Here is a 144,179-nt window from a genome sequence, read left to right as displayed (position 1 = left end):
GTGCCTTCTCCATTCATACTGCCAACCATGAGAGATCACCAGTCTGCCTTCTCCATTCAAACTGCTAACCGTGTCCGATCACCAGTTTGCCTTCTCCATTCAACCTGCTAACCTTGTCGGGTCAGTGTGCCTTCTCTATTCAAACTGCTAACCATGTCGGGTCAGTGTGCCTTCTCCATTCAAACTGCTAACCATGACCGATCACCAGTGTGCCTTCTCCATTCAAACTGCTAACCATGTCCGATCACCAGTGTGCCTTCTCCATTCAAACTGCTAACCGTGTCCGATCACCAGTGTGCCTTCTCCATTCAAACAGCTAACCGTGTCCGACCACCAGTGTGCCTTCTACATTCAAACTGCTAACACTGTCTGATCACCACTATGCCTTCTCCATTCAAACTGCCAAACATGTCCGATTACCAGTGTGCCTTCTCCATTCAAACTGCTAACCGTGTCAGATCACCAGTGTGCCTTCTCCATTCAAACTGCTAACCATCTCGGGTCAGTGTGCCTTCTCCATTCAAATTGCTAACCATATCCGATCACCAGTGTGCCTTCTCCATTCAAACTGCTAACCTTGTCCGATCACCAGTGTGCCTTCTCCATTCAAACTGCTAACCATATCCGATCACCAGTGTGCCTTCTCCATTCAAACTGCTAACAATGTCGGGTCAGTGTGCCTTCTCCATTCAAACTGCTAACCTTGTCCGATCACCAGTGTGCCTTCTCCATTCAAACTGCTAACCATGTCCGATCATCAGTGTGCCTTCTCCATTCAAACTGCCAACCATGTCCGATCACCAGTGTGCCTTCTCCATTCAAACTGCTAACACTGTCCGATCACCAGTGTGCCTTCTCCATTCAAATTGCTAACCATGTCCGATCACCAGTGTGCCTTCTCCATTCAAATTGCTATCCGTGTCCGATCACCAGTGTGCCTTCTCCATTCAAACTGCCAACCATGTCCGATCACCAGTGTGCCTTCTCCATTCAAACTGCTAACACTGTCCGATCACCAGTGTGCCTTCTCCATTCAAAATGCTAACCATGTCCGATCACCAGTGTGCCTTCTCCATTCAAATTGCTATCCGTGTCCGATCACCAGTGTGCCTTCTCCATTCAAACTGCTAACCATGTCCGATCACCTGTGTGCCTTCTCCATTCAAACTGCTAAACATGTCCGATCACAAGTGTGCCTTCTCCATTCAAATTGCTAACCGTGTCTGAACACCAGTGTTCCTTCTCCATTCAAACTGCCAACCATGTCCGACCACCAGTGTGCCTTCTCCATTCAAACTGCCAACCATGACCGATCACCAGTGTGCCTTCTCCATTCATACTGCCAACCATGACAGATCACCAGTCTGCCTTCTCCATTCAAACTGCTAACCGTGTCCGATCACCAGTTTGCCTTCTCCATTCAACCTGCTAACCTTGTCGGGTCAGTGTGCCTTCTCTATTCAAACTGCTAACCATGTCGGGTCAGTGTGCCTTCTCCATTCAAACTGCTAAGCATGACCGATCACCAGTGTGCCTTCTCCATTCAAACTGCTAACCATGTCCGATCACCAGTGTGCCTTCTCCATTCAAACTGCTAACCGTGTCCGATCACCAGTGTGCCTTCTCCATTCAAACAGCTAACCGTGTCCGACCACCAGTGTGCCTTCTACATTCAAACTGCTAACACTGTCTGATCACCACTATGCCTTCTCCATTCAAACTGCCAAACATGTCCGATTACCAGTGTGCCTTCTCCATTCAAACTGCTAACCGTGTCAGATCACCAGTGTGCCTTCTCCATTCAACCTGCTAACCTTGTCAGATCACCAGTGTGCCTTCTCCATTCAAATTGCTAACCATGTCAGATCACCAGTGTGCCCTCTACATTCAAACTGCTAACCGTGTCCGATCACCAGTGTGCCTTCTACATTCAAACTGCTAACCCTGTCGGGTCAGTGTGCCTTCTCCATTGAAACTGCCAACCATGACCGATCACCAGTATGCCTTCTCCATTCAAACTGCCAAACATGTCCGATCACCAGTGTGCCTTCTCCATTCAAACTGCTAACCGTGTCAGATCACCAGTGTGCCTTGTCCATTCAAACTGCTAACCTTGTCAGATAACCAGTGTGCCTTCTCCATTCAAATTGCTAACCGTGTCCGATCACCAGTGTTCCTTCTCCATTCAAACTGCCAACCATGACCGATCACCAGTGTGCCTTCTCCATTCAAACTGCCAACCGTGTCCGATCACGAGTGTGCCTTCTCCATTCAAACTGCTAACCGTGTCCGATCATCAGTGTGCCTTCACCATTCAAACTGCTAACCATGTCCGATCACCAGTGTGCCTTCTCCATTGAAACTGCTAACTATGTCCAATCACCAGAGTGCATTCTCCATTCAAATTGCTAACCATGTCCGATCACCAGTGTTCCTTCTCCATTCAAACTGCCAACCATGACCGATCACCAGTGTGCCTTCTCCATTCAAACTGCTAACCATGTCCGATCACCAGTGTGCCTTCTCCATTCAATCTGCTAACCTTGTCCGATCACCAGTGTGCCTTCTCCATTCAAACTGCTAACCATGTCCGATCACCAGTGTGCCTTCTCCATTCAAATTGCTATCCGTGTCCGATCACCAGTGTGCCTTCTCCATTCAAACTGCTAACCATGTCCGATCACCTGTGTGCCTTCTCCATTCAAACTGCTAAACATGTCCGATCACAAGTGTGCCTTCTCCATTCAAATTGCTAACCGTGTCTGAACACCAGTGTTCCTTCTCCATTCAAACTGCCAACCATGTCCGACCACCAGTGTGCCTTCTCCATTCAAACTGCCAACCATGACCGATCACCAGTGTGCCTTCTCCATTCATACTGCCAACCATGACAGATCACCAGTCTGCCTTCTCCATTCAAACTGCTAACCGTGTCCGATCACCAGTTTGCCTTCTCCATTCAACCTGCTAACCTTGTCGGGTCAGTGTGCCTTCTCTATTCAAACTGCTAACCATGTCGGGTCAGTGTGCCTTCTCCATTCAAACTGCTAACCATGACCGATCACCAGTGTGCCTTCTCCATTCAAACTGCTAACCATGTCCGATCACCAGTGTGCCTTCTCCATTCAAACTGCTAACCGTGTCCGATCACCAGTGTGCCTTCTCCATTCAAACAGCTAACCGTGTCCGACCACCAGTGTGCCTTCTACATTCAAACTGCTAACACTGTCTGATCACCACTATGCCTTCTCCATTCAAACTGCCAAACATGTCCGATTACCAGTGTGCCTTCTCCATTCAAACTGCTAACCGTGTCAGATCACCAGTGTGCCTTCTCCATTCAACCTGCTAACCTTGTCAGATCACCAGTGTGCCTTCTCCATTCAAATTGCTAACCATGTCAGATCACCAGTGTGCCCTCTACATTCAAACTGCTAACCGTGTCCGATCACCAGTGTGCCTTCTACATTCAAACTGCTAACCCTGTCGGGTCAGTGTGCCTTCTCCATTGAAACTGCCAACCATGACCGATCACCAGTATGCCTTCTCCATTCAAACTGCCAAACATGTCCGATCACCAGTGTGCCTTCTCCATTCAAACTGCTAACCGTGTCAGATCACCAGTGTGCCTTGTCCATTCAAACTGCTAACCTTGTCAGATAACCAGTGTGCCTTCTCCATTCAAATTGCTAACCGTGTCCGATCACCAGTGTTCCTTCTCCATTCAAACTGCCAACCATGACCGATCACCAGTGTGCCTTCTCCATTCAAACTGCCAAACGTGTCCGATCACGAGTGTGCCTTCTCCATTCAAACTGCTAACCGTGTCCGATCATCAGTGTGCCTTCACCATTCAAACTGCTAACCATGTCCGATCACCAGTGTGCCTTCTCCATTGAAACTGCTAACTATGTCCAATCACCAGAGTGCATTCTCCATTCAAATTGCTAACCATGTCCGATCACCAGTGTTCCTTCTCCATTCAAACTGCCAACCATGACCGATCACCAGTGTGCCTTCTCCATTCAAACTGCTAACCATGTCCGATCACCAGTGTGCCTTCTCCATTCAATCTGCTAACCTTGTCCGATCACCAGTGTGGCTTCTCCATTCAAACTGCTAACCATGTCCGATCACCAGTGTGCCTTCTCCATTCAAACTGCTAACCATGTCCGATCACAAGTGTGCCTTCTCCATTCAAATTTCTAACCGTGTCCGATCACCAGTGTGCCTTCTCCATTCAAGCTGCTAACCATGTCCGATCACCAGTCTGCCTTCTCCATTCAAACTGCCAACCATGACCGATCAACAGTGTGCCTTCTCCATTCAAACTGCTAACCCTGACCGATCACCAGTCTGCCTTCTCCATTCAAACTGCCAACCATGTCCGATCACCAGTGTACCTTCTCCATTCAAACTGCTAACCGTGTCCAATCACCAGTGTGCCTTCTCCATTCAAACTGCCAACCATGTCCGATCACCAGTGTGCCTTCTCCATTCAAACTGCTAACACTGTCCGATCACCAGTGTGCCTTCTCCATTCAAAATGCTAACCATGTCCGATCACCAGTGTGCCTTCTCCATTCAAATTGCTATCCGTGTCCGATCACCAGTCTGCCTTCTCCATTCAAACTGCTAACCATGTCCGATCACCTGTGTGCCTTCTCCATTCAAACTGCTAAACATGTCCGATCACAAGTGTGCCTTCTCCATTCAAATTGCTAACCGTGTCCGAACACCAGTGTTCCTTCTCCATTCAAACTGCCAACCATGTCCGACCACCAGTGTGCCTTCTCCATTCAAACTGCCAACCATGACCGATCACCAGTGTGCCTTCTCCATTCATACTGCCAACCATGACAGATCACCAGTCTGCCTTCTCCATTCAAACTGCTAACCGTGTCCGATCACCAGTTTGCCTTCTCCATTCAACCTGCTAACCTTGTCGGGTCAGTGTGCCTTCTCTATTCAAACTGCTAACCATGTCGGGTCAGTGTGCCTTCTCCATTCAAACTGCTAACCATGACCGATCACCAGTGTGCCTTCTCCATTCAAACTGCTAACCATGTCCGATCACCAGTGTGCCTTCTCCATTCAAACTGCTAACCGTGTCCGATCACCAGTGTGCCTTCTCCATTCAAACAGCTAACCGTGTCCGACCACCAGTGTGCCTTCTACATTCAAACTGCTAACACTGTCTGATCACCACTATGCCTTCTCCATTCAAACTGCCAGACATGTCCGATTACCAGTGTGCCTTCTCCATTCAAACTGCTAACCGTGTCAGATCACCAGTGTGCCTTCTCCATTCAACCTGCTAACCTTGTCAGATCACCAGTGTGCCTTCTCCATTCAAATTGCTAACCATGTCAGATCACCAGTGTGCCCTCTACATTCAAACTGCTAACCGTGTCAGATCACCAGTGTGCCTTCTCCATTCAACCTGCTAACCTTGTCAGATCACCAGTGTGCCTTCTCCATTCAAATTGCTAACCATGTCAGATCACCAGTGTGCCTTCTCCATTCAAACTGCCAACCATGACCGATCACCAGTATGCCTTCTCCATTCAAACTGCCAAACATGTCCGATCACCAGTGTGCCTTCTCCATTCAAACTGCTAACCGTGTCAGATCACCAGTGTGCCTTGTCCATTCAAACTGCTAACCTTGTCAGATCACCAGTGTGCCTTCTCCATTCAAATTGCTAACCGTGTCCGATCACCAGTGTTCCTTCTCCATTCAAACTGCCAACCATGACCGATCACCAGTGTGCCTTCTCCATTCAAACTGCCAACCGTGTCCGATCACGAGTGTGCCTTCTCCATTCAAACTGCTAACCGTGTCCGATCACCAGTGTGCCTTCACCATTCAAACTGCTAACCATGTCCGATCACCAGTGTGCCTTCTCCATTGAAACTGCTAACTATGTCCAATCACCAGAGTGCATTCTCCATTCAAATTGCTAACCATGTCCGATCACCAGTGTTCCTTCTCCATTCAAACTGCCAACCATGACCGATCACCAGTGTGCCTTCTCCATTCAAACTGCTAACCATGTCCGATCACCAGTGTGCCTTCTCCATTCAATCTGCTAACCTTGTCCGATCACCAGTGTGCCTTCTCCATTCAAACTGCTAACCATGTCCGATCACCAGTGTGCCTTCTCCATTCAAACTGCTAACCATGTCCGATCACAAGTGTGCCTTCTCCATTCAAACTTCTAACCGTGTCCGATCACCAGTGTGCCTTCTCCATTCAAGCTGCTAACCATGTCCGATCACCAGTCTGCCTTCTCCATTCAAACTGCCAACCATGACCGATCAACAGTGTGCCTTCTCCATTCAAACTGCTAACCCTGACCGATCACCAGTCTGCCTTCTCCATTCAAACTGCCAACCATGACCGATCACCTGTGTGCCTTCTACATTCAAAGTGCTAACCGTGTCCGATCACCAGTGTACCTTCTCCATTCAAACTGCTAACCGTGTCCAATCACCAGTGTGCCTTCTCCATTCAAACTGCTAACCGTGTCCGATCACCAGTGTGCCTTCTCCATTCAAACTGCTAACCGTGTCCGACCACCAGTGTGCCTTCTACATTCAAACTGCTAACACTGTCCGATCACCAGTATGCCTTCTCCATTCAAACTGCCAAACATGTCCGATCACCAGTGTGCCTTCTCCATTCAAACTGCTAACCGTGTCCGATCACCAGTGTACCTTCTCCATTCAAACTGCTAACCATATCCGATCACCAGTGTGCCTTCTCCATTCAAACTGCTAACCTTGTCCGATCACCAGTGTGCCTTCTCCATTCAAACTGCTAACCATATCCGATCACCAGTGTGCCTTCTCCATTCAAACTGCTAACAAAGTCGGGTCAGTGTGCCTTCTCCATTCAAACTGCTAACCTTGTCCGATCACCAGTGTGCCTTCTCCATTCAAACTGCTAACCATGTCCGATCATCAGTGTGCCTTCTCCATTCAAACTGCCAACCATGTCCGATCACCAGTGTGCCTTCTCCATTCAAACTGCTAACACTGTCCGATCACCAGTGTGCCTTCTCCATTCAAATTGCTAACCATGTCCGATCACCAGTGTGCCTTCTCCATTCAAATTGCTATCCGTGTCCGATCACCAGTGTGCCTTCTCCATTCAAACTGCCAACCATGTCCGATCACCAGTGTGCCTTCTCCATTCAAACTGCTAACACTGTCCGATCACCAGTGTGCCTTCTCCATTCAAACTGCTAACCATGTCCGATCACCTGTGTGCCTTCTCCATTCAAACTGCTAAACATGTCCGATCACAAGTGTGCCTTCTCCATTCAAATTGCTAACCGTGTCTGAACACCAGTGTTCCTTCTCCATTCAAACTGCCAACCATGTCCGACCACCAGTGTGCCTTCTCCATTCAAACTGCCAACCATGACCGATCACCAGTGTGCCTTCTCCATTCATACTGCCAACCATGACAGATCACCAGTCTGCCTTCTCCATTCAAACTGCTAACCGTGTCCGATCACCAGTTTGCCTTCTCCATTCAACCTGCTAACCTTGTCGGGTCAGTGTGCCTTCTCTATTCAAACTGCTAACCATGTCGGGTCAGTGTGCCTTCTCCATTCAAACTGCTAAGCATGACCGATCACCAGTGTGCCTTCTCCATTCAAACTGCTAACCATGTCCGATCACCAGTGTGCCTTCTCCATTCAAACTGCTAACCGTGTCCGATCACCAGTGTGCCTTCTCCATTCAAACAGCTAACCGTGTCCGACCACCAGTGTGCCTTCTACATTCAAACTGCTAACACTGTCTGATCACCACTATGCCTTCTCCATTCAAACTGCCAAACATGTCCGATTACCAGTGTGCCTTCTCCATTCAAACTGCTAACCGTGTCAGATCACCAGTGTGCCTTCTCCATTCAACCTGCTAACCTTGTCAGATCACCAGTGTGCCTTCTCCATTCAAATTGCTAACCATGTCAGATCACCAGTGTGCCCTCTACATTCAAACTGCTAACCGTGTCCGATCACCAGTGTGCCTTCTACATTCAAACTGCTAACCCTGTCGGGTCAGTGTGCCTTCTCCATTGAAACTGCCAACCATGACCGATCACCAGTATGCCTTCTCCATTCAAACTGCCAAACATGTCCGATCACCAGTGTGCCTTCTCCATTCAAACTGCTAACCGTGTCAGATCACCAGTGTGCCTTGTCCATTCAAACTGCTAACCTTGTCAGATAACCAGTGTGCCTTCTCCATTCAAATTGCTAACCGTGTCCGATCACCAGTGTTCCTTCTCCATTCAAACTGCCAACCATGACCGATCACCAGTGTGCCTTCTCCATTCAAACTGCCAACCGTGTCCGATCACGAGTGTGCCTTCTCCATTCAAACTGCTAACCGTGTCCGATCATCAGTGTGCCTTCACCATTCAAACTGCTAACCATGTCCGATCACCAGTGTGCCTTCTCCATTGAAACTGCTAACTATGTCCAATCACCAGAGTGCATTCTCCATTCAAATTGCTAACCATGTCCGATCACCAGTGTTCCTTCTCCATTCAAACTGCCAACCATGACCGATCACCAGTGTGCCTTCTCCATTCAAACTGCTAACCATGTCCGATCACCAGTGTGCCTTCTCCATTCAATCTGCTAACCTTGTCCGATCACCAGTGTGCCTTCTCCATTCAAACTGCTAACCATGTCCGATCACCAGTGTGCCTTCTCCATTCAAATTGCTATCCGTGTCCGATCACCAGTGTGCCTTCTCCATTCAAACTGCTAACCATGTCCGATCACCTGTGTGCCTTCTCCATTCAAACTGCTAAACATGTCCGATCACAAGTGTGCCTTCTCCATTCAAATTGCTAACCGTGTCTGAACACCAGTGTTCCTTCTCCATTCAAACTGCCAACCATGTCCGACCACCAGTGTGCCTTCTCCATTCAAACTGCCAACCATGACCGATCACCAGTGTGCCTTCTCCATTCATACTGCCAACCATGACAGATCACCAGTCTGCCTTCTCCATTCAAACTGCTAACCGTGTCCGATCACCAGTTTGCCTTCTCCATTCAACCTGCTAACCTTGTCGGGTCAGTGTGCCTTCTCTATTCAAACTGCTAACCATGTCGGGTCAGTGTGCCTTCTCCATTCAAACTGCTAACCATGACCGATCACCAGTGTGCCTTCTCCATTCAAACTGCTAACCATGTCCGATCACCAGTGTGCCTTCTCCATTCAAACTGCTAACCGTGTCCGATCACCAGTGTGCCTTCTCCATTCAAACAGCTAACCGTGTCCGACCACCAGTGTGCCTTCTACATTCAAACTGCTAACACTGTCTGATCACCACTATGCCTTCTCCATTCAAACTGCCAAACATGTCCGATTACCAGTGTGCCTTCTCCATTCAAACTGCTAACCGTGTCAGATCACCAGTGTGCCTTCTCCATTCAACCTGCTAACCTTGTCAGATCACCAGTGTGCCTTCTCCATTCAAATTGCTAACCATGTCAGATCACCAGTGTGCCCTCTACATTCAAACTGCTAACCGTGTCCGATCACCAGTGTGCCTTCTACATTCAAACTGCTAACCCTGTCGGGTCAGTGTGCCTTCTCCATTGAAACTGCCAACCATGACCGATCACCAGTATGCCTTCTCCATTCAAACTGCCAAACATGTCCGATCACCAGTGTGCCTTCTCCATTCAAACTGCTAACCGTGTCAGATCACCAGTGTGCCTTGTCCATTCAAACTGCTAACCTTGTCAGATAACCAGTGTGCCTTCTCCATTCAAATTGCTAACCGTGTCCGATCACCAGTGTTCCTTCTCCATTCAAACTGCCAACCATGACCGATCACCAGTGTGCCTTCTCCATTCAAACTGCCAAACGTGTCCGATCACGAGTGTGCCTTCTCCATTCAAACTGCTAACCGTGTCCGATCATCAGTGTGCCTTCACCATTCAAACTGCTAACCATGTCCGATCACCAGTGTGCCTTCTCCATTGAAACTGCTAACTATGTCCAATCACCAGAGTGCATTCTCCATTCAAATTGCTAACCATGTCCGATCACCAGTGTTCCTTCTCCATTCAAACTGCCAACCATGACCGATCACCAGTGTGCCTTCTCCATTCAAACTGCTAACCATGTCCGATCACCAGTGTGCCTTCTCCATTCAATCTGCTAACCTTGTCCGATCACCAGTGTGCCTTCTCCATTCAAACTGCTAACCATGTCCGATCACCAGTGTGCCTTCTCCATTCAAACTGCTAACCATGTCCGATCACAAGTGTGCCTTCTCCATTCAAATTTCTAACCGTGTCCGATCACCAGTGTGCCTTCTCCATTCAAGCTGCTAACCATGTCCGATCACCAGTCTGCCTTCTCCATTCAAACTGCCAACCATGACCGATCAACAGTGTGCCTTCTCCATTCAAACTGCTAACCCTGACCGATCACCAGTCTGCCTTCTCCATTCAAACTGCCAACCATGTCCGATCACCAGTGTACCTTCTCCATTCAAACTGCTAACCGTGTCCAATCACCAGTGTGCCTTCTCCATTCAAACTGCCAACCATGTCCGATCACCAGTGTGCCTTCTCCATTCAAACTGCTAACACTGTCCGATCACCAGTGTGCCTTCTCCATTCAAAATGCTAACCATGTCCGATCACCAGTGTGCCTTCTCCATTCAAATTGCTATCCGTGTCCGATCACCAGTCTGCCTTCTCCATTCAAACTGCTAACCATGTCCGATCACCTGTGTGCCTTCTCCATTCAAACTGCTAAACATGTCCGATCACAAGTGTGCCTTCTCCATTCAAATTGCTAACCGTGTCCGAACACCAGTGTTCCTTCTCCATTCAAACTGCCAACCATGTCCGACCACCAGTGTGCCTTCTCCATTCAAACTGCCAACCATGACCGATCACCAGTGTGCCTTCTCCATTCATACTGCCAACCATGACAGATCACCAGTCTGCCTTCTCCATTCAAACTGCTAACCGTGTCCGATCACCAGTTTGCCTTCTCCATTCAACCTGCTAACCTTGTCGGGTCAGTGTGCCTTCTCTATTCAAACTGCTAACCATGTCGGGTCAGTGTGCCTTCTCCATTCAAACTGCTAACCATGACCGATCACCAGTGTGCCTTCTCCATTCAAACTGCTAACCATGTCCGATCACCAGTGTGCCTTCTCCATTCAAACTGCTAACCGTGTCCGATCACCAGTGTGCCTTCTCCATTCAAACAGCTAACCGTGTCCGACCACCAGTGTGCCTTCTACATTCAAACTGCTAACACTGTCTGATCACCACTATGCCTTCTCCATTCAAACTGCCAGACATGTCCGATTACCAGTGTGCCTTCTCCATTCAAACTGCTAACCGTGTCAGATCACCAGTGTGCCTTCTCCATTCAACCTGCTAACCTTGTCAGATCACCAGTGTGCCTTCTCCATTCAAATTGCTAACCATGTCAGATCACCAGTGTGCCCTCTACATTCAAACTGCTAACCGTGTCAGATCACCAGTGTGCCTTCTCCATTCAACCTGCTAACCTTGTCAGATCACCAGTGTGCCTTCTCCATTCAAATTGCTAACCATGTCAGATCACCAGTGTGCCTTCTCCATTCAAACTGCCAACCATGACCGATCACCAGTATGCCTTCTCCATTCAAACTGCCAAACATGTCCGATCACCAGTGTGCCTTCTCCATTCAAACTGCTAACCGTGTCAGATCACCAGTGTGCCTTGTCCATTCAAACTGCTAACCTTGTCAGATCACCAGTGTGCCTTCTCCATTCAAATTGCTAACCGTGTCCGATCACCAGTGTTCCTTCTCCATTCAAACTGCCAACCATGACCGATCACCAGTGTGCCTTCTCCATTCAAACTGCCAACCGTGTCCGATCACGAGTGTGCCTTCTCCATTCAAACTGCTAACCGTGTCCGATCACCAGTGTGCCTTCACCATTCAAACTGCTAACCATGTCCGATCACCAGTGTGCCTTCTCCATTGAAACTGCTAACTATGTCCAATCACCAGAGTGCATTCTCCATTCAAATTGCTAACCATGTCCGATCACCAGTGTTCCTTCTCCATTCAAACTGCCAACCATGACCGATCACCAGTGTGCCTTCTCCATTCAAACTGCTAACCATGTCCGATCACCAGTGTGCCTTCTCCATTCAATCTGCTAACCTTGTCCGATCACCAGTGTGCCTTCTCCATTCAAACTGCTAACCATGTCCGATCACCAGTGTGCCTTCTCCATTCAAACTGCTAACCATGTCCGATCACAAGTGTGCCTTCTCCATTCAAACTTCTAACCGTGTCCGATCACCAGTGTGCCTTCTCCATTCAAGCTGCTAACCATGTCCGATCACCAGTCTGCCTTCTCCATTCAAACTGCCAACCATGACCGATCAACAGTGTGCCTTCTCCATTCAAACTGCTAACCCTGACCGATCACCAGTCTGCCTTCTCCATTCAAACTGCCAACCATGACCGATCACCTGTGTGCCTTCTACATTCAAAGTGCTAACCGTGTCCGATCACCAGTGTACCTTCTCCATTCAAACTGCTAACCGTGTCCAATCACCAGTGTGCCTTCTCCATTCAAACTGCTAACCGTGTCCGATCACCAGTGTGCCTTCTCCATTCAAACTGCTAACCGTGTCCGACCACCAGTGTGCCTTCTACATTCAAACTGCTAACACTGTCCGATCACCAGTATGCCTTCTCCATTCAAACTGCCAAACATGTCCGATCACCAGTGTGCCTTCTCCATTCAAACTGCTAACCGTGTCCGATCACCAGTGTACCTTCTCCATTCAAACTGCTAACCATATCCGATCACCAGTGTGCCTTCTCCATTCAAACTGCTAACCTTGTCCGATCACCAGTGTGCCTTCTCCATTCAAACTGCTAACCATATCCGATCACCAGTGTGCCTTCTCCATTCAAACTGCTAACAAAGTCGGGTCAGTGTGCCTTCTCCATTCAAACTGCTAACCTTGTCCGATCACCAGTGTGCCTTCTCCATTCAAACTGCTAACCATGTCCGATCATCAGTGTGCCTTCTCCATTCAAACTGCCAACCATGTCCGATCACCAGTGTGCCTTCTCCATTCAAACTGCTAACACTGTCCGATCACCAGTGTGCCTTCTCCATTCAAATTGCTAACCATGTCCGATCACCAGTGTGCCTTCTCCATTCAAATTGCTATCCGTGTCCGATCACCAGTGTGCCTTCTCCATTCAAACTGCCAACCATGTCCGATCACCAGTGTGCCTTCTCCATTCAAACTGCTAACACTGTCCGATCACCAGTGTGCCTTCTCCATTCAAACTGCTAACCATGTCCGATCACCTGTGTGCCTTCTCCATTCAAACTGCTAAACATGTCCGATCACAAGTGTGCCTTCTCCATTCAAATTGCTAACCGTGTCCGAACACCAGTGTTCCTTCTCCATTCAAACTGCCAACCATGTCCGACCACCAGTGTGCCTTCTCCATTCATACTGCCAACCATGACAGATCACCAGTCTGCCTTCTCCATTCAAACTGCTAACTGTGTCCGATCACCAGTTTGCCTTCTCCATTCAAACTGCTAACCTTGTCGGGTCAGTGTGCCTTCTCTATTCAAACTGCTAACCATGTCGGGTCAGTGTGCCTTCTCCATTCAAACTGCTAACCATGACCGATCACCAGTGTGCCTTCTCCATTCAAACTGCTAACCATGTCCGATCACCAATGTGCCTTCTCCATTCAAACTGCTAACCGTGTCCGATCACCAGTGTGCCTTCTCCATTCAAACAGCTAACCGTGTCCGACCACCAGTGTGCCTTCTACATTCAAACTGCTAACACTGTCTGATCACCAGTATGCCTTCTCCATTCAAACTGCCAAACATGTCCGATTACCAGTGTGCCTTCTCCATTCAAACTGCTAACCGTGTCAGATCACCTGTGTGCCCTCTACATTCAAACTGCTAACCGTGTCCGATCACCAGTGTGCCTTCTCCATTCAAACTGCCAACCATGACCGATCACCAGTATGCCTTCTCCATTCAAACTGCCAAACATGTCCGATCACCAGTGTGCCTTCTCCATTCAAACTGCTAACCGTGTCAGATCACCAGTGTGCCTTGTCCATTCAAACTGCTAACCTTGTCAGATCACCAGTGTGCCTTCTCCATTCAAATTGCTAACCATGTCCGATCACCAGTGTTCCTTCTCCATTGAAACTGCCAACCATGACCGATCACCAGTGTGCCTTCTCCATTCAAACTGCCAACCATGTCCGATCACGAGTGTGCCTTCTCCATTCAAACTGCTAACCGTGTCCGATCACCAGTGTGCCTTCACCATTCAAACTGCTAACCATGTCCGATCACCAGTGTGCCTTCTCCATTGAAACTGCTAACTATGTCCAATCACCAGAGTGCATTCTCCATTCAAATTGCTAACCATGTCCGATCACCAGTGTTCCTTCTCCATTCAAACTGCCAACCATGACCTATCACCAGTGTGCCTTCTCCATTCAAACTGCTAACCATGTCCGATCACCAGTGTGCCTTCTCCATTCAATCTGCTAACCTTGTCCGATCACAAGTGTGCCTTCTCCATTCAAACTTCTAACCGTGTCCGATCACCAGTGTGCCTTCTCCATTCAAGCTGCTAACCATGTCCGATCACCAGTCTGCCTTCTCCATTCAAACTGCCAACCATGACCGATCAACAGTGTGCCTTCTCCATTCAAACTGCTAACCCTGACCGATCACCAGTCTGACTTCTCCATTCAAACTGCCAACCATGACCGATCACCTGTGTGCCTTCTACATTCAAACTGCTAACCGTGTCCGATCACCAGTGTACCTTCTCCATTCAAACTGCTAACCGTGTCCAATCACCAGTGTGCCTTCTCCATTCAAACTGCTAACCGTGTCCGATCACCAGTGTGCCTTCTCCATTCAAACTGCTAACCGTGTCCGACCACCAGTGTGCCTTCTACATTCAAACTGCTAACACTGTCCGATCACCAGTATGCCTTCTCCATTCAAACTGCCAAACATGTCCGATCACCAGTGTGCCTTCTCCATTCAAACTGCTAACCGTGTCCGATCACCAGTGTACCTTCTCCATTCAAACTGCTAACCTTGTCAGATCACCAGTGTGCCTTCTCCATTCAAATTGCTAACCGTGTCCGATCACCAGTGTGCCTTCTCCATTCAAACTGCTAACCGTGTCCGACCACCAGTGTGCCTTCTACATTCAAACTGCTAACACTGTCCGATCACCAGTGTGCCTTCTCCATTCAAACTGCTAACATTGTCAGATCACCAGTGTGCCTTCTCCATTCAAACTGCTAACCATGTCCGATCAGCAGTGTGCCTTCTCCATTCAAACTGCTAACCCTGTCCGATCACCAGTGTGCCTTCTCCATTCAAACTGCTAACCATGTCCGGTCACCAGTGTGCCTTCTCCATTCAAACTGCTAACCATGTCGGGTCTGTGTGCCTTCTCCACATTCGCAGCAAAGCCCCTCAGAGATGAAGCTACTCACCTTTCGACTGCTGACCCACAATGAGATCTGGTGTGCTCTTCCTGAAGTCCTCAAACAAGTCCTTGCTCTATATGACACTGAGTGCAAGGACAAGCTAGCTGACCGACTTCACTCCTGTACGCATCCCTGTCATCAATGATGCATCTGCAGGAACTTCTAGAGAATTCTGATTATACTCATACTGTACCTGCAGTAGACACAAGAAACTGCAGATACTGGCACCTGGTGTAACAAATAAACTGCGGGAAGAACTGCACATGCTGGAGTAACAGTATCTGAGAGGGTAAATTGACAATCAACTTTTGGGTTCAGACCCTGCATCAAGAAGGGGATAGGGATGAAAATGGGTGATGAGGCTGGAGGTAAAGGAACAAAATGGGAGGGCCAAGGGCAGATCAGAATGAGAGACAGAGCAAGCGAGAGAGAAGGCGTGAGCAAGACAAGCAAGGCAGAGAGAGAGAGAGGCACACACACACAGAGACAGACAGACACACACGCACACACACAGACAGACAGACACACACACACACACACACACACGCACACACACAGACAGACACACACACACACACACACACACAGACACACACACACACAGACACACACACACACACACAGACAGACAGACAGACACACACACACACACACACAGACACACACACTGAGACAGACACACACACACACACACAGACACAGACACACACACACAGAGACTGACAGACAGACACACACACAGACACACACACACAGAGACAGACAGACAGACACACACACACACAGAGACAGACAGACACACACACACACACACACACACACACACACACACACACACACACACACACACACACACACACACACACAGAGAGTGACAGAGGCAGGGTCTTGGGCAACACAAGAGGTAGGAATGATTTAAACAGTGTTCATACCATGTCTATGCAGGCAGAATATGAGGTGTTGTTCTAATTTGTGTTGGGTCTCAGCATAGCTGCGGAGAAGGCTGTGGATGAACAGGGCAGTGTGGGAATGGGAAGGAGAGTGGCAATCGCGTATTAAAAGCTGAGTCTGTTGCAGTGGGGCTCCAGTTGTTTTAAAGGCCACATAATGTAGTACTGAGATATTATAGCATTAGGCTTATTCAATCTTGCAAAAAAATTAACAATAAGTTTATTTTCTACAGCTGTTTGTACTCTTCTGGACATTAAAAACAACTCCATCATTGAACAAGGGAATTCTGAAATCGGACTCCATCCCTTAGGAAATCCAGAATTCAGAGAGACAACGTGATTTTCCTTCCAAAAATATGGTGAGCTGGAGAAAGCACTGTTAAACAGGGTACTTTGGGACTGGTTGGGGATTGCTGTAGAGAACTATATTCTAACTATGACCAATGAGGCAATAGTAAGCAAAGCCCTTAGTAAAACAATCAAGATGAAGATGCTGGCAACACTGAGTGGAGTTTGCAGTGCTGGATTGTACTGTCAGCAAATGTCATCAGTTTTCAAGACCAGTCTTTGAATAACCAAGGCTAGCTTCAAAACAAAATGCCTTTGACTGGGGCAGCCAATAGCTGAGAACTGCTTCTCACTGTACAGCTTTCTTAGCCACAGATTTAACATTGGCTTGCTACAGTCACAGAAACAGGATTGAAGAGAAAAAAAATCTCAAGCCTAAACAAACCAATTCCTAAATGTGTACTGTAAGCAATAACAAAAGCAAAACAGACTTGGATTTCTACAGCATCCTTCACAATCTCAGAGCATCCTAAAGCACCTTTTGTACAGGGAAGTTTATGTCACAAGGCACTCGAGTGAGGACTAAGACCTGCAGTAATTCTCCTTGTCTCTTGCCGTATGCTGGGAAAATGATATAGTGTGTTGTTTCTGCACAGAATACAGCAAGTCATTCAGTAAAACAAGCACAAAATATATCGGCCATCTCCCACGTAATGGTTCCTGGAACACGGTCCATATCACCACGCCTGTTCGCAAAGCTGTGCCACCCGTGTATGCATCAAGAAAAAATCTGCTTATTTATATACAGTACAATTTGTCATATACATTTTATAAGAGCAAATTTTTATTCTGTATCCGAGATTTTTGTTGTTGTTGTTTGTGAACTCCATTAGGGAAAATTTCACTGCCATAACATAGAGGTTACCTATATACTTTGGCTTAAGTTCTTTTGATTTTGAAAATGTTTTTTTATTTTTTAATTCCATCTTTTACTTGGGTTATCTCATATTCATATACAACATAGAAAAGGCCATTCAGTCAATCCAGGCTGTGCCAGTTCACAGAGCATTCCATTCTCCAGCAATTGTCCCTATAGGCTCATCAATTCCATCACTAACCTACACGCTACGGACAACATACAGCAGCCAGTTCACCTACTGACCCACACATCTTTGCCATGTGGGATGAAATCAGAGCACCCAGAGGAAACTGGGAGTACAGGAGCACTGATAACAGCAGAGGTCGGAACAGAAGCAGAATTCCTATCTAGAGAAATAACTCAACAGTTCTACTCCCTGCACGAAACCATTATCCCACTGCAAAAGTGTTGCTTAGTCAGTAGCATTGTCTCACAGAGACACAGGAGACTGCAGATGCTGGAGTATGGAGCGAAGAACAAAATGCTGGAGGAAGTCAATGGCTTAGAGGAGCCAAAGAGACAGTCAACATGTTGAGTCAAGACCTCGGATCAGGCAGGAAGTGAAGAGTGCAGGTGGAAGATGATGGTCAGATAGAGCTGGGAGGCAGTTGTTTGAAGACAGAGATAAGTGGGTAATATGTGAAAACAGATCATGAAAAATGCTGAATAAATTAGACAGATGAAAATAGGCGGAAAATCAAGACAGAGGCTGAAAGGTGAAAAGTATAAGCATATAAGTTTCGAATTCCTTGATGTCCACATTTCCAAGGATCTCATCTGGTCCCTGAACTCCTCCATCCTGATCAAGAAGGCGCAATGCTTCCTTTATTTCCAGCAGAGCATTAAGAAAGCTCACCTCTGACCCAGGATACTGACGGACTTTTACCGCTGTACCAGTGACAGCATACTCTCCAAATACATCTCAGTGTGGTAAGGGAATTGTCCCATATCAGACCACAAGGCAGGCCAACATGTGGTGAAAACTGCCCAGCGGATTATCGGCACCCAATTGCCCAGCATTGACAACATCTACCATAAACGCTGCCTGGGCAGGGTGAAAAGCATTATCAAGGATGCAAGTCACCCTAACCATGGACATTTTACTCTCCCCCCATCCGGTAGGTGCTACAGGAGCCTCTGCTCCCGCACCAGCAGGCACGGGAAGAGCTTCTCCCCTGAGGCTGTGACCCTGCTGAACCTCACATCACTGCGCTAAGCAGTATTACACCCATATTGTACTGTCTCAGTACTTTCATATTTGTGTGTTGTAGTACTTACTTTTTATTCACAGTTATTTTGTAAGTAACACTATTCTTTGCATTTCTGGATAGATGCTAACTGCATTTCATTTGGCTTTACATCTGTACTTGGCACAATGATAAAAAAAGTTGAATCTAATGTAACAAGTGAAGGATGGTGGGCAGGTGGAGACAGCTGGGGAAGGGGAATAGGGAGGGTGGGAATCTAACAAGTGAAGGATGGTGGGCAGGTGGAACCAGCTGGGGAAGGGGAATAGGGAGGGTGGGAATCTAACAAGTGAAGGATGGTGGGCAGGTGGAGACATCTGGGGAAGGGGAATAGGGAGGGTGGGAGTCTAACAAGTGAAGGATGGTGGGCAGGAGGAGACAGCTGGGGAAGGGAAATATGGAGGGTGGGAATCTAACAAGTGAAGGATGGTGGACAGGTGGAGACAGCTGGGGAAGGGGAATAGGGAGGGTGGGAATCTAACAAGTGAAGGATGGTGGGCAGGTGGAACCAGCTGGGGAAGGGGAATAGGGAGGGTGGGAATCTAACAAGTGAAGGATGGTGGGCAGGTGGAGACAGCTGGGGAAGGGAAATATGGAGGGTGGGAATCTAACAAGTGAAGGATGGTGGGCAGGTGGAGACAGCTGGGGAAGCGGAATAGAGAGGATGGGAATCTAACAAGTGAAGGATGGTGGGCAGGTGGAACCAGCTGGGGAAGGGGAATAGGGAGGGCGGGAAGCTAACAAGTGAAGGATGGTGGGCAGGTGGAGACAGCTGGGGAAGGGAAATATGGAGGGTGGGAATCTAATAAGTGAAGGATGGTGGGCAGGTGGAGACAGCTGGGGAAGCGGAATAGGGAGGATGGGAATCTAACAAGTGAAGGATGGTGGGCAGGTGGAACCAGCTGGGGAAGGGGAATAGGGAGGGTGGGAATCTAACAAGTGAAGGATGGTGGGCAGGTGGAACCAGCTGGGGAAGGGAAATAGGGAGGGTGGGAATCTAACAAGTGAAGGATGGTGGGCAGGTGGAAACAGCTGGGGAAGGGGAATAGGGAGGGTAGGAATCTAACAAGTGAAGGATGGTGGGCAGGTGGAGACAGCTGGGGAAGGGGAATAGGGAGTGTAGGAATCTAACAAGTGAAGGATGGTGGGCAGGTGGAGACAGCTGGGGAAGGGGAATAGGGAGGGTGTGAATCTAACAAGTGAAGGATGGTGGGCAGGTGGAGACATCTGGGGAAGGGGAATAGGGAGGGTGGGAATCTAACAAGTGAATGATGGTGGGCAGGTGGAGACAGCTGGGGGAGTGTAATAGGGAGGGTGGGAATCTAACAAGTGAAGGATGGTGGGCAGGTGGAACCAGCAGGGGAAGGGGAATAGGGAGGGTAGGAATCTAACAAGTGAAGGATGGTGGGCAGGTGGAACCAGCTGGGGGAGGGAAATAGGGAGGGTGGGAATCTAACAAGTTAAGGATGGTGGGCAGGTGGAGACAGCTGGGGAAGGGGAATAGGGAGGGTGGGAATCTAACAAGTGAAGGATGGTGGGCAGGTGGAACCAGCTGGGGAAGGGGAATAGGGAGGGTGGGAATCTAACAAGTGAAGGATGGTGGGCAGGAGGAGACAGCTGGGGAAGGGAAATATAGAGGGTGGGAATCTAACAAGTGAAGGATGGTGGGCAGGTGGAGACAGCTGGGGAAGGGGAATAGGGAGGGTGGGAATCTAACAAGTGAAGGATGGTGGGCAGGTGGAACCAGCTGGGGAAGGGGAATAGGGAGGGTGGGAATCTAACAAGTGAAGGATGGTGGGCAGGTGGAACCAGCTGGGGAAGGGGAATAGGGACGGTGGGAATCTAACAAGTGAAGGATGGTGGGCAGGTGGAGACAGCTGGGGAAGGGAAATATGGAGGGTGGGAATCTAACAAGTGAAGGATGGTGGGCAGGTGGAGACAGCTGGGGAAGCGGAATAGGGAGGATGGGAATCTAACAAGTGAAGGATGGTGGGCAGGTGGAACCAGCTGGGGAAGGGGAATAGGGAGGGTGGGAATCTAACAAGTGAAGGATGGTGGGCAGGTGGAAACAGCTGGGGAAGGGGAATAGGGACGGTGGGAATCTAACAAGTGAAGGATGGTGGGCAGGTGGAGACAGCTGGGGAAGGGAAATATGGAGGGTGGGAATCTAACAAGTGAAGGATGGTGGGCAGGTGGAGACAGCTGGGGAAGCGGAATAGGGAGGGTGGGAATCTAACAAGTGAAGGATGGTGGGCAGGTGGAACCAGCTGGGGAAGGGAAATAGGGAGGGTGGTAATCTAACAAGTGAAGGATGGTGGGCAGGTGGAACCAGCTGGGGAAGGGGAATAGGGAGGGTAGGAATCTAACAAATGAAGGATGGTGGGCAGGTGGAGACAGCTGGGGAAGGGGAATAGGGAGTGTAGGAATCTAACAAGTGAAGGATGGTGGGCAGGTGGAGACAGCTGGGGAAGGGGAATAGGGAGGGTGTGAATCTAACAAGTGAAGATGGAGGGCAGGTGGAGACATCTGGGGAAGGGGAATAGGGAGGGTGGGAATCTAACGTGAATGATGGTGGGCAGGTGGAGACAGCTGGGGGAGTGTAATAGGGAGGGTGGGAATCTAACAAGTGAAGGATGGTGGGCAGGTGGAACCAGCTGGGGAAGGGGAATAGGGAGGGTAGGAATCTAACAAGTGAAGGATGGTGGGCAGGTGGAACCAGCTGGGAGAGGGAAATAGGGAGGGTGGGAATCTAACAAGTTAAGGATGGTGGGCAGGTGGAGACAGCTGGGGAAGGGGAAGAGGGAGGGTGGGAATCTAACAAGTGAAGGATGGTGGGCAGGAGGAGACAGATGGGGAAGGGGAATAGGGAGGGTGGGAATCTAACAAGTGAAGGATGGTGGGCAGGTGGAGACAGCTGGGGAAGGGGAATAGGGAGGGTGTGAAACTAACAAGTGAAGGATGGTGGGCAGGTGGAACCCGCTGGGGAAGGGGAATAGGGAGGGTGGGAATCTAACAAGTGAAGGATGGTGGGCAGGTGGAACCAGCTGTGGAAGAGGAATAGGGAGGGTGGGAATCTAACAAGTGAAGGATGGTGGGCAGGTGGAGACAGCTGGGGAAGGGGAATAGGGAGGGTAGGAATCTAACAAGTGAAGGATGGTGGGCAGGTGGAGACAGCTGGGGAAGGGGAATAGGGAGGGTGTGAATCTAACAAGTGAAGGATGGTGGGCAGGTGGAGACATCTGGGGAAGGGGAATAGGGAGGGTGGGAATCTAACAAGTGAATGATGGTGGGCAGGTGGAGACAGCTGGGGGAGTGTAATAGGGAGGGTGGGAATCTAACAAGTGAAGGATGGTGGGCAGGTGGAAACAGCTGGGGAAGGGGAATAGGGAGGGTAGGAATATAACAAGTGAAGGATGGTGGGCAGGTGGAACCAGCTGGGGGAGGGAAATAGGGAGGGTGGGAATCTAACAAGTTAAGGATGGTGGGCAGGTGGAGACAGCTGGGGACGGGGAATAGGGAGGGTGGGAATCTAACAAGTGAAGGATGGTGGGCAGAAGGAGACAGCTGGGGAAGGGGAATAGGGAGGGTGGGAATCTAACAAGAGAAGGATGGTGGGCAGGTGGAACCAGCTGTGGAAGAGGAATAGGGAGGGTGGGAATCTAACAAGTGAAGGATGGTGGGCAGGTGGAACCAGCTGGGGAAGGTGAATAGGGAGGGTGGGAATCTAACAAGTGAAGGATGGTGGGCAGGTGGAACCAGCTGGGGAAGGGGAATAGGGAGGGTGGAAATCTAACAAGTGAAGGATGCTGGGCAGGTGGAACCAGCTGGGGAAGGGGAATAGGGAGGGTGGGAATCTAACAAGTGAAAGATGGTGGGCAGGTGGAACCAGCTGGGGAAAGGGAATAGGGATGGTGGGAATCTAACAAGTGAAGGATGGTGGGCAGGTGGAACCAGCTGGGGAAGGGGAATAGGGACGGTGGGAAACTAACAAGTGAAGGATGCTGGGCAGGTGGAACCAGCTGGGGAAGGGGTATAGGGAGGGTGGGAATCTAACAAGTGAAGGATGGTGGGCAGTTGGAGACAGCTGGGGAAGGGGAATAGGGAGGGTGTGAATCTAACAAGTGAAGGATCGTGGGCAGGTGGAACCAGCTGGGGAAGGGGAATAGGGAGGGTGGGAATCTAACAAGTGAAGGATGGTGGGCAGGTGGAACAGCATGGGAAGGGGAATAGGGAGGGTGGGAATCTAACAAGTGAAGGATGGTGGGCAGGTGGAGACAGCTGGGGGAGTGGAATAGGGAGGGTGGGAATCTAACAAGGGAAGGATGGTGGGCAGGTGGAGACAGCTAGGGAAGGGGAATAGGGAGGGTGGGAATCTAACAAGTGAAGGATGGTGGGCAGGTGGAACCAGCTGGGGAAGGGGAATAGGGAGGGTGGGAATCTAACAAGTGAAGGATGGTGGGCAGGTGGAACCAGCTGGGGAAGGGGAATACGGAGGGTGGGAATCTAACAAGTGAAGGATGGTGGGCAGGTGGAACCAGCTGGGGAAGGGGAATAGGGAGGGTGGGAATCTAACAAGTGAAGGATGGTGGGCAGGTGGAACCAGCTGGCGAAGGGGAATAGGGAGGGTGGGAATCTAACAAGTGATGGATGGTGGGCAGGTGGAGACAGCTTGGGGAGGGGAATAGGGAGGGTAGGAATCTAACAAGTGAAGGATGGTGGGCAGGTGGAGCCAGCTGGGGAAGGGGAAATGGGAGGGTGGGAATCTAACAAGTGAAGGATGGTGGGCAGGTGGAACCAGCTGGGGAAGAGGAATAGGGAAGGTGGGAATCTAACATGTGAAGGATGGTGGGCAGGTGGAACCAGCTGGGGGAGGGGAATAGGGAGGGTAGGAATCTAGCAAGTGAAGGATGGTGGGCAGGTGGAGACAGCTGGGGAAGGGGAATAGGGAGGGTAGGAATCTAACAAGTGAAGGATGGTGGGCAGGTGGAGCCAGCTGTGGAAGGGGAATAGGGAGGGTGGGAATCTAACAAGTGAAGGATGGTGGGCAGGTGGAACCAGCTGGGGAAGGGGAATAGGGAAGGTGGGAATCTAACAAGTGAAGGATGGTGGGCAACTGGAGCCAGCTGGGGAAGGGGAATAGGGAGGGTGGGAATCGAACAAGTGAAGGATGGTGGGCAGGTGGAGACAGCTGGGGGAGGGGAATAGGGAGGGTGGGAATCTAACAAGTGAAGGATGGTGGGCAGGTGGAACCAGCTGGGGAAGGGGAATAGGGAGGGTGGTTATCTAACAAGTGAAGGATGGTGGGCAGGTGGAGACAGCTGGGGGAGGGGAATAGGGAGGGTGGGAATCTAACAAGTGAAGGATGGTGGGCAGGTGGAACCAGCTGGGGAAGGGGAATAGGGAGGGTGGGAATCTAACAAGTGAAGGATGGTGGGCAGGTGGAGACAGCTGGGGAAGGGGAATAGGGAGGGTGTGAATCTAACAAGTGAATGATGGTGGGCAGGTGGAGACAGCTGGGGGAGTGTAATAGGGAGGGTGGGAATCTAACAAGTGAAGGATGGTGGGCAGGTGGAACCAGCTGGGGAAGGGGAATAGGGAGGGTAGGAATCTAACAAGTGAAGGATGGTGGGCAGGTGGAACCAGCTGGGGGAGGGAAATAGGGAGGGTGGGAATCTAACAAGTGAAGGATGGTGGGCAGGTGGAGCCAGCTGGGGGAGGGGAATAGGGAGGGTGGGAATCTAACAAGTGAAGGATGGTGGGCAGGTGGAACCAGCTGGGGAAGGGGAATAGGGAGGGTAGGAATCTAACAAGTGAAGGATGGTGGGCAGGTGGAGACATCTGGGGAAGGGAAATAGGGAGGGTGGGAATCTAACAAGTGAAGGATGGTGGGCAGGTGGAACCAGCTGGGGAAGAGGAATAGGGAGGGGGGGAATCTAACAAGTTAAGGATGGTGGGCAGGTGGAGACAGCTGGGGACGGGGAATAGGGAGGGTGGGAATCTAACAAGTGAAGGATGGTGGGCAGGAGGAGACAGCTGGGGAAGGGGAATAGGGAGGGTGGGAATCTAACAAGTGAAGGATGGTGGGCAGGTGGAACCAGCTGGGGGAGGGAAATAGGGAGGGTGGGAATCTAACAAGTTAAGGATGGTGGGCAGGTGGAGACAGCTGGGGACTGGGAATAGGGAGGGTGGGAATCTAACAAGTGAAGGATGGTGGGCTGGAGGAGACAGCTGCGGAAGGGGAATAGGGAGGGTGGGAATCTAACAAGTGAAGGATGGTGGGCAGGAGGAGACAGCTGGGGAAGGGGAATAGGGAGGGTGGGAATCTAACAAGTGAAGGATGGTGGGCAGGTGGAGACAGCTGGGGAAGGGGAATAGGGAGGGTGTGAAACTAACAAGTGAAGGATGGTGGGCAGGTGGAACCAGCTGGGGAAGGGGAATAGGGAGGGTGGGAATCTAACAAGTGAAGGATGGTGGGCAGGTGGAACCAGCTGTGGAAGAGGAATAGGGAGGGTGGGAATCTAACAAGTGAAGGATGGTGGGCAGGTGGAAACAGCTGGGGGAGGGGAATAGGGAGGGTGGGAATCTAACAAGTTAAGGATGGTGGGCAGGTGGAGACAGCTGGGGACGGGGAATAGGGAGGGTGGGAATCTAACAAGTGAAGGATGGTGGGCAGAAGGAGACAGCTGGGGAAGGGGAATAGGGAGGGTGGGAATCTAACAAGTGAAGGATGGTGGGCAGGAGGAGACAGCTGGGGAAGGGGAATAGGGAGGGTGGGAATCTAACAAGTGAAGGATGGTGGGCAGGTGGAGACAGCTGGGGAAGGGGAATAGGGAGGGTGTGAAACTAACAAGTGAAGGATGGTGGGCAGGTGGAACCAGCTGGGGAAGGGGAATAGGGAGGGTGGGAATCTAACAAGAGAAGGATGGTGGGCAGGTGGAACCAGCTGTGGAAGAGGAATAGGGAGGGTGGGAATCTAACAAGTGAAGGATGGTGGGCAGGTGGAACCAGCTGGGGAAGGTGAATAGGGAGGGTGGGAATCTAACAAGTGAAGGATGGTGGGCAGGTGGAACCAGCTGGGGAAGGGGAATAGGGAGGGTGGAAATCTAACAAGTGAAGGATGCTGGGCAGGTGGAACCAGCTGGGGAAGGGGAATAGGGAGGGTGGGAATCTAACAAGTGAAAGATGGTGGGCAGGTGGAACCTGCTGGGGAAAGGGAATAGGGATGGTGGGAATCTAACAGGTGAAGGATGGTGGGCAGGTGGAACCAGCTGGGGAAGGGGAATAGGGACGGTGGGAAACTAACAAGTGAAGGATGCTGGGCAGGTGGAACCAGCTGGGGAAGGGGTATAGGGAGGGTGGGAATCTAACAAGTGAAGGATGGTGGGCAGTTGGAGACAGCTGGGGAAGGGGAATAGGGAGGGTGTGAATCTAACAAGTGAAGGCTCGTGGGCAGGTGGAACCAGCTGGGGAAGGGGAATAGGGAGGGTGGGAATCTAACAAGTGAAGGATGGTGGGCAGGTGGAGACAGCATGGGAAGGGGAATAGGGAGGGTGGGAATCTAACAAGTGAAGGATGGTGGGCAGGTGGAGACAGCTGGGGGAGTGGAATAGGGAGGGTGGGAATCTAACAAGTGAAGGATGGTGGGCAGGTGGAGACAGCTAGGGAAGGGGAATAGGGAGGGTGGGAATCTAACAAGTGAAGGATGGTGGGCAGGTGGAACCAGCTGGGGAAGGGGAATAGGGAGGGTGGGAATCTAACAAGTGAAGGATGGTGGGCAGGTGGAACCAGCTGGGGAAGGGGAATACGGAGGGTGGGAATCTAACAAGTGAAGGATGGTGGGCAGGTGGAACCAGCTGGGGAAGGGGAATAGGGAGGGTGGGAATCTAACAAGAGAAGGATGGTGGGCAGGTGGAACCAGCTGGCGAAGGGGAATAGGGAGGGTGGGAATCTAACAAGTGAAGGATGGTGGGCAGGTGGAGACAGCTTGGGGAGGGGAATAGGGAGGGTAGGAATCTAACAAGTGAAGGATGGTGGGCAGGTGGAGCCAGCTGGGGAAGGGGAAATGGGAGGGTGGGAATCTAACAAGTGAAGGATGGTGGGCAGGTGGAACCAGCTGGGGAAGAGGAATAGGGAAGGTGGGAATCTAACATGTGAAGGATGGTGGGCAGGTGGAACCAGCTGGGGGAGGGGAATAGGGAGGGTAGGAATCTAGCAAGTGAAGGATGGTGGGCAGGTGGAGACAGCTGGGGAAGGGGAATAGGGAGGGTAGGAATCTAACAAGTGAAGGATGGTGGGCAGGTGGAGCCAGCTGTGGAAGGGGAATAGGGAGGGTGGGAATCTAACAAGTGAAGGATGGTGGGCAGGTGGAACCAGCTGGGGAAGGGGAATAGGGAAGGTGGGAATCTAACAAGTGAAGGATGGTGGGCAACTGGAGCCAGCTGGGGAAGGGGAATAGGGAGGGTGGGAATCGAACAAGTGAAGGATGGTGGGCAGGTGGAGACAGCTGGGGGAGGGGAATAGGGAGGGTGGGAATCTAACAAGTGAAGGATGGTGGGCAGGTGGAACCAGCTGGGGAAGGGGAATAGGGAGGGTGGTTATCTAACAAGTGAAGGATGGTGGGCAGGTGGAGACAGCTGGGGGAGGGGAATAGGGAGGGTGGGAATCTAACAAGTGAAGGATGGTGGGCAGGTGGAACCAGCTGGGGAAGGGGAATAGGGAGGGTGGGAATCTAACAAGTGAAGGATGGTGGGCAGGTGGAGACAGCTGGGGAAGGGGAATAGGGAGGGTGTGAATCTAACAAGTGAATGATGGTGGGCAGGTGGAGACAGCTGGGGGAGTGTAATAGGGAGGGTGGGAATCTAACAAGTGAAGGATGGTGGGCAGGTGGAACCAGCTGGGGAAGGGGAATAGGGAGGGTAGGAATCTAACAAGTGAAGGATGGTGGGCAGGTGGAACCAGCTGGGGGAGGGAAATAGGGAGGGTGGGAATCTAACAAGTGAAGGATGGTGGGCAGGTGGAGCCAGCTGGGGGAGGGGAATAGGGAGGGTGGGAATCTAACAAGTGAAGGATGGTGGGCAGGTGGAACCAGCTGGGGAAGGGGAATAGGGAGGGTAGGAATCTAACAAGTGAAGGATGGTGGGCAGGTGGAGACATCTGGGGAAGGGAAATAGGGAGGGTGGGAATCTAACAAGTGAAGGATGGTGGGCAGGTGGAACCAGCTGGGGAAGAGGAATAGGGAGGGGGGGAATCTAACAAGTTAAGGATGGTGGGCAGGTGGAGACAGCTGGGGACGGGGAATAGGGAGGGTGGGAATCTAACAAGTGAAGGATGGTGGGCAGGTGGAGCCAGCTGTGGAAGGGGAATAGGGAGGGTGGGAATCTAACAAGTGAAGGATGGTGGGCAGGTGGAACCAGCTGGGGAAGGGGAATAGGGAAGGTGGGAATCTAACAAGTGAAGGATGGTGGGCAACTGGAGCCAGCTGGGGAAGGGGAATAGGGAGGGTGGGAATCGAACAAGTGAAGGATGGTGGGCAGGTGGAGACAGCTGGGGGAGGGGAATAGGGAGGGTGGGAATCTAACAAGTGAAGGATGGTGGGCAGGTGGAACCAGCTGGGGAAGGGGAATAGGGAGGGTGGTTATCTAACAAGTGAAGGATGGTGGGCAGGTGGAGACAGCTGGGGGAGGGGAATAGGGAGGGTGGGAATCTAACAAGTGAAGGATGGTGGGCAGGTGGAACCAGCTGGGGAAGGGGAATAGGGAGGGTGGGAATCTAACAAGTGAAGGATGGTGGGCAGGTGGAGACAGCTGGGGAAGGGGAATAGGGAGGGTGTGAATCTAACAAGTGAATGATGGTGGGCAGGTGGAGACAGCTGGGGGAGTGTAATAGGGAGGGTGGGAATCTAACAAGTGAAGGATGGTGGGCAGGTGGAACCAGCTGGGGAAGGGGAATAGGGAGGGTAGGAATCTAACAAGTGAAGGATGGTGGGCAGGTGGAACCAGCTGGGGGAGGGAAATAGGGAGGGTGGGAATCTAACAAGTGAAGGATGGTGGGCAGGTGGAGCCAGCTGGGGGAGGGGAATAGGGAGGGTGGGAATCTAACAAGTGAAGGATGGTGGGCAGGTGGAACCAGCTGGGGAAGGGGAATAGGGAGGGTAGGAATCTAACAAGTGAAGGATGGTGGGCAGGTGGAGACATCTGGGGAAGGGAAATAGGGAGGGTGGGAATCTAACAAGTGAAGGATGGTGGGCAGGTGGAACCAGCTGGGGAAGAGGAATAGGGAGGGGGGGAATCTAACAAGTTAAGGATGGTGGGCAGGTGGAGACAGCTGGGGACGGGGAATAGGGAGGGTGGGAATCTAACAAGTGAAGGATGGTGGGCAGGAGGAGACAGCTGGGGAAGGGGAATAGGGAGGGTGGGAATCTAACAAGTGAAGGATGGTGGGCAGGTGGAACCAGCTGGGGGAGGGAAATAGGGAGGGTGGGAATCTAACAAGTTAAGGATGGTGGGCAGGTGGAGACAGCTGGGGACTGGGAATAGGGAGGGTGGGAATCTAACAAGTGAAGGATGGTGGGCTGGAGGAGACAGCTGCGGAAGGGGAATAGGGAGGGTGGGAATCTAACAAGTGAAGGATGGTGGGCAGGAGGAGACAGCTGGGGAAGGGGAATAGGGAGGGTGGGAATCTAACAAGTGAAGGATGGTGGGCAGGTGGAGACAGCTGGGGAAGGGGAATAGGGAGGGTGTGAAACTAACAAGTGAAGGATGGTGGGCAGGTGGAACCAGCTGGGGAAGGGGAATAGGGAGGGTGGGAATCTAACAAGTGAAGGATGGTGGGCAGGTGGAACCAGCTGTGGAAGAGGAATAGGGAGGGTGGGAATCTAACAAGTGAAGGATGGTGGGCAGGTGGAAACAGCTGGGGGAGGGGAATAGGGAGGGTGGGAATCTAACAAGTTAAGGATGGTGGGCAGGTGGAGACAGCTGGGGACGGGGAATAGGGAGGGTGGGAATCTAACAAGTGAAGGATGGTGGGCAGAAGGAGACAGCTGGGGAAGGGGAATAGGGAGGGTGGGAATCTAACAAGTGAAGGATGGTGGGCAGGAGGAGACAGCTGGGGAAGGGGAATAGGGAGGGTGGGAATCTAACAAGTGAAGGATGGTGGGCAGGTGGAGACAGCTGGGGAAGGGGAATAGGGAGGGTGTGAAACTAACAAGTGAAGGATGGTGGGCAGGTGGAACCGGCAGGGGAAGGGGAATAGGGAGGGTGGGAATCTAACAAGAGAAGGATGGTGGGCAGGTGGAACCAGCTGTGGAAGAGGAATAGGGAGGGTGGGAATCTAACAAGTGAAGGATGGTGGGCAGGTGGAACCAGCTGGGGAAGGTGAATAGGGAGGGTGGGAATCTAACAAGTGAAGGATGGTGGGCAGGTGGAACCAGCTGGGGAAGGGGAATAGGGAGGGTGGAAATCTAACAAGTGAAGGATGCTGGGCAGGTGGAACCAGCTGGGGAAGGGGAATAGGGAGGGTGGGAATCTAACAAGTGAAAGATGGTGGGCAGGTGGAACCAGCTGGGGAAAGGGAATAGGGATGGTGGGAATCTAACAGGTGAAGGATGGTGGGCAGGTGGAACCAGCTGGGGAAGGGGAATAGGGACGGTGGGAAACTAACAAGTGAAGGATGCTGGGCAGGTGGAACCAGCTGGGGAAGGGGTATAGGGAGGGTGGGAATCTAACAAGTGAAGGATGGTGGGCAGTTGGAGACAGCTGGGGAAGGGGAATAGGGAGGGTGTGAATCTAACAAGTGAAGGCTCGTGGGCAGGTGGAACCAGCTGGGGAAGGGGAATAGGGAGGGTGGGAATCTAACAAGTGAAGGATGGTGGGCAGGTGGAGACAGCATGGGAAGGGGAATAGGGAGGGTGGGAATCTAACAAGTGAAGGATGGTGGGCAGGTGGAGACAGCTGGGGGAGTGGAATAGGGAGGGTGGGAATCTAACAAGTGAAGGATGGTGGGCAGGTGGAGACAGCTAGGGAAGGGGAATAGGGAGGGTGGGAATCTAACAAGTGAAGGATGGTGGGCAGGTGGAACCAGCTGGGGAAGGGGAATAGGGAGCGTGGGAATCTAACAAGTGAAGGATGGTGGGCAGGTGGAACCAGCTGGGGAAGGGGAATACGGAGGGTGGGAATCTAACAAGTGAAGGATGGTGGGCAGGTGGAACCAGCTGGGGAAGGGGAATAGGGAGGGTGGGAATCTAACAAGAGAAGGATGGTGGGCAGGTGGAACCAGCTGGCGAAGGGGAATAGGGAGGGTGGGAATCTAACAAGTGAAGGATGGTGGGCAGGTGGAGACAGCTTGGGGAGGGGAATAGGGAGGGTAGGAATCTAACAAGTGAAGGATGGTGGGCAGGTGGAGCCAGCTGGGGAAGGGGAAATGGGAGGGTGGGAATCTAACAAGTGAAGGATGGTGGGCAGGTGGAACCAGCTGGGGAAGAGGAATAGGGAAGGTGGGAATCTAACATGTGAAGGATGGTGGGCAGGTGGAACCAGCTGGGGGAGGGGAATAGGGAGGGTAGGAATCTAGCAAGTGAAGGATGGTGGGCAGGTGGAGACAGCTGGGGAAGGGGAATAGGGAGGGTAGGAATCTAACAAGTGAAGGATGGTGGGCAGGTGGAGCCAGCTGTGGAAGGGGAATAGGGAGGGTGGGAATCTAACAAGTGAAGGATGGTGGGCAGGTGGAACCAGCTGGGGAAGGGGAATAGGGAAGGTGGGAATCTAACAAGTGAAGGATGGTGGGCAACTGGAGCCAGCTGGGGAAGGGGAATAGGGAGGGTGGGAATCGAACAAGTGAAGGATGGTGCGCAGGTGGAGACAGCTGGGGGAGGGGAATAGGGAGGGTGGGAATCTAACAAGTGAAGGATGGTGGGCAGGTGGAACCAGCTGGGGAAGGGGAATAGGGAGGGTGGTTATCTAACAAGTGAAGGATGGTGGGCAGGTGGAGACAGCTGGGGGAGGGGAATAGGGAGGGTGGGAATCTAACAAGTGAAGGATGGTGGGCAGGTGGAACCAGCTGGGGAAGGGGAATAGGGAGGGTGGGAATCTAACAAGTGAAGGATGGTGGGCAGGTGGAGACAGCTGGGGAAGGGGAATAGGGAGGGTGTGAATCTAACAAGTGAATGATGGTGGGCAGGTGGAGACAGCTGGGGGAGTGTAATAGGGAGGGTGGGAATCTAACAAGTGAAGGATGGTGGGCAGGTGGAACCAGCTGGGGAAGGGGAATAGGGAGGGTAGGAATCTAACAAGTGAAGGATGGTGGGCAGGTGGAACCAGCTGGGGGAGGGAAATAGGGAGGGTGGGAATCTAACAAGTGAAGGATGGTGGGCAGGTGGAGCCAGCTGGGGGAGGGGAATAGGGAGGGTGGGAATCTAACAAGTGAAGGATGGTGGGCAGGTGGAACCAGCTGGGGAAGGGGAATAGGGAGGGTAGGAATCTAACAAGTGAAGGATGGTGGGCAGGTGGAACCAGCTGGGGGAGGGAAATAGGGAGGGTGGGAATCTAACAAGTGAAGGATGGTGGGCAGGTGGAGCCAGCTGGGGGAGGGGAATAGGGAGGGTGGGAATCTAACAAGTGAAGGATGGTGGGCAGGTGGAACCAGCTGGGGAAGGGGAATAGGGAGGGTAGGAATCTAACAAGTGAAGGATGGTGGGCAGGTGGAGACATCTGGGGAAGGGAAATAGGGAGGGTGGGAATCTAACAAGTGAAGGATGGTGGGCAGGTGGAACCAGCTGGGGAAGAGGAATAGGGAGGGGGGGAATCTAACAAGTTAAGGATGGTGGGCAGGTGGAGACAGCTGGGGACGGGGAATAGGGAGGGTGGGAATCTAACAAGTGAAGGATGGTGGGCAGGAGGAGACAGCTGGGGAAGGGGAATAGGGAGGGTGGGAATCTAACAAGTGAAGGATGGTGGGCAGGTGGAACCAGCTGGGGGAGGGAAATAGGGAGGGTGGGAATCTAACAAGTTAAGGATGGTGGGCAGGTGGAGACAGCTGGGGACTGGGAATAGGGAGGGTGGGAATCTAACAAGTGAAGGATGGTGGGCTGGAGGAGACAGCTGCGGAAGGGGAATAGGGAGGGTGGGAATCTAACAACTGAAGGATGGTGGGCAGGAGGAGACAGCTGGGGAAGGGGAATAGGGAGGGTGGGAATCTAACAAGTGAAGGATGGTGGGCAAGTGGAGACAGCTGGGGAAGGGGAATAGGGAGGGTGTGAAACTAACAAGTGAAGGATGGTGGGCAGGTGGAACCAGCTGGGGAAGGGGAATAGGGAGGGTGGGAATCTAACAAGTGAAGGATGGTGGGCAGGTGGAACCAGCTGTGGAAGAGGAATAGGGAGGGTGGGAATCTAACAAGTGAAGGATGGTGGGCAGGTGGAAACAGCTGGGGGAGGGGAATAGGGAGGGTGGGAATCTAACAAGTTAAGGATGGTGGGCAGGTGGAGACAGCTGGGGACGGGGAATAGGGAGGGTGGGAATCTAACAAGTGAAGGATGGTGGGCAGAAGGAGACAGCTGGGGAAGGGGAATAGGGAGGGTGGGAATCTAACAAGTGAAGGATGGTGGGCAGGAGGAGACAGCTGGGGAAGGGGAATAGGGAGGGTGGGAATCTAACAAGTGAAGGATGGTGGGCAGGTGGAGACAGCTGGGGAAGGGGAATAGGGAGGGTGTGAAACTAACAAGTGAAGGATGGTGGGCAGGTGGAACCGGCAGGGGAAGGGGAATAGGGAGGGTGGGAATCTAACAAGAGAAGGATGGTGGGCAGGTGGAACCAGCTGTGGAAGAGGAATAGGGAGGGTGGGAATCTAACAAGTGAAGGATGGTGGGCAGGTGGAACCAGCTGGGGAAGGTGAATAGGGAGGGTGGGAATCTAACAAGTGAAGGATGGTGGGCAGGTGGAACCAGCTGGGGAAGGGGAATAGGGAGGGTGGAAATCTAACAAGTGAAGGATGCTGGGCAGGTGGAACCAGCTGGGGAAGGGGAATAGGGAGGGTGGGAATCTAACAAGTGAAAGATGGTGGGCAGGTGGAACCAGCTGGGGAAAGGGAATAGGGATGGTGGGAATCTAACAGGTGAAGGATGGTGGGCAGGTGGAACCAGCTGGGGAAGGGGAATAGGGACGGTGGGAAACTAACAAGTGAAGGATGCTGGGCAGGTGGAACCAGCTGGGGAAGGGGTATAGGGAGGGTGGGAATCTAACAAGTGAAGGATGGTGGGCAGTTGGAGACAGCTGGGGAAGGGGAATAGGGAGGGTGTGAATCTAACAAGTGAAGGCTCGTGGGCAGGTGGAACCAGCTGGGGAAGGGGAATAGGGAGGGTGGGAATCTAACAAGTGAAGGATGGTGGGCAGGTGGAGACAGCATGGGAAGGGGAATAGGGAGGGTGGGAATCTAACAAGTGAAGGATGGTGGGCAGGTGGAGACAGCTGGGGGAGTGGAATAGGGAGGGTGGGAATCTAACAAGTGAAGGATGGTGGGCAGGTGGAGACAGCTAGGGAAGGGGAATAGGGAGGGTGGGAATCTAACAAGTGAAGGATGGTGGGCAGGTGGAACCAGCTGGGGAAGGGGAATAGGGAGCGTGGGAATCTAACAAGTGAAGGATGGTGGGCAGGTGGAACCAGCTGGGGAAGGGGAATACGGAGGGTGGGAATCTAACAAGTGAAGGATGGTGGGCAGGTGGAACCAGCTGGGGAAGGGGAATAGGGAGGGTGGGAATCTAACAAGAGAAGGATGGTGGGCAGGTGGAACCAGCTGGCGAAGGGGAATAGGGAGGGTGGGAATCTAACAAGTGAAGGATGGTGGGCAGGTGGAGACAGCTTGGGGAGGGGAATAGGGAGGGTAGGAATCTAACAAGTGAAGGATGGTGGGCAGGTGGAGCCAGCTGGGGAAGGGGAAATGGGAGGGTGGGAATCTAACAAGTGAAGGATGGTGGGCAGGTGGAACCAGCTGGGGAAGAGGAATAGGGAAGGTGGGAATCTAACATGTGAAGGATGGTGGGCAGGTGGAACCAGCTGGGGGAGGGGAATAGGGAGGGTAGGAATCTAGCAAGTGAAGGATGGTGGGCAGGTGGAGACAGCTGGGGAAGGGGAATAGGGAGGGTAGGAATCTAACAAGTGAAGGATGGTGGGCAGGTGGAGCCAGCTGTGGAAGGGGAATAGGGAGGGTGGGAATCTAACAAGTGAAGGATGGTGGGCAGGTGGAACCAGCTGGGGAAGGGGAATAGGGAAGGTGGGAATCTAACAAGTGAAGGATGGTGGGCAACTGGAGCCAGCTGGGGAAGGGGAATAGGGAGGGTGGGAATCGAACAAGTGAAGGATGGTGGGCAGGTGGAGACAGCTGGGGGAGGGGAATAGGGAGGGTGGGAATCTAACAAGTGAAGGATGGTGGGCAGGTGGAACCAGCTGGGGAAGGGGAATAGGGAGGGTGGTTATCTAACAAGTGAAGGATGGTGGGCAGGTGGAGACAGCTGGGGGAGGGGAATAGGGAGGGTGGGAATCTAACAAGTGAAGGATGGTGGGCAGGTGGAACCAGCTGGGGAAGGGGAATAGGGAGGGTGGGAATCTAACAAGTGAAGGATGGTGGGCAGGTGGAGACAGCTGGGGAAGGGGAATAGGGAGGGTGTGAATCTAACAAGTGAATGATGGTGGGCAGGTGGAGACAGCTGGGGGAGTGTAATAGGGAGGGTGGGAATCTAACAAGTGAAGGATGGTGGGCAGGTGGAACCAGCTGGGGAAGGGGAATAGGGAGGGTAGGAATCTAACAAGTGAAGGATGGTGGGCAGGTGGAACCAGCTGGGGGAGGGAAATAGGGAGGGTGGGAATCTAACAAGTGAAGGATGGTGGGCAGGTGGAGCCAGCTGGGGGAGGGGAATAGGGAGGGTGGGAATCTAACAAGTGAAGGATGGTGGGCAGGTGGAGCCAGCTGGGGGAGGGGAATAGGGAGGGTGGGAATCTAACAAGTGAAGGATGGTGGGCAGGTGGAACCAGCTGGGGAAGGGGAATAGGGAGGGTAGGAATCTAACAAGTGAAGGATGGTGGGCAGGTGGAACCAGCTGGGGGAGGGAAATAGGGAGGGTGGGAATCTAACAAGTGAAGGATGGTGGGCAGGTGGAGCCAGCTGGGGGAGGGGAATAGGGAGGGTGGGAATCTAACAAGTGAAGGATGGTGGGCAGGTGGAACCAGCTGGGGAAGGGGAATAGGGAGGGTAGGAATCTAACAAGTGAAGGATGGTGGGCAGGTGGAACCAGCTGGGGAAGGGGAATAGGGAGGGTGGGAATCTAACAAGTGAAGGATGGTGGGCAGGTGGAGACAGCATGGGAAGGGGAATAGGGAGGGTGGGAATCTAACAAGTGAAGGATGGTGGGCAGGTGGAGACAGCTGGGGGAGTGGAATAGGGAGGGTGGGAATCTAACAAGTGAAGGATGGTGGGCAGGTGGAGACAGCTAGGGAAGGGGAATAGGGAGGGTGGGAATCTAACAAGTGAAGGATGGTGGGCAGGTGGAACCAGCTGGGGAAGGGGAATAGGGAGCGTGGGAATCTAACAAGTGAAGGATGGTGGGCAGGTGGAACCAGCTGGGGAAGGGGAATACGGAGGGTGGGAATCTAACAAGTGAAGGATGGTGGGCAGGTGGAACCAGCTGGGGAAGGGGAATAGGGAGGGTGGGAATCTAACAAGAGAAGGATGGTGGGCAGGTGGAACCAGCTGGCGAAGGGGAATAGGGAGGGTGGGAATCTAACAAGTGAAGGATGGTGGGCAGGTGGAGACAGCTTGGGGAGGGGAATAGGGAGGGTAGGAATCTAACAAGTGAAGGATGGTGGGCAGGTGGAGCCAGCTGGGGAAGGGGAAATGGGAGGGTGGGAATCTAACAAGTGAAGGATGGTGGGCAGGTGGAACCAGCTGGGGAAGAGGAATAGGGAAGGTGGGAATCTAACATGTGAAGGATGGTGGGCAGGTGGAACCAGCTGGGGGAGGGGAATAGGGAGGGTAGGAATCTAGCAAGTGAAGGATGGTGGGCAGGTGGAGACAGCTGGGGAAGGGGAATAGGGAGGGTAGGAATCTAACAAGTGAAGGATGGTGGGCAGGTGGAGCCAGCTGTGGAAGGGGAATAGGGAGGGTGGGAATCTAACAAGTGAAGGATGGTGGGCAGGTGGAACCAGCTGGGGAAGGGGAATAGGGAGGGTGGGAATCTAACAAGTGAAGGATGGTGGGCTGGAGGAGACAGCTGCGGAAGGGGAATAGGGAGGGTGGGAATCTAACAACTGAAGGATGGTGGGCAGGAGGAGACAGCTGGGGAAGGGGAATAGGGAGGGTGGGAATCTAACAAGTGAAGGATGGTGGGCAGGTGGAGACAGCTGGGGGAGGGGAATAGGGAGGGTGGGAATCTAACAAGTGAAGGATGGTGGGCAGGTGGAACCAGCTGGGGAAGGGGAATAGGGAGGGTGGTTATCTAACAAGTGAAGGATGGTGGGCAGGTGGAGACAGCTGGGGGAGGGGAATAGGGAGGGTGGGAATCTAACAAGTGAAGGATGGTGGGCAGGTGGAACCAGCTGGGGGAGGGAAATAGGGAGGGTGGGAATCTAACAAGTTAAGGATGGTGGGCAGGTGGAGACAGCTGGGGACTGGGAATAGGGAGGGTGGGAATCTAACAAGTGAAGGATGGTGGGCTGGAGGAGACAGCTGCGGAAGGGGAATAGGGAGGGTGGGAATCTAACAACTGAAGGATGGTGGGCAGGAGGAGACAGCTGGGGAAGGGGAATAGGGAGGGTGGGAATCTAACAAGTGAAGGATGGTGGGCAGGTGGAGACAGCTGGGGAAGGGGAATAGGGAGGGTGTGAAACTAACAAGTGAAGGATGGTGGGCAGGTGGAACCAGCTGGGGAAGGGGAATAGGGAGGGTGGGAATCTAACAAGTGAAGGATGGTGGGCAGGTGGAACCAGCTGTGGAAGAGGAATAGGGAGGGTGGGAATCTAACAAGTGAAGGATGGTGGGCAGGTGGAAACAGCTGGGGGAGGGGAATAGGGAGGGTGGGAATCTAACAAGTTAAGGATGGTGGGCAGGTGGAGACAGCTGGGGACGGGGAATAGGGAGGGTGGGAATCTAACAAGTGAAGGATGGTGGGCAGAAGGAGACAGCTGGGGAAGGGGAATAGGGAGGGTGGGAATCTAACAAGTGAAGGATGGTGGGCAGGAGGAGACAGCTGGGGAAGGGGAATAGGGAGGGTGGGAATCTAACAAGTGAAGGATGGTGGGCAGGTGGAGACAGCTGGGGAAGGGGAATAGGGAGGGTGTGAAACTAACAAGTGAAGGATGGTGGGCAGGTGGAACCGGCAGGGGAAGGGGAATAGGGAGGGTGGGAATCTAACAAGAGAAGGATGGTGGGCAGGTGGAACCAGCTGTGGAAGAGGAATAGGGAGGGTGGGAATCTAACAAGTGAAGGATGGTGGGCAGGTGGAACCAGCTGGGGAAGGTGAATAGGGAGGGTGGGAATCTAACAAGTGAAGGATGGTGGGCAGGTGGAACCAGCTGGGGAAGGGGAATAGGGAGGGTGGAAATCTAACAAGTGAAGGATGCTGGGCAGGTGGAACCAGCTGGGGAAGGGGAATAGGGAGGGTGGGAATCTAACAAGTGAAAGATGGTGGGCAGGTGGAACCAGCTGGGGAAAGGGAATAGGGATGGTGGGAATCTAACAGGTGAAGGATGGTGGGCAGGTGGAACCAGCTGGGGAAGGGGAATAGGGACGGTGGGAAACTAACAAGTGAAGGATGCTGGGCAGGTGGAACCAGCTGGGGAAGGGGTATAGGGAGGGTGGGAATCTAACAAGTGAAGGATGGTGGGCAGTTGGAGACAGCTGGGGAAGGGGAATAGGGAGGGTGTGAATCTAACAAGTGAAGGCTCGTGGGCAGGTGGAACCAGCTGGGGAAGGGGAATAGGGAGGGTGGGAATCTAACAAGTGAAGGATGGTGGGCAGGTGGAGACAGCATGGGAAGGGGAATAGGGAGGGTGGGAATCTAACAAGTGAAGGATGGTGGGCAGGTGGAGACAGCTGGGGGAGTGGAATAGGGAGGGTGGGAATCTAACAAGTGAAGGATGGTGGGCAGGTGGAGACAGCTAGGGAAGGGGAATAGGGAGGGTGGGAATCTAACAAGTGAAGGATGGTGGGCAGGTGGAACCAGCTGGGGAAGGGGAATAGGGAGCGTGGGAATCTAACAAGTGAAGGATGGTGGGCAGGTGGAACCAGCTGGGGAAGGGGAATACGGAGGGTGGGAATCTAACAAGTGAAGGATGGTGGGCAGGTGGAACCAGCTGGGGAAGGGGAATAGGGAGGGTGGGAATCTAACAAGAGAAGGATGGTGGGCAGGTGGAACCAGCTGGCGAAGGGGAATAGGGAGGGTGGGAATCTAACAAGTGAAGGATGGTGGGCAGGTGGAGACAGCTTGGGGAGGGGAATAGGGAGGGTAGGAATCTAACAAGTGAAGGATGGTGGGCAGGTGGAGCCAGCTGGGGAAGGGGAAATGGGAGGGTGGGAATCTAACAAGTGAAGGATGGTGGGCAGGTGGAACCAGCTGGGGAAGAGGAATAGGGAAGGTGGGAATCTAACATGTGAAGGATGGTGGGCAGGTGGAACCAGCTGGGGGAGGGGAATAGGGAGGGTAGGAATCTAGCAAGTGAAGGATGGTGGGCAGGTGGAGACAGCTGGGGAAGGGGAATAGGGAGGGTAGGAATCTAACAAGTGAAGGATGGTGGGCAGGTGGAGCCAGCTGTGGAAGGGGAATAGGGAGGGTGGGAATCTAACAAGTGAAGGATGGTGGGCAGGTGGAACCAGCTGGGGAAGGGGAATAGGGAAGGTGGGAATCTAACAAGTGAAGGATGGTGGGCAACTGGAGCCAGCTGGGGAAGGGGAATAGGGAGGGTGGGAATCGAACAAGTGAAGGATGGTGGGCAGGTGGAGACAGCTGGGGGAGGGGAATAGGGAGGGTGGGAATCTAACAAGTGAAGGATGGTGGGCAGGTGGAACCAGCTGGGGAAGGGGAATAGGGAGGGTGGTTATCTAACAAGTGAAGGATGGTGGGCAGGTGGAGACAGCTGGGGGAGGGGAATAGGGAGGGTGGGAATCTAACAAGTGAAGGATGGTGGGCAGGTGGAACCAGCTGGGGAAGGGGAATAGGGAGGGTGGGAATCTAACAAGTGAAGGATGGTGGGCAGGTGGAGACAGCTGGGGAAGGGGAATAGGGAGGGTGTGAATCTAACAAGTGAATGATGGTGGGCAGGTGGAGACAGCTGGGGGAGTGTAATAGGGAGGGTGGGAATCTAACAAGTGAAGGATGGTGGGCAGGTGGAACCAGCTGGGGAAGGGGAATAGGGAGGGTAGGAATCTAACAAGTGAAGGATGGTGGGCAGGTGGAACCAGCTGGGGGAGGGAAATAGGGAGGGTGGGAATCTAACAAGTGAAGGATGGTGGGCAGGTGGAGCCAGCTGGGGGAGGGGAATAGGGAGGGTGGGAATCTAACAAGTGAAGGATGGTGGGCAGGTGGAGCCAGCTGGGGGAGGGGAATAGGGAGGGTGGGAATCTAACAAGTGAAGGATGGTGGGCAGGTGGAACCAGCTGGGGAAGGGGAATAGGGAGGGTAGGAATCTAACAAGTGAAGGATGGTGGGCAGGTGGAACCAGCTGGGGGAGGGAAATAGGGAGGGTGGGAATCTAACAAGTGAAGGATGGTGGGCAGGTGGAGCCAGCTGGGGGAGGGGAATAGGGAGGGTGGGAATCTAACAAGTGAAGGATGGTGGGCAGGTGGAACCAGCTGGGGAAGGGGAATAGGGAGGGTAGGAATCTAACAAGTGAAGGATGGTGGGCAGGTGGAGACATCTGGGGAAGGGAAATAGGGAGGGTGGGAATCTAACAAGTGAAGGATGGTGGGCAGGTGGAACCAGCTGGGGAAGAGGAATAGGGAGGGGGGGAATCTAACAAGTTAAGGATGGTGGGCAGGTGGAGACAGCTGGGGACGGGGAATAGGGAGGGTGGGAATCTAACAAGTGAAGGATGGTGGGCAGGAGGAGACAGCTGGGGAAGGGGAATAGGGAGGGTGGGAATCTAACAAGTGAAGGATGGTGGGCAGGTGGAACCAGCTGGGGGAGGGAAATAGGGAGGGTGGGAATCTAACAAGTTAAGGATGGTGGGCAGGTGGAGACAGCTGGGGACTGGGAATAGGGAGGGTGGGAATCTAACAAGTGAAGGATGGTGGGCTGGAGGAGACAGCTGCGGAAGGGGAATAGGGAGGGTGGGAATCTAACAACTGAAGGATGGTGGGCAGGAGGAGACAGCTGGGGAAGGGGAATAGGGAGGGTGGGAATCTAACAAGTGAAGGATGGTGGGCAGGTGGAGACAGCTGGGGAAGGGGAATAGGGAGGGTGTGAAACTAACAAGTGAAGGATGGTGGGCAGGTGGAACCAGCTGGGGAAGGGGAATAGGGAGGGTGGGAATCTAACAAGTGAAGGATGGTGGGCAGGTGGAACCAGCTGTGGAAGAGGAATAGGGAGGGTGGGAATCTAACAAGTGAAGGATGGTGGGCAGGTGGAAACAGCTGGGGGAGGGGAATAGGGAGGGTGGGAATCTAACAAGTTAAGGATGGTGGGCAGGTGGAGACAGCTGGGGACGGGGAATAGGGAGGGTGGGAATCTAACAAGTGAAGGATGGTGGGCAGAAGGAGACAGCTGGGGAAGGGGAATAGGGAGGGTGGGAATCTAACAAGTGAAGGATGCTGGGCAGGAGGAGACAGCTGGGGAAGGGGAATAGGGAGGGTGGGAATCTAACAAGTGAAGGATGGTGGGCAGGTGGAGACAGCTGGGGAAGGGGAATAGGGAGGGTGTGAAACTAACAAGTGAAGGATGGTGGGCAGGTGGAACCGGCAGGGGAAGGGGAATAGGGAGGGTGGGAATCTAACAAGAGAAGGATGGTGGGCAGGTGGAACCAGCTGTGGAAGAGGAATAGGGAGGGTGGGAATCTAACAAGTGAAGGATGGTGGGCAGGTGGAACCAGCTGGGGAAGGTGAATAGGGAGGGTGGGAATCTAACAAGTGAAGGATGGTGGGCAGGTGGAACCAGCTGGGGAAGGGGAATAGGGAGGGTGGAAATCTAACAAGTGAAGGATGCTGGGCAGGTGGAACCAGCTGGGGAAGGGGAATAGGGAGGGTGGGAATCTAACAAGTGAAAGATGGTGGGCAGGTGGAACCAGCTGGGGAAAGGGAATAGGGATGGTGGGAATCTAACAGGTGAAGGATGGTGGGCAGGTGGAACCAGCTGGGGAAGGGGAATAGGGACGGTGGGAAACTAACAAGTGAAGGATGCTGGGCAGGTGGAACCAGCTGGGGAAGGGGTATAGGGAGGGTGGGAATCTAACAAGTGAAGGATGGTGGGCAGTTGGAGACAGCTGGGGAAGGGGAATAGGGAGGGTGTGAATCTAACAAGTGAAGGCTCGTGGGCAGGTGGAACCAGCTGGGGAAGGGGAATAGGGAGGGTGGGAATCTAACAAGTGAAGGATGGTGGGCAGGTGGAGACAGCATGGGAAGGGGAATAGGGAGGGTGGGAATCTAACAAGTGAAGGATGGTGGGCAGGTGGAGACAGCTGGGGGAGTGGAATAGGGAGGGTGGGAATCTAACAAGTGAAGGATGGTGGGCAGGTGGAGACAGCTAGGGAAGGGGAATAGGGAGGGTGGGAATCTAACAAGTGAAGGATGGTGGGCAGGTGGAACCAGCTGGGGAAGGGGAATAGGGAGCGTGGGAATCTAACAAGTGAAGGATGGTGGGCAGGTGGAACCAGCTGGGGAAGGGGAATACGGAGGGTGGGAATCTAACAAGTGAAGGATGGTGGGCAGTTGGAACCAGCTGGGGAAGGGGAATAGGGAGGGTGGGAATCTAACAAGAGAAGGATGGTGGGCAGGTGGAACCAGCTGGCGAAGGGGAATAGGGAGGGTGGGAATCTAACAAGTGAAGGATGGTGGGCAGGTGGAGACAGCTTGGGGAGGGGAATAGGGAGGGTAGGAATCTAACAAGTGAAGGATGGTGGGCAGGTGGAGCCAGCTGGGGAAGGGGAAATGGGAGGGTGGGAATCTAACAAGTGAAGGATGGTGGGCAGGTGGAACCAGCTGGGGAAGAGGAATAGGGAAGGTGGGAATCTAACATGTGAAGGATGGTGGGCAGGTGGAACCAGCTGGGGGAGGGGAATAGGGAGGGTAGGAATCTAGCAAGTGAAGGATGGTGGGCAGGTGGAGACAGCTGGGGAAGGGGAATAGGGAGGGTAGGAATCTAACAAGTGAAGGATGGTGGGCAGGTGGAGCCAGCTGTGGAAGGGGAATAGGGAGGGTGGGAATCTAACAAGTGAAGGATGGTGGGCAGGTGGAACCAGCTGGGGAAGGGGAATAGGGAAGGAGGGAATCTAACAAGTGAAGGATGGTGGGCAACTGGAGCCAGCTGGGGAAGGGGAATAGGGAGGGTGGGAATCGAACAAGTGAAGGATGGTGGGCAGGTGGAGACAGCTGGGGGAGGGGAATAGGGAGGGTGGGAATCTAACAAGTGAAGGATGGTGGGCAGGTGGAACCAGCTGGGGAAGGGGAATAGGGAGGGTGGTTATCTAACAAGTGAAGGATGGTGGGCAGGTGGAGACAGCTGGGGGAGGGGAATAGGGAGGGTGGGAATCTAACAAGTGAAGGATGGTGGGCAGGTGGAACCAGCTGGGGAAGGGGAATAGGGAGGGTGGGAATCTAACAAGTGAAGGATGGTGGGCAGGTGGAGACAGCTGGGGAAGGGGAATAGGGAGGGTGTGAATCTAACAAGTGAATGATGGTGGGCAGGTGGAGACAGCTGGGGGAGTGTAATAGGGAGGGTGGGAATCTAACAAGTGAAGGATGGTGGGCAGGTGGAACCAGCTGGGGAAGGGGAATAGGGAGGGTAGGAATCTAACAAGTGAAGGATGGTGGGCAGGTGGAACCAGCTGGGGGAGGGAAATAGGGAGGGTGGGAATCTAACAAGTGAAGGATGGTGGGCAGGTGGAGCCAGCTGGGGGAGGGGAATAGGGAGGGTGGGAATCTAACAAGTGAAGGATGGTGGGCAGGTGGAACCAGCTGGGGAAGGGGAATAGGGAGGGTAGGAATCTAGCAAGTGAAGGATGGTGGGCAGGTGGAGACAGCTGGGGAAGGGGAATAGGGAGGGTAGGAATCTAACAAGTGAAGGATGGTGGGCAGGTGGAGCCAGCTGTGGAAGGGGAATAGGGAGGGTGGGAATCTAACAAGTGAAGGATGGTGGGCAGGTGGAACCAGCTGGGGAAGGGGAATAGGGAAGGTGGGAATCTAACAAGTGAAGGATGGTGGGCAACTGGAGCCAGCTGGGGAAGGGGAATAGGGAGGGTGGGAATCGAACAAGTGAAGGATGGTGGGCAGGTGGAGACAGCTGGGGGAGGGGAATAGGGAGGGTGGGAATCTAACAAGTGAAGGATGGTGGGCAGGTGGAACCAGCTGGGGAAGGGGAATAGGGAGGGTGGTTATCTAACAAGTGAAGGATGGTGGGCAGGTGGAGACAGCTGGGGGAGGGGAATAGGGAGGGTGGGAATCTAACAAGTGAAGGATGGTGGGCAGGTGGAACCAGCTGGGGAAGGGGAATAGGGAGGGTGGGAATCTAACAAGTGAAGGATGGTGGGCAGGTGGAGACAGCTGGGGAAGGGGAATAGGGAGGGTGTGAATCTAACAAGTGAATGATGGTGGGCAGGTGGAGACAGCTGGGGGAGTGTAATAGGGAGGGTGGGAATCTAACAAGTGAAGGATGGTGGGCAGGTGGAACCAGCTGGGGAAGGGGAATAGGGAGGGTAGGAATCTAACAAGTGAAGGATGGTGGGCAGGTGGAACCAGCTGGGGGAGGGAAATAGGGAGGGTGGGAATCTAACAAGTGAAGGATGGTGGGCAGGTGGAGCCAGCTGGGGGAGGGGAATAGGGAGGGTGGGAATCTAACAAGTGAAGGATGGTGGGCAGGTGGAGCCAGCTGGGGGAGGGGAATAGGGAGGGTGGGAATCTAACAAGTGAAGGATGGTGGGCAGGTGGAACCAGCTGGGGAAGGGGAATAGGGAGGGTAGGAATCTAACAAGTGAAGGATGGTGGGCAGGTGGAACCAGCTGGGGGAGGGAAATAGGGAGGGTGGGAATCTAACAAGTGAAGGATGGTGGGCAGGTGGAGCCAGCTGGGGGAGGGGAATAGGGAGGGTGGGAATCTAACAAGTGAAGGATGGTGGGCAGGTGGAACCAGCTGGGGAAGGGGAATAGGGAGGGTAGGAATCTAACAAGTGAAGGATGGTGGGCAGGTGGAACCAGCTGGGGAAGGGGAATAGGGAGGGTGGGAATCTAACAAGTGAAGGATGGTGGGCAGGTGGAGACAGCATGGGAAGGGGAATAGGGAGGGTGGGAATCTAACAAGTGAAGGATGGTGGGCAGGTGGAGACAGCTGGGGGAGTGGAATAGGGAGGGTGGGAATCTAACAAGTGAAGGATGGTGGGCAGGTGGAGACAGCTAGGGAAGGGGAATAGGGAGGGTGGGAATCTAACAAGTGAAGGATGGTGGGCAGGTGGAACCAGCTGGGGAAGGGGAATAGGGAGCGTGGGAATCTAACAAGTGAAGGATGGTGGGCAGGTGGAACCAGCTGGGGAAGGGGAATACGGAGGGTGGGAATCTAACAAGTGAAGGATGGTGGGCAGGTGGAACCAGCTGGGGAAGGGGAATAGGGAGGGTGGGAATCTAACAAGAGAAGGATGGTGGGCAGGTGGAACCAGCTGGCGAAGGGGAATAGGGAGGGTGGGAATCTAACAAGTGAAGGATGGTGGGCAGGTGGAGACAGCTTGGGGAGGGGAATAGGGAGGGTAGGAATCTAACAAGTGAAGGATGGTGGGCAGGTGGAGCCAGCTGGGGAAGGGGAAATGGGAGGGTGGGAATCTAACAAGTGAAGGATGGTGGGCAGGTGGAACCAGCTGGGGAAGAGGAATAGGGAAGGTGGGAATCTAACATGTGAAGGATGGTGGGCAGGTGGAACCAGCTGGGGGAGGGGAATAGGGAGGGTAGGAATCTAGCAAGTGAAGGATGGTGGGCAGGTGGAGACAGCTGGGGAAGGGGAATAGGGAGGGTAGGAATCTAACAAGTGAAGGATGGTGGGCAGGTGGAGCCAGCTGTGGAAGGGGAATAGGGAGGGTGGGAATCTAACAAGTGAAGGATGGTGGGCAGGTGGAACCAGCTGGGGAAGGGGAATAGGGAAGGAGGGAATCTAACAAGTGAAGGATGGTGGGCAACTGGAGCCAGCTGGGGAAGGGGAATAGGGAGGGTGGGAATCGAACAAGTGAAGGATGGTGGGCAGGTGGAGACAGCTGGGGGAGGGGAATAGGGAGGGTGGGAATCTAACAAGTGAAGGATGGTGGGCAGGTGGAACCAGCTGGGGAAGGGGAATAGGGAGGGTGGTTATCTAACAAGTGAAGGATGGTGGGCAGGTGGAGACAGCTGGGGGAGGGGAATAGGGAGGGTGGGAATCTAACAAGTGAAGGATGGTGGGCAGGTGGAACCAGCTGGGGGAGGGAAATAGGGAGGGTGGGAATCTAACAAGTTAAGGATGGTGGGCAGGTGGAGACAGCTGGGGACTGGGAATAGGGAGGGTGGGAATCTAACAAGTGAAGGATGGTGGGCTGGAGGAGACAGCTGCGGAAGGGGAATAGGGAGGGTGGGAATCTAACAACTGAAGGATGGTGGGCAGGAGGAGACAGCTGGGGAAGGGGAATAGGGAGGGTGGGAATCTAACAAGTGAAGGATGGTGGGCAGGTGGAGACAGCTGGGGAAGGGGAATAGGGAGGGTGTGAAACTAACAAGTGAAGGATGGTGGGCAGGTGGAACCAGCTGGGGAAGGGGAATAGGGAGGGTGGGAATCTAACAAGTGAAGGATGGTGGGCAGGTGGAACCAGCTGTGGAAGAGGAATAGGGAGGGTGGGAATCTAACAAGTGAAGGATGGTGGGCAGGTGGAAACAGCTGGGGGAGGGGAATAGGGAGGGTGGGAATCTAACAAGTTAAGGATGGTGGGCAGGTGGAGACAGCTGGGGACGGGGAATAGGGAGGGTGGGAATCTAACAAGTGAAGGATGGTGGGCAGAAGGAGACAGCTGGGGAAGGGGAATAGGGAGGGTGGGAATCTAACAAGTGAAGGATGGTGGGCAGGAGGAGACAGCTGGGGAAGGGGAATAGGGAGGGTGGGAATCTAACAAGTGAAGGATGGTGGGCAGGTGGAGACAGCTGGGGAAGGGGAATAGGGAGGGTGTGAAACTAACAAGTGAAGGATGGTGGGCAGGTGGAACCGGCAGGGGAAGGGGAATAGGGAGGGTGGGAATCTAACAAGAGAAGGATGGTGGGCAGGTGGAACCAGCTGTGGAAGAGGAATAGGGAGGGTGGGAATCTAACAAGTGAAGGATGGTGGGCAGGTGGAACCAGCTGGGGAAGGTGAATAGGGAGGGTGGGAATCTAACAAGTGAAGGATGGTGGGCAGGTGGAACCAGCTGGGGAAGGGGAATAGGGAGGGTGGAAATCTAACAAGTGAAGGATGCTGGGCAGGTGGAACCAGCTGGGGAAGGGGAATAGGGAGGGTGGGAATCTAACAAGTGAAAGATGGTGGGCAGGTGGAACCAGCTGGGGAAAGGGAATAGGGATGGTGGGAATCTAACAGGTGAAGGATGGTGGGCAGGTGGAACCAGCTGGGGAAGGGGAATAGGGACGGTGGGAAACTAACAAGTGAAGGATGCTGGGCAGGTGGAACCAGCTGGGGAAGGGGTATAGGGAGGGTGGGAATCTAACAAGTGAAGGATGGTGGGCAGTTGGAGACAGCTGGGGAAGGGGAATAGGGAGGGTGTGAATCTAACAAGTGAAGGCTCGTGGGCAGGTGGAACCAGCTGGGGAAGGGGAATAGGGAGGGTGGGAATCTAACAAGTGAAGGATGGTGGGCAGGTGGAGACAGCATGGGAAGGGGAATAGGGAGGGTGGGAATCTAACAAGTGAAGGATGGTGGGCAGGTGGAGACAGCTGGGGGAGTGGAATAGGGAGGGTGGGAATCTAACAAGTGAAGGATGGTGGGCAGGTGGAGACAGCTAGGGAAGGGGAATAGGGAGGGTGGGAATCTAACAAGTGAAGGATGGTGGGCAGGTGGAACCAGCTGGGGAAGGGGAATAGGGAGCGTGGGAATCTAACAAGTGAAGGATGGTGGGCAGGTGGAACCAGCTGGGGAAGGGGAATACGGAGGGTGGGAATCTAACAAGTGAAGGATGGTGGGCAGGTGGAACCAGCTGGGGAAGGGGAATAGGGAGGGTGGGAATCTAACAAGAGAAGGATGGTGGGCAGGTGGAACCAGCTGGCGAAGGGGAATAGGGAGGGTGGGAATCTAACAAGTGAAGGATGGTGGGCAGGTGGAGACAGCTTGGGGAGGGGAATAGGGAGGGTAGGAATCTAACAAGTGAAGGATGGTGGGCAGGTGGAGCCAGCTGGGGAAGGGGAAATGGGAGGGTGGGAATCTAACAAGTGAAGGATGGTGGGCAGGTGGAACCAGCTGGGGAAGAGGAATAGGGAAGGTGGTAATCTAACATGTGAAGGATGGTGGGCAGGTGGAACCAGCTGGGGGAGGGGAATAGGGAGGGTAGGAATCTAGCAAGTGAAGGATGGTGGGCAGGTGGAGACAGCTGGGGAAGGGGAATAGGGAGGGTAGGAATCTAACAAGTGAAGGATGGTGGGCAGGTGGAGCCAGCTGTGGAAGGGGAATAGGGAGGGTGGGAATCTAACAAGTGAAGGATGGTGGGCAGGTGGAACCAGCTGGGGAAGGGGAATAGGGAAGGTGGGAATCTAACAAGTGAAGGATGGTGGGCAACTGGAGCCAGCTGGGGAAGGGGAATAGGGAGGGTGGGAATCGAACAAGTGAAGGATGGTGGGCAGGTGGAGACAGCTGGGGGAGGGGAATAGGGAGGGTGGGAATCTAACAAGTGAAGGATGGTGGGCAGGTGGAACCAGCTGGGGAAGGGGAATAGGGAGGGTGGTTATCTAACAAGTGAAGGATGGTGGGCAGGTGGAGACAGCTGGGGGAGGGGAATAGGGAGGGTGGGAATCTAACAAGTGAAGGATGGTGGGCAGGTGGAACCAGCTGGGGAAGGGGAATAGGGAGGGTGGGAATCTAACAAGTGAAGGATGGTGGGCAGGTGGAGACAGCTGGGGAAGGGGAATAGGGAGGGTGTGAATCTAACAAGTGAATGATGGTGGGCAGGTGGAGACAGCTGGGGGAGTGTAATAGGGAGGGTGGGAATCTAACAAGTGAAGGATGGTGGGCAGGTGGAACCAGCTGGGGAAGGGGAATAGGGAGGGTAGGAATCTAACAAGTGAAGGATGGTGGGCAGGTGGAACCAGCTGGGGGAGGGAAATAGGGAGGGTGGGAATCTAACAAGTGAAGGATGGTGGGCAGGTGGAGCCAGCTGGGGGAGGGGAATAGGGAGGGTGGGAATCTAACAAGTGAAGGATGGTGGGCAGGTGGAGCCAGCTGGGGGAGGGGAATAGGGAGGGTGGGAATCTAACAAGTGAAGGATGGTGGGCAGGTGGAACCAGCTGGGGAAGGGGAATAGGGAGGGTAGGAATCTAACAAGTGAAGGATGGTGGGCAGGTGGAACCAGCTGGGGGAGGGAAATAGGGAGGGTGGGAATCTAACAAGTGAAGGATGGTGGGCAGGTGGAGCCAGCTGGGGGAGGGGAATAGGGAGGGTGGGAATCTAACAAGTGAAGGATGGTGGGCAGGTGGAACCAGCTGGGGAAGGGGAATAGGGAGGGTAGGAATCTAACAAGTGAAGGATGGTGGGCAGGTGGAGACATCTGGGGAAGGGAAATAGGGAGGGTGGGAATCTAACAAGTGAAGGATGGTGGGCAGGTGGAACCAGCTGGGGAAGAGGAATAGGGAGGGGGGGAATCTAACAAGTTAAGGATGGTGGGCAGGTGGAGACAGCTGGGGACGGGGAATAGGGAGGGTGGGAATCTAACAAGTGAAGGATGGTGGGCAGGAGGAGACAGCTGGGGAAGGGGAATAGGGAGGGTGGGAATCTAACAAGTGAAGGATGGTGGGCAGGTGGAACCAGCTGGGGGAGGGAAATAGGGAGGGTGGGAATCTAACAAGTTAAGGATGGTGGGCAGGTGGAGACAGCTGGGGACTGGGAATAGGGAGGGTGGGAATCTAACAAGTGAAGGATGGTGGGCTGGAGGAGACAGCTGCGGAAGGGGAATAGGGAGGGTGGGAATCTAACAACTGAAGGATGGTGGGCAGGAGGAGACAGCTGGGGAAGGGGAATAGGGAGGGTGGGAATCTAACAAGTGAAGGATGGTGGGCAGGTGGAGACAGCTGGGGAAGGGGAATAGGGAGGGTGTGAAACTAACAAGTGAAGGATGGTGGGCAGGTGGAACCAGCTGGGGAAGGGGAATAGGGAGGGTGGGAATCTAACAAGTGAAGGATGGTGGGCAGGTGGAACCAGCTGTGGAAGAGGAATAGGGAGGGTGGGAATCTAACAAGTGAAGGATGGTGGGCAGGTGGAAACAGCTGGGGGAGGGGAATAGGGAGGGTGGGAATCTAACAAGTTAAGGATGGTGGGCAGGTGGAGACAGCTGGGGACGGGGAATAGGGAGGGTGGGAATCTAACAAGTGAAGGATGGTGGGCAGAAGGAGACAGCTGGGGAAGGGGAATAGGGAGGGTGGGAATCTAACAAGTGAAGGATGGTGGGCAGGAGGAGACAGCTGGGGAAGGGGAATAGGGAGGGTGGGAATCTAACAAGTGAAGGATGGTGGGCAGGTGGAGACAGCTGGGGAAGGGGAATAGGGAGGGTGTGAAACTAACAAGTGAAGGATGGTGGGCAGGTGGAACCGGCAGGGGAAGGGGAATAGGGAGGGTGGGAATCTAACAAGAGAAGGATGGTGGGCAGGTGGAACCAGCTGTGGAAGAGGAATAGGGAGGGTGGGAATCTAACAAGTGAAGGATGGTGGGCAGGTGGAACCAGCTGGGGAAGGTGAATAGGGAGGGTGGGAATCTAACAAGTGAAGGATGGTGGGCAGGTGGAACCAGCTGGGGAAGGGGAATAGGGAGGGTGGAAATCTAACAAGTGAAGGATGCTGGGCAGGTGGAACCAGCTGGGGAAGGGGAATAGGGAGGGTGGGAATCTAACAAGTGAAAGATGGTGGGCAGGTGGAACCAGCTGGGGAAAGGGAATAGGGATGGTGGGAATCTAACAGGTGAAGGATGGTGGGCAGGTGGAACCAGCTGGGGAAGGGGAATAGGGACGGTGGGAAACTAACAAGTGAAGGATGCTGGGCAGGTGGAACCAGCTGGGGAAGGGGTATAGGGAGGGTGGGAATCTAACAAGTGAAGGATGGTGGGCAGTTGGAGACAGCTGGGGAAGGGGAATAGGGAGGGTGTGAATCTAACAAGTGAAGGCTCGTGGGCAGGTGGAACCAGCTGGGGAAGGGGAATAGGGAGGGTGGGAATCTAACAAGTGAAGGATGGTGGGCAGGTGGAGACAGCATGGGAAGGGGAATAGGGAGGGTGGGAATCTAACAAGTGAAGGATGGTGGGCAGGTGGAGACAGCTGGGGGAGTGGAATAGGGAGGGTGGGAATCTAACAAGTGAAGGATGGTGGGCAGGTGGAGACAGCTAGGGAAGGGGAATAGGGAGGGTGGGAATCTAACAAGTGAAGGATGGTGGGCAGGTGGAACCAGCTGGGGAAGGGGAATAGGGAGCGTGGGAATCTAACAAGTGAAGGATGGTGGGCAGGTGGAACCAGCTGGGGAAGGGGAATACGGAGGGTGGGAATCTAACAAGTGAAGGATGGTGGGCAGTTGGAACCAGCTGGGGAAGGGGAATAGGGAGGGTGGGAATCTAACAAGAGAAGGATGGTGGGCAGGTGGAACCAGCTGGCGAAGGGGAATAGGGAGGGTGGGAATCTAACAAGTGAAGGATGGTGGGCAGGTGGAGACAGCTTGGGGAGGGGAATAGGGAGGGTAGGAATCTAACAAGTGAAGGATGGTGGGCAGGTGGAGCCAGCTGGGGAAGGGGAAATGGGAGGGTGGGAATCTAACAAGTGAAGGATGGTGGGCAGGTGGAACCAGCTGGGGAAGAGGAATAGGGAAGGTGGGAATCTAACATGTGAAGGATGGTGGGCAGGTGGAACCAGCTGGGGGAGGGGAATAGGGAGGGTAGGAATCTAGCAAGTGAAGGATGGTGGGCAGGTGGAGACAGCTGGGGAAGGGGAATAGGGAGGGTAGGAATCTAACAAGTGAAGGATGGTGGGCAGGTGGAGCCAGCTGTGGAAGGGGAATAGGGAGGGTGGGAATCTAACAAGTGAAGGATGGTGGGCAGGTGGAACCAGCTGGGGAAGGGGAATAGGGAAGGAGGGAATCTAACAAGTGAAGGATGGTGGGCAACTGGAGCCAGCTGGGGAAGGGGAATAGGGAGGGTGGGAATCGAACAAGTGAAGGATGGTGGGCAGGTGGAGACAGCTGGGGGAGGGGAATAGGGAGGGTGGGAATCTAACAAGTGAAGGATGGTGGGCAGGTGGAACCAGCTGGGGAAGGGGAATAGGGAGGGTGGTTATCTAACAAGTGAAGGATGGTGGGCAGGTGGAGACAGCTGGGGGAGGGGAATAGGGAGGGTGGGAATCTAACAAGTGAAGGATGGTGGGCAGGTGGAACCAGCTGGGGAAGGGGAATAGGGAGGGTGGGAATCTAACAAGTGAAGGATGGTGGGCAGGTGGAGACAGCTGGGGAAGGGGAATAGGGAGGGTGTGAATCTAACAAGTGAATGATGGTGGGCAGGTGGAGACAGCTGGGGGAGTGTAATAGGGAGGGTGGGAATCTAACAAGTGAAGGATGGTGGGCAGGTGGAACCAGCTGGGGAAGGGGAATAGGGAGGGTAGGAATCTAACAAGTGAAGGATGGTGGGCAGGTGGAACCAGCTGGGGGAGGGAAATAGGGAGGGTGGGAATCTAACAAGTGAAGGATGGTGGGCAGGTGGAGCCAGCTGGGGGAGGGGAATAGGGAGGGTGGGAATCTAACAAGTGAAGGATGGTGGGCAGGTGGAACCAGCTGGGGAAGGGGAATAGGGAGGGTAGGAATCTAACAAGTGAAGGATGGTGGGCAGGTGGAGACATCTGGGGAAGGGAAATAGGGAGGGTGGGAATCTAACAAGTGAAGGATGGTGGGCAGGTGGAACCAGCTGGGGAAGAGGAATAGGGAGGGGGGGAATCTAACAAGTTAAGGATGGTGGGCAGGTGGAGACAGCTGGGGACGGGGAATAGGGAGGGTGGGAATCTAACAAGTGAAGGATGGTGGGCAGGAGGAGACAGCTGGGGAAGGGGAATAGGGAGGGTGGGAATCTAACAAGTGAAGGATGGTGGGCAGGTGGAACCAGCTGGGGGAGGGAAATAGGGAGGGTGGGAATCTAACAAGTTAAGGATGGTGGGCAGGTGGAGACAGCTGGGGACTGGGAATAGGGAGGGTGGGAATCTAACAAGTGAAGGATGGTGGGCTGGAGGAGACAGCTGCGGAAGGGGAATAGGGAGGGTGGGAATCTAACAAGTGAAGGATGGTGGGCAGGAGGAGACAGCTGGGGAAGGGGAATAGGGAGGGTGGGAATCTAACAAGTGAAGGATGGTGGGCAGGTGGAGACAGCTGGGGAAGGGGAATAGGGAGGGTGTGAAACTAACAAGTGAAGGATGGTGGGCAGGTGGAACCAGCTGGGGAAGGGGAATAGGGAGGGTGGGAATCTAACAAGTGAAGGATGGTGGGCAGGTGGAACCAGCTGTGGAAGAGGAATAGGGAGGGTGGGAATCTAACAAGTGAAGGATGGTGGGCAGGTGGAGACAGCTGGGGGAGGGGAATAGGGAGGGTGGGAATCTAACAAGTGAAGGATGGTGGGCAGGTGGAACCAGCTGGGGGAGGGGAATAGGGAGGGTAGGAATCTAACAAGGGAAGGATGGTGGGCAGGTGGAACCAGCTGGGGAAGGGGAATAGGGAGGGTGGGAATCTAACAAGTGAAGGATGGTGGGCAGGTGGAGACAGCATGGGAAGGGGAATAGGGAGGGTGGGAATCTAACAAGTGAAGGATGGTGGGCAGGTGGAGACAGCTGGGGGAGTGGAATAGGGAGGGTGGGAATCTTACAAGTGAAGGATGGTGGGCAGGTGGAGACAGCTAGGGAAGGGGAATAGGGAGGGTGGGAATCTAACAAGTGAAGGATGGTGGGCAGGTGGAACCAGCTGGGGAAGGGGAATAGGGAGGGTGGGAATCTAACAAGTGAAGGATGGTGGGCAGGTGGAACCAGCTGGGGAAGGGGAATACGGAGGGTGGGAATCTAACAAGTGAAGGATGGTGGGCAGGTGGAACCAGCTGGGGAAGGGGAATAGGGAGGGTGGGAATCTAACAAGAGAAGGATGGTGGGCAGGTGGAACCAGCTGGCGAAGGGGAATAGGGAGGGTGGGAATCTAACAAGTGAAGGATGGTGGGCAGGTGGAGACAGCTTGGGGAGGGGAATAGGGAGGGTAGGAATCTAACAAGTGAAGGATGGTGGGCAGGTGGAACCAGCTGGGGAAGGGGAATAGGGAGGGTGGGAATCTAACAAGTGAAGGATGGTGGGCAGGTGGAACCAGCTGTGGAAGAGGAATAGGGAGGGTGGGAATCTAACAAGTGAAGGATGGTGGGCAGGTGGAAACAGCTGGGGGAGGGGAATAGGGAGGGTGGGAATCTAACAAGTTAAGGATGGTGGGCAGGTGGAGACAGCTGGGGACGGGGAATAGGGAGGGTGGGAATCTAACAAGTGAAGGATGGTGGGCAGAAGGAGACAGCTGGGGAAGGGGAATAGGGAGGGTGGGAATCTAACAAGTGAAGGATGGTGGGCAGGAGGAGACAGCTGGGGAAGGGGAATAGGGAGGGTGGGAATCTAACAAGTGAAGGATGGTGGGCAGGTGGAGACAGCTGGGGAAGGGGAATAGGGAGGGTGTGAAACTAACAAGTGAAGGATGGTGGGCAGGTGGAACCGGCTGGGGAAGGGGAATAGGGAGGGTGGGAATCTAACAAGAGAAGGATGGTGGGCAGGTGGAACCAGCTGTGGAAGAGGAATAGGGAGGGTGGGAATCTAACAAGTGAAGGATGGTGGGCAGGTGGAACCAGCTGGGGAAGGTGAATAGGGAGGGTGGGAATCTAACAAGTGAAGGATGGTGGGCAGGTGGAACCAGCTGGGGAAGGGGAATAGGGAGGGTGGAAATCTAACAAGTGAAGGATGCTGGGCAGGTGGAACCAGCTGGGGAAGGGGAATAGGGAGGGTGGGAATCTAACAAGTGAAAGATGGTGGGCAGGTGGAACCAGCTGGGGAAAGGGAATAGGGATGGTGGGAATCTAACAGGTGAAGGATGGTGGGCAGGTGGAACCAGCTGGGGAAGGGGAATAGGGACGGTGGGAAACTAACAAGTGAAGGATGCTGGGCAGGTGGAACCAGCTGGGGAAGGGGTATAGGGAGGGTGGGAATCTAACAAGTGAAGGATGGTGGGCAGTTGGAGACAGCTGGGGAAGGGGAATAGGGAGGGTGTGAATCTAACAAGTGAAGGCTCGTGGGCAGGTGGAACCAGCTGGGGAAGGGGAATAGGGAGGGTGGGAATCTAACAAGTGAAGGATGGTGGGCAGGTGGAGACAGCATGGGAAGGGGAATAGGGAGGGTGGGAATCTAACAAGTGAAGGATGGTGGGCAGGTGGAGACAGCTGGGGGAGTGGAATAGGGAGGGTGGGAATCTAACAAGTGAAGGATGGTGGGCAGGTGGAGACAGCTAGGGAAGGGGAATAGGGAGGGTGGGAATCTAACAAGTGAAGGATGGTGGGCAGGTGGAACCAGCTGGGGAAGGGGAATAGGGAGCGTGGGAATCTAACAAGTGAAGGATGGTGGGCAGGTGGAACCAGCTGGGGAAGGGGAATACGGAGGGTGGGAATCTAACAAGTGAAGGATGGTGGGCAGGTGGAACCAGCTGGGGAAGGGGAATAGGGAGGGTGGGAATCTAACAAGAGAAGGATGGTGGGCAGGTGGAACCAGCTGGCGAAGGGGAATAGGGAGGGTGGGAATCTAACAAGTGAAGGATGGTGGGCAGGTGGAGACAGCTTGGGGAGGGGAATAGGAAGGGTAGGAATCTAACAAGTGAAGGATGGTGGGCAGGTGGAGCCAGCTGGGGAAGGGGAAATGGGAGGGTGGGAATCTAACAAGTGAAGGATGGTGGGCAGGTGGAACCAGCTGGGGAAGAGGAATAGGGAAGGTGGGAATCTAACATGTGAAGGATGGTGGGCAGGTGGAACCAGCTGGGGGAGGGGAATAGGGAGGGTAGGAATCTAGCAAGTGAAGGATGGTGGGCAGGTGGAGACAGCTGGGGAAGGGGAATAGGGAGGGTAGGAATCTAACAAGTGAAGGATGGTGGGCAGGTGGAGCCAGCTGTGGAAGGGGAATAGGGAGGGTGGGAATCTAACAAGTGAAGGATGGTGGGCAGGTGGAACCAGCTGGGGAAGGGGAATAGGGAAGGTGGGAATCTAACAAGTGAAGGATGGTGGGCAACTGGAGCCAGCTGGGGAAGGGGAATAGGGAGGGTGGGAATCGAACAAGTGAAGGATGGTGGGCAGGTGGAGACAGCTGGGGGAGGGGAATAGGGAGGGTGGGAATCTAACAAGTGAAGGATGGTGGGCAGGTGGAACCAGCTGGGGAAGGGGAATAGGGAGGGTGGTTATCTAACAAGTGAAGGATGGTGGGCAGGTGGAGACAGCTGGGGGAGGGGAATAGGGAGGGTGGGAATCTAACAAGTGAAGGATGGTGGGCAGGTGGAACCAGCTGGGGAAGGGGAATAGGGAGGGTGGGAATCTAACAAGTGAAGGATGGTGGGCAGGTGGAGACAGCTGGGGAAGGGGAATAGGGAGGGTGTGAATCTAACAAGTGAATGATGGTGGGCAGGTGGAGACAGCTGGGGGAGTGTAATAGGGAGGGTGGGAATCTAACAAGTGAAGGATGGTGGGCAGGTGGAACCAGCTGGGGAAGGGGAATAGGGAGGGTAGGAATCTAACAAGTGAAGGATGGTGGGCAGGTGGAACCAGCTGGGGGAGGGAAATAGGGAGGGTGGGAATCTAACAAGTGAAGGATGGTGGGCAGGTGGAGCCAGCTGGGGGAGGGGAATAGGGAGGGTGGGAATCTAACAAGTGAAGGATGGTGGGCAGGTGGAACCAGCTGGGGAAGGGGAATAGGGAGGGTAGGAATCTAACAAGTGAAGGATGGTGGGCAGGTGGAGACATCTGGGGAAGGGAAATAGGGAGGGTGGGAATCTAACAAGTGAAGGATGGTGGGCAGGTGGAACCAGCTGGGGAAGAGGAATAGGGAGGGGGGGAATCTAACAAGTTAAGGATGGTGGGCAGGTGGAGACAGCTGGGGACGGGGAATAGGGAGGGTGGGAATCTAACAAGTGAAGGATGGTGGGCAGGAGGAGACAGCTGGGGAAGGGGAATAGGGAGGGTGGGAATCTAACAAGTGAAGGATGGTGGGCAGGTGGAACCAGCTGGGGGAGGGAAATAGGGAGGGTGGGAATCTAACAAGTTAAGGATGGTGGGCAGGTGGAGACAGCTGGGGACTGGGAATAGGGAGGGTGGGAATCTAACAAGTGAAGGATGGTGGGCTGGAGGAGACAGCTGCGGAAGGGGAATAGGGAGGGTGGGAATCTAACAAGTGAAGGATGGTGGGCAGGAGGAGACAGCTGGGGAAGGGGAATAGGGAGGGTGGGAATCTAACAAGTGAAGGATGGTGGGCAGGTGGAGACAGCTGGGGAAGGGGAATAGGGAGGGTGTGAAACTAACAAGTGAAGGATGGTGGGCAGGTGGAACCAGATGGGGAAGGGGAATAGGGAGGGTGGGAATCTAACAAGTGAAGGATGGTGGGCAGGTGGAACCAGCTGTGGAAGAGGAATAGGGAGGGTGGGAATCTAACAAGTGAAGGATGGTGGGCAGGTGGAGACAGCTGGGGGAGGGGAATAGGGAGGGTGGGAATCTAACAAGTGAAGGATGGTGGGCAGGTGGAACCAGCTGGGGGAGGGGAATAGGGAGGGTAGGAATCTAACAAGGGAAGGATGGTGGGCAGGTGGAACCAGCTGGGGAAGGGGAATAGGGAGGGTGGGAATCTAACAAGTGAAGGATGGTGGGCAGGTGGAGACAGCATGGGAAGGGGAATAGGGAGGGTGGGAATCTAACAAGTGAAGGATGGTGGGCAGGTGGAGACAGCTGGGGGAGTGGAATAGGGAGGGTGGGAATCTTACAAGTGAAGGATGGTGGGCAGGTGGAGACAGCTAGGGAAGGGGAATAGGGAGGGTGGGAATCTAACAAGTGAAGGATGGTGGGCAGGTGGAACCAGCTGGGGAAGGGGAATAGGGAGGGTGGGAATCTAACAAGTGAAGGATGGTGGGCAGGTGGAACCAGCTGGGGAAGGGGAATACGGAGGGTGGGAATCTAACAAGTGAAGGATGGTGGGCAGGTGGAACCAGCTGGGGAAGGGGAATAGGGAGGGTGGGAATCTAACAAGAGAAGGATGGTGGGCAGGTGGAACCAGCTGGCGAAGGGGAATAGGGAGGGTGGGAATCTAACAAGTGAAGGATGGTGGGCAGGTGGAGACAGCTTGGGGAGGGGAATAGGGAGGGTAGGAATCTAACAAGTGAAGGATGGTGGGCAGGTGGAGCCAGCTGGGGAAGGGGAAATGGGAGGGTGGGAATCTAACAAGTGAAGGATGGTGGGCAGGTGGAACCAGCTGGGGAAGAGGAATAGGGAAGGTGGGAATCTAACATGTGAAGGATGGTGGGCAGGTGGAACCAGCTGGGGGAGGGGAATAGGGAGGGTAGGAATCTAGCAAGTGAAGGATGGTGGGCAGGTGGAGACAGCTGGGGAAGGGAAATAGGGAGGGTAGGAATCTTACAAGTGAAGGATGGTGGGCAGGTGGAGCCAGCTGTGGAAGGGGAATAGGGAGGGTGGGAATCTAACAAGTGAAGGATGGTGGGCAGGTGGAACCAGCTGGGGAAGGGGAATAGGGAAGCTGGGAATCTAACAAGTGAAGGATGGTGGGCAACTGGAGCCAGCTGGGGAAGGGGAATAGGGAGGGTGGGAATCGAACAAGTGAAGGATGGTGGGCAGGTGGAGACAGCTGGGGGAGGGGAATAGGGAGGGTGGGAATCTAACAAGTGAAGGATGGTGGGCAGGTGGAACCAGCTGGGGAAGGGGAATAGGGAGGGTGGTTATCTAACAAGTGAAGGATGGTGGGCAGGTGGAGACAGCTGGGGGAGGGGAATAGGGAGGGTGGGAATCTAACAAGTGAAGGATGGTGGGCAGGTGGAACCAGCTGGGGAAGGGGAATAGGGAGGGTGGGAATCTAACAAGTGAAGGATGGTGGGCAGGTGGAGACAGCTGGGGAAGGGGAATAGGGAGGGTGTGAATCTAACAAGTGAATGATGGTGGGCAGGTGGAGACAGCTGGGGGAGTGTAATAGGGAGGGTGGGAATCTAACAAGTGAAGGATGGTGGGCAGGTGGAACCAGCTGGGGAAGGGGAATAGGGAGGGTAGGAATCTAACAAGTGAAGGATGGTGGGCAGGTGGAACCAGCTGGGGGAGGGAAATAGGGAGGGTGGGAATCTAACAAGTGAAGGATGGTGGGCAGGTGGAGCCAGCTGGGGGAGGGGAATAGGGAGGGTGGGAATCTAACAAGTGAAGGATGGTGGGCAGGTGGAACCAGCTGGGGAAGGGGAATAGGGAGGGTAGGAATCTAACAAGTGAAGGATGGTGGGCAGGTGGAGACATCTGGGGAAGGGAAATAGGGAGGGTGGGAATCTAACAAGTGAAGGATGGTGGGCAGGTGGAACCAGCTGGGGAAGAGGAATAGGGAGGGGGGGAATCTAACAAGTTAAGGATGGTGGGCAGGTGGAGACAGCTGGGGACGGGGAATAGGGAGGGTGGGAATCTAACAAGTGAAGGATGGTGGGCAGGAGGAGACAGCTGGGGAAGGGGAATAGGGAGGGTGGGAATCTAACAAGTGAAGGATGGTGGGCAGGTGGAACCAGCTGGGGGAGGGAAATAGGGAGGGTGGGAATCTAACAAGTTAAGGATGGTGGGCAGGTGGAGACAGCTGGGGACTGGGAATAGGGAGGGTGGGAATCTAACAAGTGTAGGATGGTGGGCTGGAGGAGACAGCTGCGGAAGGGCAATAGGGAGGGTGGGAATCTAACAAGTGAAGGATGGTGGGCAGGAGGAGACAGCTGGGGAAGGGGAATAGGGAGGGTGGGAATCTAACAAGTGAAGGATGGTGGGCAGGTGGAGACAGCTGGGGAAGGGGAATAGGGAGGGTGTGAAACTAACAAGTGAAGGATGGTGGGCAGGTGGAACCAGCTGGGGAAGGGGAATAGGGAGGGTGGGAATCTAACAAGTGAAGGATGGTGGGCAGGTGGAACCAGCTGTGGAAGAGGAATAGGGAGGGTGGGAATCTAACAAGTGAAGGATGGTGGGCAGGTGGAGACAGCTGGGGGAGGGGAATAGGGAGGGTGGGAATCTAACAAGTGAAGGATGGTGGGCAGGTGGAACCAGCTGGGGGAGGGGAATAGGGAGGGTAGGAATCTAACAAGGGAAGGATGGTGGGCAGGTGGAACCAGCTGGGGAAGGGGAATAGGGACGGTGGGAATCTAACAAGTGAAGGATGGTGGGCAGGTGGAGAGAGCTGGGGAAGTGGAATAGGGAGGGTTAGGAATCTAACAAGTGAAGGATGGTGGGCAAGTGGAGACAGCTGGGGAAGGGGAATAGGGAGGGTGGGAATCTAACAAGTGAAAGATGGTGGGCAGGTGGAACCAGCTGGGGAAAGGGAATAGGGATGGTGGGAATCTAACAAGTGAAGGATGGTGGGCAGGTGGAACCAGCTGGGGAAGGGGAATAGGGAGGGTGGGAATCTAACAAGTGAAGGATGGTGGGCAGTTGGAGACAGCTGGGGAAGGGGAATAGGGAGGGTGTGAATCTAACAAGTGAAGGATCGTGGGCAGGTGGAACCAGCTGGGGAAGGGGAATAGGGAGGGTGGGAATCTAACAAGTGAAGGATGGTGGGCAGGTGGAGACAGCAGGGGAAGGGGAATAGGGAGGGTGGGAATCTAACAAGTGAAGTATAGTGGGCAGGTGGAGACAGCTGGGGGAGTGGAATAGGGAGGGTGGGAATCTAACAAGTGAAGGATGGTGGGCAGGTGGAGACAGCTAGGGAAGGGGAATAGGGAGGGTGGGAATCTAACAAGTGAAGGATGGTGGGCAGGCGGAACCAGCTGGGGAAGGGGAATAGGGAGGGTGGGAATCTAACAAGTGAAGGATGGTGGGCAGGTGGAGCCAGCTGGGGAAGGGGAATAGGGAGGGTGGGAATCTAACAAGTGAAGGATGGTGGGCAGGTGGAACCAGCTGGGGAAGGGGAATAGGGAGGGTGGGAATCTAACAAGTGAAGGATGGTGGGCAGGTGGAACCATCTGGCGAAGGGGAATAGGGAGTGTGGGAATCTAACAAGTGAAGGATGGTGGGCAGGTGGAGACAGCTTGGGGAGGGGAATAGGGAGGGTAGGAATCTAACAAGTGAAGGATGGTGGGCAGGTGGAGCCAGCTGGGGAAGGGGAATAGGGAGGGTGGGAATCTAACAAGTGAAGGATGGTGGGCAGGTGGAACCAGCTGGGGAAGAGGAATAGGGAAGCTGGGAATCTAACAAGTGAAGGATGGTGGGCAGGTGGAGCCAGCTGGGGAAGGGGAATAGGGAAGGTGGGAATCTAACAAGTGAAGGATGGTGGGCAGGTGGAACCAGCTGGGGAAGGGGAATAGGGAAGGTGGGAATCTAACAAGTGAAGGATGTTGGGCAGGTGGAGCCAGCTGGGGAAGGGGAATAGGGAGGGTGGGAATCTAACAAGTGAAGGATGGTGGGCAGGTGGAGCCAGCTGGGGAAGGGGAATAGGGAGGGTGGGAATCTAACAAGTGAAGGATGGTGGGCAGGTGGAGACAGCTGGGGAAGGGGAATAGGGAGGGTGGTTATCTAACAAGTGAAGGATGGTGGGCAGGTGGAGACAGCTGTGGGAGGGGAATAGGGAGGGTGGGAATCTAACAATTGAAGGATGGTGGGCAGGTGGAGACAGCTGGGGAAGCGGAATAGGAAGGGTGGGAATCTAACAAGTGAAGGATGGTGGGCAGGTGGAACCAGCTGTGGAAGGGGAATAGGGAGGGTGGGAATCTAACAAGTGAAGGATGGTGGGCAGGTGGAGACAGCTGGGGGAGGGAAATAGGGAGGGTGGGAATCTAACAAGTGAAGGATGGTGGGCAGGTGGAATCAGCTGGGGGAGGGAAATAGGGAGGGTGGGAATCTAACAAGTGAAGGATGGTGGGCAGGTGGAGACATCTGGGGAAGGGGAATAGGGAGGGTGGGAATCTAACAAGTGAAGGATGGTGGGCAGGTGGAGACAGCTGGGGAAGGGGAATAGGGAGGGTGGGAATCTAACAAGTGAAGGATGGTGGGCAGGTGGAGACAGCTGGGGAAGGGGAATAGGGAGGGTAGGAATCTAACAAGTGAAGGATGGTGGGCAGGTGGAACCAGCTGGGGGAGGGGAATAGGGAGGGTAGGAATCTAACAAGTGAAGGATGGTGGGCAGGTGGAACCAGCTGGGGAAGCGGAATAGGGAGGGTAGGAATCTAACAAGTGAAGGATGGTGGGCAGGTGGAACCAGCTGGGGAAGGGGAATAGGGAGGGTGGGAATCTAACAAGTGAAGGCTGGTGGGCAGCTTGAGACAGCTGGGGACGGGGAATAGGGAGGGTAGGAATCTAACAAGTGAAGGATGGTGGGCAAGAGGAGACAGCTGGGGAAGGGGAATAGGGAGGGTGGGAATCTAACAAGTGAAGGATGGTGGGCAGGTGGAAACAACTGGGGAAGAGGAATAGGGAGGGTGGGAATCTAACAAGTGAAGGATGGTGGGCAGGTGGAGACTGCTGGGGAAGGGGAATAGGGAGGGTGGGAATCTAACAAGTGAAGGATGGTGGGCAGGTGGAACCAGCTGGGCGAGTGGAATGGGGACGGTGGGAATCTAACAGGTGAAGGATGGTGGGCAGGTGGAGACAGCTGGGGAAGGGGAATAAGGAGGGTGGGAATCTAACAACTGAAGGATGGTGGGCAGGTGGAACCAGCTGGGGAAGGGGAATAGGGGGGGTGGGAATCTAACAAGTGAAGGATGGTGGGCAGGTGGAGACAGCTGGGGGAGGGGAATAGGGAGGGTGGGAATCTAACAAGTGAAGGATGGTGGGCAGGTGGAACCAGCTGGGGAAGTGGAATAGGGAGGGTGGGAATCTAACAAGTGAAGGATGGTGGGCAGGTGGAGACAGCTAGGGAAGGGGAATAGGGAGGGTGGGAATCTAACAAGTGAAGGATGGTGGGCAGGCGGAACCAGCTGGGGAATGGGAATAGGGAGGGTGGGAATCTAACAAGTGAAGGATGGTGGGCAGGTGGAGCCAGCTGGGGAAGGGGAATAGGGAGGGTGGGAATCTAACAAGTGAAGGATGGTGGGCAGGTGGAACCAGCTGGGGAAGGGGAATAGGGAGGGTGGGAATCTAACAAGTGAAGGATGGTGGGCAGGTGGAACCAGCTGGCGAAGGGGAATAGGGAGTGTGGGAATCTAACAAGTGAAGGATGGTGGGCAGGTGGAGACAGCTTGGGGAGGGGAATAGGGAGGGTAGGAATCTAACAAGTGAAGGATGGTGGGCAGGTGGAGCCAGCTGGGGAAGGGGAATAGGGAGGGTGGGAATCTAACAAGTGAAGGATGGTGGGCAGGTGGAACCAGCTGGGGAAGAGGAATAGGGAAGCTGGGAATCTAACAAGTTAAGGATGGTGGGCAGGTGGAGCCAGCTGGGGAAGGGGAATAGGGAAGGTGGGAATCTAACAAGTGAAGGATGGTGGGCAGGTGGAACCAGCTGGGGAAGGGGAATAGGGAAGGTGGGAATCTAACAAGTGAAGGATGTTGGGCAGGTGGAGCCAGCTGGGGAAGGGGAATAGGGAGGGTGGGAATCTAACAAGTGAAGGATGGTGGGCAGGTGGAGCCAGCTGGGGAAGGGGAATAGGGAGGGTGGGAATCTAACAAGTGAAGGATGGTGGGCAGGTGGAGACAGCTGGGGAAGGGGAATAGGGAGGGTGGTTATCTAACAAGTGAAGGATGGTGGGCAGGTGGAGACAGCTGTGGGAGGGGAATAGGGAGGGTGGGAATCTAACAATTGAAGGATGGTGGGCAGGTGGAGACAGCTGGGGAAGGGGAATAGGAAGGGTGGGAATCTAACAAGTGAAGGATGGTGGGCAGGTGGAGCCAGCTGTGGAAGGGGAATAGGGAGGGTGGGAATCTAACAAGTGAAGGATGGTGGGCAGGTGGAACCAGCTGGGGAAGGGGAATAGGGAAGGTGGGAATCTAACAAGTGAAGGATGGTGGGCAACTGGAGCCAGCTGGGGAAGGGGAATAGGGAGGGTGGGAATCGAACAAGTGAAGGATGGTGGGCAGGTGGAGACAGCTGGGGGAGGGGAATAGGGAGGGTGGGAATCTAACAAGTGAAGGATGGTGGGCAGGTGGAACCAGCTGGGGAAGGGGAATAGGGAGGGTGGTTATCTAACAAGTGAAGGATGGTGGGCAGGTGGAGACAGCTGGGGGAGGGGAATAGGGAGGGTGGGAATCTAACAAGTGAAGGATGGTGGGCAGGTGGAACCAGCTGGGGAAGGGGAATAGGGAGGGTGGGAATCTAACAAGTGAAGGATGGTGGGCAGGTGGAGACAGCTGGGGAAGGGGAATAGGGAGGGTGGGAATCTAACAAGTGAATGATGGTGGGCAGGTGGAGACAGCTGGGGGAGTGTAATAGGGAGGGTGGGAATCTAACAAGTGAAGGATGGTGGGCAGGTGGAACCAGCTGGGGAAGGGGAATAGGGAGGGTAGGAATCTAACAAGTGAAGGATGGTGGGCAGGTGGAACCAGCTGGGGGAGGGAAATAGGGAGGGTGGGAATCTAACAAGTGAAGGATGGTGGGCAGGTGGAGCCAGCTGGGGGAGGGGAATAGGGAGGGTGGGAATCTAACAAGTGAAGGATGGTGGGCAGGTGGAACCAGCTGGGGAAGGGGAATAGGGAGGGTAGGAATCTAACAAGTGAAGGATGGTGGGCAGGTGGAGACATCTGGGGAAGGGAAATAGGGAGGGTGGGAATCTAACAAGTGAAGGATGGTGGGCAGGTGGAACCAGCTGGGGAAGAGGAATAGGGAGGGGGGGAATCTAACAAGTTAAGGATGGTGGGCAGGTGGAGACAGCTGGGGACGGGGAATAGGGAGGGTGGGAATCTAACAAGTGAAGGATGGTGGGCAGGAGGAGACAGCTGGGGAAGGGGAATAGGGAGGGTGGGAATCTAACAAGTGAAGGATGGTGGGCAGGTGGAACCAGCTGGGGGAGGGAAATAGGGAGGGTGGGAATCTAACAAGTTAAGGATGGTGGGCAGGTGGAGACAGCTGGGGACTGGGAATAGGGAGGGTGGGAATCTAACAAGTGAAGGATGGTGGGCTGGAGGAGACAGCTGCGGAAGGGGAATAGGGAGGGTGGGAATCTAACAAGTGAAGGATGGTGGGCAGGAGGAGACAGCTGGGGAAGGGGAATAGGGAGGGTGGGAATCTAACAAGTGAAGGATGGTGGGCAGGTGGAGACAGCTGGGGAAGGGGAATAGGGAGGGTGTGAAACTAACAAGTGAAGGATGGTGGGCAGGTGGAACCAGCTGGGGAAGGGGAATAGGGAGGGTGGGAATCTAACAAGTGAAGGATGGTGGGCAGGTGGAACCAGCTGTGGAAGAGGAATAGGGAGGGTGGGAATCTAACAACTGAAGGATGGTGGGCAGGTGGAGACAGCTGGGGGAGGGGAATAGGGAGGGTGGGAATCTAACAAGTGAAGGATGGTGGGCAGGTGGAACCAGCTGGGGAAGGGGAATAGGGAGGGTGGGAATCTAACAAGTGAAGGATGGTGGGCAGGTGGAGACAGCAGGGGAAGGGGAATAGGGAGGGTGGGAATCTAACAAGTGAAGGATGGTGGGCAGGTGGAGACAGCTGGGGGAGTGGAATAGGGAGGGTGGGAATCTAACAAGTGAAGGATGGTGGGCAGGTGGAGACAGCTAGGGAAGGGGAATAGGGAGGGTGGGAATCTAACAAGTGAAGGATGGTGGGCAGGCGGAACCAGCTGGGGAAGGGGAATAGGGAGGGTGGGAATCTAACAAGTGAAGGATGGTGGGCAGGTGGAGCCAGCTGGGGAAGGGGAATATGGAGGGTGGGAATCTAACAAGTGAAGGATGGTGGGCAGGTGGAACCAGCTGGGGAAGGGGAATAGGGAGGGTGGGAATCTAACAAGTGAAGGATGGTGGGCAGGTGGAACCAGCTGGCGAAGGGGAATAGGGAGTGTGGGAATCTAACAAGTGAAGGATGGTGGGCAGGTGGAGCCAGCTGGGGAAGTGGAATAGGGAGGGTGGGAATCTAACAAGTGAAGGATGGTGGGCAGGTGGAACCAGCTGGGGAAGAGGAATAGGGAAGCTGGGAATCTAACAAGTGAAGGATGGTGGGCAGGTGGAGCCAGCTGGGGAAGGGGAATAGGGAAGGTGGGAATCTAACAAGTGAAGGATGGTGGGCAGGTGGAACCAGCTGGGGAAGGGGAATAGGGAAGGTGGGAATCTAACAAGTGAAGGATGTTGGGCAGGTGGAGCCAGCTGGGGAAGGGGAATAGGGAGGGTGGGAATCTAACAAGTGAAGGATGGTGGGCAGGTGGAGACAGCTTGGGGAGGGGAATAGGGAGGGTAGGAATCTAACAAGTGAAGGATGGTGGGCAGGTGGAGCCAGCTGGGGAAGTGGAATAGGGAGGGTGGGAATCTAACAAGTGAAGGATCGTGGGCAGGTGGAACCAGCTGGGGAAGAGGAATAGGGAAGCTGGGAATCTAACAAGTGAAGGATGGTGGGCAGGTGGAGCCAGCTGGGGAAGGGGAATAGGGAAGGTGGGAATCTAACAAGTGAAGGATGGTGGGCAGGTGGAACCAGCTGGCGAAGGGGAATAGGGAGTGTGGGAATCTAACAAGTGAAGGATGGTGGGCAGGTGGAGACAGCTTGGGGAGGGGAATAGGGAGGGTAGGAATCTAACAAGTGAAGGATGGTGGGCAGGTGGAGCCAGCTGGGGAAGTGGAATAGGGAGGGTGGGAATCTAACAAGTGAAGGATGGTGGGCAGGTGGAACCAGCTGGGGAAGAGGAATAGGGAAGCTGGGAATCTAACAAGTGAAGGATGGTGGGCAGGTGGAGCCAGCTGGGGAAAGGGAATAGGGATGGTGGGAATCTAACAAGTGAAGGATGGTGGGCAGGTGGAGACAGCTGGGGAAGGGGAATAGGGAGGGTAGGAATCTAACAAGTGAAGGATGGTGGGCAGGTGGAACCAGCTGGGGGAGGGGAATAGGGAGGGTAGGAATCTAACAAGTGAAGGATGGTGGGCAGGTGGAACCAGCTGGGGAAGCGGAATAGGGAGGGTAGGAATCTAACAAGTGAAGGATGGTGGGCAGGTGGAACCAGCTGGGGAAGGGGAATAGGGAGGGTAGGAATCTAACAAGTGAAGGATGGTGGGCAAGAGGAGACAGCTGGGGAAGGGGAATAGGGAGGGTGGGAATCTAACAAGTGAAGGATGGTGGGCAGGTGGAAACAACTGGGGAAGAGGAATAGGGAGGGTGGGAATCTAACAAGTGAAGGATGGTGGGCAGGTGGAGACTGCTGGGGAAGGGGAATAGGGAGGGTGGGAATCTAACAAGTGAAGGATGGTGGGCAGGTGGAACCAGCTGGGCGAGTGGAATGGGGACGGTGGGAATCTAACAGGTGAAGGATGGTGGGCAGGTGGAGACAGCTGGGGAAGGGGAATAGGGGGGGTGGGAATCTAACAAGTGAAGGATGGTGGGCAGGTGGAGACAGCTGGGGGAGGGGAATAGGGAGGGTGGGAATCTAACAAGTGAAGGATGGTGGGCAGGTGGAACCAGCTGGGGAAGGGGAATAGGGAGGGTGGGAATCTAACAAGTGAAGGATGGTGGGCAGGTGGAACCAGCTGGGCGAGTGGAATGGGGACGGTGGGAATCTAACAGGTGAAGGATGGTGGGCAGGTGGAGACAGCTGGGGAAGGGGAATAGGGAGGGTGGGAATCTAACAAGTGAAGGACGGTGGGCAGGTGGAGCCAGCTGGGGAAGGGGAATAGGGAGGGTGGGAATCTAACAAGTGAAGGATGTTGGGCAGGTGTAACCAGCTGGGGAAGTGGAATAGGGAGGGTAGGAATCTAACAAGTGAAGGATGGTGGGCAGGTGGAACCAGCTGGGGAAGGGGAATAGGGAGGGTCGGAATCTAACAAGTGAAGGATGGTGGGCAGGTGGAACCAGCAGGGGGAGGGAAATAGGGAGGGTGGGAATCTAACAAGTGAAGGATGGTGGGCAGGTGGAACCAGCTGGGGCAGGGGAATAGGGAGGGTGGGAAACTAACAAGTGAAGGATGGTGGGCAGGTGGAGACAGCTGGGGAAGGGGAATAGGGAGGGTGGGAATCTAACAAGTGAAGGATGGTGGGCAGGTGGAGACAGCTGGGGAAGGGGAATTGGGAGGGTGGGAATCTAACAAGTGAAGGATGGTGGGCAGGTGGAACCAGCTGTGGAAGGGGAATTGGGAGGGTGGTTATCTAACAAGTGAAGGATGGTGGGCAGGTGGAGACAGCTGGGGGAGGGGAATAGGGAGGGTGGGAATTTAACAAGTGAAGGATGGTGGGCAGGTGGAACCAGCTGGGGAAGGGGAATAGGGAGGGTGGGAATCTAACAAGTGAAGGATGGTGGGCAGGTGGAGACAGCTGGGGAAGGGAAATAAGGAGGGTGGGAATCTAACAAGTGAAGGATGGTGGGCAGGTGGAACCAGCTGGGGGTGGGGATTAGGGAGGGGGGAATCTAACAAGGGAAGGATGGTGGGCAGGTGGAGCCAGCTGGGGGACGGGATTAGGGAGGGGGGAATCTAACAAGGGAAGGATGGTGGGCAGGTGGAGACAGCTGGGGAAGGGGAATAGGGAGGGTGGGAATCTAACAAGTGAAGGATGGTGGGCAGGTGGAGACAGCTGGGGAAGGGGAATAGGGAGGGTGGGAATCTAACAAGTGTAGGATGGTGGGCAGGTGGAACCAGCTGGGGGAGGGGAATAGGGAAGGTGGGAATCTAACAAGTGAAGGATGGTGGGCAGGTGGAACCAGCTGGGGAAGGGGAATAGGGAGGGTGGGAATCTAACAAGTGAAGGATGGTGGGCAGGTGGAGATAGCTGGGGGAGGGGAATACGGAGGGTGGGAATCTAACAAGTGAAGGATGGTGGGCAGGTGGAACCAGCTGTGGAAGGGGAATAGGGAGGGTCGGAATCTAACAAGTGAAGGATGGTGGGCAGGTGGAACCAGCTGGGGGAGGGAAATAGAGAGGGTGGGAATCTAACAAGTGAAGGATGGTGGGCAGGTGGAGACATCTGGGGAAGGGGAATAGGGAGGGTGGGAATCTAACAAGTGAAGGATGGTGGGCAGGTGGAGACATCTGGGGAAGGGGAATAGGGAGGGTGGGTATCTAACAAGTGAAGGATGGTGGGCAGGTGGAGACAGCTGGGGGAGGGGAATAGGGAGGGTGGGAATCTAACAAGTGAAGGATGGTGGGCAGGTGGAACCAGCTGGGGAAGGGAAATAGGGAGGGTGGCAATCTAACAAGTGAAGGATGGTGGGCAGGTGGAACCAGCTGGGGAAGGGGAATAGGGAGGGTAGGAATCTAACAAGTGAAGGATGGTGGGCAGGTGGAACCAGCTGGGGGAGGGGAATAGGGAGGGTAGGAATCTAACAAGTGAAGAATGGTGGGCAGGTGGAACCAGCTGGGGAAGGGGAATAGGGAGGGTGGGAATCTAACAAGTGAAGGATGGTGGGCAAGTGGAGACAGCTGGGGATGGGGAATAGGGAGGGTAGGAATCTAACAAGTGAAGAATGGTGGGCAGGTGGAACCAGCTGGGGAAGGGGAATAGGGAGGGTGGGAATCTAACAAGTGGAGGATGATGGGCAGGTGGAAACAACTGGGGAAGAGGAATAGGGAGGGTGGGAATCTAACAAGTGAGGGATGGTGGGCAAGTGGAGACAGCTGGGGAAGGGGAATAGGGAGGGTGGGAATCTAACAACTGAAGGATGGTGGGCAGTTGGAACCAGCTGGGGAAGGGGAATGGGGAGGGTGGGAATCTAACAAGTGAAGGATGGTGGGCAGGTGGAGACAGCTGGGGGAGGGGAATAGGGAGGGTGGGAATCTAACAAGTGAAGGATGGTGGGCAGGTGGAGACATCTGGGGAAGGGGAATAGGGAGGGTGGGAATCTAACAAGTGAAGGATGGTGGGCAGGTGGAGACAGCTGGGGGAGGGAAATAGGGAGGGTGGGAATCTAACAAGTGAAGGATGGTGGGCAGGTGGAATCAGCTGGGGAAGGGGCATAGGGAGGGTGGGAATCTAACAAGTGAAGGATGGTGATCAGGTGGAACCAGCTGGGGAAGGGAAATAGGGAGGTTGACAATCTAACAAGTGAAGGATGGTGGGCAGGTGGAACCAGCTGGGGAAGGGGAATAGGGCGGGTGGGAATCTAACAAGTGGAGGATGGTGGGCAGGTGGAAACAGCTGGGGAAGGGGAATAGGGAGGATGGGAATCTAACAAGTGAAGGATGGTGGGCAAGTGGAGACAGCTGGGGAAGGGGAATAGGGAGGGTGGGAATCTAACAACTGAAGGATGGTGGGCAGTTGGAACCAGCTGGGGAAGGGGAATGGGGAGGGTGGGAATCTAACAAGTGAAGGATGGTGGGCAGGTGGAGACAGCTGGGGGAGGGGAATAGGGAGGGTGGGAATCTAACAAGTGAAGGATGGTGGGCAGGTGGAGACATCTGGGGAAGGGGAATAGGGAGGGTGGGAATCTAACAAGTGAAGGATGGTGGGCAGGTGGAACCAGCTGGGGAAGGGGAATGGGGAGGGTGGGAATCTAACAAGTGAAGGATGGTGGGCAGGTGGAGACAGCTGGGGGAGGGAAATAGGGAGGGTGGGAATCTAACAAGTGAAGGATGGTGGGCAGGTGGAGACAGCTGGGGAAGGGGAATAGGGAGGGTGGGAATCTACCAAGTGAAGGATGGTGATCAGGTGGAACCAGCTGGGGAAGGGAAATAGGGAGGGTGGCAATCTAACAAGTGAAGGATGGTGGGCAGGTGGAGACAGCTGGGGGAGGGAAATAGGGAGGGTGGGAATCTAACAAGTGAAGGATGGTGGGCAGGTGGAACCAGCTGGGGGAGGGGAATAGGGAGGGTAGGAATCTAACAAGTGAAGGATGGTGGGCAGGTGGAACGAGCTGGGGAAGGGGAATAGGGAGGGTAGGAATCTAACAAGTGAAGGATGGTGGGCAGTTGGAGACAGCTGGGGAAGGGGAATAGGGAGGGTGTGAATCTAACAACTGAAGGATGGTGGGCAAGTGGAGACAGCTGGGGAAGGGGAATAGGGAGGGTAGGAATCTAACAAGTGAAGGATGGTGGGCAGGTGGAACCAGCTGGGGAAGGGGAATAGGGAGGGTGGGAATCTAACAAGTGAAGGATGGTGGGCAAGTGGAGACAGCTGGGGAAGGGGAATAGGGAGGGTGGGAATCTAACAAGTGAAGGATGGTGGGCAGGTGGAGACAGCTGGGGAAGGGGAATAGTGAGGGTGGGAATCTAACAAGTGAAGGATGGTGGGCAGGTGGAGACAGCTGGGGAAGGGAAATAAGGAGGGTGGGAATCTAACAAGTGAAGGATGGTGGGCAGGTGGAGACAGCTGGGGTAGGGGATTAGGGAGGGGGGAATCTAACAAGGGAAGGATGGTGGGCAGGTGGAGACAGCTGGGGAAGGGGAATAGGGAGGGTGGGAATCTAACAAATGAAGGATGGTGGGCAGGTGGAACCAGCTGGGGAAGGGGAATAGGGAGGGTGGGAATCTAACAAGTGAAGGATGGTGGGCAGGTGGAACCAGCTGGGGAAGGGGAATAGGGTGGGTGGGAATCTAACAAGTGAAGGATGGTGGCAGGTGGAGATAGCTGGGGGAGGGGAATAGGGAGGGTGGGAATCTAACAAGTGAAGGATGGTGGGCAGGTAAAGACAGCTGGGGAAGGGGAATAGGGAGGGTGAGAATCTAACAAGTGAAGGATGGTGGGCAGGTGGAACCAGCTGGGGAAGGGGAATAGGGAGGGTGGGAATCTAACAAGTGAAGGATGGTGGGCAGGTGGAGACAGCTGGGGAAGGGGAATAGGGAGGGTGGGAATCTAACAAGTGAAGGATGGTGGGCAGGTGGAACCAGCTGGGGAAGGGGAATAGGGAGGGTGGGAATCTAACAAGTGAAGGATGGTGGGCAGGTGGAGACAGCTGGGGAAGGGGAATAGGGAGGGTGGGAATCTAACAAGTGAAGGATGGTGGGCAGGTGGAGACTGCTGGGGAAGGGGAATAGGGAGGGTGAGAATCTAACAAGTGAAGGATGGTGGGCAGGTGGAACCAGCTGGGGAAGGGGAAATGGGAGGGTGGGAATCTAACAAGTGAAGGATGGTGGGCAGGTGGAACCAGCTGGGCGAGTGGAATGGGGACGGTGGGAATCTAACAAGTGAAGGATGGTGGGCAGGTGGAGACAGCTGGGGAAGGGGAATGGGGAGGGTGGGAATCTAACAAGGGAAGGATGGTGGGCAGCTGGAGCCAGCTGGGGGAGGGGAATAGGGAGAGTGGGAATCTAACAAGTGAAGGATGGTGGGCAGGTGTAACCAGCTGGGGAATGGGAATAGGGAGGGTGGGAATCTAACAAGTGAAGGATGGTGGGCAGGTGGAGACAGCTGGGGAAGGGGAATAGGGAGGGTGGGAATCTAACAAGTGAAGGATGGTGGGCAGGTGGAGACAGCTGGGGAAGGGGAATAGGGAGGGTGGGAATCTAACAAGTGAAGGATGGTGGGCAGGTGGAGACAGCTGGGGAAGGGGAATTGGGAGGGTGGGAATCTAACAAGTGAAGGATGGTGGGCAGGTGGAGACAGCTGGGGAAGGGGAATTGGGAGGGTGGGAATTTAACAAGTGAAGGATGGTGGGCAGGTGGAACCAGCTGGGGAAGGGGAATAGGGAGGGTGGGAATCTAACAAGTGAAGGATGGTGGGCAGGTGGAACCAGCTGGGCGAGTGGAATGGGGATGGTGGGAATCTAACAGGTGAAGGATGGTGGGCAGGTGGAGACAGCTGGGGAAGGGGAATAGGGAGGGTGGGAATCTAACAAGTGAAGGACGGTGGGCAGGTGGAGCCAGCTGGGGAAGGGGAATAGGGAGGGTGGGAATCTAACAAGTGAAGGATGGTGGGCAGGTGTAACCAGCTGGGGAAGTGGAATAGGGAGGGTAGGAATCTAACAAGTGAAGGATGGTGGGCAGGTGGAACCAGCTGGGGAAGGGGAATAGGGAGGGTCGGAATCTAACAAGTGAAGGATGGTGGGCAGGTGGAACCAGCAGGGGGAGGGAAATAGGGAGGGTGGGAATCTAACAAGTGAAGGATGGTGGGCAGGTGGAACCAGCTGGGGCAGGGGAATAGGGAGGGTGGGAAACTAACAAGTGAAGGATGGTGGGCAGGTGGAGACAGCTGGGGAAGGGGAATAGGGAGGGTGGGAATCTAACAAGTGAAGGGTGGTGGGCAGGTGGAGACAGCTGGGGAAGGGGAATTGGGTGGGAATCTAACAAGTGAAGGATGGTGGGCAGGTGGAACCAGATGTGGAAGGGGAATTGGGAGGGTGGTTATCTAACAAGTGAAGGATGGTGGGCAGGTGGAGACAGCTGGGGGAGGGGAATAGGGAGGGTGGGAATCTAACAAGTGAAGGATGGTGGGCAGGTGGAACCAGCTGGGGAAGGGGAATAGGGAGGGTGGGAATCTAACAAGTGAAGGATGGTGGGCAGGTGGAGACTGCTGGGGAAGGGGAATAAGGAGGGTGGGAATCTAACAAGTGAAGGATGGTGGGCAGGTGGAACCAGCTGGGGGTGGGGATTAGGGAGGGGGGAATCTAACAAGGGAAGGATGGTGGGCAGGTGGAGCCAGCTGGGGGAGGGGATTAGGGAGGGGGGAATCTAACAAGTGAAGGATGGTGGGCAGGTGGAGACAGCTGGGGAAGGGGAATAGGGAGGGTGGGAATCTAACAAGTGAAGGATGGTGGGCAGGTGGAGACAGCTGAAAAGGGGAATAGGGAGGGTGGGAATCTAACAAGTGAAGGACGGTGGGCAGGTGGAGCCAGCTGGGGAAGGGGAATAGGGAGGGTGGGAATCTAACAAGTGAAGGATGGTGGGCAGGTGTAACCAGCTGGGGAAGTGGAATAGGGAGGGTAGGAATCTAACAAGTGAAGGATGGTGGGCAGGTGGAACCAGCTGGGGAAGGGGAATAGGGAGGGTCGGAATCTAACAAGTGAAGGATGGTGGGCAGGTGGAACCAGCAGGGGGAGGGAAATAGGGAGGGTGGGAATCTAACAAGTGAAGGATGGTGGGCAGGTGGAACCAGCTGGGGGATGGGATTAGGGAGGGGGGAATCTAACAAGGGAAGGATGGTGGGCAGGTGGAGACAGCTGGGGAAGGGGAATAGGGAGGGTGGGAATCTAACAGGTGAAGGATGGTGGGCAGGTGGAACCAGCTGGGGGTGGGGATTAGGGAGGGGGGAATCTAACAAGGGAAGGATGGTGGGCAGGTGGAGCCAGCTGGGGGAGGGGATTAGGGAGGGGGGAATCTAACAAGGGAAGGATGGTGGGCAGGTGGAGACAGCTGGGGAAGGGGAATAGGGAGGGTGGGAATCTAACAAGTGAAGGATGGTGGGCAGGTGGAGACAGCTGGGGAAGGGGAATAGGGAGGGTGGGAATCTAACAAGTGAAGGACGGTGGGCAGGTGGTGCCAGCTGGGGAAGGGGAATAGGGAGGGTGGGAATCTAACAAGGGAAGGATGGTGGGCAGGTGGAGACAGCTGGGGAAGGGGATTAGGGAGGGGGGAATCTAACAAGTGAAGGATGGTGGGCAGGTGTAACCAGCTGGGGAAGTGGAATAGGGAGGGTAGGAATCTAACAAGTGAAGGATGGTGGGCAGGTGGAACCAGCTGGGGAAGGGGAATAGGGAGGGTCGGAATCTAACAAGTGAAGGATGGTGGGCAGGTGGAACCAGCAGGGGGAGGGAAATAGGGAGGTTGGGAATCTAACAAGTGAAGGATGGTGGGCAGGTGGAACCAGCTGGGGCAGGGGAATAGGGAGGGTGGGAAACTAACAAGTGAAGGATGGTGGGCAGGTGGAGACAGCTGGGGAAGGGGAATAGGGAGGGTGGGAATCTAACAAGTGAAGGATGGTGGGCAGGTGGAGACAGCTGGGGAAGGGGAATTGGGAGGGTGGGAATCTAACAAGTGAAGGATGGTGGGCAGGTGGAACCAGCTGTGGAAGGGGAATTGGGAGGGTGGTTATCTAACAAGTGAAGGATGGTGGGCAGGTGGAGACAGCTGGGGGAGGGGAATAGGGAGGGTGGGAATCTAACAAGTGAAGGATGGTGGGCAGGTGGAACCAGCTGGGGAAGGGGAATAGGGAGGGTGGGAATCTAACAAGTGAAGGATGGTGGGCAGGTGGAGACAGCTGGGGAAGGGAAATAAGGAGGGTGGGAATCTAACAAGTGAAGGATGGTGGGCAGGTGGAACCAGCTGGGGGTGGGGATTAGGGAGGGGGGAATCTAACAAGGGAAGGATGGTGGGCAGGTGGAGCCAGCTGGGGGAGGGGATTAGGGAGGGGGGAATCTAACAAGGGAAGAATGGTGGGCAGGTGGAGACAGCTGGGGAAGGGGAATAGGGAGGGTGGGAATCTAACAAGTGAAGGATGGTGGGCAGGTGGAGACAGCTGGGGAAGGGGAATAGGGAGGGTGGGAATCTAACAAGTGTAGGATGGTGGGCAGGTGGAACCAGCTGGGGAAGGGGAATAGGGAGGGTGGGAATCTAACAAGTGAAGGATGGTGGGCAGGTGGAGATAGCTGGGGGAGGGGAATAGGGAAGGTGGGAATCTAACAAGTGAAGGATGGTGGGCAGGTGGAACCAGCTGGGGAAGGGGAATAGGGAGGGTGGGAATCTAACAAGTGATGGATGGTGGGCAGGTGGAGATAGCTGGGGGAGGGGAATAGGGAGGGTGGTTATCTAACAAGTGAAGGATGGTGGGCAGGTGGAGACAGCTGGGGGAGGGGAATAGGGAGGGTGGGAATCTAACAAGTGAAGGATGGTGGGCAGGTGGAACCAGCTGGGGAAGGGGAATAGGGAGGGTGGGAATCTAACAAGTGATGGATGGTGGGCAGGTGGAGACAGCTGGGGAAGGGAAATAAGGAGGGTGGGAATCTAACAAGTGAAGGATGGTGGGCAGGTGGAACCAGCTGGGGGTGGGGATTAGGGAGGGGGGAATCTAACAAGGGAAGGATGGTGGGCAGGTGGAGCCAGCTGGGGGAGGGGATTAGGGAGGGGGGAATCTAACAAGAAAAGGATGGTGGGCAGGTGGATACAGCTGGGGAAGGGGAATAGGGAGGGTGGGAATCTAACAAGTGAAGTATGGTGGGCAGGTGGAGACAGCTGGGGAAGGGGAATAGGGAGGGTGGGAATCTAACAAGTGTAGGATGGTGGGCAGGTGGAACCAGCTGGGGAAGGGGAATAGGGAGGGTGGGAATCTAACAAGTGAAGGATGGTGGGCAGGTGGAGATAGCTGGGGGAGGGGAATAGGGAAGGTGGGAATCTAACAAGTGAAGGATGGTGGGCAGGTGGAACCAGCTGGGGAAGGGGAATAGGGAGGGTGGGAATCTAACAAGTGAAGGATGGTGGGCAGGTGGAGATAGCTGGGGGAGGGGAATAGGGAGGGTCGGAATCTAACAAGTGAAGGATGGTGGGCAGGTGGAACCAGCAGGGGGAGGGAAATAGGGAGGGTGGGAATCTAACAAGTGAAGGATGGTGGGCAGGTGGAACCAGCTGGGGGAGGGGATTAGGGAGGGGGGAATCTAACAAGGGAAGGATGGTGGGCAGGTGGAGACAGCTGGGGAAGGGGAATAGGGAGGGTGGGAATCTAACAGGTGAAGGATGGTGGGCAGGTGGAACCAGCTGGGGGTGGGGATTAGGGAGGGGGGAATCTAACAAGGGAAGGATGGTGGGCAGGTGGAGCCAGCTGGGGGAGGGGATTAGGGAGGGGGGAATCTAACAAGGGAAGGATGGTGGGCAGGTGGAGACAGCTGGGGAAGGGGAATAGGGAGGGTGGGAATCTAACAAGTGAAGGATGGTGGGCAGGTGGAGACAGCTGGGGAAGGGGAATAGGGAGGGTGGGAATCTAACAAGTGAAGGACGGTGGGCAGGTGGAGCCAGCTGGGGAAGGGGAATAGGGAGGGTGGGAATATAACAAGTGAAGGATGGTGGGCAGGTGTAACCAGCTGGGGAAGTGGAATAGGGAGGGTAGGAATCTAACAAGTGAAGGATGGTGGGCAGGTGGAACCAGCTGGGGAAGGGGAATAGGGAGGGTCGGAATCGAACAAGTGAAGGATGGTGGGCAGGTGGAACCAGCAGGGGGAGGGAAATAGGGAGGGTGGGAATCTAACAAGTGAAGGATGGTGGGCAGGTGGAACCAGCTGGGGAAGGGGAATAGGGAGGGTGGGAATCTAACAAGTGAAGGATGGTGGGCAGGTGGAACCAGCTGGGGAAGGGGAATAGGGAGGGTGGGAATCTAACAAGTGAAGGATGGTGGGCAGGTGGAGACAGCTGCGGAAGGGGAATAGGGAGGGTGGGAAACTAACAAGTGAAGGATGGTGGGCAGGTGGAGACAGCTGGGGAAGGGGAATAGGGAGGGTGGGAATCTAACAAGTGAAGGATGGTGGGCAGGTGGAGACAGCTGGGGAAGGGGAATTGGGAGGGTGGGAATCTAACAAGTGAAGGATGGTGGGCAGGTGGAACCAGCTGTGGAAGGGGAATTGGGAGGGTGGTTATCTAACAAGTGAAGGATGGTGGGCAGGTGGAGACAGCTGGGGGAGGGGAATAGGGAGGGTGGGAGTCTAACAAGTGAAGGATGGTGGGCAGGTGGAACCAGCTGGGGAAGGGGAATAGGGAGGGTGGGAATCTAACAAGTGAAGGATGGTGGGCAGGTGGAGACAGCTGGGGAAGGGAAATAAGGAGGGTGGGAATCTAACAAGTGAAGGATGGTGGGCAGGTGGAACCAGCTGGGTGTGGGGATTAGGGAGGGGGGAATCTAACAAGGGAAGGATGGTGGGCAGGTGGAGCCAGCTGGGGGAGGGGATTAGGGAGGGGGGAATCTAACAAGGGAAGGATGGTGGGCAGGTGGAACCAGCTGGGGGAGGGGATTAGGGAGGGGGGAATCTAACAAGTGAAGGATGGTGGGCAGGTGGAGACAGCTGGGGAAGGGGAATAGGGAGGGTGGGAATCTAACAAGTGAAGGATGGTGGGCAGGTGGAGACAGCTGGGGAAGGGGAATAGGGAGGGTGGGAATCTAACAAGTGTAGGATGGTGGGCAGGTGGAACCAGCTGGGGAAGGGGAATAGGGAGGGTGGGAATCTAACAAGTGAAGGATGGTGGGCAGGTGGAGATAGCTGGGGGAGGGGAATAGGGAAGGTGGGAATCTAACAAGTGAAGGATGGTGGGCAGGTGGAACCAGCTGGGGAAGGGGAATAGGGAGGGTGGGAATCTAACAAGTGAAGGATGGTGGGCAGGTGGAGATAGCTGGGGGAGGGGAATAGGGAGGGTGGTTATCTAACAAGTGAAGGATGGTGGGCAGGTGGAGACAGCTGGGGGAGGGGAATAGGGAGGGTGGGAATCTAACAAGTGAAGGATGGTGGGCAGGTGGAACCAGCTGGGGGTGGGGATTAGGGAGGAGGGAATCTAACAAGGGAAGGATGGTGGGCAGGTGGAGCCAGCTGGGGGAGGGGATTAGGGAGGGGGGAATCTAACAAGGGAAGGATGGTGGGCAGGTGGATACAGCTGGGGAAGGGGAATAGGGAGGGTGGGAATCTAACAAGTGAAGTATGGTGGGCAGGTGGAGACAGATGGGGAAGGGGAATAGGGAGGGTGGGAATCTAACAAGTGTAGGATGGTGGGCAGGTGGAACCAGCTGGGGAAGGGGAATAGGGAGGGTGGGAATCTAACAAGTGAAGGATGGTGGGCAGGTGGAGATAGCTGGGGGAGGGGAATAGGGAAGGTGGGAATCTAACAAGTGAAGGATGGTGGGCAGGTGGAACCAGCTGGGGAAGGGGAATAGGGAGGGTGGGAATCTAACAAGTGAAGGATGGTGGGCAGGTGGAGATAGCTGGGGGAGGGGAATAGGGAGGGTGGGAATCTAACAAGTGAAGGATGGTGGGCAGGTGGAACCAGCTGTGGAAGGGGAATAGGGAGGGTCGGAATCTAACAAGTGAAGGATGGTGGGCAGGTGGAATCAGCTGGGGGAGGGAAATAGGGAGGGTGGGAATCTAACAAGTGAAGGATGGTGGGCAGGTGGAGACATCTGGGGAAGGGGAATAGGGAGGGTGGGAATCTAACAAGTGAAGGATGGTGGGCAGGTGGAGACATCTGGCGAAGAGGAATAGGGAGGGTGGGAATCTAACAAGTGAAGGATGGTGGGCAGGTGGAGACAGCTGGGGGAGGGGAATAGGGAGGGTGGGAATCTAACAAGTGAAGGATGGTGGGCAGGTGGAACCAGCTGGGGAAGGGAAATAGGGAGGGTGGCAATCTAACAAGTGAAGGATGGTGGGCAGGTGGAACCAGCTGGGGAAGGGGAATAGGGAGGGTAGGAATCTAACAAGTGAAGGATGGTGGGCAGGTGGAACCAGCTGGGGGAGGGGAATAGGGAGGGTAGGAATCTAACAAGTGAAGGATGGTGGGCAGGTGGAACCAGCTGGGGAAGGGGAATAGGGAGGGTAGGAATCTAACAAGTGAAGGATGGTGGGCAGGTGGAACCAGCTGGGGAAGGGGAATAGGGAGGGTGGGAATCTAACAAGTGGAGGATGGTGGGCAGGTGGAAACAACTGGGGAAGAGGAATAGGGAGGGTGGGAATCTAACAAGTGAAGGATGGTGGTCAGGTGGAGACAGCTGGGGAAGGGGAATAGGGAGGGTGGGAATCTAACAAGTGAAGGATGGTGGGCAGTTGGAACCAGCTGGGGAAGGGGAATGGGGAGGGTGGGAATCTAACAAGTGAAGGATGGTGGGCAGGTGGAGACAGCTGGGGGAGGGGAATAGGGAGGGTGGGAATCTAACAAGTGAAGGATGGTGGGCAGGTGGAGACATCTGGGGAAGGGGAATAGGGAGGGTGGGAATCTAACAAGTGAAGGATGGTGGGCAGGTGGAGACAGCTGAGGGAGGGAAATAGGGAGGGTGGGAATCTAACAAGTGAAGGATGGTGGGCAGGTGGAGACAGCTGGGGAAGGGGAATAGGGAGGGTGGGAATCTAACAAGTGAAGGATGGTGATCAGGTGGAACCAGCTGGGGAAGGGAAATAGGGAGGGTGGCAATCTAACAAGTGAAGGATGGTGGGCAGGTGGAACCAGCTGGGGAAGGGGAATAGGGAGGGTAGGAATCTAACAAGTGAAGGATGGTGGGCAGTTGGAGACAGCTGGGGAAGGGGAATAGGGAGGGTGTGAATCTAACAACTGAAGGATGGTGGGCAAGTGGAGACAGCTGGGGAAGGGGAATAGGGAGGGTAGGAATCTAACAAGTGAAGGATGGTGGGCAGGTGGAACCAGCTGGGGAAGGGGAATAGGGAGGGTGGGAATCTAACAAGTGAAGGATGGTGGGCAAGTGGAGACAGCTGGGGAAGGGGAATAGGGAGGGTGGGAATCTAACAAGTGAAGGATGGTGGGCAGGTGGAGACAGCTGGGGAAGGGGAATAGTGAGGGTGGGAATCTAACAAGTGAAGGATGGTGGGCAGGTGGAACCAGCTGGGGAAGGGAAATAAGGAGGGTGGGAATCTAACAAGTGAAGGATGGTGGGCAGGTGGAGACAGCTGGGGAAGGGGATTAGGGAGGGGGGAATCTAACAAGGGAAGGATGGTGGGCAGGTGGAGACAGCTGGGGAAGGGGAATAGGGAGGGTAGGAATCTAACAAGTGAAGGATGGTGGGCAGGTGGAACCAGCTGGGGAAGGGGAATAGGGAGGGTGGGAATCTAACAAGTGAAGGATGGTGGGCAGGTGGAACCAGCTGGGGAAGGGGAATAGGGTGGGTGGGAATCTAACAAGTGAAGGATGGTGGCAGGTGGAGATAGCTGGGGGAGGGGAATAGGGAGGGTGGGAATCTAACAAGTGAAGGATGGTGGGCAGGTAAAGACAGCTGGGGAAGGGGAATAGGGAGGGTGAGAATCTAACAAGTGAAGGATGGTGGGCAGGTGGAACCAGCTGGGGAAGGGGAATAGGGAGGGTGGGAATCTAACAAGTGAAGGATGGTGGGCAGGTGGAGACAGCTGGGGAAGGGGAATAGGGAGGGTGGGGATCTAACAAGTGAAGGATGGTGGGCAGGTGGAACCAGCTGTGGGAAGGGGAATAGGGAGGGTGGGAATCTAACAAGTGAAGGATGGTGGGCAGGTGGAGACAGCTGGGGAAGGGGAATAGGGAGGGTGGGAATCTAACAAGTGAAGGATGGTGGGCAGGTGGAGACAGCTGGGGAAGGGGAATAGGGAGGGTGAGAATCTAACAAGTGAAGGATGGTGGGCAGGTGGAACCAGCTGGGGAAGGGGAAATGGGAGGGTGGGAATCTAACAAGTGAAGGATGGTGGGCAGGTGGAACCAGCTGGGCGAGTGGAATGGGGACGGTGGGAATCTAACAAGTGAAGGATGGTGGGCAGGTGGAGACAGCTGGGGAAGGGGAATGGGGAGGGTGGGAATCTAACAAGGGAAGGATGGTGGGCAGCTGGAGCCAGCTGGGGGAGGGGAATAGGGAGGGTGGGAATCTAACAAGAGAAGGATGGTGGGCAGGTGTAACCAGCTGGGGAATGGGAATAGGGAGGGTGGGTATCTAACAAGTGAAGGATGGTGGGCAGGTGGAGACAGCTGGGGAAGGGGAATAGGGAGGGTAGGAATCTAACAAGGGAAGGATGGTGGGCAGCTGGAGCCAGCTGGGGGAGGGGAATAGGGAGGGTGGGAATCTAACAAGTGAAGGATGGTGGGCAGGTGGAGACAGCTGGGGGAGGGAAAGAGGGAGGGTGGGAATCTAACAAGTGAAGGATGGTGGGCAGGTGGAGACAGCTGGGGAAGGGGAATAGGGAGGGTGGGAATCTAACAAGTGTAGGATGGTGGGCAGGTGGAGATAGCTGGGGGAGGGGAATAGGGAGGGTGGTTATCTAACAAGTGAAGGATGGTGGGCAGGTGGAGACAGCTGGGGGAGGGGAATAGGGAGGGTGGGAATCTAACAAGTGAAGGATGGTGGGCAGGTGGAACCAGCTGGGGAAGGGGAATAGGGAGGGTGGGAATCTAACAAGTGAAGGATGGTGGGCAGGTGGAGACAGCTGGGGAAGGGAAATAAGGAGGGTGGGAATCTAACAAGTGAAGGATGGTGGGCAGGTGGAACCAGCTGGGGGTGGGGATTAGGGAGGGGGGAATCTAACAAGGGAAGGATGGTGGGCAGGTGGAGCCAGCTGGGGGAGGGGATTAGGGAGGGGGGATTCTAACAAGGGAAGGATGGTGGGCAGGTGGAGACAGCTGGGGAAGGGGAATAGGGAGGGTGGGAATCTAACAAGTGTAGGATGGTGGGCAGGTGGAACCAGCTGGGGAAGGGGAATAGGGAAGGTGGGAATCTAACAAGTGAAGGATGGTGGGCAGGTGGAACCAGCTGGGGAAGGGGAATAGGGAGGGTGGGAATCTAACAAGTGAAGGATGGTGGGCAGGTGGAGATAGCTGGGGGAGGGGAATAGGGAGGGTGGGAATCTAACAAGTGAAGGATGGTGGGCAGGTGGAACCAGCTGTGGAAGGGGAATAGGGAGGGTCGGAATCTAACAAGTGAAGGATGGTGGGCAGGTGGAATCAGCTGGGGGAGGGAAATAGGGAGGGTGGGAATCTAACAAGTGAAGGATGGTGGGCAGGTGGAGACATCTGGGGAAGGGGAATAGGGAGGGTGGGAATCTAACAAGTGAAGGATGGTGGGCAGGTGGAGACATCTGGGGAAGGGGAATAGGGAGGGTGGGAATCTAACAAGTGAAGGATGGTGGGCAGGTGGAGACAGCTGGGGGAGGGGAATAGGGAGGGTGGGAATCTAACAAGTGAAGGATGGTGGGCAGGTGGAACCAGCTGGGGAAGGGAAATAGGGAGGGTGGCAATCTAACAAGTGAAGGATGGTGGGCAGGTGGAACCAGCTGGGGAAGGGGAATAGGGAGGGTAGGAATCTAACAAGTGAAGGATGGTGGGCAGGTGGAACCAGCTGGGGGAGGGGAATAGGGAGGGTAGGAATCTAACAAGTGAAGGATGGTGGGCAGGTGGAACCAGCTGGGGAAGGGGAATAGGGAGGGTGGGAATCTAACAAGTGAAGGATGGTGGGCAAGTGGAGACAGCTGGGGAAGGGGAATAGGGAGGGTAGGAATCTAACAAGTGAAGGATGGTGGGCAGGTGGAACCAGCTGGGGAAGGGGAATAGGGAGGGTGGGAATCTAACAAGTGGAGGATGGTGGGCAGGTGGAAACAACTGGGGAAGAGGAATAGGGAGGGTGGGAATCTAACAAGTGAAGGATGGTGGGCAGGTGGAGACAGCTGGGGAAGGGGAATAGGGAGGGTGGGAATCTAACAAGTGAAGGATGGTGGGCAAGTGGAGACAGCTGGGTAAGGGGAATAGGGAGGGTGGGAATCTAACAACTGAAGGATGGTGGGCAGTTGGAACCAGCTGGGGAAGGGGAATGGGGAGGGTGGGAATCTAACAAGTGAAGGATGGTGGGCAGGTGGAGACAGCTGGGGGAGGGGAATAGGGCGGGTGGGAATCTAACAAGTGAAGGATGGTGGGCAGGTGGAGACATCTGGGGAAGGGGAATAGGGAGGGTGGGAATCTAACAAGTGAAGGATGGTGGGCAGGTGGAGACAGCTGAGGGAGGGAAATAGGGAGGGTGGGAATCTAACAAGTGAAGGATGGTGGGCAGGTGGAGACAGCTGGGGAAGGGGAATAGGGAGGGTGGGAATCTAACAAGTGAAGGATGGTGATCAGGTGGAACCAGCTGGGGAAGGGAAATAGGGAGGGTGGCAATCTAACAAGTGAAGGATGGTGGGCAGGTGGAACCAGCTGGGGAAGGGGAATAGGGAGGGTAGGAATCTAACAAGTGAAGGATGGTGGGCAGTTGGAGACAGCTGGGGAAGGGGAATAGGGAGGGTGTGAATCTAACAACTGAAGGATGGTGGGCAAGTGGAGACAGCTGGGGAAGGGGAATAGGGAGGGTAGGAATCTAACAAGTGAAGGATGGTGGGCAGGTGGAACCAGCTGGGGAAGGGGAATAGGGAGGGTGGGAATCTAACAAGTGAAGGATGGTGGGCAAGTGGAGACAGCTGGGGAAAGGGAATAGGGAGGGTGGGAATCTAACAAGTGAAGGATGGTGGGCAGGTGGAGACAGCTGGGGAAGGAGAATAGTGAGGGTGGGAATCTAACAAGTGAAGGATGGTGGGCAGGTGGAGACAGCTGGGGAAGGGAAATAAGGAGGGTGGGAATCTAACAAGTGAAGGATGGTGGGCAGGTGGAGACAGCTGGGGAAGGGGATTAGGGAGGGGGGAATCTAACAAGGGAAGGATGGTGGGCAGGTGGAGACAGCTGGGGAAGGGGAATAGGGAGGGTGGGAATCTAACAAGTGAAGGATGGTGGGCAGGTGGAACCAGCTGGGGAAGGGGAATAGGGAGGGTGGGAATCTAACAAGTGAAGGATGGTGGGCAGGTGGAACCAGCTGGGGAAGGGGAATAGGGTGGGTGGGAATCTAACAAGTGAAGGATGGTGGCAGGTGGAGATAGCTGGGGGAGGGGAATAGGGAGTGTGGGAATCTAACAAGTGAAGGATGGTGGGCAGGTGGAGACAGCTGGGGAAGGGGAATAGGGAGGGTGGGAATCTAACAAGTGAAGGATGGTGGGCAGGTAAAGACAGCTGGGGAAGGGGAATAGGGAGGGTGAGAATCTAACAAGTGAAGGATGGTGGGCAGGTGGAACCAGCTGGGGAAGGGGAATAGGGAGGGTGGGAATCTAACAAGTGAAGGATGGTGGGCAGGTGGAGACAGCTGGGGAAGGGGAATAGGGAGGGTGGGGATCTAACAAGTGAAGGATGGTGGGCAGGTGGAACCAGCTGTGGGAAGGGGAATAGGGAGGGTGGGAATCTAACAAGTGAAGGATGGTGGGCAGGTGGAGACAGCTGGGGAAGGGGAATAGGGAGGGTGGGAATCTAACAAGTGAAGGATGGTGGGCAGGTGGAGACAGCTGGGGAAGGGGAATAGGGAGGGTGAGAATCTAACAAGTGAAGGATGGTGGGCAGGTGGAACCAGCTGGGGAAGGGGAAATGGGAGGGTGGGAATCTAACAAGTGAAGGATGGTGGGCAGGTGGAACCAGCTGGGCGAGTGGAATGGGGACGGTGGGAATCTAACAAGTGAAGGATGGTGGGCAGGTGGAGACAGCTGGGGAAGGGGAATGGGGAGGGTGGGAATCTAACAAGGGAAGGATGGTGGGCAGCTGGAGCCAGCTGGGGGAGGGGAATAGGGAGGGTGGGAATCTAACAAGAGAAGGATGGTGGGCAGGTGTAACCAGCTGGGGAATGGGAATAGGGAGGGTGGGAATCTAACAAGTGAAGGATGGTGGGCAGGTGGAGACAGCTGGGGAAGGGGAATAGGGAGGGTAGGAATCTAACAAGGGAAGGATGGTGGGCAGCTGGAGCCAGCTGGGGGAGGGGAATAGGGAGGGTGGGAATCTAACAAGTGAAGGATGGTGGGCAGGTGGAGACAGCTGGGGGAGGGAAAGAGGGAGGGTGGGAATCTAACAAGTGAAGGATGGTGGGCAGGTGGAGACAGCTGGGGAAGGGGAATAGGGAGGGTGGGAATCTAACAAGTGTAGGATGGTGGGCAGGTGGAGATAGCTGGGGGAGGGGAATAGGGAGGGTGGTTATCTAACAAGTGAAGGATGGTGGGCAGGTGGAGACAGCTGGGGGAGGGGAATAGGGAGGGTGGGAATCTAACAAGTGAAGGATGGTGGGCAGGTGGAACCAGCTGGGGAAGGGGAATAGGGAGGGTGGGAATCTAACAAGTGAAGGATGGTGGGCAGGTGGAGACAGCTGGGGAAGGGAAATAAGGAGGGTGGGAATCTAACAAGTGAAGGATGGTGGGCAGGTGGAACCAGCTGGGGGTGGGGATTAGGGAGGGGGGAATCTAACAAGGGAAGGATGGTGGGCAGGTGGAGCCAGCTGGGGGAGGGGATTAGGGAGGGGGGATTCTAACAAGGGAAGGATGGTGGGCAGGTGGAGACAGTTGGGAAGGGGAATAGGGAGGGTGGGAATCTAACAAGTGTAGGATGGTGGGCAGGTGGAACCAGCTGGGGAAGGGGAATAGGGAAGGTGGGAATCTAACAAGTGAAGGATGGTGGGCAGGTGGAACCAGCTGGGGAAGGGGAATAGGGAGGGTGGGAATCTAACAAGTGAAGGATGGTGGGCAGGTGGAGATAGCTGGGGGAGGGGAATAGGGAGGGTGGGAATCTAACAAGTGAAGGATGGTGGGCAGGTGGAACCAGCTGTGGAAGGGGAATAGGGAGGGTCGGAATCTAACAAGTGAAGGATGGTGGGCAGGTGGAATCAGCTGGGGGAGGGAAATAGGGAGGGTGGGAATCTAACAAGTGAAGGATGGTGGGCAGGTGGAGACATCTGGGGAAGGGGAATAGGGAGGGTGGGAATCTAACAAGTGAAGGATGGTGGGCAGGTGGAGACAGCTGGGGGAGGGGAATAGGGAGGGTGGGAATCTAACAAGTGAAGGATGGTGGGCAGGTGGAACCAGCTGGGGAAGGGAAATAGGGAGGGTGGCAATCTAACAAGTGAAGGATGGTGGGCAGGTGGAACCAGCTGGGGAAGGGGAATAGGGAGGGTAGGAATCTAACAAGTGAAGGATGGTCGGCAGGTGGAACCAGCTGGGGGAGGGGAATAGGGAGGGTAGGAATCTAACAAGTGAAGGATGGTGGGCAGGTGGAACCAGCTGGGGAAGGGGAATAGGGAGGGTGGGAATCTAACAAGTGAAGGATGGTGGGCAAGTGGAGACAGCTGGGGAAGGGGAATAGGGAGGGTAGGAATCTAACAAGTGAAGGATGGTGGGCAGGTGGAACCAGCTGGGGAAGGGGAATAGGGAGGGTGGGAATCTAACAAGTGGAGGATGGTGGGCAGGTGGAAACAACTGGGGAAGAGGAATAGGGAGGGTGGGAATCTAACAAGTGAAGGATGGTGGGCAGGTGGAGACAGCTGGGGAAGGGGAATAGGGAGGGTGGGAATCTAACAAGTGAAGGATGGTGGGCAAGTGGAGACAGCTGGGTAAGGGGAATAGGGAGGGTGGGAATCTAACAACTGAAGGATGGTGGGCAGTTGGAACCAGCTGGGGAAGGGGAATGGGGAGGGTGGGAATCTAACAAGTGAAGGATGGTGGGCAGGTGGAGACAGCTGGGGGAGGGGAATAGGGCGGGTGGGAATCTAACAAGTGAAGGATGGTGGGCAGGTGGAGACATCTGGGGAAGGGGAATAGGGAGGGTGGGAATCTAACAAGTGAAGGATGGTGGGCAGGTGGAGACAGCTGAGGGAGGGAAATAGGGAGTGTGGGAATCTAACAAGTGAAGGATGGTGGGCAGGTGGAGACAGCTGGGGAAGGGGAATAGGGAGGGTGGGAATCTAACAAGTGAAGGATGGTGATCAGGTGGAACCAGCTGGGGAAGGGAAATAGGGAGGGTGGCAATCTAACAAGTGAAGGATGGTGGGCAGGTGGAACCAGCTGGGGAAGGGGAATAGGGAGGGTAGGAATCTAACAAGTGAAGGATGGTGGGCAGTTGGAGACAGCTGGGGAAGGGGAATAGGGAGGGTGTGAATCTAACAACTGAAGGATGGTGGGCAAGTGGAGACAGCTGGGGAAGGGGAATAGGGAGGGTAGGAATCTAACAAGTGAAGGATGGTGGGCAGGTGGAACCAGCTGGGGAAGGGGAATAGGGAGGGTGGGAATCTAACAAGTGAAGGATGGTGGGCAAGTGGAGACAGCTGGGGAAAGGGAATAGGGAGGGTGGGAATCTAACAAGTGAAGGATGGTGGGCAGGTGGAGACAGCTGGGGAAGGGGAATAGTGAGGGTGGGAATCTAACAAGTGAAGGATGGTGGGCAGGTGGAGACAGCTGGGGAAGGGAAATAAGGAGGGTGGGAATCTAACAAGTGAAGGATGGTGGGCAGGTGGAGACAGCTGGGGAAGGGGATTAGGGAGGGGGGAATCTAACAAGGGAAGGATGGTGGGCAGGTGGAGACAGCTGGGGAAGGGGAATAGGGAGGGTGGGAATCTAACAAGTGAAGGATGGTGGGCAGGTGGAACCAGCTGGGGAAGGGGAATAGGGAGGGTGGGAATCTAACAAGTGAAGGATGGTGGGCAGGTGGAACCAGCTGGGGAAGGGGAATAGGGTGGGTGGGAATCTAACAAGTGAAGGATGGTGGCAGGTGGAGATAGCTGGGGGAGGGGAATAGGGAGTGTGGGAATCTAACAAGTGAAGGATGGTGGGCAGGTGGAGACAGCTGGGGAAGGGGAATAGGGAGGGTGGGAATCTAACAAGTGAAGGATGGTGGGCAGGTGGAACCAGCTGGGGAAGGGGAAATGGGAGGGTGGGAATCTAACAAGTGAAGGATGGTGGGCAGGTGGAACCAGCTGGGCGAGTGGAATGGGGACGGTGGGAATCTAACAAGTGAAGGATGGTGGGCAGGTGGAGACAGCTGGGGAAGGGGAATGGGGAGGGTGGGAATCTAACAAGTGAATGATGGTGGGCAGCTGGAGCCAGCTGGGGGAGGGGAATAGGGAGGGTGGGAATCTAACAAGAGAAGGATGGTGGGCAGGTGTAACCAGCTGGGGAATGGGAATAGGGAGGGTGGGAATCTAACAAGTGAAGGATGGTGGGCAGGTTGAGACATCTGGGGAAGGGGAATAGGGAGGGTGGGAATCTAACAAGTGAAGGATGGTGGGCAGGTGGAGACATCTGGGGAAGGGGAATAGGGAGGGTGGGAATCTAACAAGTGAAGGATGGTGGGCAGGTGGAAACAGCTGGGGAAGGGGAATAGGGAGGGTGGGAATCTAACAAGTGAAGGATGGTGGGCAAGTGGAGACAGCTGGGGAAGGGGAATAGGGAGGGTAGGAATCTAACAAGTGAAGGATGGTGGGCAGGTGGAACCAGCTGGGGAAGGGGAATAGGGAGGGTGGGAATCTAACAAGTGAAGGATGGTGGGCAGGTTGAGACAGCTGGGGACGGGGAATAGGGAGGGTAGGAATCTAACAAGTGAAGGATGGTGGGAAAGTGGAGACAGCTGGGGAAGGGGAATAGGGAGGGTGGGAATCTAACAAGTGAAGGATGGTGGGCAGGTGGAAACAACTGGGGAAGAGGAATAGGGAGGGTGGGAATCTAACAAGTGAAGAATGGTGGGCAGGTGGAGACAGCTGGGGAAGGGGAATAGGGAGGGTGGGAATCTAACAGGTGAAGGATGGTGGGCAGGTGGAGACAGCTGGGGAAGGGGAATAGGGAGGGTGGGAATCTAACAACTGAAGGATGGTGGGCAGGTGGAACCAGCTGGGGAAGGGGAATAGGGAGGGTGGGAATCTAACAAGTGAAGGATGGTGGGCAGGTGGAGACAGCTGGGGGAGGGGAATAGGGAGGGTGGGAATCTAACAAGTGAAGGATGGTGGGCAGGTGGAACCAGCTGGGCGAGTGGAATGGGGACGGTGGGAATCTAACAGGTGAAGGATGGTGGGCAGGTGGAGACAGCTGGGGAAGGGGAATAGGGAGGGTGGGAATCTAACAACTGAAGGATGGTGGGCAGGTGGAACCAGCTGGGGAAGGGGAATATGGAGGGTGGGAATCTAACAAGTGAAGGATGGTGGGCAGGTGGAGACAGCTAGGGGAGGGGAATAGGGAGGGTGGGAATCTAACAACTGAAGGATGGTGGGCAGGTGGAACCAGCTGGGGAAGGGGAATAGGGAGGGTGGGAATCTAACAAGTGAAGGATGGTGGGCAGGTGGAGACAGCTGGGGAAGGGGAATAGGGAAGCTGGGAATCTAACAAGTGAAGGATGGTGGGCAGGTGGATACAGCTGGGGAAGGGGAATAGGGAGGGTGGGAATCTAACAGGTGAAGGATGGTGGGCAGGTGGAGACAGCTGGGGAAGGGGAATAGGGAAAGTGGGAATCTAACAAGTGAAGGACGGTGGGCAGGTGGAGCCAGCTGGGGAAGGGGAATAGGGAGGGTGGGAATCTAACAAGTGAAGGATGGTGGGCAGGTGTAACCAGCTGGGGAAGGGGAATAGGGAGGGTAGGAATCTAACAAGTGAAGGATGGTGGGCAGGTGGAACCAGCTGGGGAAGGGGAATAGGGAGGGTCGGAATCTAACAAGTGAAGGATGGTGGGCAGGTGGAGACAGCTTGGGGAGGGGAATAGGGAGGGTGGGAATCTAACAAGTGAAGGATGGTGGGCAGGTGGAACCAGCTGTGGAAGGGGAATTGGGAGTGTGGTTATCTAACAAGTGAAGGATGGTGGGCAGGTGGAGACAGCTGGGGGAGGGGAATAGGGAGGGTGGGAATCTAACAAGTGAAGGATGGTGGGCAGGTGGAACCAGCTGGGGAAGGGGAATAGGGAGGGTGGGAATCTAACAAGTGAAGGATGGTGGGCAGGTGGAGATAGCTGGGGGAGGGGAATAGGGAAGGTGGGAATCTAACAAGTGAAGGATGGTGGGCAGGTGGAACCAGCTGGGGAAGGGGAATAGGGAGGGTGGGAATCTAACAAGTGAAGGATGGTGGGCAGGTGGAACCAGCTGGGGAAGGGGAATAGGGAGGGTGGGAATCTAACAAGTGAAGGATGGTGGGCAGCTGGAGCCAGCTGGGGGAGGGGAATAGGGAGGGTGGGAATCTAACAAGAGAAGGATGGTGGGCAGGTGTAACCAGCTGGGGAATGGGAATAGGGAGGGTGGGAATCTAACAAGTGAACGATGGTGGGCAGTTGGAGACAGCTGGGGAAGGGGAATAGGGAGGGTAGGAATCTAACAAGTGAAGGATGGTGGGCAGGTGGAACCAGCTGTGGAAGGGGAATAGGGAGGGTCGGAATCTAACAAGTGAAGGATGGTGGGCAGGTGGAACCAGCTGGGGGAGGGAAATAGGGAGGGTGGGAATCTAACAAGTGAAGGATGGTGGGCAGGTGGGGACATCTGGGGAAGGGGAATAGGGAGGGTGGGAATCTAACAAGTGAAGGATGGTGGGCAGGTGGAGACATCTGGGGAAGGGGAATAGGGAGGGTGGGAATCTAACAAGTGAAGGATGGTGGGCAGGTGGAGACAGCTGGGGGAGGGAAATAGGGAGGGTGGGAATCTAACAAGTGAAGGATGGTGGGCAGGTGGAACCAGCTGGGGAAGGGAAATAGGGAGGGTGGCAATCTAACAAGTGAAGGATGGTGGGCAGGTGGAACCAGCTGGGGAAGGGGAATAGGGAGGGTAGGAATCTAACAAGTGAAGGATGGTGGGCAGGTGGAACCAGCTGGGGGAGGGGAATAGGGAGGGTAGGAATCTAACAAGTGAAGGATGGTGGGCAGGTGGAACCAGCTGGGGAAGGGGAATAGGGAGGGTGGGAATCTAACAAGTGAAGGATGGTGGGCAAGTGGAGACAGCTGGGGAAGGGGAATAGGGAGGGTAGGAATCTAACAAGTGAAGGATGGTGGGCAGGTGGAACCAGCTGGGGAAGGGGAATAGGGAGGGTGGGAATCTAACAAGTGGAGGATGGTGGGCAGGTGGAAACAACTGGGGAAGAGGAATAGGGAGGGTGGGAATCTAACAAGTGAAGGATGGTGGGCAGGTGGAGACAGCTGGGGAAGGGGAATATGGAGGGTGGGAATCTAACAAGTGAAGGATGGTGGGCAGGTGGAGACAGCTGGGGGAGGGGAATAGGGAGGGTGGGAATCTAACAACTGAAAGATGGTGGGCAGTTGGAACCAGCTGGGGAAGGGGAATGGGGAGGGTGGGAATCTAACAAGTGAAGGATGGTGGGCAGGTGGAGACAGCTGGGGGAGGGGAATAGGGAGGGTGGGAATCTAACAAGTGAAGGATGGTGGGCAAGTGGAGACATCTGGGGAAGGGGAATAGGGAGGGTGGGAATCTAACAAGTGAAGGATGGTGGGCAGGTGGAGACAGCTGGGGGAGGGAAATAGGGAGGGTGGGAATCTAACAAGTGAAGGATGGTGGGCAGGTGGAGACAGCTGGGGAAGGGGAATAGGGAGGGTGGGAATCTTACAAGTGAAGGATGGTGGGCAGGTGGAACCAGCTGGGGAAGGGGAATAGGGAGGGTGGGAATCTAACAAGTGAAGGATGGTGGGCAGGTGGAGACAGCTGGGGAAGGGAAATATGGAGGGTGGGAATCTAACAAGTGAAGGATGGTGGGCAGGTGGAGACAGCTGGGGAAGGGGAATAGGGAGGGTGGGAATCTAACAAGTGAAGGATGGTGGGCAGGTGGAACCATCTGGGGAAGGGAAATAGGGAGGGTGGCAATCTAACAAGTGAAGGATGGTGAGCAGGTGGAACCAGCTGGGGGAGGGGAATAGGGAGGGTAGGAATCTAACAAGTGAAGGATGGTGGGCAGGTGGAACCAGCTGGGGAAGGGGAATAGGGAGGGTAGGAATCTAACAAGTGAAGGATGGTGGGCAGGTGGAGACAGCTGGGGAAGGGGAATAGGGAGGGTGTGAATCTAACAACTGAAGGATGGTGGGCAAGTGGAGACAGCTGGGGAAGGGGAATAGGGAGGGTAGGAATCTAACAAGTGAAGGATGGTGGGCAGGTGGAACCAGCTGGGGAAGGGGAATAGGGAGGGTGGGAATCTAACAAGTGAAGGATGGTGGGCAAGTGGAGACAGCTGGGGAAGGGAATAGGGAGGGTAGGAATCTAACAAGTGAAGGATGGTGGGCAGGTGGAACCAGCTGGGGAAGGGGAATAGGGAGGGTGGGAATCTAACAAGTGAAGGATGGTGGGCAAGTGGAGACAGCTGGGGAAGGGGAATAGGGAGGGTGGGAATCTAACAAGTGAAGGATGGTGGGCAGGTGGAGACAGCTGGGGAAGGGGAATAGGGATGGTGGGAATCTAACAAGTAAAGGATGGTGGGCAGGTGGAGACAGCTGGGGAAGGGGAATAGGGAGTGTAGGAATCTAACAAGTGAAGGATGGTGGGCAGGTGGAACCAGCTGTGGAAGGGGAATAGGGAGGGTCGGAATCTAACAAGTGAAGGATGGTGGGCAGGTGGAACCAGCTGGGGGAGGGAAATAGGGAGGGTGGGAATCTAACAAGTGAAGGATGGTGGGCAGGTGGAGACAGCTGGGGAAGGGGAATAGGGAGGGTGGGAATCTAACAAGTGAAGGATGGTGGGCAGGTGGAGACATCTGGGGAAGGGGAATAGGGAGGGTGGGAATCTAACAAGTGAAGGATGGTGGGCAGGTGGAGACAGCTGGGGGAGGGGAATAGGGAGGGTAGGAATCTAACAAGTGAAGGATGGTGGGCAGGTGGAACCAGCTGGGGAAGGGGAATAGGGAGGGTAGGAATCTAACAAGTGAAGGATGGTGGGCAGGTGGAGACAGCTGGGGAAGGGGAATAGGGAGGGTGTGAATCTAACAACTGAAGGATGGTGGGCAAGTGGAGACAGCTGGGGAAGGGGAATAGGTAGGGTAGGAATCTAACAAGTGAAGGATGGTGGGCAGGTGGAACCAGCTGGGGAAGGGGAATAGGGAGGGTGGGAATCTAACAAGTGAAGGATGGTGGGCAAGTGGAGACAGCTGGGGAAGGGAATAGGGAGGGTAGGAATCTAACAAGTGAAGGATGGTGGGCAGGTGGAACCAGCTGGGGAAGGGGAATAGGGAGGGTAGGAATCTAACAAGTGAAGGATGGTGGGCAGGTGGAACCAGCTGGGGAAGGGGAATAGGGAGGGTGGGAATCTAACAAGTGAAGGATGGTGGGCAAGTGGAGACAGCTGGGGAAGGGAATAGGGAGGGTAGGAATCTAACAAGTGAAGGATGGTGGGCAGGTGGAACCAGCTGGGGAAGGGGAATAGGGAGGGTGGGAATCTAACAAGTGAAGGATGGTGGGCAAGTGGAGACAGCTGGGGAAGGGGAATAGGGAGGGTGGGAATCTAACAAGTGAAGGATGGTGGGCAGGTGGAGACAGCTGGGGAAGGGGAATAGGGATGGTGGGAATCTAACAAGTAAAGGATGGTGGGCAGGTGGAGACAGCTGGGGAAGGGGAATAGGGAGTGTAGGAATCTAACAAGTGAAGGATGGTGGGCAGGTGGAACCAGCTGTGGAAGGGGAATAGGGAGGGTCGGAATCTAACAAGTGAAGGATGGTGGGCAGGTGGAACCAGCTGGGGGAGGGAAATAGGGAGGGTGGGAATCTAACAAGTGAAGGATGGTGGGCAGGTGGAGACAGCTGGGGAAGGGGAATAGGGAGGGTGGGAATCTAACAAGTGAAGGATGGTGGGCAGGTGGAGACATCTGGGGAAGGGGAATAGGGAGGGTGGGAATCTAACAAGTGAAGGATGGTGGGCAGGTGGAGACAGCTGGGGGAGGGGAATAGGGAGGGTAGGAATCTAACAAGTGAAGGATGGTGGGCAGGTGGAACCAGCTGGGGAAGGGGAATAGGGAGGGTAGGAATCTAACAAGTGAAGGATGGTGGGCAGGTGGAGACAGCTGGGGAAGGGGAATAGGGAGGGTGTGAATCTAACAACTGAAGGATGGTGGGCAAGTGGAGACAGCTGGGGAAGGGGAATAGGGAGGGTAGGAATCTAACAAGTGAAGGATGGTGGGCAGGTGGAACCAGCTGGGGAAGGGGAATAGGGAGGGTGGGAATCTAACAAGTGAAGGATGGTGGGCAAGTGGAGACAGCTGGGGAAGGGAATAGGGAGGGTAGGAATCTAACAAGTGAAGGATGGTGGGCAGGTGGAACCAGCTGGGGAAGGGGAATAGGGAGGGTGGGAATCTAACAAGTGAAGGATGGTGGGCAAGTGGAGACAGCTGGGGAAGGGGAATAGGGAGGGTGGGAATCTAACAAGTGAAGGATGGTGGGCAGGTGGAGACAGCTGGGGAAGGGGAATAGGGATGGTGGGAATCTAACAAGTAAAGGATGGTGGGCAGGTGGAGACAGCTGGGGAAGGGGAATAGGGAGTGTAGGAATCTAACAAGTGAAGGATGGTGGGCAGGTGGAACCAGCTGTGGAAGGGGAATAGGGAGGGTCGGAATCTAACAAGTGAAGGATGGTGGGCAGGTGGAACCAGCTGGGGGAGGGAAATAGGGAGGGTGGGAATCTAACAAGTGAAGGATGGTGGGCAGGTGGAGACAGCTGGGGAAGGGGAATAGGGAGGGTGGGAATCTAACAAGTGAAGGATGGTGGGCAGGTGGAGACATCTGGGGAAGGGGAATAGGGAGGGTGGGAATCTAACAAGTGAAGGATGGTGGGCAGGTGGAGACAGCTGGGGGAGGGAAATAGGGAGGGTGGGAATCTAGCAAGTGAAGGATGGTGGGCAGGTGGAGACAGCTGGGGAAGGGGAATAGGGAGGGTGGGAATCTAACAAGTGAAGGATGGTGGGCAGGTGGAACCAGCTGGGGAAGGGAAATAGGGAGGGTGGCAATCTAACAAGTGAAGGATGGTGGGCAGGTGGAACCAGCTGGGGGAGGGGAATAGGGAGGGTAGGAATCTAACAAGTGAAGGATGGTGGGCAGGTGGAACCAGCTGGGGAAGGGGAATAGGGAGGGTAGGAATCTAACAAGTGAAGGATGGTGGGCAGGTGGAACCAGCTGGGGAAGGGGAATAGGGAGGGTGGGAATCTAACAAGTGAAGGATGGTGGGCAAGTGGAGACATCTGGGGAAGGGGAATAGGGAGGGTGGGAATCTAACAAGTGAAGGATGGTGGGCAGGTGGAGACAGCTGGGGGAGGGAAATAGGGAGGGTGGGAATCTAACAAGTGAAGGATGGTGGGCAGGTGGAGACAGCTGGGGAAGGGGAATAGGGAGGGTGGGAATCTTACAAGTGAAGGATGGTGGGCAGGTGGAACCAGCTGGGGAAGGGGAATAGGGAGGGTGGGAATCTAACAAGTGAAGGATGGTGGGCAGGTGGAGACAGCTGGGGAAGGGAAATATGGAGGGTGGGAATCTAACAAGTGAAGGATGGTGGGCAGGTGGAGACAGCTGGGGAAGGGGAATAGGGAGGGTGGGAATCTAACAAGTGAAGGATGGTGGGCAGGTGGAACCATCTGGGGAAGGGAAATAGGGAGGGTGGCAATCTAACAAGTGAAGGATGTTGGGCAGGTGGAACCAGCTGGGGGAGGGGAATAGGGAGGGTAGGAATCTAACAAGTGAAGGATGGTGGGCAGGTGGAACCAGCTGGGGAAGGGGAATAGGGAGGGTAGGAATCTAACAAGTGAAGGATGGTGGGCAGGTGGAGACAGCTGGGGAAGGGGAATAGGGAGGGTGTGAATCTAACAACTGAAGGATGGTGGGCAGGTGGAACCAGCTGGGTGAGGGGAATAGGGAGGGTGGGAGCAGAGCAGAAGGAAACCTGATGAAAGGCGGGTTTGTGATGGTCAGAGGGATCTAACCGGGATGGGTGACAATTCTAGATAACGGGGAGCGGAATGGCAAAGTGAACAAAGGGGGAGAGACCCTTTGGGACAATTGGGGGTGACTGCAAGTAAGACAGGCGGGGGGCGGGGAGCGGGGGGCGTGTCCAAAAGGAGATGCTGGAGAGGCTTCTGTTGAGTTGGCCCTACGGGTCTGAGATTGTTCCTCTGTGCGAGGATGAGAGTAGGAACGATGAGCAACCAAACCACAACACTATGGTTCAGGGAGCCATTCAAGAGGGGAAGAGAAAAGAAATATAAATTTGCAATTGAGGATAGTACAGTCAGGGATATAAACACAATTCTCTGTTGCAAGGATCAAGAGTCCTGAAGGGTGTGTTGTCTGCCTGGTATCTAGGCTTGGAACACCTCATCTGACCTGCAGAGGAATTTGGAATGGGAGGGACATTATTCAGTTGTTGTGGTTTATTTGGTTACCGACAATATAGAAGAACAAGAAAAATCCTGCTAAGAGAATTTGTGCAACTAAGGGCTGAATTAAAATGCAGAACCAGGTAATAATGTCTGGATTGCTACCTGGGCCATGTGCAAGTTGGATCAGAGAGCCAAATGCATAACTGAGAGACTGGTGTGAGAGAAATGGATTTGAATTCATAGCACCTGTATTGCGAAGGAAGGAGCTGTTGCAATAACATACAACCCTGAGACTGACTTCCTTGCAGGCATGTCCAATAAATCCACAGAATAATAACCAGAACAGAATGAATTAAAGACCACAACAAATTGTGTGTAAAAGACAACAGACTGAAAATTCAAAAAGAAAGGAAGAAAGTAATAATAATAAATGAATGAGCAATAAATATCGAGAACACGGAGATGAAAGTGAGTTGATAGGGAACATCTCAGTTATCAGACAAATGAGGTTGATTGAAATTGCCCCTTTTGGTTCAAGAGCCTGATAGCTGAGGGGTAATAATTATTCCTGAACCTGGTTGTGTGAGTCATGACACTGCTGTACCATCTTTCTGGTGGCAGTAGTGTGAAGAGAGCATGACCCGGGTGACAGGGGTCCCTGATGATTGATACTGCTTCCCTACAACAATGTAGATGCGCTCAATGGTGGGGAGAGCTTTACCCATGATGGGCTGGACCATATCCACTACTTTTCATAGGATTTTTCATTCAAGGGCACTGATGTTTCCATACCGGGCTGTGATGCAGGCAGTCAATATACTCCCCACTACACAACTATAGAAGTTGGTCAGTTTCAGATCTCGTGCTGAATCTTTGCAAACTCCTAAAGAAGCAGAAGTACTGATGCGCTTTCTTAGTAACTGTACTTACCTGCTGGGCCTCTGAAACAACAACACCTAGCAATTTAAAGTTGCTGGCCTTCTCGACTTCTGATCCTCCAGTGAGGGCTGGCTCTCTGCTTTCCTCCTCCTAGTCAGTAATCAGCTCCTTGGTCTCGCTGACATCGAGGGAGAGGTTGTGGCACCACTCAGCCCGATTTTCAATCTCCGTCCTATATGCTGATTCAGCACCATTTTTGAATCGGCCTCTGTAGCTGTATTTGTCAGCTAACTTGAATCTGGCACTGGAGCTGTGCTTAGTCTCACAGTCAGAAGTGTAAAGTGAGCAGAGCAGGGGCTGAGCACACAGCCTTGTGGGGCACCTGGAGATGGTGGAGGAGATGTTGTTGCCAATCTGAACTCACTGTGGTCTGCAAGTAAAGAAATTGAGGATCCAATTGCACAAGGAGGTGTTGAGGATAAGGTTTCAAAATTGAAAGAGACGAAATTGTAATGGGTGGTGAATACAGCACTGAAAGTGTTATATTTGAATGCATACAGTATATGGAATAAGTCAAATGATCTTGTAACAGTTAGAAATTGGTAGGTATAATATTGAGGGCATCACTGAGCCATGGCTGAAAGAAGATCACAGGCATCTAAGGATACACGTTGTATCAGAAGGACAGGCACATAGACAAAGGGGGTGTAATGGATCTGTTGGTATAAAATGTAATCAATCCTTAGAAAGAAGTGACATATGATTGGAAGATATAGATTCCTTATGGGTAGAGCTAAGAAACTGCAAGGGTAAAAAAAGACCCTGGTGAGAGCTACAAACAGGCTCCAAATAGTAGCCAGGATGTTGTCTACAAATTGTAATGGGAGATAGAAAAGGAATGTGAAATGGGCAGCATTATGATACTCATGGCAGATTTCAATATGAAGGCAGATTGGGAAAATTAGGTTGGTGCAGGATACCAAGAGAGGGAATTTGTAGGATGTCTGTGAGATGGCTTTTTAGAGCAGCTTGTGGTTGTGTCATAGAGTGGGGGGCATTGGGAGCGGACCCAAAAGCAAGACACAGACACTGAACTACCAGGAACAGGACTAGGCATGAGAAGGAAGCAAGAGAAGTGAGGAAGAAAGGACGCTGGACATGACACAGGCCCCGGACGAGACAAGGATTCCGGGCCTGGGCTAGGACTTGACGAGGATAGTGGAACCAGGACATGGAACTGGGAACTAGGAGCCTGGGCTTGGACTCCCAGCCAGAGACTGGACAAGGACCCAGAACCTGGGTCTTGACTTGGGCTCGGACTCCAGAACCAGGCGCGGTCAAGACGTGGCTACAGGACGAGGAGAGGCACAGGACTGGACATGAGACTCCTGGACAGGACAAGGGAACCCCAGGGAAGCCCATGGGATTTATGTGAGGTGCCCAAGACAGGTCCTCTGAGATAGTGACACCCCGGAATTTAACGTTTCTGACCCTCTCTGCCTCTGAACCTCCATTGATTACTGGCTCACATTTTCCTCTGGCTCATGGTCCTCTGTTTCCCTCTCCAGAAGTCTACAATGGTCTTATTGACACTGAGTGAGAGGTTGTTGTTATGACACCACCCAGCCAAATTTTCAGTCTCCCTCCTGTATGTCGATTCATCACCACCTTTGATACAGCCCACGACAGTGGCATCATCAGCAAACCTGCGTAGTGTTGGAGCTGTACTTAGGTGTAAATGAAGAAGAGCAGAGCTAAGCAGACATCTCTGTGGTGCTCCGGTGCTGATGGAGATTGTGGAGGAGATGCTTTTGCCAATCCGAACTGACTAGTGAGGAAATCCAGGATCGAATTGCACAAGGAGGTATTGGAATTGACTGATCGGTTCTGAGGGGGTTAAATACATTTGTTGAGCTGACAGTGAAACAATGTTGGACAGTGTCACATACACTTTCACTGGCCATGCTGATGCCTCTGTGGGGGCTCCTTCACATGTGGTGGAGATGTATCTTCAGTTCTAGATTTTTCCTCTTGCTTGTCTCCCATGGAATCAAAAGGGAAACTACAGCAGTTAATATTTTTTCCCCATTTTGTGCTTTACGGAGAGGTCATACCTCAGAAGCCTCTTTGCAGCCCTGCCACCACTGTGTCTGGATTTTACATGATTATTGGCTCCAGAAGTTAGAGGTTGCCCTCAGCTGCAAACTTTCCGTGTTGGAGACCAGTGTGATGTTGTTTGCTTCTATATACAGCTGCAATAAGTCTCTCTCCATGTCGACATATCTAGTTTCTGCTAATGTAGCTGCTTGAATATACAAGTGCTATCAGCTTGACAACCTTTGAAAGGAGGATGTACCTGTAAAGTGCCAGGCCGTTCTTTGTTGTTTTGAGCTTCAGCTGCTTAAGTCTGACTTGATAAGATTTTGGCAGCTGTCTTTCTTTTGCTTGACGGTTGTCCCTTCTCCCTGGGTGGGGAACGGAAGGCCTCACCAATTGAATTATCCCTGGAGAGTCTCTTACTCTAGCCACAGCAGCCTCCATCTCAGTTATGGCCTCGGTCTTCTGCAGACTCAGCTTCTCTCTGACTCCCCCCCCAAGGATTGAAATTCTTTCCGATGCGTTGTCAGCCTTCATTTTCACATTTAATTATCATTCAAACCAGACACAGATACATCTGATCAAGACAGTGTTCCTCTAGGGCCAAGGTGCAAAACATTCAAAATAACAAAGCAGCAAACAAAGAAGCATATTCTCTCGGAAACGAAACATACATAATCCAAGACCCTGAGTGCCAGTGCCCGGCAATCGGATGGCGCAGTCTCCCAGCAGACCCACACAATCCAGCCTGTCGAACACGGGAGGGCAGCACTGAAGCCAGACGCCAGACTCTGTCCGTGTCTCTCAGCTGGTCTGCAGCAGCAGGCAAGCCCGAGGTCTGAGCCCTAGTTCTCACCACAACTCAGGCTACACGGCTCCCGTGTCGTCTGTCCCTCACCAGACAAGGGTATCAGGCCTGCAGCAGCCTAGATAATCGCTGTCCAACAGAGTCCTGTAGTCGCAAGTGAAATGTCCGAGACAATCTCCCACAGTTATATGGCACCAACTCCGACACAGACCAGACAGTCCCTCTGATGCCAAAGTGGATCCTCCAGCATGCCAATGGGCTCCTCTAACATCCTGACAGGCTCCTCTGATATCCGAACCGTCTCCTTACGGATATCACGATTAGCTTCGTCTGGCTCCACCACCAACACCAGTCCAGCTACTCCGATCATTGATCTGCAGGACCAGATGTTCTTGGAGTAGAATTGTCTTTAGATTGTAAAAAACAAATCTTACAAAGAGAAAAGCACCTTTGGTTGGCCCCCGAGAAGTCAGTACATTTGCACGCATCACCATCTCCAGTTATCTTGAGTCCAATCTATCTGTTTCACTGTTCTCCTGTGTCCAATTTGGTATATGAACAGAGAGCGTAGAACATCAAACAGTACAGCACAGGAATATGTCCTTTGGCCCCTCAATGTTATGCTGCACCAGCTAAAAAATAAATCTTAAAAAACAGAAAAACTAATCCCCCTTACATACACAATGTCCTTATCCCCCCACCTTCCTCACATCCATGAACCTATCTAAACATCTCTTAAAAGCCTCTAATGTATTTACCTCTACCACCGTACCAGGCATCCACCACTCTCTGAGTAAAAAACTTACCCCTCACATCCCCTTTGAACCTACCCCTCTCACCTTCAATGCATGCCCTCTGGTATTAGGCATTTCAACCCTGGCAAACAGATACTCCCTGTCTGCTCTATCTATGCTTCCCATTAACCTCCATCAGATCTCTCCTCAGCCTCCGCCACTCCGGAGAAAACAACCCCAGTTTGTCCAGCCCCTCGCGCTCTCCAAACCAGGCGGCAGAATCGTTTATTATCACCAGCACGTGACGTGAAACTTGTTGACTCCAATACATAATATAGAAGAGAAAAAATAATAAATAAATAACATTGGAGATAGATAGGAGCAGACAATTTAAGAAAATGTTTAATTGGAGTAAGGGGAGAGGCTATCAGGCAGGAACTGGGAAGCATAAATTGGAAACAGATGTTCTCAGGGAAACATATGGAAGAAATGTGGCAAATCTTTAGGGGATATTTGCGTGGAGTTCTGCATAGGTACATTCCAAAGAGGCAGGGAAAGGATGGTAGGGTACAGGAACTGTGGTGTACAAAGGCTGTTGTAAATCTGGTCAAGAAGAAAAGAAGAGCTTACGAAAGGTTCAAAAACTAGGTAATGATAGAGATCTAGAAGATTATAAGGCTAGCAGGAAGGAGCAAACCTCCCAGCCATGATATTGGTTCCCCTCCAATTCAGGTGCAACTGACCCTCTTGTACGGGTCACCCCTTCCCGAGAAATAGTTCTAATGATCCAAGAACCAAGATTATGAACAAAGTGGATGAACTTAGAGCATGCATAAGTACTTGGAGTTATGACATTGTGGCCATTACAGAGACTTGGATGGATCAGGGGCAGGAATGGCTATTTAAAGTGCCAGGCTTTAGATGTTTCAGAAAGGACAGGGAGGGAGGCAAAAGAGGTGGGGGTGTGGCACTGCTGATCAGAGATAGTGTCACGGCTGCAGAAAAGGAGGAAGTCATGGAGGGATTGTCTACGGTGTGTCTGTGGGTAGAGGTTAGAAACAGGAAGAGGTCAATAACTCTACTGGGTGTTTTATAGGCCATCAATAGTAATAGGGAGCAGGCAAGGAGATAGATTCCCAGATAAGTGTGAGGTGGTTCATTTTGGTGGGTCAAATATGATGGCAGAATATAGTATTAATGGTAAGACTCTTGGCAGTGTGGAGGATCAGAGGGATCTTGGGGTCTGAATTCATAGAACACTCAAAGCAGCTGCGCAGGTTGACTCTGTGGTTAAGAAGGCGCACGGTGCATTGGCCTTCATCAATCGTGGGATTGAGTTTAGGAGCCAAGAGGTAATGTTACAGCTATATAGGACCCTGGTCAGACCCCACTTGGAGTACTGTGCTCAGTTCTGGTCACCTCACTACAGGAGGGATGTGGAGGAGATTTACAAGGATGTTGACTGGATTGGGGAGCATGCCTTATGAGAATAGGTTGAGTGAACTCAGCCTTTTCTCCTTGGAGCGACGGAGGATGAGAGGTGACCTGATAGAGGTGTATAAGATGATGAGAGGCATTGATCATGTGGATAGTCAGAGGCTTTTTCCCAGGGCTGAAATGGTTGCCACAAGAGGGCACAGGTTTAAGGTGTTTGGGAGTAGGTACAGAGGAGAAGTCGGTTAAGTTTTTTACGCAGAGAGTGGTGAGTGGGCTGCCGGTGATGGTGGGGGAGGTGGATATGATAGGGTCTTTGAAGAGACTCCTGGATAGGTACATGGAGCTTAGAAAGTTAGAGGGCTATAGGTAAGCCTAGGTAATCTCTAAAGTAAGTACATGTTCGGCACAGCATCATGAGCGAAGAGCCTGTATTGTGCTGTAGGTTTTCTGTGTTTCTATGAACATAAAACACAGCCCCCTGCACCATCTCCTCAGTCACTCATTCATCTGTGCTACCATCCCATTCCTACCTGCACTGGCCTGTGGCACAGGGAGTAATCGAGAGATTACCCCCTTGAAGGTTCTTCTCTTCAGCCTCTTTCTTAATTCTATGTACTCTTCCCCTTTTCTGCCTCTGTCATTGGTGCCAATATGCACCACGGCCTCTGGCTGTTCGCCCTCTCCCTTGAGAAAATCCTGCTACCGCTCTGATACATCCTGGACCCTGGAACCCAGGATCATCCTGGTATTTTGTTTGCTGCCACAGAATCTCCTCTCACTATCGCACTCTCTGTCTCTGCTGAGGCTCAGAGACAGCCGGCCTGACTGCTGCTGCCATACATCTCCCCCACGCTGAGGGGAATGGCCGCAGGGGAACCCTGCTCTACTGTCTGAAGCCTGTACTCTGGGTGTGACCGCCTCTGCAAAACTCTCATCTGTAATGTCTTCAGCCTCCCGGATGATCCTGAGTACATCCAACTCCAGCTCCAACTGCTTGACCCGCCAGTCAGTCAGTCAGGAGCTGAAGCTGGCTGCACTTGCTGCAGATATAGCCATCAACAGCACCGTCAGTCATCCTGAATTCCTGAATATGGACGTGATTGTCGCTTGTCCCCTCACAAGGAGACACTGGCTTTGTCATCTCCTACAAGGATTGATGTCCACTGCTCGACTGAACTCATCCAAAGAGTCACAGAGAGCTATAGCATGGGCACAGGCCGTTCAGCCCACGGTCTGCTCTGAACCATCAGCTACCCTGATTTCTACGAACCCTACCCCTCCCCAGTTTATCCACCCTTTTCCATCAGATTCACCAGATTCTACTGCTTACCTATTGATTAGGAACAACTTGCAGTGATCAATGAACCTACCAAGTTGCATGGAGGAAACCCAAGCACACGCCAGTAGAGCATGTGAACTCCACGTAGACAGCACCCAAGGTCAGGATGGAACATGGGTCTCCAGTAGAGCATGTGAACTCCACGTAGACAGCACCCAAGGTCAGGATGGAACATGGGTCTCCAGTAGAGCATGTGAACTCCACGCAGACAGCACCCAAGGTCAGGATGGAACAAGTGTCTCCAGTAGAGCATGTGAACTCCACGTAGACAGCACCCAGGGTCAGGATGGAACATGGGTCTCCAGTAGAGCATGTGAACTCCACGTAGACAGCACCCAAGGTCAGGATGGAACAAGTGTCTCCAGTAGAGCATGTGAACTCCACGTAGACAGCACCCAGGGTCAGGATGGAACATGGGTCTCCAGTAGAGCATGTGAACTCCACGTAGACAGCACCCAAGGTCAGGATGGAACAAGTGTCTCCAGTAGAGCATGTGAACTCCACGTAGACAGCACCCAAGGTCAGGATGGAACAAGTGTCTCCAGTAGAGCATGTGAACTCCACGTAGACAGCACCCAGGGTCAGGATGGAACATGGGTCTCCAGTAGAGCATGTGAACTCCACGTAGACAGCACCCAAGGTCAGGATGGAACAAGTGTCTCCAGTAGAGCATGTGAACTCCACGTAGACAGCACCCAAGGTCAGGATGGAACATGGGTCTCCAGTAGAGCATGTGAACTCCACGTAGACAGCACCCAAGGTCAGGATGGAACAAGTGTCTCCAGTAGAGCATGTGAACTCCACGTAGACAGCACCCAAGGTCAGGATGGAACATGGGTCTCCAGTAGAGCATGTGAACTCCACGTAGACAGCACCCAAGGTCAGGATGGAACAAGCGTCTCCAGTAGAGCATGTGAACTCCACGTAGACAGCACCCAAGGTCAGGATGAAACATGGGTCTCCAGTAGAGCATGTGAACTCCACGTAGACAGCACCCAAGGTCAGGATGGAACAAGCGTCTCCAGTAGAGCATGTGAACTCCACGTAGACAGCACCCAAGGTCAGGATGGAACATGGGACTCCAGTAGAGCATGTGAACTCCACGTAGACAGCACCCAAGGTCGGGATGGAACAAGTGTCTCCAGTAGAGCATGTGAACTCCACATAGACAGCACCCAAGGTCAGGATGGAACAAGTGTCTCCAGTAGAGCATGTGAACTCCACGTAGACAGCACCCAAGGTCAGGATGGAACAAGTGTCTCCAGTAGAGCATGTGAACTCCACGTAGACAGCACCCAAGGTCAGGATGGAACATGGGTCTCCAGTAGAGCATGTGAACTCCACATAGATAGCACCCAAGGTCAGGATGGAACATGGGTCTCCAGTAGAGCATGTGAACTCCACGTAGACAGCACCCAAGGTCAGGATGGAACATGGGTCTCCAGTAGAGCATGTGAACTCCACGTAGACTGCACCCAAGGTCAGGATGGAACATGGGTCTCCAGTAGAGCATGTAAACTCCACGTAGACAGCACCCAAGGTCAGGATGGAACATGGGTCTCCAGTAGAGCATGTGAACTCCACGTAGACAGCACCCAAGGTCAGGATGGAACATGGGTCTCCAGTAGAGCATGTGAACTCCACGTAGACAGCACCCAAGGTCAGGATGGAACATGGGTCTCCAGTAGAGCATGTGAACTCCACGTAGACAGCACCCAAGGTCAGGATGGAACATGGGTCTCCAGTAGAGCATGTGAACTCCACGTAGACAGCACCCAAGGTCAGGATGGAACATGGGTCTCCAGTAGAGCATGTGAACTCCACGTAGACAGCACCCAAGGTCAGGATGGAACAAGTGTCTCCAGTAGAGCATGTGAACTCCACATAGACAGCACCCAAGGTCAGGATGGAACAAGTGTCTCCAGTAGAGCATGTGAACTCCACATAGACAGCACCCAAGGTCAGGATGGAACAAGCGTCTCCAGTAGAGCATGTGAACTCCACGTAGACAGCACCCAAGGTCGGGATGGAACATGGGTCTCCAGTAGAGCATGTGAACTCCACGTAGACAGCACCCAAGGTCAGGATGGAACAAGTGTCTCCAGTAGAGCATGTGAACTCCACGTAGACAGCACCCAAGGTCAGGATGGAACATGGGTCTCCAGTAGAGCATGTGAACTCCACGTAGACAGCACCCAAGGTCAGGATGGAACAAGTGTCTCCAGTAGAGCATGTGAACTCCACGTAGACAGCACCCAAGGTCAGGATGGAACATGGGTCTCCAGTAGAGCATGTGAACTCCACATAGACAGCACCCAAGGTCAGGATGGAACATGGGTCTCCAGTAGAGCATGTGAACTCCACGTAGACAGCACCCAAGGTCAGGATGGAACAAGCGTCTCCAGTAGAGCATGTGAACTCCACGTAGACAGCACCCAAGGTCGGGATGGAACATGGGTCTCCAGTAGAGCATGTGAACACCACGTAGACAGCACCCAAGGTCAGGATGGAACATGGGTCTCCAGTAGAGCATGTGAACTCCACATAGACAGCACCCAAGGTCAGGATGGAACATGGGTCTCCAGTAGAGCATGTGAACTCCACGTAGACAGCACCCAAGGTCAGGATGGAACAAGCGTCTCCAGTAGAGCATGTGAACTCCACGTAGACAGCACCCAAGGTCGGGATGGAACATGGGTCTCCAGTAGAGCATGTGAACACCACGTAGACAGCACCCAAGGTCAGGATGGAACATGGGTCTCCAGTAGATCATGTGAACTCCACGTAGACAGCACCCAAGGTCAGGATGGAACATGGGTCTCCAGTAGAGCATGTGAACTCCACGTAGACAGCACCCAAGGTCAGGATGGAACATGGGTCTCCAGTAGAGCATGTGAATTCCACGTAGACAGCACCCAAGGTCAGGATGGAACAAGCGTCTCCAGTAGAGCATGTGAACTCCACGTAGACAGCACCCAAGGTCAGGATGGAACATGGGTCTCCAGTAGATCATGTGAACTCCACGTAGACAGCACCCAAGGTCAGGATGGAACATGGGTCACCAGTAGAGCATGTGAACTCCACGTAGACAGCACCCAAGGTCAGGATGGAACAAGCGTCTCCAGTAGAGCATGTGAACTCCACGTAGACAGCACCCAAGGTCAGGATGGAACATGGGTCTCCAGTAGAGCATGTGAACTCCACGTAGACAGCACCCAAGGTCAGGATGGAACATGGGTCTCCAGTAGAGCATGTGAACTCCACGTAGACAGCACCCAAGGTCAGGATGGAACAAGCATCTCCAGTAGAGCATGTGAACTCCACGTAGACAGCACCCAAGGTCAGGATGGAACATGGGTCTCCAGTAGAGCATGTGAACTCCACGTAGACAGCACCCAAGGTCGGGATGGAACATGGGTCTCCAGTAGAGCATGTGAACTCCACATAGACAGCACCCAAGGTCAGGATGGAACAAGCGTCTCCAGTAGAGCATGTGAACTCCACGTAGACAGCACCCAAGGTCAGGATGGAACATGGGTCTCCAGTAGATCATGTGAACTCCACGTAGACAGCACCCAAGGTCAGGATGGAACATGGGTCTCCAGTAGAGCATATGAACTCCACGTAGACAGCACCCAAGGTCAGGATGGAACATGGGTCTCCAGTAGATCATGTGAACTCCACGTAGACAGCACCCAAGGTCAGGATGGAACAAGCGTCTCCAGTAGATCATGTGAACTCCACGTAGTCAGCACCCAAGGTCAGGATGGAACATGGGTCACCAGTAGAGCATGTGAACTCCACGTAGACAGCACCCAAGGTCAGGATGGAACAAGCGTCTCCAGTAGAGCATGTGAACTCCACGTAGACAGCACCCAAGGTCAGGATGGAACAAGCGTCTCCAGTAGAGCATGTGAACTCCACGTAGACAGCACCCAAGGTCAGGATGGAACAAGCGTCTCCAGTAGAGCATGTGAACTCCACGTAGACAGCACCCAAGGTCAGGATGGAACATGGGTCTCCAGTAGAGCATGTGAACTCCACGTAGACAGCACCCAGGGTCAGGATGGAACATGGGTCTCCAGTAAAGCATGTGAACTCCACGTAGACAGCACCCAAGGTCAGGATGGAACAAGTGTCTCCAGTAGAGCATGTGAACTCCACGTAGACAGCACCCAAGGTCAGGATGGAACAAGTGTCTCCAGTAGAGCATGTGAACTCCACGTAGACAGCACCCAAGGTCAGGATGGAACATGGGTCTCCAGTAGAGCATGTGAACTCCACGTAGACAGCACCCAAGGTCAGGATGGAACATGGGTCACCAGTAAAGCATGTGAACTCCACGTAGACAGCACCCAAGGTCAGGATGGAACATGGGTCACCAGTAGAGCATGTGAACTCCACGTAGACAGCACCCAAGGTCAGGATGGAACATGGGTCACCAGTAGAGCATGTGAACTCCACGTAGACAGCACCCAAGGTCAGGATGGAACAAGCGTCTCCAGTAGAGCATGTGAACTCCACGTAGACAGCACCCAAGGTCAGGATGGAACATGAGTCTCCAGTAGAGCATGTGAACTCCACGTAGACAGCACCCAAGGTCAGGATGGAACATGGGTCACCAGTAGAGCATGTGAACTCCACGTAGACAGCACCCAGGGTCAGGATGGAACATGGGTTACCAGTAGAGCATGTGAACACCACGTAGACAGCACCCAAGGTCAGGATGGAACATGGGTCACCAGTAGAGCATGTGAACTCCACGTAGACAGCACCCAAGGTCAGGATGGAACAAGGGTCTCTGGAGCTCTCTGCACTGCAACACTGCACCAGCCTTTGGGCTGAAACACATTCCAGCTTTCATTAAGCTGAAAAGTCAAAGCTGTAAGTTCCATTGTAGAAGTAGTGTGTTAAATGTTATCAGTGGTGAAGTTTGCACAATTGTCACACTCCAAAACCCACTGCTGCATTAACGTGCAGCACTGCCACAGGTAGGCAACCTCCGTCGTTAAACATCCCCATCATCTGGCCCATGCCATCTTCTCATAACTACCTTCAAGTAGAAGCCTGAAGTCCCACACCACCTGGTTCAAGAACGGTCACTTCCTTCAATCAACCAGTCTGCACAAACCTCATCACTACCTTGGCATAGCAACACCAACAACTTCAACTACTTCACACTGTCGTCGACTTCTTTTAGTCTTAATTATGGTCCTTTTTGTATAATTTTGTTCAATTTTTGGTTAATTTATGTTTTTCTTGTGAATGTGACCCGATGTGCCTGTGATGCAGGAAGGATGCTTGCATCCATTATTGTGCAAATAACTAAACTTGACTTTGATTTGACTGCTACCATGTTACAACTTAAAGAGCAAACACGAGGAAATCTGCAGATGCTGGAAATTCAAACACACACGAAGGGTCTCGGCCCGAAACGTCGACAGTGCTTCTCCCTATAGATGCTGCCTGGCCTGCTGTGTTCCACCAGCATTTTGTGTGTGATGTTACAACTTAGTTGTGTTTAGCAACCCATTTTCAAATCAGAACCCTGATTTTTATTTAGAAATGCAGCATAGAAAAGACCCTTCCAACCAACGACCTGCACTACTCAACAACCCACTTAGTTAACGGTAGCTGTATGACAGGACAGTGTACAATCTACTAACTGCTACGCCTACGGGAACGTGGGAGGAAACTGGAGCATCCTGAAGAAACCCATGCAGTCTGGGGTGAACATACAAGTTCCGTATAAATGGTGCTTGAATTAACCGCTGAACTCCAGAGTGCGCTGAAACTGCTGTGATAGCATCACACGAACTGCTGTGCTACCGTGGCTCCTGAAGAGCTTGTTTACGCTTCCAGTATGATGCCACGTGTTCAGTAAATTAGACCATCCATCTTCCTACAAAACGCAATCAGTGAACGATGCTGTTAAACAAAATAGTGTACATAGCTCTATGCTAATTCTGGAATCAGAGGTCAGAGTCTCAGAGTAAGAGGTCAATCATTCAGTAGAAAGGTGGAGAAATTCCTTCACCCAGAGCCAGTTAATCTTTGGACTTCTCCATTCAAGAGGACGGTGGAGACTCAATCATTAACCATATTGAAGAAAGAGGGAGGTTGACAGTTGTTTTAGATGTTAGTTCTGAGAAGTGATGCCGAGATAAGAGATTGACCATGGATGGCAAAGCAGACACTAGGGACTCACACTGTCTCTCATTTTATAATAAATAATGAGACACTCTGGTTTCCTCCGCTGTGAAAGTCTAGGGAACACAATCTCCGGTCCTTCCAAACATGTGAGAGTGAGGGACGAGTGTCCCCAACCCCCTTGTTTGTGTGGACTCTGTGTAATTCGCTACCCTGTTACAAATTAGTACCAGACAGTCCACTGCATATGATTAAAGGAATTATATTTATGAATCTTAACTAAAGGGTTAGTAAAGAATAACAAAAAGAAAAGGGCCCATTCTAATTAAACAGTCCAATGTGCACCAGTTGGGGCTCATCTTGAACTTCTCTGTCACTCACGGTCAGCGTGAACACCCACACCACCTTCCGATCGTCGCTTGCGATCCGTCTCAAACAAACGGGTCTCCCACTGGATCCTGTCATTCACGCGCTGGGCCAACGGTCAGCGTGAACATCCACACCACCTTCCGAACATCACTCGCGATCCGTCTCAAACAAACAGGTCTCCCACCAGGTCATACGCTATGACTGGTTCTCCCCAGCATCTTCTCTCTTCATCTCTCAATCAAATCCCAAGACCAACCTTATTGTCCCTCTCCACGAAAAACCGCCCGCAAATTGGATGGCACACATTCCTCATCATCCCTCATCTTCAACAATAACCCAAAGAGGCTGACAGCAGAACAGACGGCTCTTACAGAGCTGTGAAATGAAATACCGACAGCATAGCAGTAAAGATGTGAACCAGGGCGTTACAACAACATGAAATAAAATGTTTAATATATTACAGACATTGGTGAGGCCTAATCTGGAATATTGTCAGTCGTTTTGGTCATCTACCTACAAGAAAGATGTAAACAAGGTTGAAAGAGCACAGAGAAAATTCTCAAGATGTTGTTGGGTCTGAAGGACCTGAGTTATAAGGAAAGATTGAATTGGTTAGGACTTTATTCCTCGGAACATAGAAGATTGAGGGGAAATTTGGTAGAGGTATACAAACTTATGAGGGGTATAGACAGGGTAAATGCAAGCAAGCTTTCTGCACTGAGGTTGGCTGGGGCTATTACCTGAGGTCATGAGTTAAGTGTGAAAGGTGAAAAGTTTAAGGGTATGTGAGGGGAAATTTCTTCACTCAGAGGATCGAGTAAGTGTGGAACAAGCTGCCAGCGCAAGTGGTGTATGTGAGCTCGATTTCAATGTTAAAGAGCTTAAATGGTCGTGGCATGGACTAGATGGGCCGAAGGGTCTGTTTCTGTGCTGTACTTCTCTGTGGCTCTGTGAAATAATTTTGCAGGGCAGACATTATTGTAACCTTGAAGTGCGTGTCAGCCAACCTAGTGCAAAGTCAGATGCCACAGACCATAAAGTGGTAATGGCCAACGGACTTCTCCGTCATGCTGTCTGATGGATCTTACACTGGCTCACTTTTGTTCGTGCCTGCTAAGATACAGTGGTGTCAAATTGGTGTTGTGATGTGCCTAGTGTGGGAATGTAGCGGGTAGTGCTTGTCGCTCTCACTTTCAGCTTCCTCTGGCTAGAGGCCTTGTGAAAAGGACAGTTGAATGTACAGGTCTCTCCTTGCCAGCACATAGCCCCTCCAACAGCAAGCCTCCTCGCTGGCGACACACGGAAACTGAACTCCTTTCAGACACAGGCTGAACAACAGAGGATGACGAGGAGGTCTGGCCCCACACACGTAGCACATAGGCTATGTGTGCACGCCCTGGTCACCAGATGTGGGTAAAAGTCCCACTGCCTTGTGGAGGGATAAAGGCTACAGGAGTAAACCCAGACAGCAGATCCAGAGCGGAGCCCCCAAGGTAGCTGGACATTTTTGAACATCCTTCCAGTAGCTCCTGCAGCCAACCTGGTGCCAAACAGACAGACAGACAGACAGACATACTTTATTGATCCCGAGGGAAATTGGGTTTCGTTACAGCCGCGCCAACCAAGAATAGTGTAGAAATATAGCAATATAAAACCATAAATAATGAAATAATAATAAGTTAATCATGTCAAGTGGAAATAAGTTCAGGACCAGCCTATTGGCTCAGGGTGTCTGACACTCCTAGGGAGAAGTTGTAAAGTTTGATGGCCACAGGCAGGAATGACTTCCTATGCCGCTCACTGTTACATCTCGGTGGAATGAGTCTCTGACTGAATGTACTCCAGTGCCTAACCAGTACATTATGGAGTGGATGGGAGTCATTGTCCAAGATGGCATGCAACTTGGACAGCATCCTCTTTTCAGACACCACCGTCAGAGAGTCCAGTTCCACCCCCACAACATCACTGGCCTTACGAATGAGTTTGTTGATTCTGTTGGCAGATGTTAAAGGACCTCAGTCTGCTCAGGAAGTAGAGATGGCTCTGACCCTTCTTGTAGACAGCCTCAGTGTTCTTTGACCAGTCCAGTTTATTGTCAATTTGTATCCCCAGGTATTTGTAATCCTCCACCATGTCCACACTGACCCCTTGGATGGAAACAGGGGTCACCGGTGCCTTAGCCCTCCTCAGGTCCACCACCAGCTCCTTAGTCTTTTTCACATTAAGCTGGGGATGATTCTGCTCACACCATGTGACAAAGTTTCCCACCGTAGCCCTGTACTCAGCCTCATCTCCCTTGCTGATGCATCCAACTATGGCAGAGTCATCAGAAAACTTCTGAAGATGGCAAGACTCTGTGCAGTAGTTGAAGTCCGAGGTATAGATGGTGACGAGAAAGGGAGACAGGACAGTCCCCTGTGGAGCCCCAGTGCTGCTGACCACTCTGTCTGACACACAGTGTTGCAAGCGCACGTACTGTGGTCTGCCAGTCAGGTAATCAATAATCCATGACACCAGGGAAGCATCTACCTGCATCACTGTCAGCTTCTCACCCAGCACAGCAGGGCGGATGGTGTTGAACACACTGGAGAAGTCAAAAAACATGACCAAAACATGACAATAAGCTTTTCTTTGGACTACACTGGTGAGGCCGAGAGGGGGATCTTGACAACTGGGCATCTCAGGATCTCCATATCTTCTGCCCAGGCTTGTGATGATAATCACCCATCATCACCCATTGTCCTCCGAGAGAGACGGTACCAACCAACCAGGATACAGTGACAAGTTTTGTTTTGCATATCATCCAGATGCATCACGCTATACATAAATACATTGAAGCAATACAGAAAGCACAGAATGAAGAATACCATGTTTCAGTTGCAGACAATGTGCAGAGCAGGTGGACAAAAGAAGTGCAGTGGCCACCAGAGGTAAACTGTAAAATCCAGAGGTCCATTTAAGAGAGAGAGGTTGTCCTTGAGCCTGGTAGTATGTGTTCAAATTTGTGTGACTTCAGCCCAATGGAAGTCTGATGTGAACGTGGTGAGAAAGGCCCTTGATTACACTGACTGCTTTCCCGGCAATCTCAGCGGGGAGGAAGCATCACGGGCTGGGCCACACTCACCGCTTGTTGCCATTTCCTGAGGACTGGGGCAGAGGATTTACCACACCAAGTCATCGTGCAATTGCATAGGATGCTTTCTATGGTGATATGCATGTACTAGTCAGGGTGTCCAGGGGCATTCTGATAGATAGATAGATAGATAGATAGATAGATAGATAGATACTTTATTCATCCCCATGGGGAAATTCAACTTTTTTTCCAATGTCCCATACACTTGTTGTAGCAAAACTAATTACATACAATACTTAACTCAGTAAAAAATATGATATGCATCTCAATCACTATCTCAAAAAGCATTAATAATAGCTTTTAAAAAGTTCTTAAGTCCTGGCGGTAGAATTGTAAAGCCTAATGGCATTGGGGAGTATTGACCTCTTCATCCTGTCTGAGGAGCATTGCATCGATAGCAACCTGTCGCTGAAACTGAAGCTGCGTATCTCCTGAGGAAGCAGAGACATTGGGGATCCTTCCTTGACAACAGGATCAACGTGGCTGGATCTCGACAAGTGGCGATATTAATTGGCTATTTAATGGCTGCAAATTTCACCTAGTGTGTGGCAGAAACTGAAGGGAGTTGGTGAGAAAGTAGGGAGAAAGAAAAGTGGGATTAATGTAAAATTAGCACAAAGGGAAAGTTGGAAGTCAGGAGACTGAAGGGTCTGCTTCTGTGCTCAATGTCCCAATGACATTATTAGCCAGGGAGAATGCCCTGTCTCCTATTCTGAGGGCAGGGAGAAGCCTGGTTTAACAGAACGTTACAGGAGAGTACAGTAACAGGCCCTTTGGCCCACAAAGTCTCTGCCTGAGTTAAACTGAATCCCCTCTGCCCCTCCTTTTGCCACACGTTCATGTGACTGTCTAACAACTGTGTAAGTGCCAGTATTATGTCAGCTGCCAGCACTACCCCTACAGCTCATTCCAGGCACACCACACTCTGAGTTAAAACAAACCTGTCCCACATATCAGACTGGGAGACCGTTTCGCTGAACACCTATGCTCAGTCCGCCAGAAAAAGCAGGATCTCCCAGTGGCCACACATTTTAATTCCACGTCCCATTCCCATTCTGATATGTCTATACATGGCCTCCTCTACTGTCAAGATGAAGCCACACTCAGGTTGGAGGAACAACACCTTATATACCGGCTGGGTAACCTCCAACCTGATGGCATGAACATTGATTTCTCTAACTTCCGTTAATGCCCCTCCTCCCCTTCTTACCCCATCCCTAATTTTTAATTTATTTTTTTCTCTCTCTTTCCCTCTCACAATCACTCTTTGCCTGTCCTCCATCTTCCTCTGATGCTCCCCTCCCCCTTTCTTTCTTCCAAGGCCTTCCGTCCTATGATACCCCCCCCCCACTCCAGCCTTGTATCCCTTTTGCCAATCACCTTTCCAGCTCTCAGCTTCATCCCTCCCCCTCCTGTCTTCTCCTATCATTTCAGATCTCCCCCTCCCCCTCCCACTTTCAAATCTCTTGCTATCTCTTCTTTCAGTTAGTCCTGACGAAGGGTCTCGGCCCGAAACATCGACTGTACTTCTCCCTATAGATGCTGCCTGGCCTGCTGTGTTCCACCAGCATTTTGTGTGTGTTGCCACACACCTCCTCTAAACATTTCCCCTCTCACCTTAATGCCTATCTTGTAATGCTCGACATTTGGGAAGAGGAGTCCCTCATCGATCAGTCTCCCACAGTCCAGAGACTGCAGGGCAGCCTGAATTCTATGCTCAGATTTCTGGAGTGGGACTTGAACCCAGAAACGTTTAAAGCAGTTCAGTTACTGAGCCTCGTCTAACATTGTGGGAAGGGGGGAATTGGCAATTTTTTAAAAATTCCCTGTAAAAAAGTACATTTCAATTTATAAAGCCTTTTGGTTTTGTTTTTAAGAGGGTATTTGGAATTATGGTTTCAGTTAGAGATTAAAGGCAGTTCTGTATGAAATGCGGAAGTGCTGGTGGAATCTTACCTTCATCCTCTGCAGTGAAGCTATAGTCCATTGGCTTGACTTGCTCTATAAATAGAAGACAGATTGCATCACATGGTTTAGAAACTGCAGTTCTTCATTCCCTATCCTATGCATGGTTTAAAGGCAACTTGAGAAACACTCAACAGCTAGGACAGGATAGAATGAACTCCTGCTTTATCAAAGTTCAGATCGTTAGGTTTCACACTTCACTAAACTTCCTCACTTGTGCTGGAAGCAGACAAATGCTGTTTAAAGCTCCGATCTACAGAGAGCCCTCGTCTTGCCTCTGGACAGGTAATGAGGAAGTGACCAGGACCAGGATCACACAGTAAATGTACGGCAGCCAGTAGATGAAAAGTTGCGTAAAAAATAGGCTTGGTAATTATTTCTGAACAAATTAGATAACATGGATGTGGCATACCAAATTCTTCCTAAACCAGACTCTAAATGCCTTTATTTTCAAAGCATTTACTGAATTGACTTTATTAGTCACATCCTTCACATACATGAGGAGTAAAAATCTTTACGTTACATCTCCATCTGAGTGGGCAATGTGCAATTTAGAACAACTTGTAATAAATAGTATGTGCAACAGGACAGTCAATATAACACAGAAACACAATTGTATCAGCAGGAGTTAATCAGTCTGATGGCCTGGTGGGAGAAGCCTGTAGCCTGTAGCTCTCGGCTTTTAAGCTGCGGTACTGTTTCCCGGATGGTAGCAGCTGGAACAGTTTGTGGTTGGGGTGACTCGGGTCCCCAATGATCCTTCGCGCTCCTTTTATTCACCTGTCTCTGAAAATGTCCTGAATAGTGGGAAGTTCACATTGACAGGTTGCTATCGATGCAATGCTCCTCAGACAGGATGAAGAGATCAATACTCCCCAATGCCATTCGGCTTTACAATTCAACCGCCAGGAGTAAGATATGTTAAAGTGCCGGGGTTAGGACTCAATGTATTTAAGTAAACTACTTAAGAACTTTTAAAAAGCTATTATTAATGCTTTTTGAGAGGGTGATTTTAGATGCATATCATATTTTTACTGAGTTAAGTATTGTATGTAATTAGTTTTGCTACAATAAGTGTATGGGACATTGAAAAAAATGTTGAATTTCCCCATGGGGATGAATAAAGTATCTATCTATCTATCTATCTATCTATCTACAGATGTGCTGGGTTGTCCGCACCACTCTCCGCAGAGCCCTGTGATTGAGAGAGGTACGGTTCCCATACCAGGCAGTGATGCAGCCAGTCAGGATGCTCTCAGTTGTGTCCCTGTGGAAAATCCTTGGGATTTGGGGACTCCTAAGTCCATTTACCCTAGAAATTAAGGGCATAGAATAACTCTCTGAATACAGTCACTGGTGTGGTACAGGAGACATGTCAGCTAATGTGTACACAACGAATCCCACATACAATAAGAGAAGATACCCTGCTGCCATGGCGACAGACAGCCACTGCTTAGTCATAATTCGAACAGGCCCTTCCAGCATACTGCCCAGCCCAGCAATCCCCCGATTTAATCCTAGCTTAATCACGGGACAGTTTTCAATGACCGGTTAACCTACTGGTACATCTTTGGACTGTGGGAGGAAATCAGAGCACTGAGAGGAAACCCACGTGGTCACAGGGAGAACATACGAACTCCTGACAGGCAGCGACAGGAACTGAACCTGGGTCGCCTGTTCTGTAAAGCGTTGTGCTAACCACCTCTCCAAAGCACCTTTAATGTACAGTATCTACTGCAAACAAAAGTGAAGTTGATGGCTTTGTGGCAAAGTTTACGGATGATATGAAGATAGGTAGAGGGGTAGGTAGTGCTGAGGAAACAATACGATTGCAGCAGGACTTTGACAAATTGGAAGAATGGGCAAAAAAGTGTCCGATGGAATACAGCGTTGGGAAAGGTTTGATAATGCATTTTGGTAAAAGGAAAAATAGCATGGACTACTATCTAAATGGGGAGAAGGTTCAAACATCAGAGGTGCAGAGGCTCTCAGGAGTCCTCATGCAGAACTCCCAGAAGGTTCATTTACAGGTTGAGTCTGTGGTAAAGAAGGCAAATGCAACGTTAGCATTTATTTCAAGGGGAATAGAATATAAAAGCAAGGAGATAATGCTGAGGCTTCATAAGACACTAGTCAGGCCGCCCTTGGAGAATTGTCAACAGTTCTGGGCCCCATATCTCAGAAAGATACTGTTTTCATTAGAAAGAGTCCAGAGGAGGCTTACGAGAATGATTCTGGTAATGAAGGGGTTAACATATGAAGAGCACTTGGCAACTTTGGGCCTGTACTCACTGGAATTTAGAAGGATGCGGGGGAACCTCACTGAAACCCACCGAATGATGAAAGGACTAGATGGGGTGGATGTGGAGAGGATGTTCCCTGTGGTGGGGGTATCCAGAACCAAAGGGCACAGCCTCAGAATTGAGGGGAGACCTTTTCGAACAGAGGTAAGGAGGAATTTTTTTAGCCAGAGAGTAGTGAATATGTGGAATGGTCTGCCATAGACTGTGGTGGAGGCCAAGTCTGTGGGTATATTTAAGGTGGAAGTTGACAGTATCCTGATCGGTCAGGGCATCAAAGGATATGGTGAGAAGGGAGGTGTATGAGGTTGAGCGGGATCCAGGATCGGCCATGATGGAATGGTGGAGCAGACTTGGTGAGCTGAATGGCCTAATTCTGCTCTTATGTCTTATGGACAATGGAAAATAAGCCTGGGTGGAAGGTATCAAGATCTTTCAATGCCCAGGCATCAAGATCCCCCTCTCGACCTCACCAGGAAAGGAAAGCTTATGAAGCAAACATTAGGGTGGTGGTGGGGACGAGCTCCCACTACTAAACAAATGCTCTTCATGGTGTGTATCACAAACAGCCTCTGACAACCAAGTCCAACTCCTGGCCTTCACGTGTGGCATAGATCTCATGACCAGCGGAGCCGTTCTCACTGACAGGACAAGGGGCAAAGGCGGACCACTGGGGCCTTAAAACCAGCTGCTCCGGGCAGATGGGGCTCGTTAACCACAGATGGTAGCTCATCTAGGAGAGGGAAAACTCCGATTTCAAACCTCCGCTGCCTTGCTCACGGGAAAGGCTTCGGGAGTAAATCCCGAGGAAAAATCCGGAGTCGGAGTCCCAAAGGCAGCTGACTGCTGTACCCAGCACCGGCACGGCAACTCCCGCGATGCTGCTGGCACCAAACTGTATCGACTCTCGTCGTTCCTTTGGACCTGTCATCAGCATGGAGAGGGGGGTCCCACTGCATGGGCAACAGATGAATCTCCATATCTACTCTGCCCTGACTTGCGCCCTGGAGAGGCCACTCCCAGTGACTACCAGAGGCGCAGGACCCATGGTCGACCACGACCGACAGAGGCCCCCACCCACTACTATTTGGCACCAGCTTGTCTGCAGGAGCTGCTGGAAGGATGTTCATAACGTCCATTCATTTTAGGGGCTCCGCTCTGGATTTGCTGTCTGGGTTTACTCCCATTGCCTTGATCTCTCCCGAGACTCCCTAGAAGGTAGTGGGGCTATTTACCCATAGCTGAGGATCTTAAGAAGCTAGTCTGAGGCATTGTGGCCCTGACAGTGGTGGATTCCCAGAGGGCATCATGGAAAGAGATCAGCTGAACTTATTCAGTCTGGCAGCATGTCACCAGTGTGGTTGGAACAGACTCTGTCCTCTAAAATTCCCAGCATGACATTTAGTTCAGAACAGCTTAGCCAAACACTGCCCTCAACAGTGGTGAAAGAACAAAAAGCAATCTCCATGTAGAGTGAATGATGAAGTGTTACGTTCTGAGAGTAAAGACAAACACTGGCTACAGTTCTCAATGAAGTTTGCATGAACTCACATACAGACACACGCACATCCACACACATCACATACATATGCACATACAGACACACGCACATCCACACACATCACATACATATGCACATACAGACACACGCACATCCACACACATCACATACATATGCACATACAGACACACGCACATCCACACACATCACATACATATGCACATACAGACACACGCACATCCACACACATCACATACATATGCACATACAGACACACGCACATCCACACACATCACATACATATGCACATACAGACACACGCACATCCACACACATCACATACATATGCACATACAGACACACGCACATCCACACACATCACATACATATGCACATACAGACACACGCACATCCACACACATCACATACATATGCACAGTACTGTGCAAAAATCTCAAGTACATATATACAGTGGTGCTAGAAAGTTTGTGAAGCCTATTTCTCTATTTCTGCATAAATATAACCTAAAATATGATCAGATCTTTATGTAAGTCCTAAAACTGGATAAAGAGAACCCAATTAAATAAAAAACACAAAAACTTGTTCATTTATTTCTTGAGAAAAAAATATCAAAGGTTACATATATTTGTTGGAAAAGGTATGTGAACCTTTGCTTTCAGTAACTGGAGTGACCCCCCCCACTTGTACAGCAGTAACTTCAACCAAACATTTCCAGTAACTGTTGATCAGTCCTGCACGTCAGCCTGGAGGAATTTTAGGCCATTCCTCCTTACAAAGCTGCTTCAACTCTGGGATGCTGGTGGGCTTCCTTGTATGAACTGCTTGCTTCAGATCGTTCCACAACATTTCTATAGGATTAAGACTTTAACACAACCACTCTAAAGCATGACTTTTCTCCTTTTTAAACCATTCTGTTGTTGATTTACTTGTGTTTCAGATCATTGTCTTGTTGCATTATCCAACTTTTATTAAGCTTAAGGTGACAGACTGCTACCCTGACATTCTCCTGTAAAATGTCTTGATGCAATTTTGAATTCATTGTTTCCCCAACGACCGCAAGCTGTCGAGATCCTGAGGCAGCAAAGCAGCCCCAAACCATGATGCTCCTTCCCCCGTGCTTCACAGTTGGGATGGGGTTTTGGTGTTGGTGTGCAGTGTCCTTTTCCCTCCAAACATAGCAATGTGTATTTCTGCAAAAAGTTCGACTTTTGTCTTATCTGTCCACAGAACATTGTAGAATATCCAGGTGGTCTTTTGCAAACTTGAGACATGCAGCAATGTTTTTTTTGGAGAGCAGTTGTTTCCTCCGTGGTATCCTTCCATGAACACCGTTCTTATCCAGTGTTTTTCTCATAGTGGACACACGAACAAAGACTTCAGCAAGTTCTAGTGATTTCTGCAGGTCAGACAAACAAACATACTTTATTGATCCCGAGGGAAATTGGGTTTCATTACAGCCGCACCAACCAAGAATAGTTAAGAAATATAGCAATATAAAACCATAAATAATTAAATAATAATAAGTTAATCATGCAAAGTGGAAATAAGTCCAGGACCAGCCTATTGGCTCAGGGTGTCTGACACTCCTAGGGAGAAGTTGTAAAGTTTGATGGCCACAGGCAGGAATGACTTCCTATGCCGCTCACTGTTACATCTCGGTGGAATGAGTCTCTGACTGAATGTACTCCAGTGCCTAACCAGTACATTATGGAGTGGATGGGAGTCATTGTCCAAGATGGCATGCAACTTGGACAGCATCCTCTTTTCAGACACCACCGTCAGAGAGTCCAGTTCCACCCCCACAACATCACTGGCCTTACGAATGAGTTTGTTGATTCTGTTGGCAGATGTTAAAGGACCTCAGTCTGCTCAGGAAGTAGAGATGGCTCTGACCCTTCTTGTAGACAGCCTCAGTGTTCTTTGACCAGTCCAGTTTATTGTCAATTTGTATCCCCAGGTATTTGTAATCCTCCACCATGTCCACACTGACCCCTTGGATGGAAACAGGGGTCACCGGTGCCTTAGCCCTCCTCAGGTCCACCACCAGCTCCTTAGTCTTTTTCACATTAAGCTGGGGATGATTCTGCTCACACCATGTGACAAAGTTTCCCACCGTAGCCCTGTACTCAGCCTCATCTCCCTTGCTGATGCATCCAACTATGGCAGAGCGTCAGAAAACTTCTGAAGATGGCAAGACTCTGTGCAGTAGTTGAAGTCCGAGGTGTAGATGGTGAAGAGAAAGGGAGACAGGACAGTCCCCTGTGGAGCCCCAGTGCTGCTGACCACTCTGTCTGACACACAGTGTTGCAAGCGCATATACTGTGGTCTGCCAGTCAGGTAATCAATAATCCATGACACCAGGGAAGCATCCACCTGCATCACTGTCAGCTTCTCACCCAGCACAGCAGGGCGGATGGTGTTGAACGCACTGGAGAAGTCAAAAAACATGACCCTCACAGTGCTCGCCGGCTTGTCCAGGTGGGCGTAGACACGGTTCAGCAGGTAGACGATGGCATCCTCAACTCCTAGTCGGGGCTGATAGGCGATCTGGAGGGGGTCTAAATGTGGCCTAACCATAGGCTGGAACTGCTCTAGAACAAGTCTCTCCAGGGTCTTCATGATGTGGGAGTCTTTTGCTGTTACCCTTGGGTTCCTTTTCACCTCCGTCCACATTGCACGTTGTGCTCTCGGTGTGATCTTTGCAGGACACCCACTCCCAGGGAGAGTAGCAACAGTACTGAGATTCCTCCATGTGGAGACAATTTCTCTTGCTGTGGACTGATGAACACTCAGATCTTTAAAAATGCTTTTGTAGCCTTTTCCAGCTTCATACATCTCTACAATTCTTCTTCTAAGGTTCTCTGAAAGCTGTTTTGATCAAGGTATGTGCACATAAACAGATCTTTCTTAAAAAGAGCAGGCTGTGTCGGTAACCTGATTTTGCGTGTTGTTTTTATAGGGCAGGGCACCTCTACAACCCACACCTGCCATCTCATCTCATTGATTGGAACACGTGGCTCCAAATAGCTTTTGTATAAGGCCAGTGGTTCACATGCTTTTTCCAACGAATCCATCGATTCCATTTTACATTCCATGTAGACCATTTTTCTCAATAAATAAGTGAACAAGTATAATTTTTGTGTTATTTATTTAATTGAGTTCTCTTTATCTAGTTTTAGGACTTGCATGAAGATCTGATCACATTTTAGCTCATATTTATGCAGAAATATGACAGTGGAAAACATCCTGTATTGTCCCGGTACCAAAGAAACCACAACCAAAGGAGTTGAATGACTTCAGACCTGTTGCCTTGACGTCGCACGTGATGAAGACCATGGAGCGGCTGATAATACAGAATCTGAGGCCACAAACCAGGCACGCCCGGGATCCTCTTCAGTTTGTGTATCAGGAGAAGGTGGGAGTGGAGGATGCTATCACGTATTTGCTGCACAAATCCCTCTCTCACCTGGATGGGGTCAGTGGTGCTGTGAGGATTACATTCCTGGACTTCTCTAGTGCCTTTAACACCATCCAGCCCAGGATCTTAAGGCACAAACTAACGGAGATGGGAGTAGACTCTCACATGGTGGCTTGGATAGTGGACTACTTGACAGATAGACCTCAGTATGTGCGGTTGGGAGACTGTAGGTCTGACACGGTGGTCAGCAGCACAGGAGCGCCGCAGGGGACCGTGCTCTCTCCGGTCCTGTTCACCCTGTACACATCAGACTTCCAATATAACTCAGAGTCCTGCCATGTGCAGAAGTTCGCTGATGACACGGCCATAGTGGGGTGTGTCAGGAATGGACAGGAGGAGGAGTATAGGAAACTGATACAGGACTTTGTGATATGGTGCAACTCAAACTACCTACGTCTCAATATCACCAAGACCAAGGAGATGGTGGTGGACTTTAGGAGATCTAGGCCTCATATGGAGCCAGTTATCATTAATGGAGAATGTGTGGAGCAGGTTAAGACCTACAAGTATCTGGGAGTACAGTTAGACGAGAAGCTAGACTGGACTGCCAACACAGATGCCTTGTGCAGGAAGGCACAGAGTCGACTGTACTTCCTTAGAAGATTGGCGTCATTCAATGTTTGTAGTGAGATGCTGAAGATGTTCTATAGGTCAGTTGTGGAGAGCACCCTCTTCTTTGTGGTGGCGTGTTGGGGAGGCAGCATTAAGAAGAGGGACGCCTCACGTCTTAATAAGCTGGTAAGGAAGGCGGGCTCTGTCGTGGGCAAAGTACTGGAGAGTATAACATCGGTAGCAGAGCGAAGGGCGCTGAGTAGGCTACGGTCAATTATGGAAAACCCTGAACATCCTCTACATAGCACCATCCAGAGACAGAGAAGCAGTTTCAGCGACAGGTTGCTATCGATGCAATGCTCCTCAGACAGGATGAAGAGGTCAATACTCCCCAATGCCATTCGGCTTTACAATTCAACCGCCAGGGGTAAGATATGTTAAAGTGCCGGGGTTAGGACTGAGCTTAAGTTACCATTCAATGTATTTTAGTAAACTATTTAAGAACTTTTTAAAAGCTATTTATTAATGCTTTTTGAGAGGGTGATTTTAGATGCATATCATATTTTTTTACTGAGTTAAGTATTGTATGTAATTAGTTTTGCTACAATAAGTGTATGGGACATTGGAAAAAATGTTGAATTTCCCCATGGGGATGAATAAAGTATCTATCTATCTATCTATCTATCTATCTATCTATCTATCTATCTATCTATCTATCTATCTATCTATCTATCTATCTATCTAAATAGAGAAAATTCTTCAGTGTTCACAAACTTTCTAGCACCACTGTATAGCTCGGGTGCCTATGAATTTTGCACAGTACTGTAGTAATTTTATGTTTTGCAATGTACTGCTTGTGCCAAAAAAACAAATTTCATGACATATGTGAGTGATGATGAACTTGATTCCAATATTGCTATTGTGGGTTAAGAATGGGAAAGGGGTAGTGAGGGGGGAATCGTGGCTGGGAAAAGGGGAAGGGAGAGGGGACGGAGTGGGAAACACCAGAGAGATGTTTTGCAATGATCAATTCTTTGAAATCAAATATCCTTGCCTAGTGTCTCAGGGATGGGTGTGTCTGCACCCCCCCAACCCCTGACACTCCTTCTCTGCCCCCTGTCCCACACCTTTCCACCCTCGCCATTCCCAATATCCTGCGCTCCCGTCAGATTTACAAACTCGCTCTCCTCTCTACTTTGACAAATACAGTTTCAACTTCAACGTGGAACTAGACAAGGTTGTCCCCTGAGCCCTTTGCTCTTTGATTTAGCTTTAGAACCCTTAGCCATTGCTTTTCGAGAATCTAATGATATTACTGGTGTTCTAAGGAGAGGGACTGTTCATAAAGTTTCGCTTTATGCTGATGATCTATTGCTTTTTATTTCTAATGTCGAGACTTCATTATCTCCTGTGCTTTCTCTACTTTCTTGTTTTAGTCAGTTTTCAGGATACAAACTGAATTTACATAAGAGTGAACTTTTTCCTCTGAATAACTTGTTATCAATTAATACTAACCTTCCTTTTAAAATTGTAAGAAATCAGTTTACTTATTTGGGTCTAACAATTGCTGAGAATTATAAATACCTATTTAATGAAAATTTTATTACCTTACTGAATTTTGTAAAAAGGACATTATCAAACTGGTCGCCTTTTTCGTTATCCTTGATTGGCCGAATCATCTCTATTAAAATGAACCTTTTATCTAAATTTATATACCTTTTTCAGGCATTACCTGTTTTTATTCCTAAATCTTTTTTTGATTCTCTCGATTCTATTATATCTATTATATACACACACACACACATACACACACACACACATATACACACACACACACAGACACACACACACATACACACAGAAACACATACCACACACACACACACACACACACACCACACACCACACACATACCACACACACACACACACACACACACACACCACACACCACACACATACCACACACACACATACACACACACACAGACACATACACACTCACACACACACACTCACATACAGACACACACACCAGACACACACGCACACACACCACACACACATACCACACACACACACTCACACACACAGATACGCACACACACACATACCACACACACACACCACACACACACATACCACACACACACACGACACACACACATACAGACATGCACACCAGACACACATGCACACACACCACACACACATACCACACACTCACACACACTTACCCAACTTCAAGCCGTCCTAGATGAGTATGTCACTACCGTCACAACTTCATCAGGGTTGAGGACTGTGTACCAAAAGACATTCAGTGTGTTCTCAAACCAGAAACCAAGGATCACCTTCAAGACTGTGTTAGCAAAACACCAGCAGCATGTCTCCTGTACCACCAGGGACCTAAACTCCCTGAATCATCAAGGACGCCCAGCAAGCCACATACCATGCTACTTTGGTAAGTCAGTGTGGTAAGGATCCAGCACAGAAAATCATTCAGTGCTGACCTGAGGAAATAGATGAGTTTTGGCACCACTGCTTTGCTCAAAGACTCAGCTACCAACCTAAATGAATATGTCGCTACCACCACAGACTTTATCAGTGTTCAAGACTGTATACCAAAAGATATTCAGTGTGTTCCCAAACCAGAATTCAAGGATCAACTGGGAGATCCACTCCCTACCAAAGTTTAGGACTCCAGCATTCAAATCAGTAGATGAGATTAACTTGCAAGTTCAGTCGGTGGTGAGGAAGGCAAATGCAATGTTTGCATTCATTCTCAGAGGACTAGAGTACACAGTAAAAGCATAGAGATAATGCTGAATCTTTATTAGGCTTTTGTCAGACTGCAATTAGAGTATTGTGAGCAGTTTTGGGCCCCTTATCTAAGAAAGATGTGCTGGCATTGGAGAGGGTCCAGAGGGTGTTGGCAAGAATTATCCTAGGAATGAAAGGGTTAATGTATGAGGAGCATTTGATGACACTGGGTCTGTACTCACTACAGTTTAGAATAATGAGGAGGGATCTCATTGAAACCTATCAAATATTGAAAAGACCTACTTAGAGTGGATGTGGAGAGGATGTTTCCTATAGTGGGGGAGTCTGGGACCAGAGGACACAGATAGAGTGGATGTGGAGAGGATGTTTCCTATAGTGGGGAGTCCAGGACCAGAGGGCACAGATAGAGTGGATGTGGAGAGGATGTTTCCTATAGTGGGGGAGTCTGGGACCAGAGGACACAGATAGAGTGGATGTGGAGAGGATGTTTCCTATAGTGGGGGAGTCTAGGACCAGAGGACACAGATAGAGTGGATGTGGAGAGGATGTTTCCTATAGTGGGGAGTCCAGGAACAGAGGACACAGATAGAGTGGATGTGGAGAGGATGTTTCCTATAGTGGGGGAGTCTAGGACCAGAGGGCACAGATACAGTGGATGTGGAGAGGATGTTTCCTATAGTGGGGGAGTCTGGGAGCAGAGGACACAGATAGAGTGGATGTGGAGAGGATGTTTCCTATAGTGGGGGAGTCTAGGACCAGAGGACACAGATAGAGTGGATGTGGAGAGGATGTTTCCTATAGTGGGGGAGTCCGGGAGCAGAGGACACAGATAGAGTGGATGTGGAGAGGATGTTTCCTATAGTGGGGGAGTCTAGGACCAGAGGACACAGATAGAGTGGATGTGGAGAGGGTGTTTCCTATAGTGGGGGAGTCTGGGACCAGAGGAAACAGATAGAGTGGATGTGGAGAGGATGTTTCCTATAGTGGGGGAGTCCAGCAACAGATGACACAGATAGAGTGGACGTGGAGAGGGTGTTTCCTATAGTGGGGAGTCCAGGAACAGATGACACAGATAGAGTGGACGTGGAGAGGGTGTTTCCTATAGTGGGGAGTCCAGGAACAGATGACATAGCCTCAGAATAGAAGGACATCCCTTTAGAAAAGGAGGAGTAATTTCTTTGGCCAGAGGGTGGTGAATCTGTGGAATTCATGGCCAAAGATGCCTGTGGAGGCCAAGTCATTGGGTATATTTTAAAGCAGAATGTGATAGGTTCTTTTTGAAGTAATGGTGTCAAAGGTTACAGGGAGAAATCATGAGCGGGGGTTGAGAGGGATAGTAAATCAGCCATGATGGACTGGACTGGTGGAGCAGGCCCTGACGGGCCCAATTGTGTAGTTTTGTTCGTGTGTCTTATGTTCTTATACAAACACGCACACAGCACATGAACACAGACCCTATGTACACCCTTCTCACAAACACACACGCATGCTCACACTCACACACACACGAAACCTGACTTCTCTCCACAGTTCTCTCTCCTGTCCTGATTTGAGGTGACACTGAAAGTAAGTTCTTGGACAACTCGGCACCAGTTGCTGATCAGCAACAGAATTTCTGATCTGTATTTATAAGGAGGTTAAACTAATTATTGCATGTGGTCAAGAGAGAAAACAGAGAAAATCCTTCTGTAACGAGTGAGACAAATTAATATAGTTCATTGCCCTCTTAGAAATTTGTTTCAAAGTGACCATGAGTGGCATTAGAGCTTGGTAAACAGGATGTACTGGTGATGACACTACAAATGTATTTTGACACTATGAAGGTAAAGAAGGCAATGTATACATTGTATTTTTATATAGTTTTACCAACTTTATGTTTGAATTAAAAATAATGGATATGTGTGTTTGAACCTGTAATTTCAGAGGTTATTTAATTTTACACGCGAGCAATTTGAAAACAGACTGGAGTTCCCGTGATTGAAAGCTGAGGCTGAATATTGTGGATTTCTCTGTCAATGATCTAACGCTGATTTTGGCTGCTGAGTTCAAAGAAATGGTGGCAACGTGACCATCTCTTCTCCCATATCAGATGTGACCAAATGTCACTTCATTGGAGCCTGGGATCAAGCAGCAGAAATTCTATTGAGCTGTTCAGCAACCAAACACGTGAAAGATGTACTTTTTCTGAATAATCAATTTTAGAACCCGGCCATTCCAGGTAAAACCAACATTTATTACGCAACCCCGAGTAGGTGGGGGCGAGTCGCCTTCTTGACTCATTGCTGTCCTTCTGTTCCCATGGTGCTGTTGCGAGGGAGTTCCGGGGTCCAGGCCCAGCCACGTCTTAGAGAAGAATGTGAAGGCAGCAGCGTTTCCATATACCTGCTGCCTTTGTCTCCCTTGGTGGCAGATTTCATGGTGGGGTAGCCTGTGAGAGAAACTGAGCTGCATCTTTACACAATACACTGCAGTCACAGTCTACTTGTGGGGGGAGAATGGATATTTAGAGTGGGGGACAGGACTGCTATGTTCTGGGTTATGGTAAATTCCCATGTACTGAGATACAGTGCAGGATGACATCAACACAATTATTTCTTACATCAGAGTATTGTAGTAGCACAGGGAAAAGTCAAGAACGCCTCCTGACTCTGCCTCTGTGCCCGTGTTCTACCCTTGGGTTCGTCCACCGCCTCGTCTGTCTAACACTCTACTTCTTGATTATTTACACCTCAGAAGGTCACCGGTCAGTCTCCCATGCTCCCATGAATGCCCTAACCTCTCCACGTGGGATGACTCTATGACTCCACAGAACAGTACAACACAGTATGGGCCCTTTGGCCCACAATGTTGTGCTAACCCATATAATCCAATTCATAATCAATTTAACCCTTCTCTCTGATAGAGACCATAAACCTCCATTTGTCCTACATCCATGTGCCCATCTGAGCATCAGTTAAGCGTTCCTGTTATGTCCCTCCAAGCAGGACAGAATTGGGAATCTTACAGCAAATACACAGCCTTTTGGAATTAGTCAGGAGTGTGATGGGATACATTGGCATAAACCTTCATTCCAGAATTTCTGAAAACAGGGTAACCAAAATGGTACGTAGTCCTCTAGCTACATCCTAACCATGCTAACCTCATTGTCACCGAGTATCGGATACTCTCTTTACCACCGAAATTCCAATATCCATTTATCAGCGAAAGTCTGATACTGTGGCGACCCACTTTCTGTGCAGGCGAACCGGCTCACAAATAGCCAGCGCGTGGGGGAAGACTTTGGTAATGCACCTCTGACATCATTTCCACCCGGAGAGGGCGGGCGCTAGGGATTAAATGCCAGCACCGCGAAGCTTGAATAAACGAGTCTCGAAACGACTTACCGACTGCGTGTCGTCTCTAGCTCTGTATGTAGCACATCGCTACATTGGTGACCCCGACGATCCAAACGGGATTTGGACCAAAGATGACCGACTCTTCATCCGTTCATGCAGTTTTGCTAAAACTGCCGACTTTCTGGATGCTGCGACCACGCGTGTAGTTTAGCCAAGCAGAAGCCCAGTTCCAGATTCAGCAGATATCCTCTGATTCCACGCGTGGTGAGCGCCCTTGACCAGGAGATGGCCGCCCAGGTTGTGGATTTCATACAGTCGCCCCTGGAAGAAGGCAAATATGAAGCATTCAAAGCGCTGTTCATTGGGACCTTTGGCCTCTCACGGAGTGAGCGGGGTGCCCGCCTGCTTCACCTGGACGGTTTGGGAGACAGACTGCCGTCAGCATTGATGAACGAGATGCTGTCCCTGGCTGACGGACACAAGCCCTGCCTCATGTTTAAGCAAGTGTTCCTAGAGCAACTGCCCAAGGACATACATCTGCTGCTGGCCAACGCAGATTTCAGCGACCCCCGGAAGGTGGCGGCCCGGGCAGACGTGCTGTGGAAAGCCAAGAGGGAGAGCGTGGCATCCGTCGGTCAGATTACCAGGCCACGTGCCCAGCAACGGACCAGACCAGGCCCAGCAGGGGGGCGCACACAACACAGAGGCAGGAGTGAGGAGGACAGTGAACAGTGGTGTTTCTACCACCAGCGGTGGGGCACAGAAGCCCGCCGTTGTTGCCCGCCCTGCAAGGGCCAGGGCCAGCTGCCGCTAATGACTATGGCGGCTGGCCACCAGGACAGCCTCTTGTACGTCTGGGACAAACAGTCGGGACGCCGCTTCTTGGTTAACACCGGAGCGGAGATCAGCGTCTTGCCCCCGACAGGGTACGACACCCGCAACAGGAAGCCAGGACCCACCCTGAGGGCTGCAAACGGCAGCACGATACGGACCTACGGCACCCGCACAGTGCAGATGCAGTTCGGCGCCAGCCGGTTCACATGGGACTTCACACTGGCCGCGGTGGCCCAACCACTCCTGGGGGCGGACTTCTTGCGAGCTCACAGCCTGCTGGTCGACTTGCAAGGGAAAAGACTGGTACATGCCGAGACTTTCCAGACGTTCTCCCTGGGTGAAGCCAAGTTGCCGGCCCCACACCTGGACTCCATCACACTGTCGGACAACGAATTCACCAGAATCCTGGCGGACTTTCCATCGATTCTGGCACCGCAGTTCAAGGCAGCCATGCCCAGACATGGGGTACAGCACCACATCCCGACCCAGGAACCACCCCTCCACTTCTGCGCACGAAGGCTCCCCTGGAAAAGTTCCGCCTGGCGAAGGAGGAGTTCAAGAGGATGGAGGAATTGGGGATCATACGGAGGTCCGACAGCCCATGGGCCTCCCCCCTGCACATGGTGCCCAAAGCAGCCGGGGGTTGGAGACCATGCGGCGACTACCGCAGACTGAACGAGGCTACCACTCCAGACCGCTACCCCGTGCCGCACATACAGGACTTTGCAGCAAACCTGCACGGGGCAAGAATATTTTCCAAAGTAGACCTCATCCGGGGATACCATCAAATCCCGGTGCACCCTGAAGACATCCCCAAAACAGCACTTATCACCCTGTTCGGCCTGTTCGAGTTCCTCCGAATGCCATTCGGCCTGAAGAATGCCACACAGACATTCCAGCAGCTAATGGATGTGGTGGGACGCGACCTGGACTTTGCGTTCCTCTATTTGGACGACATCCTTATAACCAGCAGTTGTCGTCAGGAGCATCTGTCCCACCTCCGCCAGCTCTACTCCCACCTGAGTGATTTCAGCCTCACGATCAACCCGGCCAAATGCCAGTTCAGTCTCGATACCATCGACTTCCTGGGCCTCAGGATTACCAAAGACAGGGCAACACCTCTGCCCGCCAAGGTAGACGCGATCCGCCACTTTGCCTGGCCCAACACGGTCAAAGGCCTGCAGGAATTCGTTGGTATGGTGAACTTCTACCACCGTTTCCTCCCCTCAGCAGCCCGTATCATGCACCCTTTGTACACCCTGATGTCGGGTAAAGGCAAGGACATTACTTGGGACGAGGAGGCCGCGGCCACTTTCGTTAAAGCCAAGGAAGCCTTGACAGATGCCGTGATGCTGGTGCACCCCAGAATGGACGTTCCAACCGCCCTCACGGTGGACGCATCCGACACAGCAGTCAGCAGCTCATCGAGGAGCGCTGGCAACCCTTGGCGTTCTTCAGCAAGCACCTACGACCACCCGAACTCAAGTACAGTGCTTTCGACCGGGAGCTGTTGGCACTGTATCTGGCAATCCAGCATTTCAGGTACTTCTTAGAAGGCAGGCCGTTCGCCGCGTTCTCGGACCACAAATCGTTGACCTTCGTGTTCACGAAGGTGTCCGATCCCTGGTCAACTTGCCAGCAGCAACTTCTGTCCTACGTCTCCGAGTACACGACGGACATCCAGCATGTCTCAGTAAAGGACAATATCGTGGCGGACGCACTCTCCAGACCAGCTGTCCAGGCCCTGTCCCTGGGGGTGGACTATGCAGCACTGGCGGAGGTGCAGCAGGCAGACGACAAGATGCCCAGCTACAGAACCGCAGTCTCGGGTTTGCAGCAGCAGGACTTTCTCGTAGGCCCAGGTGAGACGACCCTCCTGTTCGACGTGGCTACCGGCCAACCTCGCCCATCGTCCCGGCAGCCTGGAGGCGGCGAGTTTTCGACTCCATACACGGTTTGGCGCACCCATCTATCAGGACAACCATCCGGCTGGTCTCCAGCAAGTTCGTGTGGCACAGACCGCAAGCAGGTCAGTGAATGGGCCAGAACGTGCGCGCAGTGCCAAACAGCCAAGGTGCAGCGGCACACTAAAGCCCCGCCGCAGCAGTTCAAACCCACCGACCGGAGTTTCGACCACATTCATGTGGATATCGTGGGCCCCCTACCAGTGTCTCGAGGAACGCGGTACCTCCTAACTATGGTAGACCGGTTCACGAGGTGGCCAGAGGCGGTCCCGCTCACCGACACATCTGACGATTCCTGCGCCCGAGCACTGATCGCAACCTGGGTAGCACGCTTCGGGGTACCAGCCCACATTACCTCCGACAGAGGCGCCCAGTTCACCTCCAGCCTGTGGTCAGCTGTGGCCAGCCTGTTGGGAATGCAGCTACACCACACTACTGCCTACCACCCACAGTCGAACGGACTAGTGGAACGCTTCCACCGTCACTTGAAGTCAGCTCTCATGGCCCGCCTGAGAGGACCTAACTGGGTGGACGAGCTTCCCTGGGTCCTGCTTGGAATTCGTACAGCACCCAAAGAGGATCCTCGTTGGCCGAGTTGGTGTACGGCGCGCCCCTGGCTGTCCCAGGACAGTTCATGCCAGCCCCAAGGGGGCAAGAGGAAGAACCCGCAGCAGTCCTGGACAGACTACATGAAAGGCTCGGCAACCTGGCCCCCGTACCAATTTCACAGCACGGACGGACCCCGACCCATGTATCCAAAGACCTGCAAAACTGTAAGTTTGTGTTTGTACGAAGGGGCGGACACCGGGCACCGCTACAGCAGCCGTACGAGGGGCCATTCAAGTTGATCAACAACAATGGGTCCACATATGTTCTGGACATTGGGGGGGTGTATCGCCGGTTCTGGTGGGGGGGGTTATGTGGCGACCCACTTTCTGCGCAGGCGAACCGGCTCACAAATAGCCACCGCGCGGGGGGAGGCTTTGGTAATGCACTTCCAATGTCATTTCCGCCCGGAGAGGGCAGACGCTAGGGATTAAATGCCAGTGCCACGAAGTTTGAAAAAACTAGTCTCGAAATGACTTACAGACTGCGTGTCATTATTTCAGCGCTGTGTGTAGCACATCGCTACAATACTCTATTTATCACCGAGTGTCCGATACTCTCCTTATCACCGAGTGTCCGATACTCTCCTTATCACCGAGTGTCCGATACTCTCTTTATCTCCGAGTGTCCGATACTCTCTTTATCACCGAGTGTCCGATACTCTCCTTATCACCGAGTGTCCGATACTCTCCTTATCACCGACTGTCCGATACTCTCTTTATCACCGAGTGTCCGATACTCTCCTTATCACCGAGTGTCCGATACTCTCCTTATCACCGACTGTCCGATACTCTCCTTATCACCGAGTGTCCGATACTCTCCTTATCACCGAGTCACCGATACTCTCCTTATCACCGAGTGTCCGATACTCTCCTTATCACCGAGTGTCCGATACTCTCCTTATCACCAAGTGTCCGATACTCTCCTTATCACCGAGTGTCCGATACTCTCTTTATCACCGAGTGACCGATACTCTCCTTATCACCGTCCGATACTGTCTTTATCACCGAGTGTCCGATACTCTCTTTATCACCGAGTGACCAATACTCTCCTTATCACTGAGTGTCCAATACTCTATTTATCACCGAGTGTCCGATACTCTCCTTATCACCGAGTGTCCGATACTCTCTTTATCACCGAGTGTCCGATACTCTCCTTATCACCGAGTGTCCGATACTCTCCTTATCACCGAGTGACCGATACTCTCCTTATCACCGTCCGATACTGTCTTTATCACCGAGTGTCCGATACTCTGTTTATCACCGAGTGACCAATACTCTCCTTATCACCGAGTGTCCAATACTCTATTTATCACCGAGTGTCCGATACTCTCCTTATCACCGAGTGTCCGATACTCTCTTTATCACCGAGTGTCCGATACTCTCCTTATCACCGAGTGTCCGATACTCTCCTTATCACCGAGTGTCCGATACTCTCCTTATCACCGAGTGACCAATACTCTCCTTATCACCAAGTGTCCGATACTCTCCTTATCACCGAGTGACCGATACTCTCTTTATCTCCGAGTGTCCGATACTCTCCTTATCACCGAGTGACCGATACTCTCTTTATCACCGACTGTCCGATACTCTCTTTATCACCGAGTGACCAATACTCTCCTTATCACCAAGTGTCCGATACTCTCCTTATCACCGAGTGACCGATACTCTCTTTATCTCCGAGTGTCCGATACTCTCCTTATCACCGAGTGACCGATACTCTCTTTATCACCGAGTGTCCGATACTCTCTTTATCACCGAGTGACCAATACTCTCCTTATCACCAAGTGTCCGATACTCTCCTTATCACCGAGTGACCGATACTCTCTTTATCACCCAGTGTCCGATACTCTCTTTATCACCGAGTGTCCGATACTCTCTTTATCACCGAGTGTCCGAGACTCTCCTTATCACCGAGTGTCCGATACTCTCTTTATCTCCGAGTGTCCGATACTCTCTTTATCACCGAGTGACCGAGACTCTCCTTATCACCGAGTGTCCGATACTCTCTTTATCACCGAGTGACCAATACTCTATTTATCACCGAGTGTCCGATACTCTCTTTATCACCGAGTGTCTGATACTCTCTTTATCACCGAGTGACCAATACTCTCCTTATCACCAAGTGTCCGATACTCTCCTTATCACCGAGTGACCGATACGCTCTTTATCACCGAGTGTCCGATACTCTCTTTATCACCGAGTGTCCGATACTCTCTTTATCACCGAGTGTCCGAGACTCTCCTTATCACCGAGTGTCCGATACTCTCTTTATCTCCGAGTGTCCGATACTCTCTTTATCACCGAGTGTCCGAGACTCTCCTTATCACCGAGTGTCCGATACTCTCTTTATCACCGAGTGACCAATACTCTATTTATCTCCGAGTGTCCGATACTCTCTTTATCACTGAGTGTCCGATACTCTCTTTATCACCGAGTGTCCGATACTCTCCTTATCACCGAGTGTCCGATACTCTCTTTATCACCGACTGTCCGATACTCTCTTTATCACCGAGTGTCCGATACTCTCCTTATCACCGAGTGTCCGATACTCTCCTTATCACCGACTGTCCGATACTCTCCTTATCACCGAGTGTCCGATACTCTCCTTATCACCGAGTGACCGATACTCTCCTTATCACCGAGTGTCCGATACTCTCCTTATCACCGAGTGTCCGATACTCTCCTTATCACCAAGTGTCCGATACTCTCCTTATCACCGAGTGTCCGATACTCTCTTTATCACCGAGTGACCGATACTCTCCTTATCACCGTCCGATACTGTCTTTATCACCGAGTGTCCGATACTCTCTTTATCACCGAGTGACCAATACTCTCCTTATCACCGAGTATCCAATACTCTATTTATCACCGAGTGTCCGATACTCTCCTTATCACCGAGTGTCCGATACTCTCTTTATCACCGAGTGTCCGATACTCTCCTTATCACCGAGTGTCCGATACTCTCCTTATAACCGAGTGACCGATACTCTCCTTATCACCGTCCGATACTGTCTTTATCACCGAGTGTCCGATACTCTCTTTATCACCGAGTGACCAATACTCTCCTTATCACCGAGTGTCCAATACTCTATTTATCACCGAGTGTCCGATACTCTCCTTATCACCGAGTGTCCGATACTCTCTTTATCACCGAGTGTCCGATACTCTCCTTATCACCGAGTGTCCGATACTCTCCTTATCACCGAGTGTCCGATACTCTCCTTATCACCGAGTGACCAATACTCTCCTTATCACCAAGTGTCCGATACTCTCCTTATCACCGAGTGACCGATACTCTCTTTATCTCCGAGTGTCCGATACTCTCCTTATCACCGAGTGACCGATACTCTCCTTATCACCGACTGTCCGATACTCTCTTTATCACCGAGTGACCAATACTCTCCTTATCACCAAGTGTCCGATACTCTCCTTATCACCGAGTGACCGATACACTCTTTATCTCCGAGTGTCCGATACTCTACTTATCACCGAGTGACCGATACTCTCTTTATCACCGAGTGTCCGATACTCTCTTTATCACCGAGTGACCAATACTCTCCTTATCAACAAGTGTCCGATACTCTCCTTATCACCGAGTGACCGATACTCTCTTTATCACCCAGTGTCCGATACTCTCTTTATCACCGAGTGTCCGATACTCTCTTTATCACCGAGTGTCCGAGACTCTCCTTATCACCGAGTGTCCGATACTCTCTTTATCTCCGAGTGTCCGATACTCTCTTTATCACCGAGTGACCGAGACTCTCCTTATCACCGAGTGTCCGATACTCTCTTTATCACCGAGTGACCAATACTCTATTTATCACCGAGTGTCCGATACTCTCTTTATCACCGAGTGTCTGATACTCTCTTTATCACCGAGTGACCAATACTCTCCTTATCACCAAGTGTCCGATACTCTCCTTATCACCGAGTGACCGATACGCTCTTTATCACCGAGTGTCCGATACTCTCTTTATCACCGAGTGTCCGATACTCTCTTTATCACCGAGTGTCCGAGACTCTCCTTATCACCGAGTGACCGATACTCTCTTTATCTCCGAGTGTCCGATACTCTCTTTATCACCGAGTGTCCGAGACTCTCCTTATCACCGAGTGTCCGATACTCTCTTTATCACCGAGTGACCAATACTCTATTTATAACCGAGTGTCCGATACTCTCTTTATCACCGAGTGTCCGATACTCTCTTTATCACCGAGTGACCAATACTCTATTTATCACCGAGTGTCCGATACTCTCCTTATCACCGAGTGTCCGATACTCTCCTTATCACCGACTGTCCGATACTCTCCTTATCACCGAGTGTCCGATACTCTCCTTATCACCGAGTGACCGATACTCTCCTTATCACCGAGTGTCCGATACTCTCCTTATCACCGAGTGTCCGATACTCTCCTTATCACCAAGTGTCCGATACTCTCCTTATCACCGAGTGTCCGATACTCTCTTTATCACCGAGTGACCGATACTCTCCTTATCACCGTCCGATACTGTCTTTATCACCGAGTGTCCGATACTCTCTTTATCACCGAGTGACCAATACTCTCCTTATCACCGAGTATCCAATACTCTATTTATCACCGAGTGTCCGATACTCTCCTTATCACCGAGTGTCCGATACTCTCTTTATCACCGAGTGTCCGATACTCTCCTTATCACCGAGTGTCCGATACTCTCCTTATAACCGAGTGACCGATACTCTCCTTATCACCGTCCGATACTGTCTTTATCACCGAGTGTCCGATACTCTCTTTATCACCGAGTGACCAATACTCTCCTTATCACCGAGTGTCCAATACTCTATTTATCACCGAGTGTCCGATACTCTCCTTATCACCGAGTGTCCGATACTCTCTTTATCACCGAGTGTCCGATACTCTCCTTATCACCGAGTGTCCGATACTCTCCTTATCACCGAGTGTCCGATACTCTCCTTATCACAGAGTGACCAATACTCTCCTTATCACCAAGTGTCCGATACTCTCCTTATCACCGAGTGACCGATACTCTCTTTATCTCCGAGTGTCCGATACTCTCCTTATCACCGAGTGACCGATACTCTCCTTATCACCGACTGTCCGATACTCTCTTTATCACCGAGTGACCAATACTCTCCTTATCACCAAGTGTCCGATACTCTCCTTATCACCGAGTGACCGATACTCTCTTTATCTCCGAGTGTCCGATACTCTACTTATCACCGAGTGACCGATACTCTCTTTATCACCGAGTGTCCGATACTCTCTTTATCACCGAGTGACCAATACTCTCCTTATCAACAAGTGTCCGATACTCTCCTTATCACCGAGTGACCGATACTCTCTTTATCACCCAGTGTCCGATACTCTCTTTATCACCGAGTGTCCGATACTCTCTTTATCACCGAGTGTCCGAGACTCTCCTTATCACCGAGTGTCCGATACTCTCTTTATCTCCGAGTGTCCGATACTCTCTTTATCACCGAGTGACCGAGACTCTCCTTATCACCGAGTGTCCGATACTCTCTTTATCACCGAGTGACCAATACTCTATTTATCACCGAGTGTCCGATACTCTCTTTATCACCGAGTGTCTGATACTCTCTTTATCACCGAGTGACCAATACTCTCCTTATCACCAAGTGTCCGATACTCTCCTTATCACCGAGTGACCGATACGCTCTTTATCACCGAGTGTCCGATACTCTCTTTATCACCGAGTGTCCGATACTCTCTTTATCACCGAGTGTCCGAGACTCTCCTTATCACCGAGTGACCGATACTCTCTTTATCTCCGAGTGTCCGATACTCTCTTTATCACCGAGTGTCCGAGACTCTCCTTATCACCGAGTGTCCGATACTCTCTTTATCACCGAGTGACCAATACTCTATTTATAACCGAGTGTCCGATACTCTCTTTATCACCGAGTGTCCGATACTCTCTTTATCACCGAGTGACCAATACTCTATTTATCACCGAGTGTCCGATACTCTCTTTATCACCGAGTGTACGATACTCTCTTTATCACCGAGTGTCCGATACTCTCCTTATCACCGAGTGTCCGATACTCTCCTTATCACCGAGTGTCCGATACTCTCTTTATCTCCGAGTGTCCGATACTCTCTTTATCACCGAGTGTCCGATACTCTCTTTATCACCGAGTGTCCGATACTCTCCTTATCACCGAGTGTCCGATACTCTCCTTATCACCGAGTGTCCGATACTCTCTTTATCACCGACTGTCCGATACTCTCTTTATCACCGAGTGTCCGATACTCTCCTTATCACCGAGTGTCCGATACTCTCCTTATCACCGACTGTCCGATACTCTCCTTATCACCGAGTGTCCGATACTCTCCTTATCACCGAGTGACTGATACTCTCCTTATCACCGAGTGTCCGATACTCTCCTTATCACCGAGTGTCCGATACTCTCCTTATCACAGAGTGTCCGATACTCTCCTTATCACCGAGTGACCGATACTCTCCTTATCACCAAGTGTCCGAGACTCTCTTTATCACCGAGTGACCAATACTCTATTTATCACCGACTGTCCGATACTCTCTTTATCACCGAGTGACCGATACTCTCCTTATCACCGTCCGATACTGTATTTATCACCGAGTGTCCGATACTCTCTTTATCACCGAGTGACCAATACTCTCCTTATCACCGAGTGTCCAATACTCTATTTATCACCGAGTGTCCGATACTCTCCTTATCACCGAGTGTCCGATACTCTCTTTATCACCGAGTGTCCGATACTCTCCTTATCACCGAGTGTCCGATACTCTCCTTATCACCGAGTGTCCGATACTCTCCTTATCACCGAGTGACCGATACTCTCCTTATCACCGTCCGATACTGTCTTTATCACCGAGTGTCCGATACTCTCTTTATCACCGAGTGACCAATACTCTCCTTATCACCGAGTGTCCAATACTCTATTTATCACCGAGTGTCCGATACTCTCCTTATCACCGAGTGTCCGATACTCTCCTTATCACCGAGTGTCCGATACTCTCCTTATCACCGAGTGACCGATACTCTCCTTATCACCAAGTGTCCGATACTCTCCTTATCACCGAGTGACCGATACTCTCTTTATCTCTGAGTGTCCGATACTCTCCTTATCACCGAGTGACCGATACTCTCTTTATCACCGAGTGTCCGATACTCTCTTTATCACCGAGTGTCCGAGACTCTCCTTATCACCGAGTGTCCGATACTCTCTTTATCTCCGAGTGTCCGATACTCTCTTTATCACCGAGTGTCCGAGACTCTCCTTATCACCGAGTGTCCGATACTCTCTTTATCACCGAGTGTCCGATACTCTCTTTATCACCGAGTGACCGATACTCTATTTATCACCGAGTGACCGATACTCTCCTTATCACCGAGTGTCCAATACTCTCTTTATCACCGAGTGTCCGATACTCTCTTTATCTCCGAGTGTCCGATACTCTCTTTATCACCGAGTGTCCGAGACTCTCCTTATCACCGAGTGTCCGATACTCTCTTTATCACCGAGTGTCCGATACTCTCCTTATCACCGAGTGACCGATACTCTCCTTATCACCAAGTGTCCGATACCCTCCTTATCACCGAGTGACCGATACTCTCTTTATCTCCGAGTGTCCGATACTCTCCTTATCACCGAGTGACCGATACTCTCTTTATCACCGAGTGTCCGATACTCTCTTTATCACCGACTGTCCGATACTCTCTTTATCACCGAGTGACCAATACTCTCCTTATCACCAAGTGTCCGATACTCTACTTATCACCGAGTGACCGATACTCTCTTTATCACCCAGTGTCCGATACTCTCTTTATCACCGAGTGTCCGATACTCTCTTTATCACCGAGTGTCCGAGACTCTCCTTATCACCGAGTGTCCGATACTCTCTTTATCTCCGAGTGTCCGATACTCTCTTTATCACCGAGTGTCCGAGACTCTCCTTATCACCGAGTGTCCGATACTCTCTTTATCACCGAGTGTCCGATACTCTCCTTATCACCGAGTGTCCGATACTCTCTTTATCTCCGAGTGACCGATACTCTCTTTATCACCGAGTGTCCGAGACTCTCCTTATCACCGAGTGTCCGATACTCTCTTTATCACCGAGTGTCCGATACTCTCCTTATCACCGAGTGTCCGATACTCTCCTTATCACCGAGTGTCCGTTACTCTCTTTATCTCCAAGTGTCCGATTCTCTCTTTATCTCCGAGTGTCCGATACTCTCCTTATCACCGAGTGTCCAATACTGTCTTTATCACCGAGTGTCCGATACTCTCCTTATCACCGTCTGTCCGATACTCTCTTTATCACCCAGTGTCCGACTCTCCTTATCACCGAGTGTCCGATACTCTCCTTATCACTGAGTGTCCGATACTCTCCTTATCACCGAGTGACTGATACTCTCTTTATCACCGAGTGACCGATACTCTCCTTATCACCGAGTGTCCGATACTCTCCTTATCACCGAGTGTCCGATACTCTCCTTATCACCGAGTGTCCGAGACTCTCTTTATCACCGAGTGACCAATACTCTCCTTATCACCAAGTGTCCGATACTCTCCTTATCACCGAGTGTCCGAGACTCTCTTTATCACCGAGTGACCGATACACTCCTTATCACCGAGTGTCCGATACTCTCTTTATCACCCAGTGTCCGACTCTCCTTATCACCTAGTGTCCGATACTCGCTTTATCACCCAGTGTCCAATACTCTCCTTATCACCGAGTGTCCGATACTCTCCTTATCACCGAGTGTCCGATACTCTCTTTATCTCCGAGTGTCCGATACTCTCTTTATCTCCGAGTGTCCGATACTCTCCTTATCACCGAGTGACTGATACTCTCTTTATCACCGAGTGACCGATACTCTCCTTATCACCGAGTGTCCGATACTCTCTTTATCACCCAGTGTCCGACTCTCCTTATCACCGAGTGTCCGATACTCTCCTTATCACTGAGTGTCCGATACTCTCCTTATCACCGAGTGTCCGATACTCTCTTTATCACCGAGTGTCCGATACTCTCTTTATCACCGAGTGTCCGATACTCTCCTTATCACCGAGTGTCCGATACTCTCTTTATCACCGAGTGTCCGATACTCTCTTTATCACCGAGTGTCCGATACTCTCCTTATCACCGAGTGTCCGATACTCTCTTTATCACCAAGTGTCCGATACGCTCTTTATCACCGAGTGTCCGATACTCTCTTTATCACCGAGTGTCCGATACTCTCCTTATCACCGAGTGTCCGATACTCTCTTTATCTCCGAGTGTCCGAGACTCTCTTTATCACCGAGTGACCGATACTCTCTTTATCACCGAGTGACCGATACTCTCCTTATCACCGAGTGTCCGATACTCTCTTTATCACCCAGTGTCCGACTCTCCTTATCACCTAGTGTCCGATACTCGCTTTATCACCCAGTGTCCGACTCTCCTTATCACCTAGTGTCCGATACTCGCTTTATCACCCAGTGTCCGACTCTCCTTATCACCGAGTGTCCGATACTCGCTTTATCACCCAGTGTCCGACTCTCCTTATCACCTAGTGTCCGATACTCACTTTATCACCCAGTGTCCGACTCTCCTTATCACCGAGTGTCCGATACTCGCTTTATCACTGAGTGTCCGATACTCTCTTTATCACTGAGTGTCCGATACTCTATTTATCACCGAGTGACCAATACTCTCCTTATCACCAAGTGTCCGATACTCTCCTTATCACCGAGTGTCCGATACTCTCCTTATCACCGAGTATCCGAGACTCTCTTTATCACCGAGTGTCCGAGACTCTCTTTATCACCGAGTATCCGAGACTCTCCTTATCACCGAGTGTCCGATACTCTCCTTATCACCGAGTGTCCGATACTCTCCTTATCACCGAGTGTACGATACTCTCTTTATCACCGAGTGTCCGATACTCTCTTTATCACCGAGTGTCCGAGACTCTCTTTATCACCGAGTATCCGAGACTCTCCTTATCACCGAGTGTACGATACTCTCCTTATCACCGAGTGTACGATACTCTCTTTATCACCGAGTGTCCGATACTCTCCTTATCACCGAGTGTCCGATACTCTCTTTATCACTGAGTGTCCGACACTCTCCTTACCACCGAGTGTCCGATACTCTCCTTATCACCGAGTGACTGATACTCTCCTTATCACCGAGTGTCCGATACGCTCTTTATCACCGAGTGTCCGATACTCTCTTTATCACCGAGTGACCAATACTCTATTTATCACCGAGTGTCCGAGACTCTCTTTATCACCGAGTGACCAATACTCTATTTATCACCGAGTGTCCGATACTCTCTTTATCACCGAGTGTCTGAAACTCTCCTTATCACCAAGTGTCCGAGACTCTCTTTATCACCGAGTGTCCGATACTCTCTTTATCACCGAGTGACCAATACTCTCTTTATCACCAAGTGTCCGATACTCTCCTTATCACCGAGTG

The sequence above is a fragment of the Hemitrygon akajei genome, chromosome 20, assembly GCF_048418815.1.
Source record: "Hemitrygon akajei chromosome 20, sHemAka1.3, whole genome shotgun sequence".
In the NCBI taxonomy this organism is placed as follows: domain Eukaryota; kingdom Metazoa; phylum Chordata; class Chondrichthyes; order Myliobatiformes; family Dasyatidae; genus Hemitrygon; species Hemitrygon akajei.
Note: the sequence above shows the minus strand (reverse complement) of the source record.